Source organism: Salmo salar, chromosome ssa03 (assembly GCF_905237065.1).
Source record: "Salmo salar chromosome ssa03, Ssal_v3.1, whole genome shotgun sequence".
NCBI lineage: Eukaryota > Metazoa > Chordata > Actinopteri > Salmoniformes > Salmonidae > Salmo > Salmo salar.
This window is the reverse complement of record NC_059444.1, coordinates 42,491,847-42,609,301: the sequence shown is the minus strand read 5'-3', so window position 1 is coordinate 42,609,301 and position 117,455 is coordinate 42,491,847. Positions and strand designations below refer to the sequence as shown.

General features: G+C 43.4%; 4 protein-coding genes and 1 non-coding gene across 10 annotated transcripts; 3 read left to right on the top strand and 2 right to left on the bottom strand.

The window, feature by feature from the left end:
• Nucleotides 1-5,654: 5,654 nt before the first annotated feature.
• LOC106600484 (junctional protein associated with coronary artery disease homolog) lies at nucleotides 5,655-39,028 on the bottom strand. The gene is made up of 4 exons (XM_014191859.2): nucleotides 38,875-39,028; nucleotides 26,527-27,016; nucleotides 18,711-23,041; nucleotides 5,655-9,516 (listed from the first exon to the last, which is right to left on the bottom strand). The coding sequence occupies exons 2-4, from the start codon at nucleotides 26,907-26,909 to the stop codon at nucleotides 9,482-9,484; spliced, it is 4,749 nt and encodes a 1,582-aa protein (XP_014047334.2). The 5' UTR covers nucleotides 26,910-27,016; nucleotides 38,875-39,028; the 3' UTR covers nucleotides 5,655-9,481.
• A 1,031-nt stretch (nucleotides 39,029-40,059) lies between these two features.
• On the top strand, nucleotides 40,060-81,630 carry LOC106600485 (G protein-activated inward rectifier potassium channel 3). Of its 4 annotated transcripts, none has more exons than XM_014191863.1 (8): nucleotides 40,060-40,619; nucleotides 50,768-51,168; nucleotides 51,867-52,077; nucleotides 52,779-52,980; nucleotides 59,369-59,561; nucleotides 78,700-78,897; nucleotides 79,524-79,654; nucleotides 80,221-81,630. In XM_014191863.1, exons 2-8 carry the CDS (start codon nucleotides 50,880-50,882, stop codon nucleotides 80,491-80,493), a joined length of 1,497 nt encoding a protein of 498 aa, XP_014047338.1. In that variant the 5' UTR covers nucleotides 40,060-40,619; nucleotides 50,768-50,879; the 3' UTR covers nucleotides 80,494-81,630. The 4 variants fall into 4 exon arrangements, with proteins under 4 accessions (XP_014047338.1, XP_014047337.1, XP_014047336.1 ...); XM_014191862.2 differs by lacking the exon at nucleotides 40,060-40,619 and adding an exon at nucleotides 48,638-48,746; XM_014191861.2 differs by lacking the exon at nucleotides 40,060-40,619 and adding an exon at nucleotides 48,657-48,930.
• Nucleotides 44,869-48,289, bottom strand: LOC106600487 (eukaryotic translation initiation factor 3 subunit F). Of its 2 annotated transcripts, none has more exons than XM_014191865.2 (8): nucleotides 48,123-48,289; nucleotides 47,387-47,457; nucleotides 47,202-47,281; nucleotides 46,866-47,003; nucleotides 45,986-46,077; nucleotides 45,719-45,828; nucleotides 45,328-45,441; nucleotides 44,869-45,049 (listed from the first exon to the last, which is right to left on the bottom strand). In XM_014191865.2, the coding sequence occupies exons 1-8, from the start codon at nucleotides 48,232-48,234 to the stop codon at nucleotides 44,972-44,974; spliced, it is 795 nt and encodes a 264-aa protein (XP_014047340.1). In that variant the 5' UTR covers nucleotides 48,235-48,289; the 3' UTR covers nucleotides 44,869-44,971. The 2 variants fall into 2 exon arrangements, with proteins under 2 accessions (XP_014047340.1, XP_014047339.1); XM_014191864.2 differs by having other exon boundaries at nucleotides 45,692-45,828; nucleotides 48,123-48,288.
• Nucleotides 81,631-91,950: 10,320 nt separating the features above from the next.
• Nucleotides 91,951-92,037, top strand: trnastop-uca (transfer RNA opal suppressor (anticodon UCA)). Its single transcript has one exon. It is a non-coding gene; the product is annotated as a tRNA-Sec (tRNA).
• A 1,125-nt stretch (nucleotides 92,038-93,162) lies between these two features.
• LOC106600488 (type I phosphatidylinositol 4,5-bisphosphate 4-phosphatase-A) lies at nucleotides 93,163-102,715 on the top strand. Of its 2 annotated transcripts, XM_014191867.2 has the most exons (7): nucleotides 93,164-93,403; nucleotides 94,761-94,954; nucleotides 95,340-95,446; nucleotides 98,009-98,114; nucleotides 99,546-99,598; nucleotides 99,992-100,082; nucleotides 100,312-102,715. In XM_014191867.2, exons 1-7 carry the CDS (start codon nucleotides 93,286-93,288, stop codon nucleotides 100,453-100,455), a joined length of 813 nt encoding a protein of 270 aa, XP_014047342.1. In that variant the 5' UTR covers nucleotides 93,164-93,285; the 3' UTR covers nucleotides 100,456-102,715. The 2 variants fall into 2 exon arrangements, with proteins under 2 accessions (XP_014047343.1, XP_014047342.1); XM_014191868.2 differs by lacking the exon at nucleotides 99,546-99,598 and having other exon boundaries at nucleotides 93,163-93,403.
• Nucleotides 102,716-117,455: the final 14,740 nt, after the last annotated feature.

Genomic DNA, 117,455 nt, shown 5'->3' with positions numbered 1-117,455 from the left:
TAGAAAACACCCTAAAGTTTCTAAAACTGTTTGAATGGTGTCTGTGAGTATAACAGAACTCATATGGCAGTCAAAACCCCGAGACAGATCGTAACAGGATGTGGAATTCTGAATTGCGGACTCAACTTCACCACTTTGCCTGTAAATCACACAGTGAGCAATGGTTCATTGAGCACTTCCTATTGCTTCCACTAGATGTCCCCAGTCTTTACAAAGTGATTTGAGCCTTCTACTGTGAAAACTCACTGAATGAGACGCTGTGGAAAGTGGTCACATGAGGAGGGCCATCACCATTATGACGCCGGCGCCCCTGGCTACCCTCCCCTTTCGAAACGTTTTGAAAGACAATGCAATCGTCCCCCTTGAATCTTATTGGAGCTCTGGTTGAAAAAGGCCCTAAAGATTTATGTTATACAATGTTTGACATGTTTGAACGAACCTAAATAAAAAATAAATGCATTTTTTCGAAAGAGGTGTCCCGCGCACGACGGAACTTTTGGTGCAGCCTTCAGAACGCGCTAACAAGAACAAGCTATTAGAACATAAAGGATTAACTTTTTCGAACGAAAATACATTTGTTGTGGACCTGGGAATCCTGGAAGTGCTTTCTGATGAAGACAATCAAAGGTAAGGGATTATTGACAATAGTATACAAGACTAGATTTGATATACGATTGTTCCAAGATGGCGCTGACCTGTATTGCTAGCCTATTTTCTGAGTATCGCATCCCCTTTTATCGCAAAGTGTCAAAGTGTCAAAGTTTATCGCAAAGTGTCAAATCTGGCATTACAGGTGCTTTAAAGAGATATTCATCTATAAATCTTAGAATGACAATATTACATAAAAAAAAAAATTCTAATAGTAATTTAGTAAATTGTAGCGCTGTTTCACCGGATGCATTTGAGGGAAAATAGTTAGTCAACGTTACGCGCCGATGTAAAATGCTGTTTTTATATATAAATATGAACTTTATCGAACAAAAGAATGCATGTATTGTGTAACATGATGTCCTAGGAGTGTCATCTGATGAAGTTTGTAAAAGGTTAGTGCTGCATTTAGCTGTTTTTTGGTTATTTGTGATGCATGTGGTTGGTCGGAAAATGGCTATGTGGCTACTTTTACGATATACTCCTCTAACATAATCTAATGTTTTGCTTTTGCTGTAAAGCCTTTTTTAAATCGGACAACGTGGTTCGATTCAGGAGAGGTGTATCTATAAAACGATATACATAGTCCTATATTTGAAAAAAATATATATGAAATTTCGTTATGCTAATGGCGATAGGATTTTTTCGCTGGATGTCCGTCCCGCATAAAGGACGAGCCCGTCAAGAGGATTTATACCTACATGTTTCAAGCAGACCACCATAGTCCCTGTGCCCAAGGAAGTGAAGGTAACCTGCCTAAATGATTACCGCCCCATGGCACTCATGTCGGTAGCCATGAAGTGCTTTGAAAGGCTGGTCATGGTTCACATCATCAGCATCCTCCCGGATTACCCTAGACCCACTCCAATTCGCATACCGCCCCAACAGATCCACAGATGACGCAATCTCAATTGCACTCCACACTGTCCTTTCCCATCTGGACAAAAGGAACACCTATGTGAGAATGCTGTTCATTGACTACAGCTCAGCGTTCAACACCATAGTGCCCACGAAGCTCATCACTAAGCTAAGGACCCTGGGACTAAACACCTCCCTCTGCAACTGGATCCTGGACTTCCTGACGGGCCGCCCTCATGTGGTAAGGGTAGGCAACAACATGTCTGCCACACTGATCCTCAACTCTGGGGCCCCTCAGGGGTGTGTACTTAGTCCCCTACTGTACTCACTGTTCACCCACGACTGCGTCGTCAAACACGACTCCAACACCATCATTAAGTTTGCTGACGACACAACAGTGGTAGGCCTGATCACCAACAATGATGAGACAGCCTATAGGGAGGAGGTCAGAGACTTGGCTGTGTGGTGCCAGGACCACAACTTCTCCCTCACTGTGAGCAAGACAAAGGAGCTGATCATGGACTACATGGAAAAGGCGGGCCGAACAGGCCCCTATTAACATCGACGGGGCTGTAGTGGAGCGGGTCGAGAGTTTCAAGTTCCTTGGTGTCCACATCACCAACAAACTATCATGGTCCAAACACACCAAGACAGTCGTGAAGAGGGCAGGACAACACCCTTTCCCCCTCAGGAGACTGAAAAGATTTGGTATAGGTCCCCAGATCCTCAGAAAGTTCTACAGCTAAACCATTGAGAGCATTCTGACCGGTTGCATCACCGCCTGGTATGGCAACTGCTCGGCATCTGACCGTAAGGCACTACAGAGGGTAATGCGTACGGCCCAGTACATCACTGGGACCAAGCTTCCTGCCATCCAGAACCTATATAATAGGCGGTGTCAGAGGAAAGCCCCAAAAAATGTAAGAGACTCCAGTCACCTTAGGCATAGACTGTTTTATCTGCTACCGCACAGCAAGCAGTACCGGAGTGCCAAGTATAGGACCAAAAGGCTCCTTAACAGCTTCTACCCCCAAGCCATAAGACTGCTGAACAATTGATCAAATGGCCACCAGACTATTTACATTGACCCCCCCTCCATTTGTTTTCTACACTGCTGTTTATTATCTATGCATAGTCACTTCACCCCTACCTACATGTACATATTACCTTGGCTAACCTGTACCCCCGCATATTGACTCTGTATTTCATTGTGTTACTTTTAATCCTTTTTTACTTTAGTTTTAATTGGTAAATATTTTCTTAACTCTTCTTGAACTGCACTGTTGGTTAAGGGCTTGTAAGTAAGCATTTCACTGTAAGGTTGTATTCGGCACATGTGACAAATAAAGTTTGATTGATTTGAACATGTTATGGGTATGCTTGTAATTCTTAAGGACTGCAGAGTTTTTCAGGATAAAAAAAGAAACAGCACAGACAAAATCCCAGAGGAAAACCTGGTCAAGTCTGCTTTCTACCAGACACATGGAAATGAATTCATCTTTCAGCAGGATAATAACATTTACATTACATTTACATTTAAGTCATTTAGCAGACGCTCTTATCCAGAGCGACTTACAAATAACCTACAACACTAGGCCAAATCTATACTGGAGTTGCTTACCAAGAAGACAGTGAATTTTCCTGAGTGGCCGAGTTACAATTGTGACTTAAATCTATTTGAAAATATATGGCAAGATTCACTTTAACAAGCTGAAGAGCAATGGCCATAGCTTACCCATGATATTGCACACCAATTTAAGTCAATAAGTCATCGTTTTAGTTAAAGTATGATATATTTGGTCTTGAAGTGAAAAATCCAAACTGCCCACTTCGTGCAAATCCGTGTGAATGCAGTCTTTTCCTATGACAAGACATACTAATTGTTTTCAGCCTACGTTTTGTTTCAGGGCTGAGTTTTATTTGAACGTTACCACCCACCAGCATGGCATTGCTATTCAATCAGAAACAGATGCAAAGTTATTCCTCTTCGTGACTAAGGTGAGCCAAACAGCCTTGCTTTACTTGGCCACCTGAGCCATGGAACTAATAACAATAGGGGGTGCAAACTTCTGTTTTTGCACATCCACTTTTTGTACCAGAAAATGATCATAATCCATTGGATAATTTGGACCTTTTCACTTACTTTTTTAGGTAGTCTCTCTCAAAAATAAAAAATAAATTATAATAATATATATATATATATATATACATAGTGCATTCAGAAAGTATTCAGACCCCTTGAATTTTTCCACATTTGGATTCAATTGTTTTTTTTTCACTCATCAATCTACACACAATACCCCATAATGACAAACCAAAACAAGTTTTGGAAATTGTTTGAAAATGTATTACAAATAAAAAAACGTAATTATCACATTTACATAAGTATTCAGACAATTTACTCAGTACTTTGTTGAAACACCTTTGGCAGCGATTACAGCCTCGAGTCTTCTTGGATATGACGCTACAATCTTGGCAGCGTCGTTGCCAGCTATTTTCAGGTCTGCAGGTTTTCATCAAGGATCTCTCTGTACTTTGCTCTGTTCATCTTTCCCTCGATCCTGACTAGTCTCCCAGTGCCTGCTGCTGAAAAACATTTGCACAGCATAATGCCGCCACCACTATGCTTCACCATAGGGATGGTGCCGGGTTTCCTCCTGAAGTGACGCTTGGCATTCAGGCCAAAGAATTCAATCTTGGTTTCATCAACCAGAGAATATTGTTTCTCATGGTCTGAGAGTCTTTTAGGTGCCTTTTGGCAACCTCCAAGTGGGCTGTCATGTACTTGTTACTGAGTGGCTTCCGTCTGACCACTCTACCATAAAGGCCTGATGGTGGAGTGCTGCAGAGATGGTTGTCACCTCCCTGACCAAGTCCCTTCTCCCCCTATTGCTCAGTTTGGCCAGGCGGCCAGCTCTATGAAGGGTCTTGGCGGTTCCAAACTTTTTCCATTTAAGAATGATGAAGGCCACCGTGTTCTTGGGGACCTTCAATGCTGCAGAAATGTTTTGGTACCATTCCCCAGATCTGTGCCTCGACGCAATCCTGTCTCGGAGCTCTACAGATAATTCCTTCGACCTCATGGCTTGGTTTTTGCTCTGACATGCACTGTCAACTGTGGGACCTTATATAGACAGGTGTGTGCCTTTCCAAATCATGTCCAGTCAATTGAATGTACCCCAAGTGGATTCAAGTTGTAGAAATATCTCAAGAATGATCAATGGAAACAGGATGTACCTGAGCTCAATTTATCAAACAGCTCTAAAAATCTGTTTTTACTTTGTCATTATGGGGTATTGTATGTAGATTGATGAGGGGGGGAAAAGAATTCATCCATTTTAGAATAAGGCTGTAACGTAACAAAATATGGAAAAAGTCAAGAGGTCTGAATACATGTGTATTCAGGTTTCGATGTCGCTACTGTTTTGTAGGTGTACTGCCGATAGCAAGATTAATTCTTATTATAGGTTACTAGAAGTGAATATCTTTGATTGACTAAACTGCTGTATTTGCTACATTACTCTGGAAGTTATTAGTATTTCATATAGTATTATTATATTTTATAAACTATTGCGTTAGAAGGAAAAGCTATCTCCTCTCTTAGCCCAAAAAAACGAACTAACAAGAAGTCCTCTAGAGTATTGTAAAACATAACTGATGGTACAGTATAATCTGTTGGGAAGGAGCGTGATGTGTGGGATAACGAGCAGTAGTAGTTCCGGTGTTTGGGTTTATGAGCACTGGTTATTTGGACAAATCACAATTTCGCAGGTTAGCATCTTTCGAATATCAAAAGACAAGGAACATTCGGCCCGTAACTTGCAAAGAGAGAGGGTGGAGCTCCTCGTTCTAGCATCTCTTGATCCCTTCTCTTAACACGTATGGACCCAGAACTTAATCGAGCAGCTGATCATTCACGCAAGAATTTAGGTCTCTAGAGTTAACACTGGCTTGTGGGGCAGTAACGTCACTGATAAAGAGTGAGTGGGACAATTTGGGATGAAAATTCCATAGTTCCCGCTTCCGGGTGGGAATAGCACGCGACAGCGTACAGTACAACGTTTTTATGTTTGGCAAAAGGACATTACGATACTGTATCTGAACTAACACTCTACAACAAAAATGTTTGATTGATCACAAAGACAACCTTCATGCAAGGAGTTTATTTATGAATCAGACTGCAGTGTCATACAACAGTAGCACAATCATTTGACTATGTATTATGCTCATATTCATCGATACAAAGGTAAAGGTATGCCTTAAAATTAAAAATAAATGAATGATTTTCCATTGGATTTTACTCAAAAAATAGCATTTAAATACTTGGCATAGTTTCGTAAATAAAATTCTGAAAGATAATGGTTGCCCATTGGTTCATTTGACTACCGGAGAGTACCGAATGCAAATATACTGTATGCAAAAGAAAAGAATTCTCCTCTCTTGCATTTCATGTAAGAAAAAAACGTCAGTGAGTACAAAAAGCACTTAATTAAATCTCATATGAAAATAGAAAATATTACAACAAGTGTGCATAAATATTCATGTTGCACATAGCCTGCAGTACAAAACGTCAAATGACACTAAATTCCAGCTTCATCTGGCATGCCAATTCATCGGGCCTAGCTATGCTCTGTAATGGCCATTTTAGCGGCATGATCGAGGGGAAGTTTACTTCTTTAGACTGAGGTCTTCACTATCATCAAGCAAAAGTCTTGAAAATGGTACTTCGTTCAGACCAAATGCGGGCAGCAACAACTGTGGGTAATCTATCCACCTGGTTGCGTTTGATGTGTTATTGATCAATGATATTTATCAATGGACTCAATAGATCAACAAACTACTGAGTTCTCTTGCTCTGCCTATAGTTGTTTTGTGTGAGAGTTTGTGCATTTAAGAAGTCTGTATTATGTTGGACTAACTGCACGGTTCTCCTCATTTTTCAATGACTCAGGCAGAGAAAAGAAAGTGAAGGGCAGTCACTATATAAGTATGCAATCAACATTGCTACCTTTCAGGCTTAAGAAGTGGCAGAACCAGAATAAGTTGTTTGTAACACCTAAAATTATGAAACAGTGTGCAATTAGTCATTATTTGGCATTGCCTTCAGTATAATGTAATGCACACAATTGCCTTAGGTGCCATGATTATAAAAAAAATGTAAATAGGTTGGTCAGAAATATTAAGCGTAGCATAAAGTTCTAAGTCAATTAAATACTACAACTGCAATAATGCTACATTACACTATACGTTATAAAACTGTGATTGAACAGTAGATGTATTCACCTTTGACAAATAGGAAAACAACGTTAATGTGCACCTTTATCGATGCATTATACACCCTTCCCTAACCATTGTATCATTGACAGCTGTCTGAAACTCAAAAGATGCTCAGTGTATAAAGAAATGTTAAGTTGCATGAATAAAATAATGGATTTATTTTTCCTTTTTAAACATGTTGCTATGAATCAGCAACAAAACAACAGTATGTGACTTGGCTTGGACGACATAAAAATACCAAAATAAGACAGGTCAGCGGGGTTGGGGTCAATTCCGGAAGTGAACTGAAACTACAATTCTGATTCCACATTTTTTCCATACAGCATTGAGCATTATGTTCCGGGATTAAAATGGAATTGACCCCAACACTGCAGGTCACAGCTGACAAGAAACAAAAGAACACAGCTGAGATGGATCAAATGTAATAAAGAATGCTCAACATCAAATGTTCAACTGCTTTTTCATGAGAAAATGCACTAGAAATAGGAACTCATGGCATAACCAGATTTTCCCATCAAGTCAAGACTCAGAAAGAAGATAAACCCTCATCTTGTCACTACACAGAACAACCATGTGATCAAGGCACACTGCAGACAGCTTTGCTTGTAAGGTCATCCTTCTTTATGTCAATCTATTTTCTTTCATTCTTTTTTGCACTAGAAAATTATATACTCTCATTATGGTACTGTACAGACATTATGATACTTTCAACTTGTGATCAAAGTATGCAGAAATAAACTATAATGGTTAAATACAAAATATCTCTTAAAATATTTAAAATATACTTTATTTTGTACATTATGCAAACTAATTAACAATTCAATGATAACAAAAATAAATATTCAGTGAAATGTAGGCTGCATCTAAAATGGCACCATATTCCCAATATATTGCACTACTTTTTACCAGAGCCCTATAGGCCCTGGTCGAAGGCAGTGCACTATATAGTGAATAGAGTGCCATTTCAGATACGGCTGTAGTCTCTTCACATGATACACAAGTATGGCCACTGATATTTTCAATGAAATAAGCACCCACCCTCACCCAGTATACTCTGACACATTTCCATTTTGCTGTGGGAAGATTAAAACGATGACTTGTTAAAGTGTTACATCCCAAATGGCACCCCATTGACTATTTGGTGCACTACTTTTGACCATGACTCATGGGGCTCTGGTCAAAAGTATTGCACTATATAGGGAATAGGGTGCCATTTGGGTACGTATACAATGAGATTCCTGACAATGGTTCCCAGCTCCACTGACTAAGCCACAGCTGTTTGTATGACAATATTGCTCTATCTTGTCCATATAATTCTTGTTTACAACTCAAACTGCCACACTCCATGTCATAATTGCTTCCTGAAATGACCTAAGTTAACTACCCAGAATGGTTTTATATATCCTGACCCAGCTTATAAATGCACATCTGGATACAGACGGCAACTCCTAGCCTGGTCCTAGATTTGTTTGTGCTCTTGACAAGCTCATTGTCAATCCAACAGGGTTGGGGTCATTTCTTTTCAATTCCAGTCAGTTCAGGAAGTACACTGAAATTATTTTTAATTAGGACATTTTGTTTACTTTCTGAATAGACTGGAATTGAAATGGAATTGATCCCAAACCTGAAAGCCAATAAGTGACAAGGAGTTGACATGATAGCACAAACAGACTGACACTCAGGCTAGTCAACTCCCTTCCCCCCATAATGTAGAACCAATGCCTCAGAATACATATCACTGATTTACCATTATGCCACATAGGTAGGTATAGAGTGACTCTTCATTGAAGAGCTTTATGGGTTATGATTACAGTGTGCGGGAAAGCGACGAGACAGACAGGCCACAGTGTACCAAAATAATAATAGACTGATTGATTGATCGATTAATCTGAAAATGAAAACAGTCCTCGAGCCAAAGACATTGCCGTCCAATATAATATATTTCTTCTCAACTCTCCATAATAACAATAAAATGTAACTATTTTGGTGTAATCGACACTGAATGTAACGGATCAGTTTTTATGATGAATATAATCCCCATGTATCCTTGTTGTGTAAAACATAAGTACTTAGATTTATATCGAAACAAACAGAATCATACAGCATGTTAACGATGAGTCAACTAACTGTATTCAATTTCAACATATTTTAAGTTGTTATACGCTTGACAGAATTGCATAATATCTGCCAATGAAAAGCATCTGGGAGGGTAGAATAAGAAAGGAGAAAGGACAAGCCACTACAAGAAGACTAGGAATTCAGTCCGAAATGGCACTCTATTCCCTATGTAGTGCACTACTTTCTGGGCCCTGGTCAAAAAGGGCCCTGGTCAAAAGTAGTGCACTACATTGGAAGTAGGGTTACAAAAGTCGTGCACTACATAGGAAGTAGGGTGCCATTTGGGCCGCATCCTAGTAGAAACCCAATTAGAGGATGGGTTGAGGGGAGTTAAAGGGGATGAGGGGGGTTAGTTGGAAGCTACCCCTAGGTGGGGGAACACCTCCCTTTTGGCAGTGGAACACTTGGTACTCTTAGTACTCAACAACGCCGAGGGTGAGGGTGTACACAATGCTCTTGTCGGAGAAGAAGGCCATTTCTGTGTTGCGATAAGATGAAGGCATTCTAGTGGGCAGCCAGGTCACAGTGTTGGAGGGATCTAAACCTCCGATGGAAAAAGATGATGGGCGTCTCAGTCTCTCTACACTTTCTCCACTCCGCTTGGGTCGTAGGCCTCTGGTATAATACAAAGAAAGAAGGGATACATTTAATCATTTAGAGTAAATATGTGTGCGTTAAAAATGGCACCCTATTCTTTATATAGTGCACTACATTTGACCAAAGCCCTATGGCCCTGGTCATAAATAGTACACAACATAGGGAATTGGGTGCCATTTTGGATGCACCTTATATCATGTGCAGCGTGTCCAGAACATTTAGAATGAGGTGGCCAAGGTGGGCACAGACCAAGTTTAGGGGGGCCATAAAATGTTGAACCTTAATCGATGCAAGGTGGATTTGTTCTATTTAATTATGATTATCAATGCATTAAATGCTTCAGCTTAGGTTTGGTACATTTCCCTGTTCAAATAAATCAATTCCAAAACTCTTGTTACAGTATTTGCATTCAAGGTCAGAATTTTCTATAAGGGTATTAACATACAGCAGAAAATTCGCTCGAAAGGTCCATTCAAAATGTGCAAATTAAACCGTGACATTCGAGGGTCTCTGTTAATTTTTTTGTTACCCTTTTTTCTACCCAATTGGTAGTTACAGTCTTGTCCCATCGCTGCAATTCCCGTGCAGACTCGGGAGAGGCAAAGGGCGAGAGCCATGCATCCTCCAAAACCCGACCCCGCCAAGCCGCACTGCTTCTTGAAACACTGCTCGCTTAACCCGGAAGCCAGCCGCACCAATGTGTCGGAGGAAACACCGTACAGCTGGCACCCGAAGCCAGCGTGGATGTGCCCGGCCGCCACAAGGAGTCACTAGAGCGTGATGGAACAAGGACATCCCAGCCGGGAATATCCTCCCCTAACACGTACGACGCTGGGCTAATTATGTGCCGCCTCATGGGTCTCCCGGTTGCGGCCAGCTGCGACACAGCCCGGGATCGAACCTGGATCTGTAGTGATGCCTCTAGCACTGATCAGTGCCTTAGACCGCTGTGCCACTCGGGAGGCCCGGTCTATGTTTTTTTTTAATGGGATCTCCTACAGTATGTGTGCAAGGCTTTATAGTAAAGACATGTCGTGGTGTTTTAATCTGATTGCCAAACAAATCACTTCAATAGTAGGATAAGTAGGTGCCTGCGCACGTTTGTTTACTCCAAAATAAGTCCAGCATCCGAACAGTGCACTGTGCATCTGCCATTTGAATGGAATCTATTACAATCACTGTGTAATGACATTCAGCCTACAAAGTGATGTGCATTTATGGATGCCAAAGTTAGGCTTACCCAAAAATGTTAGCAATAAAAAAAGAAACAAACTTATCAACTGATTTCTCATTTGTGTCTATCAGTGTTTCAGAATTTTCTTTCAATTCGCAAGAGGCTGGATCTATTTCACCGGAGAAAGCATCCGAGTGAGGCAAACAGCACCCCTCTGTGTTAGTAGTGTTAGTGGCCACCCTGGGCCACCCTCTTGACACACCACTGATCATGTGACAGTCATCATAAAATATCCAAAATGTATTTCATACAAAAATGTTTTGAAAATGTTTTAAAATAATTGTATATCAGTTGTGTGTGGTGGTAGGTTTGAAGTAGAGTCCTGCATCGGGTCGGATACCCATGGTTACCCGCGGTCGGCCTGCCAAAAAAATCAGCTCGCGGGTGGAATGAAAACATTCTTTCAACCCGCGGGTCGGCTCACGGTTCAGAACAATTATATTGTGGGTCGGAAACATTTTAAATAAAGATCAGTGGGGAACCATCAGGGCCTTCTAGAACATCAGAGAATGCCTAAGGATTTATAAAAATGTATAAATCCTTTATTTTTTTTAATCAAATTACGTTTTAATTTCTATTTCATCTTTACAATAATTGTAATCATTTTCTGATTTCATATCCTCAGTTTGTGTTGGAAAGAGAAGGGTTAATACTGAATCGAAAAAATTATCCAATAAGGAATATATTTGGTGGTCTCTGGGTAGAAAAATCTAGCTAGCTCTGCCAGCCATTGGCTAGGCCTTCAGAAGCTGGACAGAAGGCCTCTGCCATTCAACTGTATTAGAGGATAATTTTGTAGTGACAGTGGAATGAACCAATCACATTTATACTTGCAATGAGTGGGACCGTTTTTTGTTGTTGTTGTGACATGTTTAGGACTTCTCCAAGGCCTACACACTTCACTAGTCTGAGCGCAAGAGGTAATGAATTCATAATACAGAATAGCAGGCTGATAAACAGCAAATACAGTAGCTGGCAGCAAAACACTAATAGGTTGTAGTCGGCCATAAAACTCACTACTGTAAGTCGCTCTGTATAAGAGCATCTGCTAAATGACAAAAATGTCAAATGTAAAAATGTAAGAGCATGCAGGAGAAAATAATCAGTGTCGCAAGCAGTAGTCTTCCCACGCTAACATGCTAACTACACCGGGCATGCGCATGCGCCCGCTTGCGCCATCTCGCATATTGATTTTGTCCATCAGGACACGCAGGTTGAAATATCAAAACTAATTCTGAACTAACTATATTCATTTGGGGACAGGTCGAAACACTTATGAAACATTCATGGACATTCAGCAAGCTAGCTTGCTGTTGCTAGATCATTTCCTGGGATATAAACATTTTGTTGTTATTTTACCTGAAATCTACAAGGTCCTTTTCTTTTGCTGGATCTTTGTAGAATATCGACCCATTTTGAGTCACACAAAATAGTGTATTCTCTACTCCGACAATTAATCTACAGATAAAAGGGGAAAACTAGTTTGTTTCTAGTAATCTCGCCTCCTTCAGTCTTCTTCTTCATCTGTCGACTTTATATGGCGGTTGGCAACCAACTTTAAGGTGCATTACCGCCAACAACTGGACTGGAGTGTGGACCTCAGTTCATCTTTCAATTACCCACATGGGTATATGCTCCTGTCACGTGTGCTCCCTCTCCGGCCTCTAGGTCACCATCGTTATGGCGCACACCTGTCACCATCGTTATGCTCACCTGGACTCCATCATCTCCCTGATTACCTTCCCTATATATGTCACTCCCTTTGGTTCCTTCCCCAGGCGTCATTGTTTCTGTTTCAGTTTCGTGTCTGTGTGTTGGTCGTGTTTCTTGTTTAATTTATTCATTAAATTATTCACTCCCTGAACTTGCTTCCCAACTCCCAGCGTACAACTTTACAGAATGACGCCTCACCTAAGGGAAGCATCAGGGAGTGTTTTTTGTTTCGGTGGGAATGACGTTGCGTCCAGGAGCCGCTACAGGCTCTCATGCCTGAGACAGATCTCTGGGTTCCCCTGCTACAGCCGGCTCGTCAGGCTTTCATGCCTTCACCGGATCTCCATGCTCCCCTGCTTTCTCCGGCTCGTCAGGCTCTCATGCAGGCTCTGATCCCCAAGATCATCCCTTTGAGTGGCGTCCTGCGGCTGGAGCCGAACGCACCGGGGAGGGGGTACCGTCACTTATGCGCTCTAGTTCGCCCTGCTCCCGCGTCTCAGCTGGACTGACAGGTTTCCCGCGCTTCAGCAGAGGTAACCGGTCCGTTCCTGATCCCCGGGATTGTCATTTTGGTCGGCGTCCTGCGGGTGGAGCTGCGCGTCGGGAAGGGGGTACTGTCACGTGTGCTCCCTCTCCGGCCTCTAGGTCACCAGGCTGCTCATTATGGCGCACACCTGTCACCCTCAACGTATTGGAAGATTTTTGGTCCCTCTGAACGCCTAGGTCCTATAGTCACGATTCACCACTGATGAAGATAATATATATATATTTTTTTGTGATGAATTGTGTTGTGGATTCCATTAGGCTATGTGAGGCAGACATAACCTAGGCTTAGGTTACCAGCCACGTAGTGAGGGAGGGAAGCAGGGAACTCTCCATTAGTAGACCGGCAAACATGACCCCATTGGCCCCATGTGGGTATTCGGTGGGTAAGGTGGGCACGGCTAGCCCACACCAAGCCCAACACAAGCTACCCATACCAGCCCAACATGGGCTAGCCTACACCAGCCCAACACAGGCTAGCCAACACCAAGCCCAACACAGGCCAGCCCACACCAGCCCATGATGGGCCAGCCACACCAAGCCCAACGTGGACTAGCCCACACCAAACCCACAACAGCCCAACACGGGATAGCCAACACCAGCCCAACACGGGCCAGCCCACACCAAGCCCAACAGGGGCTATCCCACACCAAGCCCAACAGGGGCTATCCCACACCAAGCCCAACAGGGGCTAGCCCACACCAAGCCCAACAGGGGCTAGCCCACACCAGCCCAACAGGGACTAGCCCACACCAGCCCAACACGGGCTAGCCCACACCAGCCCAACACGGGCTAGCCCACACCAGCCCATGATGGGCCAGCCACACCAAGCCCAACGTGGACTTACCCACACCAAACCCACAACAGCCCAACACGGGATAGCCAACACCAGCCCAACACGGGCCAGCCCACACCAAGCCCAACAGGGGCTATCCCACACCAAGCCCAACAGGGGCTATCCCACACCAAGCCCAACAGGGGCTAGCCCACACCAGCCCAACAGGGACTAGCCCACACCAGCCCAACACGGGCTAGCCCACACCAGCCCAACACAGGCTAGCCCACACCAGCCCATGATGGGCCAGCCACACCAAGCCCAACGTGGACTTACCCACACCAAACCCACATCAGCCCAACAGGGGCTAGCCAACACCAAGCCCAACAGGGGCTATCCCACACCCAGACCAACACGGGCTAGCCCACACCCAGCCCAACACGGGCTAGTCCACACCAAGCCCAACAGGGACTAGTCCACACCAAGCCCAACAGGGACTAGTCCACACCAAGCCCAACAGGGACTAGCCCACACCAAGCCCAGCACAGACTAGCCCACACCACACCCAGCTAGAGGCGGGGGCTCATTAGAATATTTTTGTGTGTGGTTTGCACACAGTTCTTTTTTGCAACCATTACTGAGTGTCATTCCAGTTAAAAGAAAATCACTCCGCCATTTCCTGGTTGCTAAAATTCAAATAGTTTGCCTAATTTCATTTTATGTAACAAAAAAAGCAAGTATAGTGTAGAGAATCCTTGTACCATCTAAACTGCTGTGAAACATATTTTCCATAAACAAAAATATTGTATTTTCAGCTGTTTGAAGCTGGTGTACAAAACCGAAAGTAAAGGACGCAAAAACAAAACTTAATAATAGAAAGCAAAGAAATGGTGCACACAGAACACATCTACCGCCTCTTAGACTTGTTTACAATGAGAATTACAGATCTATAACACACATTTCTATGTTATATTGGTCGGGTCGCCCAAAAAGTAACATATTGCAGCTAAGTGTTCTGTTGTGTGAAAGTCTGATGCCGTTTAAAAAAAATTATCTTGATGAAGTCTTTAAAAATACCTGTGACATATGAGAATCTTAAGTTTCTCATGTAAAAATATATGTATGCTAGTAACAACTTGGTCGTCTTTCTGATACAATGTATCACATTCCCCAAGTACCTTCAGGGCTTGAAAATTATTCAATTTATGCACTGTAATTAATAAATTATAAATAAATGAATTCCTATTAAATAGAAAAAGCGCATTGGCCCAATGTTGGCAGCCTCAATATTTCAGCCCGTATTGGGGCCACATCGTGCCAATGTGGACATGTTTGCTGGGAGCCTATTTGTGTGGTGCTGTCCACATGCAGAGCTTATGTTCCCTTTCGCCATATGACAATACATAGCCAAGTTTATTTTCCCTGATTCCTCGCTTACGCGAAAATGGCTAACATAACAGAATCAATAAAAAGAAATGTTATAATGCTGAAATACACCTTCGTGGAAACAGGTGGTGTCCGAGTGAAATCCCCGGTTTGGAAGGATTTTGGAGTCATTGTGGACAAGGAGGAGAATCAAAGATGTCTGCAGAAAGAATGGGGTATCAGCTATGACATGACACCTTGAGTTAGAAAAATATTTTGGTTATTGAACTACAGCAAGTGAAGTGGATTTACATCCGGTAACGGAATTACAGTAACGGAATTACATCATTGGTCGCTGATCCGTACTATACAGAAATGCATAATTATGGATATGAATATCATTCTATAAATATAGATGTATCCTGAATAGGCACACAAAGGTAGAAATTTTGCATTTGTGGGTATTATTCTACACACTGTGTAGAGAATTCCCCCCTGCTGAGGGCGCTGCAGCACACTTAAATTTACTGTTTTTTTGTGCGCAATTGTTTGTTTCGCTCTGCTGAGTCTGGCTCTCATGTGAGGAAATATTGTTCAGCATACAGCCCTGTGGTCTTAGCCAATCAGCTGGTGACCACTTGCCCCACACTCTGTACATGAGCTGATCATACAACCTCTGATTGGCAAAGGACATGGAATGTGTTCATGGAATGCGTGGGTAGAAGTGAGTAGTGTTTATTGTTGTTATGGTTGAGATTTGTGTGTGTTTACTATTACTGTTAGTAGCAGTTGCTATTATATATTCCCTGTAATGTTATTACTGAGTCATTTATGTTGCATGTTCAGGTAACATGTTTATGTTTACATTTATACAGTTCTCAATGACTTCTTTGTATTTATCATTATCACTACTTGAGCTATTGTGGTCATTACTCTATTCATTACTTTGCACTGTTTTTTATCCATGTTATTACATGTATAGTACTCATTATTTCTCTTTCTCTGTACTTTCAGACCATTTCCATGTCCATACCCCTGTTTGGCAACAAGGTTCCCTGTGTGTGTGTGTGTGTGTGTGTGTGTGTGTGTGTGTGTGTGTGTTAACTCTGTAAGGTTCCCTTATTCCTCTGACCGGGAAAGGTTTTACGTGGGCCACAGACCATTCAAATAGGAAGGGATTCCCTCACACACACTGGCTATTATTCTAATGAGCTCCGCCACCAAAAAATATCACATTTGGTTGGACCGTAGCAGGTGACCAACCTGTGGTTTGTGACTACTATGATTTCCCATTGTATCCAAATCAATTGCAGTAATTCCGTTACAGATTTTTCTGTCATTCTGCTACGGATTTGGTAACAGAATTACGAGTTTTAATCACTTAATAACTCATAAGCAAACTTGATTTCAGTAAAAAAAAGTTGACCCCTTTTCATCTGTTCGACCAGAATTCAAAGCCTTTACTTATTCCAAATTTATAGGATGGTAATGTATATATGCCTTAATTAAAAAAAAGAAATAGACTCTTAGCTTTCATTTGACATGCTCCTATGAACATCATATGTTGGTGCTCATGGGTCCTTTCAGATGCAAATGCCCCTACTAAATAAATCTGCAGCCTATAGATTCTGGGAATTGTTTAATTAGTTTCAATTAAACTATTTGATTATGTAAACAATATTGAATATAAAAGTATTGTTTTGTTCTGTCGCCAATAGGCTTTCATTAGGTAAGAAGAAGGCTAATTAGAAGGCTTATTTTCAAAGTGATTTGAGCATCCCATTGTGAAAATAAGAAGATTTTATCGTTCTTAATTCATGGCAAGGTTTCCTTTTATCCAAATGTTGAATAGACATGCAGACAAATTAATTCATGAAGGGAATGGGAATAGCCTTAAAGCCTACTACGCTGTTGTCGTAAAAACAATGAAATAAATGCATGTTATTTGGCGGGTCACGGATCGGCTCTCAGAACAATTCTATGTGGGTGGATCGGACATCTGTCCTGATGTCAGATGTGGTTCAGAATTGATGTGGCCACAGGGTGGGGGCGGCTCCAAAAAACTGCCCCGTACAGCACTCTAGTTTCAAGTCTTATATCTAAGTACAATAGCCCCCTCTTGTGGAAAGACTCCATAGAAACAGCCACAGTTTCACTGCTTGAAATGCTTGCCTCATAAAATAACACTAGGTAAAACTAAACACTAAAATAATAATAACAAAACATTAAGTCATTGCCAAACAATATTTGTGTTGCTATACACTATATACAAAAATGTATGTATAAAGCCACACCTGTTGCTGACAGGTGTATAAAATCAACTACACAGCCATTAAATCTCCATAGACAAACATTGGCAGTAGAATTATCTCACTGAAGAGCTCAGTGACTTTCAACATGGCACCGTCATAGGATGTCACCTTTCCAACAAGTCAGTTTGTCAAATTTCTGCCCTGTTAAAGCTGCCCCGATTAACTGAAGTGCTGTTATTGTGAAGTGGAAAGTGGCTCATCCGCGAAGTGGTAGGCCACACAAGCTCACAGAACGGGACCGGCGAGTGCTGAAGCGCATACCACATAAAAGAATGTCTGTTCTCGGTTGCAACACTCACTACAGAGTTCCAAACTGCCTCTGGCAGCAACGTCAGCACGGTAACTGTTCGTCAGGAGCTTAATGAAATGGGTTTCCATGGCCGAGCAGCCACACACAAGCATAAGATTACCATGCGCAATGCCAAGTGTCTGCTAGAGTGGTGTAAAGCTCGCCACCATGGGATTCTGGAGCAGTGGAAACGCGTTCTCTGGGGTGATGAATCAAGCTTCACCATCTGGCAGTCCGACGAACTAATCTGGGTTTGGCGGATGCCAGGAGAACGCTACCTGCCCGAATGCATAGTGCCAACTGTAAAGTTTGGTGGAGGAGGAATAATGGTCTGGGGCTGTTTTCATGGTTCGGGCTATGCCCCTTAGTTCCAGTGAAGGGAAATCTAAATGCTACAGCAAACAATGACATTCTAGACGGTTCTGTGCTTCCAACTTTGTGGCAACAGTTTGGGGAAGTCCCTTTCCTGTTTCAGCATGACAATGCCCCTGTGCACAAAGCGAGGTCCATACAGATATGGTTTGTCGAGATCGGTGTGGAAGAACTTGAATGGCCTGCACAGAGCCCTGACCTCAACCCCATCGAACACCTTTGGGATGAATTGGAACATCGGCTGCAAGCCAGGCCTGCAGGCCTAATCGCCGAACATCAGTGCTCTTGTGGCTGAATGGAAGCAAGTCCCCGCAGCAATGTTCCAGCATCTAGTGGAAAGCCTTCCCAGATGAGTGGAGGCTGTTATAGCAGCAAGGGGGGGGGGTCAACTCCATATTAATGCCCATGATTTTGAAATGAGATGTTCGACGAGCAGGTATCCACATACTTTTGGTCATGTAGTGTATTTAGCAGTGAAAATGATGCACAAATGTGTAACAAACATTACATTATTAACTCCTGATGAAACACTCTTATATTCAGAATAACATGTAACACAGTTCAACAGAAAAAATACTTGAACAAAACACAAATGTATGAAGTAGCTACCTGAGAGGGATGACACCTCCTTATCTTGCAACACTGTATCTTCAGAGGCCTCTCTATCTTCCACAGTATCACTCTGGGAGGAAGCAGGTAGGGAGAGCACTTCCACTTGCCCACCGCCACGCTTGGTCTCCCCCTCCGTCTCTGCCCCCTCCTCCCCAGAGTCTGTGCTCCTGATGCTGAGGCGTCTCATGCGCGACACTGAGTCCACTTCCTTCATCCGTGCTCTGCGCTCTACCGCCACCCGGTTGCTGGGCGATGCAGCCAGCTTATCCTGCAGGGCCTCTACGCGCTGCGAGGGTCCTCTGCCCCTCATCTCTCCCTCCAGACTGTGGGACAGCTTAAGGTCAGGGTTGATGGGGACCGAAAGCGGTAGTCTGTCTGGCGGAAACTCCTGCATTCCTGGAGTTTCTCGGCCCAGATGGGTCCATTTGGCACTCCTGATGTTCTCTGGGTTATCCTGTGGTGGCTCCTTTTCTTTTGCCTCCTGCCCGCCAGGAGGCACTGTGGATACCATTCCAGAGTCCAGTTCCTCAGAATCTGGATCTCTCACATGTGTTTGTACTGTCTGTTCGTTTGCACTGCTGCTTTCTGTATCTTCACTAGCAGCGGGTTTACTCTCTGTTGTCGTCTCGCTAACCCGCTGCTCCCCTGTGACTAAAGACTCTGCAGGTACATCAATCCCTAATATCCTGGCTGCCCTCTCCTCTATGGATTTGTTTCCTGAAATGCACTCAGCACATTTAAGTTTGTATAGATTGCGAATGTCCTCTGCCACTGCCAGAGCTTGGTTTTGTTTGGTCTTCTCAGCAGTGACACTCCCCGCCACCTTCTTATCTATGAGTGACAGCTGCTTCCTCCAATCGCAACATATAGTCTGAGCCTCTGAATGATTTGAGCCAGAGTCAGAGGATACCTTCGTGTCTCCTTCGCCTTCAGCTGGTTCTTCAGATGTTTCAGCTCCTTGTGGACTGTCACGGTCACCAACAATCATCGCGCTACTTTGATCAGATAAGTCTGGGCTTGACTCCTCGTGGAGCGGAGACATTGGACTTGGTCTGGACATCTGGCTCTCGCTCTCTCTTCTACAAATGGGGCATTCCTCTGCAGAGTCTAAACAGGCACCCCCTAGAGGCTCTGTATCGCAGCTACCACCACCAGGTTTAGATATGGCGTTGAACGTTTTGTTAACCTCTGAGTCCCGGGTCTTTTGTAAAGACTGACATATGTCCTCATAGTCAGGGGGACTCGTAAGTGTGGAGGCGTCCTGCATCGGCTGCCTATCTGCCCAGGGGACTTCGGCTGCAGTGTGCGTTGTTGGAGTCATTGGGCTGAAGTCTCTGGTCTCGCTGGGATCACTAGGAGAGTCAGTAAAGTCACTAGGGCCGGTGAAGTGACAAGGTGGTGGTGTCTCCGAAGGCGAAGGGAGGTCTAGCTTCACTGTCCTGCCACTGCAGCTACTTCTCCTCTGCGACAAGTTCGAAACAATCCTGTATTCTCTGAATCCTGTAGGCTTGCGTGGTGGGACAGGGAGCTCCTCTCTTAGCTGCTTGCTGAAAGTCACAGATTTTCTTTCAGCGGGTCTGGAGAAGGCGCTCTTAACCTCCCTGTACTCCGGGTCGACGGACACAGACCAGCTCTCGACACTGCGCCTAAGGCTGCTGGGTTTGCTGAGCCCCGCCTCCCCCGCCAGTCTCATCTTGATCCGCTCAGGGATCTGCACAGCACCACTGTTGTTGGAAATGTTATTGCTGGCAGTGCCTAGCTCTAGAATGTCTTTGTAGGCCTCGTTGAGGTCCTCAATGCACTGGTCAACACTGGGTCTCTTGCTGCTCTGCTGCTGCTTATGCTGCTGATCCTGGAACTCTTTGTTGATAGTCTCCAGCTCCTCGATGGTGTCCCATGGCCGCCTGCTGATGGGCTTCAGCAGGAACTGACCGAAGGCTTCCTGCCCACTGCAGGTCGCTGCTGGTTTGGCCTCCTCCGTCGTGTTTCCTGAGGGTGGTGGTGGGGCTACTGCTGGCGGCTGAGCTGTGCTCTTGTTCAGCTGGCTGGAAATGGAGAAAGTGGCCGTCCTGGAAAAGGCGCTGTTGCTGGATGGTTTCAGGCTCTTCACCCCTTTAATAGGACAGCTGACTGCAGTATTGCCCACACCGCTGGGATCTGGGGTGATGACGTCAGAAGAGCCTGGGGCAGGGACTTGAGGGTCTTGTGCTTCCTTGTTTTCAGTGCCTGGAGGAGGGGGATGCTGAGGCTTTCGGGCTTCTGGGGTAGTTTGAGTCTCCTGGTCCCGGTATTGGTTCCCAGGCCAGGCACCTGAGAGTTTCAGCTCCTTGTGATGGTTTATTTTGGGGGGTTTAATAGGGAGTTTTCTCACTATTTTGCTGCTTGATCTGCTGCTCGCTATGCTACCGGTTAGTGCTTGTAGCTCAGCCTCTGCTGAAGATGTGCTTTGGAAACTTTGGTTTGTTAAGTGGCCCGTTTTGTACTCACTCGGACTGTCCACTGGGCTTGGTGGCCGGACTGGGCTTGGTGGCTTCTCGTCGTTGTTGTTGTTTTGATCACGGGACGTACCAACCGGTGTTAGAGGGATGGGAACAGACACCAAACAGAATATTGTCTCACTAAGTTTTTTTTTTACACTCTTTTTCTCATTTTTTTCTGGTTTCTCTGAGTCAGTTTTTCTTGGTTTCTCTTTCTCTGTGGAGTCAGGCTCATTGACTGACGTTTTCACTTGAGTTACAGTTTCTGACACACCTTGGCCTTGGTCCACATGCCTGATCAGTTGCTGAGGAGGTCTAATGTGAAAAGCTGTTGGATAGTTACCACAGCTCTGATCAAGAGCTACACTGTCTACACTTCCTTTGTTTATTAAACCCCTGTTGCACCATCTAGTACTACTACCACCATCGTTGTCATTGAGAGATGTCTTGCGGCAGTCGTTATTGAGAGAGAGCCCCTGTGGGGGGGGGAAGGCACTATCATGTGTAGATTGTCCTAAAACCTTAGCGCAGGCAGTCTCTTTCTTCATGTTTCGGATAACCTTGTCAGTGTCAGTAAGAGAATTTCCGCCAGGCCCTCCTGAGATATGTCTCACTCGCAGATCATCAAAGGGTAAATTGTGAACATGACCCAGATGCTCCTCGGTGTATCCAGGGTTAAGGTTTGGGTTAGAGTTAACCTGTTTTCTGTAGGGTGTACCTCGATCCCCGTAGTGTTCCAGCCACGACCCTCCTGTCTGTCCGGAAAACCACTTTCCCGCCTCTGAGCCCCTAGGCATGTGCATCTGTATCTTCATCTCCCCCCTCCACTTATAGTTTGCCACTTCGTTGCGGTTGATTGGTCCTCCCCTGATTGGGGGCAGGGCTCTCTTATAAGACGGGGGTGGGATATAACCGGGGGGCTCCATGCCAAAGATAGCAGAGTGTTGTGCGAAATAGTCTTGTCTTTGCAATTCTCCACCCCGTGGGTAATAGACGGGCCTGTTGTCTTTCGGTTGTTTGGACCCTCCCTGCTGATCTACTACAGCTACAGCGAGCATCTCTTGGCTACCCCTAGTCTGCTGGTGTATTTCGTATGATGGAGGCTTGACAGGCCTGCTGAACCTGGGCTTTGGTAAAAGTGCAACATGTCCGACGCTTTGCCAACTGTTCCTGGCCCACCGGTCCCTGCTGACTGCGGCACTGTAGTAATACCGACTATAAGGCCCAGAAAATACGGTGCTGTTTACTCTCTGTCTATCAACCTGGCCTGGTCGAAGCTGGACACTGACCAAACTGGACTGTGTGTTTGTGTGTTCAGTAGCTCCATCAGGTGACAGCACTCTGGGGAGGGACTGGGACATCCCTCTGGTTCTGGGGAGGATAGAACCAGTGCTCTCTGGAGTCCTTAGGCGCTGCTGCTGCTCCTGAGCCCACCTCTCGCCCTCCCCATCCGACAGCTGCCTCCCCAGCCCCACCGCAGGCTTCCACTCCTCTGTGCCCAGGCTCTGGCACTTCCGCTCCCCAGTCACCCCAGTCACTACCCTCAACTGTCTAGGAGCCGCATCGGCCTCTCTCAGCCAGGAGATGGAGGTGTCTTCCCATAGCTGCTTCTGCTGCTGCAGCTTTTCCCTCTCTCCCCTATGGTCCTCTGCGATCAGGGCCTGTGGTCGCCATGCCGCCTCAGAGGCCTTCAGAAAGCCAGCGGATGCTCTCAGCTCCCGGCCGTCTGCGTAATCCAGGAGGACGCTGAAGTCCTGGCCTCTCCTCCTCCAGTAGGAGACATCTCTCTCGTCCAACTGCTCTCTTCTCTCGATCTGCTCAGAATAGGTCAAGCTGGGCGCGTCATAGAACCTAGAAAGAGAAGAATGCACAATTGAGTGGTAGGGTACTGAAGTTATTACTTCATTAATATAAAAAATGTAATATTTACAATAAAATCAAAACATATTATAAACCGTAAACATGTTGTAACACTAAACAACCTGGATGTATGATTATTTGGTTTTTGCACGTGAACATAAATGGCAAAACTGTGGCTAGGTTGCAGTGGTAACACCAAAAAGAATGAAACTCTTGAAGTATTTTAGGTTGCAGAAGCTTGTAATACCCAAACAATTCAGTTTACCTCCCTTATTTGTAATTTACAAGTCTGCTGACCTTTCCATGACCTGCCAGTCTGCGGTTATGTCCCAATTGGCACCGTATTCACTATATAGTGCACAATGCCCTGGTCAAAAGTAATGCACTATATAGGGTATAGAGTGCCATTTAGGACGTATCCTAAAACGTAATCTCAGATGCAACATCTCACTCCAACAAAACAAGATCAAAGCTAAACATAAATAAGCTTTATCTGGAACTCTCGCAAACCATACCAGTGCTCCACGCTCTGTTTAACTGTGATGATACAATGCTGACCAGCCTACCATGATTTGATGCAATATTGATAATTGTGACATTTAAAATGCTGGTATCTCTGGCTAGAGCTTCTAAGCTGATGTTTTGGCTTTGGGGGTGAAGAGGTACTGCATCCCACATGGCCCCTGATTTGTCTATATGATTCTGGTCCTAAGTCGTGCACTATATAGGGAATAGGGTGCCATTTTGGACAATGCCGTAGGAATCAGACTGTCCATCTCCAACCCAAGAGGGGAGAGCCAGACAGCACACATATCTGATGGAAGTGTTTGAGTCAGAGGCTCCCAACTCCCTTGAAGATACCATTAAAATGTACGGCTGCTGCAATATGATCTGCATATTAAAACACACGCTGACCTTAATTCAGAAAGCTGGGATTCGTCCCAAATGACATCCTATTCCCTATATAGTGCATTACTTTTCACCAAGGCCCATAAGGCTCTCTGGTTAAAAGTAGTGCACTATGTAGGGAAAAGGCACTGCCTGCCTGCCCCTGCTGCCACTGCTAAGCGCGCTTCAAGTCTGAGCAAGAAATTATTGACTGGTTTATAAATGCCAGTTCCCCATCACATGATGTGACCATATGCAGAGTGACAGACAACTCCATATTACTATTTATTATCCATTCAATCCAATTCAGGAGTTTTGGCTACTGGCAGGAGACTTGGCTACAGTGGGGCTTGTAAAATTTTAATTAATCTAAAAAATAAACTAATTTATTTCCAAACCAAGTTCTGGGATATATTCTGAACCGAGTACTTACAGAAAACCTTGACACAATATATGGGCTACTTCCTACTTTTTCACCGCCCCTTTCGGAGGACCAGAAATAGGATTTCATGTAATTGTGTAATAATGATCCTAAAAAAAACTAATGCAAAAAGAGTGGCCTTCAGGCTGTGTGATGCACCTGATTATCTACACATTAAGGCATGCACCCAGTCCAATGGACAGCAGTCAGAGTAATGTCCCTAATGGCACCCTATTCCCTATACAGCTCACTACCAGAGCCCTAGTGCACTATATAGGGAATAGTGTGCCACTTGGGATGCATCCTAATAGAGTGTGCCACATGGGACGCAGCCTAAATATCAGTAACCTAGAGTAGTAACGAAGTGAAATTCAGGGAGGCCTATAATATAATCTATTGTGAGCTTTATGCAGTTTCATGTAACTGTGAGGCTATATATAGATCTATAGTAGCCTATCTGAACAACCATACTGTAGGTACTAAAGACTGTGAAGAGTCTATTGATGACAACTAAATCAATTGGAGGATAACACTGTATACAGTACCATCCATCATGGTGTCATTACAAATGGCACCTTACACCCTATATCAGTGACCGGTCAAGCCATTTCTAGTCGATCACCAAACATTTCTATAGAAAAGCCAATGATAAATGCTTGCACTCCTTTTTGAAATGTTTATTTGTGTTTTGCCCTGTTAGCTGTAGGTGCACTTCATTCAGCAGCCCTGCACACCGGGTGGGCAAAGTGTTCCCATTTTAAACCATTTCAATTGTCTGAAAAGACAACCTCCGCCTACCCGGCAGACTGGAAGAGCTGTAGCTAAATCAAGTGCCCCTACTGCCTACTGCGCTCAAATCACCATGCCTACAGCATCCACGACACCGGCCACAGCAAAGTTTGATACTAGCCTATGTGAGATTTCATAACTTTTAAAACCATAACCAGAGAGAGACTGTGAAAGAATACTCCAAAGAACTGCTGTTTTTATGAGTGAGTTCATGTCTAAGTTTTTATACAGCACTATTACAAAACATAAAACGTGCTGCTCCCTACTTCCAATTGCGCTGCAGCTGCAATGAATGAGTAGCCAAGTGTATCGATAGCCCTGTGTTGTTATTTCTCTGGTCATAGGAACAACATGAATTTGTGCATGAGGTAGACTGCAGTTTTGCCATCAAGTGGAAGATGATTTCCCCTCTCTCTGGTCAGTCTCACCGGAGAAAAGGAAGGAGAGAGCAGGTACCGTGAGAGACGGACCCTCTGCTGCTCTCCCCCTCCCTCCGCTGAGACTAATGCTGTGTTCAAAACAAATGGAAATCTCCAACAGTGCATTCAAGACAACTGAGAACTCGGGGAAAAAACGAGATCCGACTGGGAAAACATTTTTGAACTCGGAAATTCAAGTCGGAACTCTGGCATCTTTCTAGATTACCAACTTTACAACCTGATGATCACTGACGTCATGATTTGACCTCTCTTTTTTTTTCAAGTTCCCAGTTGTCTTGAAAGCACCATGACCATCAGATGCAGGTACCATCAGTCCAGTGAAATAAACAAGCAAATTATTTCAATTTATGCTCAGCTGTGCCTCGCAAGTGCTACACCAACTGATCTATTTTGTTATCAAAGCTCGAGTTTTGAAATATGGCCTGAGAATAACAATATTGGCTGGACAGGCATTTGCCTATATGCTGTGATGATGTATTAGGCCTAGTGCACAAACCTCCTTCCTACAGAATAGTTTTTAGTAGGTTATTGTGACATTTTTGAAGTCATGTTTATTTTTATTTTTTATCTGAGTGGTAGATCTCAGCTTGCTTTTCGACTGGGAAAGTGATCTTGACTCAGAAAAGGTTGGTGACCACTGCCCTATATAGTGCACTTCTTTTGACCAAATGGAACCCTAATCCCTATAAGTAGTGTATTATATAGGGAACAGTGTGGCATTTGGAGCACAAACTTCATTGTATCGCAGCATCTGGCAAGACAAGGCAGTGTTCGTTCTGCAGCTCTGGAAGGAAGGAAACAGGAAGAGAAAAAACATCCTCCTGCGCTGTGTAGACTGAGTGGCTTGGCTTTGCATGCAATGTGCCCGGCAAAACAAAAAAAGGGAGGGAAGGTATGGTATGGTGGGGATCTCAAAAGAGAGAGAGAAAAAAACTGACCCGCTATCCGTGGCGAGAGAATCGCCCAGGGGCTGTGCTAGGCTGTCACCTAGGTTACCGCTGACAGCTTCTTTTCTCCTTTGGTTCCTTTCCCCACCGCTCTCATTGTCGCAGCTGCCGGGGTAGCCCTTCGCCAGTAGTGCCTGCCTGCTGCTGCTGAAGACGCAGGCCCCCCTGTCTCCCGCCTGTTCATTCCCGTTCAGTGATCCACCACGACCAGATCTCTGGTTCTCTGCTGCTGGGATTTCACGGTGGCAATCGGCGGCGGCGTGGCGCTGCTTCTCGTAAGGCGCGGTGGCGGATGAAGTTGAAGAGGGGCAGGGAATGCTTGTCTTGGGCAGTTTGTATCCGTGAGAAATGAGGAGGTCCTCCACGCTGTACATGGTGGTGTGTCTGTCTTGGCAGCAGGAGGGCGAAGGTGTTAATTTAGTTTCTTAGGCGCAGTGCTGGTGGTAGAAACTGGAGCACAACTGCTCAGCAGAGGCCATCCCTATGGGGAGAAGAGAGGTAACATTTAGCTAGCTTCAATAGCATAACTACCAATGATTTATATTTACACTAGATGTCTGACAGGGGGCGCTGTTTTGAAGCCGCCGCGCTTCAAAACACTCCCCCACCATTGTAAAGCTATAGAAATGTATTTATAAATGTCTACATTATATTTTGCCATGTCTATTCTATTACAGACACCTTAATGCATACTTTTAAAAAATATTATTGCGAGCTAAACATAAAAATGTAAATATATAAACATTTTTCTTTGAAAGTAATAATGTTACTGTCCCCACTACAACAAAAACATATTTAAATACCTGTCATTTTGTACTTGAAACATTTATTAATCCTATAGAGCAGGGTTTCCCAATCTCGGTCCTGGTGCCCCCCCTGGGTGCACGTTTAGATTTTTGCCCTAGCTCTACACAGCTGATTCAAACAACCAACTCATCATCAAGCTCTGAATATTTGAATCAGCTGGGTAGAGCTAGGGCAAAAATGTGCACCCAGGGAGGCCCCAAGACAAAGTTTGGGAAAACGCTGCTATGGAGGACTGCTCCTTCTGGGTAGTGCCAATATGGCCTTCTGGTAGCTTCAAAGCCTCTCATTGGCCAATACATAGCATCAGCAATATAGGGTTTGTATACATCATTGATAGCTACTTGCTGATAGAATGGAACACTAATGTATGTACACTACAGTGTATTCGGAATGTATTCAGACCTCTTGAATTTTTCCACACTTTGTTATGTTACAGCCTTATTCTGAAATGGATTCATTAGTTTTTCCCCCTCATCAATGTACACACAATACCCCATAATGACAAAGCAAAAACAGTTTTTTTGAAATTTTGCAAATATATTAAAAATAGAGAAGTGAAATATCAGATTTACATAAGTATTCAGACTCTTTACTCAGTACTTTGTTGAAACACCTTTGGCAGCGATTACAGCCTTGAGTCTTCTTGAGTATGACGCTACAAGCTTGGCACAGCTGTATTTGCGGAGTTTTTCCCATTCTTCACTGCAGATCCTCTCAAGCTCTGTCGGGTTGGATAAGGAGCGTTGCTGCACAGCTATTTTCAGGTTTCTCCAGTGATGTTTGATCGGGTTCAAATCCGGGCTCTGCCTGGGCCACTCAAGGACATTCAGAGACTTCTCCCGAACTGTTTTTTTATTTATTTAACTAGGCAAGTCAGTTAAGAACAAATTCTTATTTACAATGACGGCCTACCCCGGCCAAACCCGGACGCGCTTGGCCAATTGTGCGCCATGATACAGCCTGGATTCAAACCAGGGACTGTAGTGATGCCTCTTGCACTGAGATGCAGTGCCTTAGACCGCTGCGCCACTCCTGCGTTTTCTTGGCTGTGTGCTTAGGATCGTTGTCCTGTTGGAAGGTGAACCTTCGACCCAGTCTGAGGTCCTGAGCGCTCTGGAGCAGGTTTTCATCAAGGCTCTCGCTGTACTTTGCTCCATTCATCTTTCCCTTGATCCTGACAAGTCTCCCAGTCCCTGCAGCTGAAAAACATCCCCACAGCATGATGCTGCCACCACCAGGCTTCACCATAGGGATGGCATTGGCCAGGTGATGAGCAGTGCCTGGTTTCCTCCAGACATGATACTTGGCATTCAGGTCAAAGAATTCAATCTTGGTTTCATCAGACCAGAGAATCTTGTTTCTCATGGTCTGAGAGTCCTTTAGGTGCCTTTTGGCAAACTCCAAGTGGGCTGTCATGTGCCTTTTACTGAGGAGTGTCTTCCATCTGACCATTCTACCATAAAGGCTTGATTGGTGGAGTGCTACAGAGGTGGTTGTCCTTCTGGAAGGTTCTCCCATCTCCACAGAGGGACTCTGGTGCTCTGTCATAGTGACCATCGGGTTCTTGGTCACCTCCCTGACCAAGGCCCTTCTCGCCCGCATGCTAAGCTTCTTCCATTTAAGAATGATGGAGGCCACTGTGTTCTTGGGGACCTTCAACGCTGCAAAAATGTTTTAGTAGCCAGATCTGTGTCTTGACACAATCCTGTCTTGGAGCTCTACGGACAATTCCTTCGACTTCATGACTTGGTTATTGCTTTGACATGCACTGTGAACTGTGGAAGCTTATATAGGCAGGTGTGTCTCTTTCCAAATCATGTCCATTCAATTGAATTTACCCCAGGTGGACTCCAATCAAGTTGTAGAAACATCTCAAGAATGATCAATGGAAACAGGATGTACCTGAGCTCAATTACGAGTCTCATAGCAAAGGGTCTGAATACTGTAAGGTATTTCAGTTTTTAATATATTTGCAAACTTTTCTAAAAACCTGTTTTTTCTTTGTCATTATGGGGTATTGTGTGTAGATGGACGAAGAAAAACATTAATTTAATCAATTTTAGAATAAGGCTGTAACGTAACAAAATGTGGTAAAAGTGAAGGGGTCTGAATACTTTCCGAATGCACTGTATATGTAGGGGAGAACAAACAGGGGAGAGAGACAGGAAACAGGTAACATTCTGTCAACACTGTCCCAAACGGTCCAACCTTTCGGTTACTGGCCCAACACTCTAACCGCTAGGCTACCTGCCGTCCACTACTTAGAGAATAGGGTGCAATTTGGTTATGGTATAGGGTGCCATTTGGGACACACACAGTTTCAGAGCTTGTTATGTCTGATTAGGTCACTGGAGGGCGGACAGTAGACTATTTGTATTTTGTACATGTTCCTGTTACGGCCAAGTTACACCAGCCACTACCTCTAGCGATCAAACTACCGAAGGTCAGTAATTTTCTTGAACCTAGAAGTAATTTTCTTGAAGTCTCTTCTAAAAAATATAATTAGTATATTATGTGAAAATGTATTTCCTATAATAGATTGAGCACTGAATAGAATGAATAGTAGTTTAGTATGTTTCCAGTGTGTTGTTTCCCAAATGGCACCCTATTATCTACATACTGCACTACTTTAACCAGAGACTATGGGTTCTCATCAAAAGTAGTGCACTAAATATGGAATAGGGCGCCATTTGAGACACAAACCTGTAACACATTCCTTTCAGTATTTATTGAATGGCTGTGTATTTTTTCTCTGTCTCTGGCTGACTCAGCCAAAATCAATCTGTTTCCAGATTAGCACAGCAGGGGTTGTTATAAACAGATGCCATTCAAAAACAAAGTTTAAAAATATATTTTATGATTTGAATACTTGATGCTCTTCTTTCTGACAATAATTGTAGTGCCAGAAATTTTAATAATATTAAATTGTCTTGCCTGATAAAAGAAATGCCTCAATGTTTGACATGAAAGAAACGTATGAACTGAAAAGTAGTATTGTACAGTAAGAAAACTTTTGAATTACAACCCAAAACATTGTGTTTGTCCTGGTTGAGTGACTTGCAACATTGCTCGGGAGCAGTGTTGGGGAAGCTACTCTGAAAATATAGTTTACCAATTAGAAGTTAAGCTACACTAAAGCTCCCCTTAAGAAAAATATAGTTGAATTAACTAAAGTAACTTTGAAAAAGTAGTTCACTACATCCAAACAACTTCATGAAATATTATCATATCTAAATATGAAATGTCATAGCATACAAATTGCAAGAACAGATCACTTTGGAGTCTGATTTTAACAGAATGTGTAATATAGTCTAGTAAACACAAACTATTTATTTTCTTTTTTGGTATTTTACCCCCTTTTCTCAAACTTGTCTCATCGCTGCATCTCCCCAACAGGCTCGAGTCACCAGACGACTGAGGTCAGCCTGTTAGCGCCCGTCCTGCCACAAGGAGTCGCCAGAGCGCAATGAGCCAAGTAAAGCCCCCCCAGGCCAAACCCTCCTCTAACCCGGACGACGCTGGGCCAATTGTGCACCGCCCCTATGGGACTCCCGATCACGGCCAGTTGTGATACAGCCCGGGATCAAACCCGGGTCTGTAGTGACGCCTCTAGCACTGCGATGCAGTGCCTTAGACCGCTGCGTCACTCGGGCGTCCCCAAAAACGGTGTTTCAAGTGAGAATTAGGCAGGTCATGCCTACCCATATTTTCTTTTTACAAAGCAGTGTGTGTGTGTGTGTGTGTGTGTGTGTGTGTGTGTGTGTGTGTGTGTGTGTGTGTGTGTGTGTGTCTATAAACAGTAGGGAGGGCAAACCCGTTTTGGTGATTACTGGTATATCATCAAAATAAATCAATCACGAGACAATTCTGGACTGATTCAGCAGTTTTTACCTCATTAGGTACAATAAGGTTGGAAATGTATGTTGAAAGTTAAATTTATATTCCTGAAACATAAGTTTAAAATGATACTGTCGCTGCTTCCTGTTGACAAAACATATTAATAAATAGCCCAATGTCAAGACACAGTTTTAAAGTGTCCTAAATTAACCAATATGCAGAAACAGTTTGGAATATATTGAAAACATAAAATGTACCATCTACACATACATATGCAAACAATAGTAATCATATTATTTGTATTTTTTTAAACGAGCACCTTAGAAACTCTACATGCACCCAAAAGCCTGTTTTGTCAAGTGGCAATAAATCACTCTTCGAAAATGATAGCTGGTTTCTAGTCCTGTGACCCCCAGCACGATGACAAAATCAACAGTACAAAACCAATTGCTTAAAGCAGATATTGATCTGCTTTAAGCAATCGATCTTGTGTCATCGTGTTGACTATAAACTTTTATACTAACATCCCCAATCTGAGGTAAAAAGGATGTGCAATTCTCCCCAATTCGATGTGGCGCATAACAATATGAAATTAGCAAATCTTTTAACATCCTAGATCGTCTGTGTTGTTTGCGTCCCTTTAACCTCTTCAGCGTCTCATCCCGTCAGTGGGATCAAAATCCAGCGAAAAATCATATCGCCAATTAGCATTAAAAAAATTAATAATAAAAAAAAAAAACATTAATAATTTTTGTTTTTGTTTTATAGATACACCTCTCCTGAATCGACCCACGTCGTCCGATTTCAAAAAGGTTTTACAGGAAAAGCAAATCATTAGATTATGTTAGATGAGTCCATCGTAAAAAGCAGCAACATAGCCATTTTCCGACCAACCACTTGCATCACAAATAACCAAAAAACAGCTAAATGCAGCACTAACCTAGTTTGTCTGACTTAATTAGCGCATGTCGCAGACTCTGCCAGCCTGGAGATGTCAGTGGCATGGCTTATAAAGCAAAAATGCTGTGATCAGGTTTAGACGTAAATGGTGGCTTGCCATTCAGTTTTCATTAAAAAGTCAGTATTCAAATGACAAATTTCAAGTCAAAAGCAATATGAGTGCTTGGACAGACAAATAATTACAATCCACTTTGAATCTATCCCGTAGGGCTCTGGTTCGAAAGTTGTGCACTAAATAAAGAATAGGGTGCACTTCGGACGCACCATAGGTAAACTCCTTGCCACTGACTCTCCAGGCTGACAGAATAGTTTCTAGGTACCCAGAAGATTAAAAAAGTTGCACTGTGCGCTGTGATTACTACTGACAACATTGATGCTAAATGTTGTTACTGGTGTAATTACATTATTGCTACACATGTATAAGTGCAACTTAAAGGGGTAGTTCACCCAAATTACAAAATGGTTGCCTGGCGGGTAGGAACGTTGGGCCAGTAACCGAAGGTTTGAAACCGAAAGGTTGCTGTATCGAATCCCCGAGCTGACAAGGTAAAAATATGTTGTTCTGCCCCTGAGCAAGGCAGTTAACCCACTGTTCCCTGGCGCCGATGACGTGGATGTCGATTAAGGCAGCCCACTGCACCTCTCTGATTCAGAGGGGTTGGGTTAAATGCGGAAGACACATTTCAGTTGAATGCATTCAGTTGTACAACTGACTAGGTATCCCCCTTTCCCTTTAAGTTAGCCTTTGAAGACAGTCTCCAGGTAAACCAAACCAAATCATGGATTGCTGTCTTGCCTTGTCCATAGACTGCTTACAGGAAAATATACTGCTCAAAAAAATAAAGGGAACACTTAAACAACACATCCTAGATCTGAATGAAAGAAATAATCTTATTAAATACTTTTTTCTTTACATAGTTGAATGTGCTGACAACAAAAGCACACAAAAATAATCAACCCATGGAGGTCTGGAATTGGAGTCCCACTCAAAATTAAAGTGGAAAACCACACTACAGGCTGATCCAACTTTGATGTAATGTCCTTAAAACAAGTCAAAATGAGGCTCAGTAGTGTGTGTGGCCTCCACGTGCCTGTATGACCTCCCTACAACGCCTGGGCATGCTCCTGATGAGGTGGCGGATGGTCTCCTGAGGGATCTCCTCACAGACCTGGACTAAAGCATCCGCCAACTCCTGGACAGTCTGTGGTGCAACGTGGCGTTGGTGGATGGAGCGAGACATGATGTCCCAGATGTGCTCAATTGGATTCAGGTCTGGGGAACAAGCGGGCCAGTCCATAGCATCAATGCCTTCCTCTTGCAGGAACTGCTGACACACTCCAGCCACATGAGGTCTAGCATTGTCTTGCATTAGGAGGAACCCAGGGCCAACCGCACCAGCATATGGTCTCACAAGGGGTCTGAGGATCTCATCTCGGTACCTAATGGCAGTCAGGCTACCTCTGGCGAGCACATGGAGGGCTGTGCGGCCCCCCAAAGAAATGCCACCCCACACCATGACTGACCCAAACCGGTCATGCTGGAGGATGTTGCAGGCAGCAGAACGTTCTCCACGGCGTCTCCAGACTCTGTCACGTCTGTCACGTGCTCAGTGTGAACCTGCTTTCATCTGTGAAGAGCACAGGGCGCCAGTGGCGAATTTGCCAATCTTGGTGTTCTCTGGCAAATACCAAACGTCCTGCACGGTGTTGGGCTGTAAGCACAACCCCCACCTGTGGACGTCGGGCCCTCATACCACCCTCATGGAGTCTGTTTCTGACCATTTGAGCAGACACATGCACATTTGTGGCCTGCTGGAGGTCATTTTGCAGGGCTCTGGCAGTGCTTCTCCTGCTCCTCCTTGCACAAAGGCGGAGGTAGCGGTCCTGCTGCTGGGTTGTTGCCCTCCTACGGCCTCCTCCACATCTCCTGATGTACTGGCTTGTCTCCTGGTAGCGCCTCCATGCTCTGGACACTACGCTGACAGACACAGCAAACCTTCTTGCCACAGCCCATATTTGATGTGCCATCCTGGATGAGCTGCACTACCTGAGCCACTTGTGTGGGTTGTAGACTCTGTCTCATGCTACCACTAGAGTGAAAGCACCGCCAGCATTCAAAAGTGACCAAAACATCAGCCAGGAAGCATAGGAACTGAGAAGTGGTCTGTGGTCCCCACCTGCAGAACCACTCCATTATTGGGGGTGTCTTGCTAATTGCCTATAATTTCCACATGTTGTCTATTCCATTTGCACAACAGCATGTGAAATGTATTGTCAATCAGTGTTGCTTCCTAAGTGGACAGTTTGATTTCACAGAAGTGTGATTGACTTGGAGTTACATTGTGTTGTTTAAGTGTTCCCTTTATTTTTTTGAGCAGTGTATGTTATTTTTTTAGTTTGGGTGACCAAAATTTGGATAATTAAGTTGAACTATCCCTTTAACAGGACTACACACCATTTTTCAATGATGGCAACATGAAAGGATATTTTAACCAGTCCTACATGGCAACAGGTTACTGAACCTTATTCTGTGTTCCTCAATACATTCCCTCCCAGGGGTAGTACATTTACTATCTAAGACACCTGATTCAACTAATAACGGTTTGGTGATTACCCCAATCAGGTGTTTAGTGCAGGGCTGGAACAAAAATGTGCACACCCTGTGGGTCCCACAGGAATGGATTGAGAAACACTGTTCTAACAAGATCAACACTGCAAAGCAATCAGGGATTCAAACAAAAACACAGTGTACACCCTGCCACTTTTTTGGGTTAAAAGATGAGGGATGGCGCTGGAGAAACGTATCAATGTAGCAATTCCAGATTGCTCGTTTAAACTGCTTGTTCTAAACAGATGGAAGCTGCTTGTTCTAAACAGATGGCTTAGGCCATAAACAAATGCACACAATTTTAAATCCAAAGCAGTAGAGAAGTCAGCAACAGATGTCCATGGAGCACTTTTGGTAGGACATCAAAACAACTCAAAGCCTACGTCTCAAATGGCACCCTATTCCCTATATACTACACTATTTTGACCAGAGACCTATGGGTCCTTCCCCTGGTCAAAAGTAGTGCGCTATATAAGGAAAAGGGTGCCATTTGGGACACAAATAAAGTCTAGTTGCTCATTATAAACAAGACTCTAATTAGGTGGCATAGTTTGTGGGGGAAACGGTAGCCAAGTTGTGTGTTTAGTGTTTAATAATATAGTCATAGAATTGAGAAACATTTAACCTTCAAACTGTGGTTAGCAGGGCTGATTCATATCTGCATTTTCCTGATATAAGTTATTGCAATTATTATTATGCAGGAATAAATCTGTGGATACATCCCAAATGGCACCTTATTATCCCATATAGTATACTACTTTTGACAAGACCCCTATAGGCCCTGGTCAAAAGTAGTGCACTATAAAGGGAATAGGATGCCATTTGGGAAGCACTCTTTCACGTTAACTTCATCTTGAACCAGAGGGACCACTAATGGACAAGGGTCATATCACTGTACATTATGTACATCCACATAATTTCTCACTTGCCATGTACTATTTACATTGTTTTTTTTTTTTTTTTTTCCAGTTTCAGTCAACTTATACTCCAGCAAATTCTCATGACCTCGAATTGACCTTGGCACATTCATAATTTAAAACATTGTATATGTCCCAAATGGCACCTTATTCCCTACCTTTTACAGAAAAAAAACACATGCATTCATGCGATCACATGTGATCTTATGTGAAGTTAATGTAACGTGTAAAGCAACATGTGATAACGTGAAACTACATGTGAAAACGTGATGACGTGAAGTGTTCCAAAAACACCTGTTTTGCACATTTTCCACGTGTGAAATCATGTATTTTTTTCTGTAAGGCAGTGGTCACCAACCGGTCGTTTGCGATCGAATGTTCAATCATCTAGGCATTCCTAGTCAGTAACCAAACATTTATGCAGACAAGCCAACGATAAAGGCTTGCTCTTTTGCCGGAAGGTACACTTGATTCAGAAACCCTGCGCAACGGGTAGGCAAAGTGTTCTCATTTTGAACCATTTAATTTGTCTGAAGGGACAAACTCCGCCTACCTGGCGGACCAGGAGAGCTCTGGCTAGATCAAACTTTTAAAACCATGACCAGAGAGAAACTGTCAAAGAATACAGCAAAGAGCTGTATGTTCAAATTCATGCAGCACTGTCAACACTGTTTTTATAAAACGCACTTCTCCAGACTCCCGCGCTGAAGCTGCACTGGATTAGAAGCGTATCGATTGCCCTGCGTTTTTATTATGAGCACTTCGTCATGTTTATTTTAATATCAAGGAATATTTCATTTTCTCTGGTTATATGAACAACGTGAATTTGTGCATGAGGCAGAAATAATGAAGTGCGACTCGAGTTTAGCCATCAGTGGGAGGACGGTATCCCCTCTGGCCAGTCTCACCGGAGGAAAAGAAAGAGCAGGGACCATGAGAGGCGGGACCCTCTGCTGTTCTCTACCTCCCTCCTCTGAGACTGACCAACAGATGGCAGCTACTGTACCACTAGTCCAGTAAAATAAAAAAAGCAAATTATTTCAATTTATGTTCAGCTATGCCTCACAAGTGATACAACAAGTGATATATTTTGTTATCAAAGCTCGAGTTTTGAAATATAATATGGTCTGAGAATAACAATATTGGCAGGACTAGAATATAGCCAATATGCTGTGCTAATGTATTAGCCCTAATGTACAAATTTCATTCCTACAGACTGTTTTTATTAATGTTGAATAGGCTTACATTTTTCATGTTGTTGTTTTTTATCTGAGCGGTAGAGCTCGGCTTGCTTTTTGACTGCGAAAGTGAACTTGACTCAGAAAAGGTTGGTGACCACTGCTGTGACCACTGCATATAGTGCACATAGGGCTCTGGTCAAAAGTAGTGCACTATAGAGGAAATATGGTGCCATTTGGGACTCACTTTATGAGTCTCTAGTAAGCACCCAAAGGTGGCACTTGAGGTAGAACTTGGAGTAGATAACATCTTCAAATCATCTCTAACATCTACAATAGCCTGCATGCCCTTTGATGACTCCAGGCCCCTTGTGTGTGGTGTCAAAACAGCTGAAGCACCTGCTGCCTGCCTGCTTCTCTACAATAACACACAAAATATCTCAAGGGTTTCCATTGGAAACCAGCACACACACCAGGCACAATGTAGAAGAGTAAATATGGCAAGTCTAAATTGACACAATGGAAAGTCTGCAACTGCTCAATTACTCTCTCTCTCTCTCTGCTGCCATGGTCAAACAAACCAGCAGACCAAACAAAGTGTAGCCTACAGAGAGAAACTAGTTTTGAGGAGCTGAAGGGGAGATGTGGCTATATTGAAACCATTCAGTAACTGCATCCCAGATGGCACCCTATTCCTTATATAGTGCACTACTTTTAACCAGGCCCTAGGGCTCTGGTCAAAAATAGTGCACTAAAATAGTGCACTAAACAATGCCTCATTGAGCAAGGTCACTACTGGAAGAAGAACGCCATGCAAACTCCAGCAGAAAAGGCAATGACATACGGTAAAGACTGATACCCTGACTGATTCAATGCATGCAGGGTAAAATGGCAATGCTGAGGTTGCCAGAGTTACTGTCTGCTGTTGACCTGGCACACACCTTTTCCTCCCTTCCCCTTCCCTCAGCTCACCTCCGACCTCCTGGCTCTGTTGAGTGAGGCCCCACTGTCGCCAGGGTTGCTGCATCCCAAAATGGCATGGGCGCTGGTCAAAAGTAGTGCACAATCTAGGTAATAGGGTGCCATTGGGATGCAGCCTTGCAACACCATGCATCCTAACTCTTACCTTATGATGGATATCTACCATGCCATTTTATTGGAGACCTAAAAGTCAAACCGGCACACTGTTTTTTTATGTCCTGTATACCGGACCTATGGCTTAGGCAGGTTTATGAACTTTGCCATCTAAGTTGAAACCCAGTATTTATGTTTGGACCTTTTCCTAGATATTTGATTCCACATGCCTCTATGCAGGCATTATCATTTGAAACAGATAGGCCTACTATATGCCACCACTGCCAATCACTAACAGATCCTGCTACTATGTAGACTAGATAGATACAGTAGGCTATGGTATGACCTACTCTATAGAACCTTGCTATAATGAAGTGTTAACTGATACTGCCTATACATAAAATTGACCTGTTAAGAATGATTTCTCAAGTCAGCTTTGCACTCCATACAAAACACATTGCTTTACACTGTTGGCTATAGGTTACTGCAGGTAGGCTATATAGGCTACTAGCGCCTATGAAAATAAAATCGATACTTGCACACACTGTAAGTTGAAAATGTGAGCGGTCGTGCATTGACGAACAGTCGTTATCCAAATCATAACCCCATTGCAATTTTACATGTTCCCCCGAAATGCACCCATCATGTCATTAAATACACATTCAGATCTCGCCATCAACCGTTGTTAAATGTTGATATATCAAAGGGTGAACATTTTCCGAGTGCAAATTTAAAGCGCCGTTAATTTAAGCCTTTTGCAGATGCGTCTTAGCTGACTGTGTGTGTTTACCAAGACTCAAACAGACACCCTGCGCTACCTTGTACGTGAAGCAAAAATAGACAGCCCCTCCCTGAAAAAAACTATATCTGCATGGTAAAGATTACTCCTAGTATACAAAAACGCATACATATTTGCGAGATCGTTATAAACGCTTAATGGCATAGATACGCATCCTACCTGGAAAATGTTTGGCGCGGCGGTTGCAGTTTCCCTGCGCCCAGCTTCAGTCGCTGAGAGCACTGCACAGCCCTTCTGCTGAGAATGCCTATTACCATAGGGGAGGACGCGTTGCCAGGGTGGAGTGTGTCCTTCTCACGCGCTAACCAGCCGCTACACTGTGCGTTCGTTGTTCCTTGAAAAGGGATTTCAAAATGGTTTCTTCCAAACTGTGTAATAACTTTTTTTTTCTTGAGAGACAGCAATAAATGTTTTCCATATCATTGTATGTTTATATTGAAACATGTATCCATAAATACAAGGCATTTATTCCATAAATATATGGCTCTGAATACATTCAGGTACTGTGTATACATGAGTATACATGATGGGTATGCACATACATATACATGATGGGTATGCACATACATATACAGACAGGGAGCACACCACATACTAGCCACAGCTAGGGCACGTTGCCTATGTATTTTGCGTCCCAAATGACACCCATTCCCTATATAGTACACTACTTTTGAACAGGTCTGGTCAAAAGTACTGCACTATACAGTATAAAGAATAAAGTGCCATTTATGAACTATACTGCCACTGAAAAACAATGCAACTTCATCTTCCAATCAGCATTGGAAATGTGTCCTTTTGCTCTCTGATGTTATTTCCAATCGCACACCAAAAAAGTGGGGGAAAAAGTGGGGAAAATAAAGCTTTTATTTTCTGATGACTGGATTGGAAGTCCTCCATCCCCTCCCTCTGCTATTTACGGTAGGCCTACGTTGTCTTAGCTTGCATCACAAATACCACCATATTCTCTACTTTTGACCTACAATTTTGACCTAGAGCCCAGGACAAAAGTAGTGGACTTTATAATGAATAGGGTCCCATTTGGGATTCACACTTTGTTTCTATCTGCCTTCAGAGCTTGGGCTTTACAGTAACACTTGGTTGGTCTGTAATAAAACAAATCTTTCAGAGAGCGGTGAGGCTGTCATGGCACACACGGGTTCCCTCTAATTGCAGTATGTCACAGTTGGCACAGGAACGAAGGTCTGAACAGAGTGCATTTAATTAACCAAGCTGTCTTGGCATTGGATGGGAGGGGGGACACTCACTGGCGAGTCATCACCATCCGCCATGCACCACCAAGGGCATGTTTCAGCTCTCTGACTGCCATACAGTTAGAAATTAGCACTGAGGGAACATGCTGCTGTGCTGTCTGTGGAAAACTGGGCTCTGATAGTACATGATTTTTTATGAATGTTGTCAGTGGTAGTACAGTGCCAGTCAGTAGTACAGTACCAGTACTGTTCTCAGAGAAGAGGAATATAATGTACTGTAGAGAGGATATGTTAGTCTCTTCTCTTACTGTAGAGGGTCCAGTAGTCTCTGTTTTTACTGTAGAGAGGGTATATTAGTCTCTTCTCTTACTGTAGAAAGGGTCTAGTAACATCTTTTGTTACTGTAGAGAGTGCATATTAGTCTTTCATTTTTATATTTGGACTCATTTACTCCATGATGATGGATGTGTCTGAAATGGCACCCTCTTCCCTATATCATGCACTACTTTAAATCCTATGGTTCCTGGTCAAAAGTAGTGCACTACAAAGAGAATAGAGTGCCATTTGGGTTGACAGGCAGCCGTATCTCCCGCCACAGGAATCACCAGGCTCCAAGTGAGTGCTGCATCATCTCTTCCAGCACTTTCAAATACTTTGAGTTTTTGCTTTGCCCTGCCTGGAGTGCCAGATAAGGTAGGGTTTACAGATTTGAAACTATTCTATTGGTTCTATTGTGCCAGTCAAGCTCAATCCAGCTCAAAGTATTTGAAATGATTTCAAATAGTATTTGAACTCAGGTCAATACTACTAGCTAGCAGTGTTTGACTCTGTAATAGGAGCATATCATTAAATGACAGAGGGGAAATCGTTCAGCTTTACCTGTTTCCTGCCACAATGTCTGGCGGTCAATGGGTGGTTTAACCCTAACTGAAGCCATGTTGGGCCTATTTTAGAACAGAGGGTTGACTTATGGGGTAATAAAATTACCACTTCTGTTTAATGGGAAGTTCATATGTTGAAATGCAAAGCCAAAAGAGCACTTGGGTCTTATGGAAGATGTATCAGACTGGAGACACAATATGTGACCCAAAAGGCAAAACCCAAAACACCAGTCTCAACGTAAACAGTGAAGAGGCGACTCCGGGGTGCTGGCCTTCTAGGCAGAGTTCCTCTGGGTTCTTTTTCCCATCTTAATCTTTTCTTTTTATTGGCCAGTCTGAGATATGGCTTTTTCTTTGCAACTCTGCCTAGAAGGCCAGCATCCCGGAGTCGCCTCTTCACTGTTGACGTTGAGACTGGTGTTTTGTGGGTACTATTTAATGAAGCTGCCAGTTGAGGACTTGTGGGGCATCTGTTTCTCAAACTAGACAGTTTCAGTCAGTTTGAACAGTAGTGTAGATTTATGATTGGACTGTTTCTCAAACTAGACACTAATGTACCTGTCCTCTTGCGCAGTTGTGCACCGGGGCCTCCCACTCCTCTTTCTATTCTGGTTAGAGACAGTTTGCGCTGTTCTGTGAAGTAGTACACAGCGTTGTTCGAGATCTTCAGTTTCTTGGCAATTTCTCGCATGGAATAGCCTTCATTTCTCAGAACAAGAATAAACTGATGAGTTTCAGAAGAAAGTTCTTTGTTTCTGGCCATTTTGAACCTGTAATCGAACCCACAAATGTTGATGCTCCAGATACTCAACTAGTCTAAAGGCGGCCAGTTTTATTGCTTCTTTGATCAGAACAACAGTTTTCAGCTGTGCTAACATAATTGCAAAAGGGTTTTCTAATGATCAATTAGACTTTTAAAATTATAAACTTGGATTAGCTAACACAACGTGCCATTGGAACACAGGAGTGATGGTTGCTGATAATGGGCCTCTGTACACCTATGTAGATATTCCATTAAAATAAAATCTGCCGTTTCCAGCTACAATAGTAATTTACAACACATACAATGTCTACACAGTATTTCTGATAAATGTTACGTTATTTTAAATGGGCAAAAAAATTTGCCTTTCTTTGAAATACAAGGACATTTCTAAGTGACCCCAAACTTTTGAATGGTAGTGTATCTAGAAGTAAAGGAAACTATAGAAATGGAGCTGCCATTTTGGTTTTTGCTACAAATAGTTGTGGTAGAGCCGTGTGGTTCATCTAGTTGATAGACAGTTTAGGACCCCGGAAAGGCTAACATTAGAAGCTATCATCACATAAGTACCATATAATATGGAGATCATCGTTGTGTCCCAAATGGCCCCCTATATCAGTGTTTCCCAATCCTGGTCCTCCAGTACCCCCAACAGTACACATTTTTTTGTAACCCTGGACAAGCACACCTGATTCAACTAGTCAACTAATCATCAAGCCCTCAAAGAGCTGAACGAGGTGTGTTTATCCAGGGCTACAACAAAAATGTGTACTGTCAGGTGTACTTAAGGACCAGGGTTGGGAAACAATGCTCAATATAGTGCACTGCTTTTGACCAGAGCCCTACGGACCATGGGGTCAAATCCTTCTCAAATGAGTGCTCGCTGTTACAAATGGGGAGAAATGTACCATGCAAAATAAAGTACACTCCAGTTCCCCAATTCATGGGGAAACTACCAAAGAACTAACTTGTACTATGAAGACATTACAAAAAGACAAGAGGTTTTATTCCTTGACGTGCTAAATACTTTTGAGGACACACTCTGTCTGGTACTGTATACATGGAAGTATAACACAGTAATATATGTAATGTATTCAAGACCTTTTAAATTGTCATGACATAGTTAATCAAAGAATGAGCACTCGGGTGAGAAATGTCCCACGCATACAAAAGTATTCCATCTAGAGTACTGTACAGATCGCCACCTCATGGGGCACCAACCAACAGCAACAAAGTTCTGTTACAAATTGGAATGCTGTGATTCACTGGTGGGAGGGAGAGATAGCAGTTGCATCCCAAATGGCAACCTATTCCCTACATAACGCACTACTTTTGACCACAGCCCGATGGGCCCTGGTCAAAAGTAGTGCAGTGCATAGGTGCCATTTGGGTCGGGACACAGCCAGTGAGAGGTTGAAGTGTCAGTGAAAACAAACATGAATTCATCCGTTTCCCCAGAAGAGATGCATTTGCACTCATAACTGGCACAACTAAAACAAAGCAAAGGGAGCAACAGCAGCAATCACCCAAAATCTCAGATTCAAACAGACTTTCCTTACTTCATTCCACGAACAGAAGCATACATTTCCATTGCTCTTATAACTTTGGCCTGGCAGGGTTTACACACAATGGCCTCTCATTATGAAATGTAAGTAGTGCCTGTGAATGGCAAATATGGGGTTGTGGAGCACACAGGGGGAAAAAAAATAATACTAGAAACCAGACTACTGGCACTTGGGCTTTATGTTTTTAATGGAATTGGGCTGACAGCTCTTTTTGTGGCATTATCTAAAGAGCAGAAGGACTAAATATCATTCATGGGTACATGAGTCCTCACTTGTGTGATACTTCCACTACCCTAAAAGAGGGAGAATTGCAGACCCAGAGTTAGGCCTACTGTAGGTGAGATTGACTTTAGAACTGCAATATGGTTTACCAAATAAGCTTTTTTTGTGGGTTTCATGAGTCTGTGTTCAAGGCTTAATGAGACAGTGACTGAGGATCCAAAATGGCAGCCTTTTCCCTTTATAGTGCACTGCTTTTTACAAAAGGCCCATAGAGTGCCATTTTGGATGCATACAGTATGTATAAGGAGTTTAAAGCTGTATGAAGACACATGGCCCTGGTATTCTTGTGTTAGTCCAGTTTCCTTTCAAAGCTCCACAAAAGGACAATCTCCACAGATAAATGCAGAGCTCTTAGTTGTTCTGTATGTTACTTACTGACCATAACTACACAACTCTACTGCTGCCGACTACCCTGACCCTCTATCCCCTTCAAGCTCCAACTAAGGATACATTCTAAATGGCACCCTATTTCCTAGAGCCATAGGGTTCTGTTCAACAGTAGTGCACAATACAGGGAATACGCTTGCCATTTTGGACACACTCAAACTTAGTGAAACCCACTTCCTCAGATCATAATACTGTAATAGTTTATTAGATAATGACAGCAGGGTTTGCATGCCAGCTATAATACATTTTATTTGGCGGATGGCTTTCAGGGTACTCAAGGACATTTAAGAGGCTCAAAGTAATTTGTTACACAGTATATGATAATTATATTAGTCTTTACAACAGAGCTGCATTGATCCCACTAGGATGAGAATGTAAACACTTGTTAAATGTATCCCTGCTGCCCCTCGATACTAACTCTATTCATGGTAATGATAGGGAAAGGACTGAACTGTTTGTGTACTTCACTAAACTGTTTTAAAAATCAAGATTCAAAGAAATGAATGCATGCATGAACTAGGTTTCATTGATGTTGATCTCAGTTAAACCGAGAAATCTTACATAAAAGGAGGGTCTGAGGCATAAATATGATGTACATAAAATCAGATAGATACTAAAGATGACTATTATATCAAAATGTGCATCCCAAATGGTTACTGGGAATTCTGCAGACCCCTCAGAATTCATTGATCCTCTCCTCTGCCATATTCTGTCCTCTCCCTGGCCATGACCCCTGTTGCCTAGGAAACAGCAGGGACCTCACCATGCAAGGCAACAGGCCTGAGCTCTTTAGTGCCATCTTGTGGACAAGATGGATTTCATCCTAGGGACTGGTAAAGTGGCAACTAATCAGAATATAGTATGAGCCCTATTTGTATCTCTTGTGACAACACCCATAGGGGGAAATAGAATTCACTCAAGCAAATGTATCTGACCTCACTTTTTCCAGAAATTAAAATGCTACAATACGCATGCATTGTCCTATTCAGGACATTGTGGAATTGGTAAATAAATTGTCTTAGTTAGAAGACATTACTTTAGTTATAAAAGCAACCATAGCAATTAGGTACTGTTATAACACCTTTATTAATTTGAGCTTAAGAATATACACAAAAAATTAAATACAACTCCAAAAAATAAAAGAAATAAACAACCCCAATCCCTCAATGCTCAGAGTACCACGATTTTTTCGTTCAAGGCGATCTGTGCTTGAGTCAGATTCGATAGATAGGTCACCATCAACAGGTCCTGCAAACAGTATAAGGTATACACTTACACAAACGTCATGAGGACAAGGGACAAATACAGTATGTACAAGAGCTGTTCAACTGAATCAATTCTACAGCTCAGGGGCTGTACGTACCGAGTGTCTCAGAGTCGGGGTGCTGATTTAAGAACAGCTCCACGCAGTCCATGTAATCGTATTCATTCATTGTGATCTAAAAGCCTAAACTGATGCTAAATCAGCACTCCTACTCGGAGACACTTGATAAATACAGGCCCAAATCCAAAGGAGGCATACTCACGTTGATGTTAGAGTTGAGCATGGTCTCAAAGTCCTCTGCTGTGATCTTAGGAACCTTGTTGACCAGATCCATCAGGTAACGTCCAACACTGTTATCTGCAGTCTGTTTACCAGACTGAAACAGCCACAGAGAGAAAAGTATTTAAGAAAACTAAGCTATGTAATCGTCACTGTAAACACTACCCAGAGATGTCTATAAAATATCACGCAGCTGGCATCTACATACAGATCACTCCAACAGCAATGCAAACAGAGACTACTGACTGAGAACCCAAGCACTACGGCCCTAGTCAAAAGTAATGCACTACATAGGGAATAGGGTGCCATGTGGCATCCCCATTTATAGGCTCTGTGTATGTTCTCACCAACACATCCTCTATGTAGGTCAGTACCGTGGCCAGCATCTCCTGAACCCGGCCAGCAGCTCCGCCAACCTGGCAAAGGTCAGAGGTCAGCCCATTGGTGGTGTTCGGAGCATCTCTCGTCCTCTCGAGAAGGTCAACTGGAATATAAAGAAGACCATTATTTACCATTTATCAAGGAGTGTTACATTTTCCCCCAATGTAACATAACAAATAAACAATGTCCAAGAAAGGCACAAATTGGGACATAGAACAGTTAAATGGATAGAAAACATGGCAAAGAGAGAATATTCTTACTGCCTATCCTCTCGGTGTCGTAATACTTGTATTTCACACTCAGAGGGGTGAACATCACACCGACTGTCTTTCCCAGCACACCCATCTGGGCACTGTCAGAGGAAACAAAGCAACGGAATAATAATGATTAATTTAATGTATAAAGCAGGAACTCTCAAACTTTTTGGGGCCAGGGACCCCCTTTGTGAAAGCAAATTCATCAGGAACCCGCTCAATCAGAACAACTCAAGTGATATAAAAAATATCATAAAGGAGTTTTACTATGACTTTGTGCACTGCATTTTCTTCAAACTCATTTCCTGCAATTCTACACATTTTGTCATGGGCAGAGATGTTTTGTTGCAGCTTTAAAACTAATATCCAGCAATTTTACACATTTTGCCATGAGGACAAGAGAAAACATTGCAGTTTTAAAGCTTAAATGGGGGAATATATTTTTCACCTCAATAATTAATATATAATTGGTGGAGTACTGTGGATACCAATATCCTTGTGAGCCTCCCAGGCCCATGTTGCCCAGGGTTAAGAGCATAAAGTATTACATACAGTATGTTAAGAACTTATTGTATTTTATTACACCCTCTAAATTTATTCCAGAGATCCTTGGCCAAAATGTGTTATATCTGTCGTGGACCTCCTGCGGACCTATGAGAACTCCTGTTATAGAATACTTTTAATCGCGTAAGGAATCTTAAAGCGATAAAAAAGCAAACTAATGAAACAGCAAATGCAAACGTAGCAAACAAAAAAACAAAGATGAGGGCAGGACGTCAGAGTTTAAGAAATTCTTTGCGTCAGCAATAGCTTTTCATTGGACAAACAAGTAATAAGACTGAAGTGCGACTGGTTGAAGTGAAAGGTTGTGAGGGAAGTCACTGACCTGAGGTAGGCGCGGATGTTCATCTTGCCACTCTGCAGGGCGGTGTCCATGGTCAGGTGAATGGGGTTTGTGGCCTCTCGGCTGTAATACTCATGGATCAGCACAGAGTGTTCTGTAATCTCAAAGCCAGTGGCATACCTGATGAAGGAGAATGGTTTCACTTTAGAGCAGAGTTTTAAGTCCAGCATAGGCTTTTGGACACAACACCACATTTTCTTTTAGGGAATGTACCTATTCCATTTGATTGAATTACATTACATTGGGTCATTAATTGTTAGTACTGGCATGAGACAAAAGCTTTACTGGATGGGAGTAGGAAAACATCGGCCTACTCACCATCCGATGATGACCTCGCTGGGTGACACCCTCTTATGGAGCTCATACATGTTCTTGGCAAACTCCATGTCAACAGCAACCTGTCACCATCACAAAGACTACAGTGGCACTTCTAGTTTCACATATACCAACTTTACTCATTTCTCTGTTACAGAGATCGATAGATAGCATCAGTTTCTACTCACCTCATCTTCAGACTCATTGTGGGGGACAGAGAAACAGTTGGTGACCTCAACAGAGTGCTTGTCAATGGTACCTTAGGAACACAAGAATGCAACACGTTATCATACTATTGTGTTTATGGGGACAAATAAGTTCAACTACCTCATGTAACCTATATTACTAACAAGCTAGCAACGTTTCAACTAAAAACCATTCGTAGCCTAGAGAAGCTAAAACGTTAGAATACTTAGTAAAATCGTAAATTAAATCAGAGCTTTGGTAACTAGTTAAGTATCTATGATTGTCAAGATGTGAGATTGACAGGCACCCAACGAAGTGATGCTAGCTACATACCGCTGTAGCTACCGCTGTAGCTAGCAATTAGCTAGCGAGACATACCGCTGTAGCTAGCAATTAGCTAGCGAGACATACCGCTGTAGCTAGCAATTAGCTAGCGAGACATACCGCTGTAGCTAGCAATTAGCTAGCGAGACATACCGCTGTAGCTAGCAATTAGCTAGCGAGACATACCGCTGTAGCTAGCAATTAGCTAGCGAGACATACCGCTGTAGCTAGCAATTAGTTAGCGAGACATACCGCTGTAGCTAGCAACTAGCTAGCGAGACATACCGCTGTAGCTAGCAATTAGTTAGCGAGACATACCGCTGTAGCTAGCAACTAGCTAGCGAGACATGCCGGATTCACTGCGCTTCGAATACATTTTCTGTACAGCTACGTTTCGGAGTAAATTTAAAGTACCAAGCAAGGTTCCGATCACACGACTCGCTCCCTCATTTCTCCGTTCGTATGAGTCACCGATGGAGGCGAGAACAACAGGGTGAATTTTCACCACTGGTCCATACACCGACATCTTGAGAAATAAAATAAAATATTATGCTTACGGTAGTTTTATATGCAAGTATTGAAAGGCGCGTCACCTGCTGCATTGGAGTTCGCATTGCACACAGAGCCGACGCTATATTAAAAAACACTTATAATAAAAGTAGTAGACTATAATACATGTGATTAAGAATTAAATGCATCGGAAGACCAATTCATTTAGAAAAATATTATCGATTCGTTTATTTTAAATGATGTTAGGCAGTGTGGCTCTCCAGGAGAAAAACAGTTTGTTTCACGTTAAATTGATATCAATTCATTAATTTCCAAAACGTCATCCTCCACTACTGCAAGCCTATTGAAGAATAGTGGCGGTGATGACGACAGCATCCCCTCGACCGTCACGTCCATGATCTAACACCTGTACAGCTTAAGTGATTCATACAACTCTATCGGACGCGGATCGGTGGTGCTGCTTGCACTGTCTGTACCCAATGATCTGTACAGACGAACTGCCACCATCTTAAACTCTTTGAAAACAAAGTAGGAAAATACAATAATATGCTATTTGTCAATACTAAAAGGCTTTTTCTATAATTAGCCCGCTTCCCATTGAGGATAACATAAAAAAAATGTCGTTTGGTTGGGGTTGCCTTTGTTTCCTGGTGAGAGAGGAGAGACTGAACTGATGCTTCGTCGAACACCCACCCGATCATCAGAGCTGATGGTAAACATAAAAAATGGGTAGGATTGAACCTAAACGGACGATCTCCGAGGCTCACTATTGGACCATCGACTCATCTATCTGTAAGGTCCTTATAAATAAAGCGATGGGATAAAATATATTAGGATAACCTTGAAAGTAGCGCTTTAGGCATCCATTTTAACATGAAACACGATGATTATTCATATTAGAATGAAATTTGCTTGATTGCTGTTTTGTGTTCTTATAGCTATGTATTACATAATACATTAAAAGTGGCATTGTACATTTTCTGAGTAAGAATAGCCTTCTTACTCCGTGAAAATATTTCTGTAATTCATTGTGTCCCATAACAGACAGACAGACAGACAGACAGACAGACATCTATGACACACACACACACACACACAAACACACACACACACACACACACACACACACACTCCCCTCCCCCATTATATTATTACCTATTCCATAAATATAGATGATTAGACTAAAAGTAATGGGATGGGTTGAGTAGATAACGTTCAGTCAAGGACAGACATCCCAGTATGCAAAATGACGTTGAAAATACATATTTTCCAGACATTGAAGTTAGCTCATTTTAGGTTCTAAACGGAAGGTGAAAATACGCATTTTCCGGATGTTGAAAATACGTATTTTCTGGATGTTGAAATCAGGTTCATTTTTGGTTCAGAAGGAAAGTTGAAAAGACGTAATTTACAGACATTGAAAATACTTATTTTTAGGTTATTGGTTCTATGGCCAAATTTCAACTGCACACACATTCTCAATGAAGTGAACATTATAGCCCAATAAGAAGGTTTAAATCCATGATGAAAGAGGAGCCAATTGAAGATTGTAACATAAAATATGAGTTATTGCTCCCATTTGTCACATGCACTCACATGCACTTATGTTAGCTTATTCAAAAACTTTAAAACTTGCCACGATTGTGTTCAAAGGAGTCTGACCTAATGAATAAACCAACAGACCACGGACTAACAACATTCTGAGTAACGGTTAACAAAAAAATATTGCTATGACTGTGATATGTTGTTAGTTCAATGCACTGACTGTAAGTCGCTCTGGAGTGTCTGCTGAATGACCAAAATGTCAATGTGAAAACAGAAAAAGTCTGTCCTAATCATAAACATCTAGTGTTTCACAAGTTTGAACAGCACAGTACAGTACGGCACAGTTCAGTACAGTAGAGCACAGTGTGGTACAGGAAAGTAGAGTTTTATCCAGTGTAGTTGAGTACAGTACAGCAGTACAGTAGAGTTTAATTCCCATACAGTATAGTACAGTACAGTACAGTTTAGTTCAGTCGAATACATTCGACTAAAGTAGTGTACAATACAGCACATTATACCGTACTATACTCTACTATGCTCTACTGTATTGAGCACAGTAGAGTAGATGTCTATGATTGGTTTATATTTTGTCCGGTCCGGATCAAAAAATCCACGTCCATGGACTTTGAACCGCACAAAAAATATATCATTTTTAACGGTCTAACAGGATCAGGATCAAAAAAAGATGCCCAAAAGACATCGGCATTGGTCAGTACTTATGGGTTGGATATTGAGGACAATTTAGTGAGGGACATATTCTGCTCCCCAAATGGCACCCTAGTTACTATAGTGTGCACTACTTTTTACCCTGGCTCATAGGGAATAGGGTGCCATTTGGGATACAGTTAATCAGTACAGTGAAGGACAACCGTTCTGCTCAACACTAGCCCTACAGTCCCTTTAGAAAATATTTGCTGAAGGCAGAGCACTTTAAATAACCCACTCTTCTATGATCTCACAATAATCATTTGAATCAATTTCCCCATCCTTGTTTTGTTTCCCAGGACCTTGATGGACAGAACCCGATTAAACAGTCAATAACCATCGGACAGAGTCTGCCATAGGAATAAATCGAGGGCCCAGGAACACGAACACACACACACACCATCATTCCTGATGGCGCTTGAGAACTCTGTTTTCACATTGAGGCCAGAGTCCCTCTCTTTTCCCGTGGTGGAGAAAGGGAAGGTGCTGGTGGAAGAGGCTACCGAGGTGATGGTGTCCACCGGAGTGTTTCATGTGTCCGAGGAACTGGGCCATGAGGTTACGACAGATACCGCCCAGCCCTCCGCTAACAGATCGTGGAAGTCCAAGCTGGCAGAGAGGCAGGCAAATGCAGCATCTGATGAGTATGTTAAGAAGCTGCCCCGGGTGATGGAGAAGGAGAGGGGCAGATTTGGCTGGGGTGAGTAGTAGTGCTGTTAACTTTAATTGTGTACCAAATGGCACCCTATTGGCATCCCATAGGGCTCTGGTCAAAAGTAGTACACTGTATAGGGAGTAAGGTGCCATTTGGTACACACACTTTCTCTACCAGGACTGTTCTTATTTTCTGGCCTGAGAGATTGTTGGTGCCACGAGAGTGAATCTAAAAAGAGAGGTTACTAAGCAACCGTCTGACAGTGTTCTGTGACCAATGTAAGAGATAAAAGGTTTTGAATGATTTACACGGACAGACAGGCTGTGTCCCAAATGGCACCCTATTCCCTACATAGTGCCCTGGTCAAAAGTAGTGCACTATATAGGGAATACGGTGCCACAGTAGTCTGCAGATAGGGGGTTATTGACTATGCACTCTACTATTTTCTCTCCCTCCCCCCTCCACACTCACGCATTGCGTATTGGCCAAACATGTGTACTTTCTCCCTCCCTCTTCTCCTTCCACAGTTTCACCTCCTCCTCCAGCATCTCTTCCTCCTACTCCTGTGCAAAATGGCTGTTCCTTTGGTTTCTCCCTCAGTGATTTGGATATTCTCACAACAACCCCTCTGTCTTCCTATTACTAAGTCCCTTTAGTTCTACTGTCGATATGTCAATGTAGTCTTTCTCCTCGCTCTCTCTCTCTCTCTCTCTCTCTCTCTCTCTCTCTCTTTCTCTCTCTAGCTAAGAGACGTAAGAGGCAGCGCTATGTGGAGAAGAATGGCAGATGTAATGTGTCGCATGGCAACATGAGGGAGACGTACCGTTATTTGACAGATATCTTCACCACCCTGGTGGACCTCAACTGGCGCTGCTCTCTCTTTGTCTTCGTTATGGCCTACGCCATCACTTGGCTCTTCTTTGGAGCCATCTGGTACCTGATAGCTTACCTCAGGTGAGAGAGACAGAAAGCAGGCCAGGACAGCACTCATACAGAGCATGCCAGGGGACACTTGGGATGTGTCCCAAATGACACCCTATTCCCTATTATCCGCTCAGTCCCATGCACTTTTTAGGATGGGTCCCAAATGGCACCCTATTCTCTATACACCCTATTCCCCTATGGGTCCTGGTCAAAAGTAGTGCACTAGGGAGGAGGGTGCCATTTCAGACACATCCATGATATCACTGTCTGAGAGAATCACTCTACATCAGGGGTCCCCAATTACATTCAGCTGTGGGCTGATTTGTTTTTGAGCGGATGGTCTGGAGCCCGGAACATAGTTATAAATAATTTGTACACTGCAAATTGACCGCAAGAATCCCAAACAGATATAGTATTTGACAAAAACAGTATAATTTCAAAACTTGATTACATTGGGATATTAGCACATACTGTATGCATTTAGGCGTACAGTTTTTATGTCCAACAATGAAAATTATGAAAAATAATAAATACATTTTGCTCTGAAAACTTGGGGGCCAAATAAAATCACTGCCTATTGGGGAACCCTGCTCTAGATGATGCAATTTATTATCTGTAAAGCAAGTGGAAGTATATTAGTCAATGGATAGTTTTTTCACATCCTACATTTTTATTGCCTCTTTGCTTCTCTCCCTCTCTCCCCTTCACTCTCCCTCCTGCCTCCCACCCAGAGGGGATCTAGATCATCTGGAGGATGAGACATGGACACCGTGCGTCAACAATGTGAACGGATTCATCTCGGCCTTCCTCTTCTCCATCGAGACAGAGACCACCATCGGTTACGGCTACCGTGTCATCACTGACCAGTGTCCAGTGGGAACCATGCTGCTCCTGCTCCAGGCCATACTGGGATCTATGGTCAACGCCTTCATGGTGAGACTCATGGACTGCATCTCAGATGGCACCCTATTCCCTATATAGTGCTCTACTTTTGACCAGAGCCCTATATAGTACAATAATTTTGACCAGAGCCCAATGTAGTGCACTACTTTTGACCAGATCCCTGTATAGCAGTGGTTATTCATGGATGTCAAGGGAAGCCAGGCTTCCCCTCAAAACATTTGAAGAAAAAAAGAAACGATTATTTATGTATCATTTCGCTTTGTTTCATGATTTTCCTTCAATTCACAAGAGGCTGAATGTATCTCATCGGATAAAGCATTTGAGCGAGCGAAACAGCGCCCCTCTGTCTCTGTATTTGTAGCCCATCTATTTGAAGCTGTCTGGTCAAAAAGAGTAGAACATTGTTGCTGCCCATTTTTTTAATTCACCTTTATTTAACCAGGAAGGCCAGTTGAGAACAAGTTCTCATTTACAACTGCCACCTGGCCAAGATAAAGCAAAGCAGTGTGACAAAAACAACAACACAGAGTTACACATAAACAAACGTACAGTCAATAACACAATAGAAATATCTATGCACAGTGTGTGCAAATGTAGAAGAATAGGGAGGTAAAGCAATAAATAGGCCATAGAGGCAAAATAATTACAATTTAGCATTAACACTGGAGTGATAGATGTGCAGATGAGGATGTGCAAGTAGGCTTTACCTAGCATAGACTTATAGATGACCTGGAGCCAGTGGGTTTGGCGACGAATATGTAGTGAGGGCCAGCCAACGAGAGCATACAGGTCGCAGTGGTGGGTAGTATATGGGGCTTTGATGACAAAACGGATGGCACTGTGATAGACCACATCCAGTTTGCTGAGTAGAGTGTTGGAGGCTATTTTGTAAATTACATCGCCGACGTAAAGGATTGGTAGGATAGTCAGTTTTACGAGGGTATGTTTGGCAGCATGAGTGAAGGAGGCTTTGTTGCAAAATAGGAAGCCGATGCTAGATTTAATTTTGGATTGGAGATGCTTAATGTGAGTCTGGAAGGAGAGTTTACAATCTAACCAGACACCTAGGTATTTGTAGTTGTCCACATATTTTAAGTCAGAACCGTCCAGAGTAGTGATGCTAGTCGAGCGGGAGGGTGCGGGCAGCAATCGGTTGAAGAGCATGCACTTAGTTCTGCTTGCATTTAAAAGCTGTTGGAGGCCTCGGAAGGAGTGTTGTATGGCATTGAAGCTCGTTTGGAGGTTTGTTAGCACAGTGTCCAAAGAGGGGCCAGATGTATACAGAATGGTGTCGTCTGCGTAGAGGTGGATCAGAGAATCACCAGCAGCAAGAGCAATATCATTGATATATACAGAGAAAAGAGTCGGCCCGAGAATTTAACCCTGTGGCACCCCCATAGAGACTGCTAGAGGTCCGTACAACAGGCCCTCCGATTTGACACACCGAACTCTATCTGAGAAGTAGTTGGTGAACCAGGCGAGGCAGTCATTTGAGAAGCCAAGGCTATTGAGTCAGCCGATTAGAATGCGGTGATTGACAGAGTCGAAAGCCATAGCCAGGTAGATAAAGACGGCTGCACAGTACTGTCTTTTATCGATAGCGGTTATGATATCATTTAGGACCTTGAGCGTGGCTGAGGTGCACCCATGACCAGCTCGGAAACCAGATTGCATAGTGTAGAAGGTATGGTGTGATTCGAAATGCTCGGTGATCTGTTTGTTAACTTGACTTCCGAAGATTTTAGAAAAGCAGGGCAGGATGGATATAGGTCTATAACAGTTTCTGTCTAGAGTGTTTCCCCCTTTGAAGAGGGGGATGACTGCGGCAGCTTTCAAATCTTTGGGGATCTCAGACGATATGAAAGAGAGGTTGAATAGGCTAGTAATAGGGGTTGCAACAATTTCGGCGGATAATTTTAGAAAGAGAGGGTCCACATTGTCTAGCCCAGCTGATTTGTAGGGATCCAGATTTTGCAGCTCTTTCAGAACATCAGCTGTCTGGATTTGGGAGAAGAAGAAGCGGTGGGGGGGGGCTTGGGAAAGTTGCTGCAGGGGGTGCTGAGATGTTGGCCGGGGTAGGGGTAGCCAGGTGGAAAGCATGAAAGCATAACACTGAATGCAAGGGAAGCCAGTGAGCATTTGGCCTCCCTTGATATTTTTTTTTATTAAATAGCCAATCAGAGTTGAGCTAAACTGAGTGAGCTCAACTGTGAATTGTCCTGGCACAAAAAAAGTGTCAAGGGAAGCCAGTTTGGATTTGGCTTCACACCAGTCACATCAAAAGCAAAATGTGGTTGACAGAAACACTTGAATTGTTGCATCTCGTTGTGTTGCTGTCCTCTGGTGGCTAGCTAGCTAGCTAACATTGTCCCTTTCCTAAATTAGCCATGTATGGAGATAGGGATTTGGACTTGTGGAGTTTTACTTAATTCTCCGTACTGGCCAATGATTATAACGTTGATTCTGATCCAACCATAAATTCATACATTCTACCCCTGGCCTGAGAGGATGGAAATTCAGTATGTAGCTAGACGTAGAAGGCTAATGTTAGCTAGCTGGCTCATCGTTGCCCATGAAAGGAAGCTAGGCTAGCGAGCAAGCATGTAGCCTAGGACAACTAAAACTAAAACCGTGTACTGTATGACAGAGTCATAGACCGTTTCATCAACATGAAAGAGAGGAGGATGGCATTGACGTTTCTCTACAAGTAGAGTGAGTCAATGTGTTTTTCTACTTGCACGAACACACACACACACACACAGAAATCAGAAACATGGACAGCCACATCATATTTAGCTTACGTTAATTAGACTAAATTGTTTTTGGTATCTTTTAGTTGTCAATGTATTAGACTAAGTAAAGGTGATTTGATGATGTTGAAATGTTGAAGTTGAAATGGTGCTGGAATAGTGGAGGCAGCTCCTGTTTTCTTTGCGACTTGTGGGAATTCTCTGTGGTTCTAAATCAATAGTTGTTTAGCAGTCCAAAAATGTCAGAAACATTAACTTGCTTGACCATGATGTAGGTCATGTAACTGTCTGTTACTGTACATGCAATATGCTTTGTGGACTTCACCTGACAGAGGTTGCTATCTGGTTTTGTGATGAAACAAAGGTGTGGTTGAATTTATTCTGCCACTGTGTCTTCTTATTGTCTTAGCCTTAGGCCTATATATCACAGTTGCAAGGCATATGAACTAACAGGTTATAGAGCAAACAATGCAATTATCACAACACGTAGGTTGTGTGTTGAGGGGCATGTACTAAACTAACAAATGGAATTGTTTTAAGATGGTTATACCATGGATCATTTAGCTATTTGATGTTATATTTTATCAAAATTATTTCATAAAATATTGAACTTTGCCTTTACTACTATAGCCCATAGATACGCATTGAATAACACATTCATAAATGGCCAAAAAGACAGTCAAAGTATAATAAGGAATAAGGTTTTGAAATGTCTGTCTGATATCTAGAAGATATTAGCAAGCTCAGGAAATATTTAAGCTTTTTTGGACACATATTTAATATTTAACCACATTTTCAGGATGTCTCATTGTCTGACAAACACCGCTGTAGCTGGGCCACCTTCCACTGCAGATGCGGAAGACCGACATAGGCAGATGCTGTGGATTGAGACGCAGCCCATGCAAAAAACCTGATACACTATCTCTAGCTTAAATTGACGGATTTTGAAGCATTTTTTTTGTTATGTTACTTAGATTGACTCACATGTGCGTTAATAGACTCTTAAGGTTGAATTTCAAATCATTTCTGGATAACAATTAAGTACCTTACTGTGATTGTTTTAAATCAAAATGCTCAAAAAGAAACCAAAATAGCTTCTTAGCAAAGATACATTTCTCAAGCAAGAATGTTGCTAGCACTGTCTGGGAGTGGTCTTATTGGGGAGGGAAAAAATGAAAACTAGCTGTTACTGGCAGAGAGTTTTGGAACTTTCTTTTTATTGGTCTATTAACTAATTTACCGCCTGGTGATGTCACCAGGCAGACTAAAACTCCATCCCACCAAAACAGGCTGAAATTTCAGTCTGTCTTTTCAAACAGCTGTTTCACAGAAAGAGCATTATCATAATGTTTACAATTTCATAGTATTATTCCAAACTCATAGTCAGAGGTGTAGTGGAGGGAATACGCAGGTATATGCTGTAGATCCACTTTTTTGTGGGCATTACGTATACTAATTTCTTAATCCCCACGATGCGTATCCAAGTAGTGTAGTGGAGGTATATGCAGCATCAACGAATAAGGCTGATGGAACAGATCACAATGTTTTGTTTAAAATGTTGATAAATTATTATTTCTTCACATTTTAAGCACAGCAATGTGCACACGGAGGTAGGCCTTTGCGCAAATGTTCCAAAATACAATCTGCAGGAAAATGGCCACTTTCATGGACAGAGATGGGAATATCATTAAAAATGTAGAAAGAGCAGAGATCTAAAGATGCAACAACTATCACGGGCTGCTAATCTGACAAGGATAATGCCTTTGGATGCTAGACAAGGAAAGAAAATTGATTTCAAAACCAATAGAACAAGAGCACATATGAGGAAATATTTATAAAATAATTGCTTCCACGTTTCTATGGTTGAATTTTGGCTATACGCTACTTTGTAACAAGAAGTAAGACATGCCTCATAATATGAGGTAAAACGCCCAGGTTTCAAACAATTAAGGAACAGGAGAAATATAGCAATGCTAATGATAAGCCTAACCATCTTCTGGTAAATGGAAAGGCTTTTCCAAAAACCTCAATTGAATGTTAAAGGGAAACTTGAAATGTTAACTTCTTATGTGAAAATGGCGCATTTCTATATTTTGTAGTAAAAAAAGATAGAGGACAATAAGTGTTTTCAATGAGATCATAAACCAATTAGTAGATAATTAGGAGGCAATTAGTAGGCAATGCCTACTTATAATTGGTTAAAATCACACGACTCACACCGATGATGTCATTGGAAACACATCTTTATCTTTTTTACTACAAAACATAGAAACGCGCAATTTTCACATACAGTACATTATGTTGATGTTGGGGTGGTGCTGGCAGAATCATATTGTGATTATTTGCGCAAACTCCATCTCATGTGCGCTACAGAAACACAGCAAACCAAACAACAGTGCTACGTGCCTGCACAGTTGAATTAAATGGTAGGCCTAACTACAATAAAAAATGTACATTTCTTAGATTTTTCCCAGACCTCAAAAGTGTGATGATGTGGTTTAAGCATTGTTGTGGACAAAGTACATCCAATTTAGCTGTTTTTCTATTTTAAGAAGTGTGACTTTGAGAGCGAAAACCTTAAAAAATTTGAAAACCTGTGAATATCTGACTCAGTTGACAGCCTCTATTTCAATAGTAGGCCGCTATTGGCCTACAAAACTGGTGGAGGCTGTTGAGGGGAGGATGGCTCATAATAGTGGCTGGAACGGAGCAAATGGAATGGCATCAAACACATGGAAACCATGTTTTTGACGTATTTGATACCATTCCACTTATTCTGCTCCAGCCATTCCTCCCCAATTAAGGTGCCACCAACCTCCTGTTGCCTACTTGCACAGTATTGCTTGGGTTGGCCTGACTGTGAAAGACCAATATGGGATTTATCATTTTAGGTAATTCAGAGTGAATGTCACTATTTGTCATTTTTGGAATTTTTCACACAGGGCACCTTTCCTTCACTGGGCTGGCCGTTTGGGGTTTTTGGGGCACAATTTGAGAAGAATACCCACTTCTCCAGGCACCACTGCACCACTGCTCATAGTGTGGAAATATACACTGAGTTAACAGAACAGTAGAAACACCTTCCTAATATTGAGTTGCACACCCTTTTGCCCTCAGAACAGCCTCAATTCGTTGAGGCATGGACTACAAGCGGTCGAAGGCGTTCCACAGGGATGCTGGCCCATTTTGACTCCAATGCTTCCCACAGTTGTGTTAAGTTGGCTGGATGTCTTTTGGGTGGTGGACCATTCTTGATACACACGGGAAACTGTTGAGCATGAAAAACACAGCAGCATTGCAGTTCTTTACAAACTCAAACCGGTGCGCCTGGCACCTACAGCCATACCCCGTTCAAAGGCACTTAAATATTTTGTCTTGCCCATTCACCTTCTGAATGGCACACTATACAATCCGTGTCTCAGTTGTCTCGAAGCTTAAAAATCCTTCTTTAACCTGTCTCCTCCTCTTCATCTACACTGATTGAAGAGGATTTAACAAGTGACATCAATAAGGGATCATAGCTTTCACCTGGATTCACCTGGTCCGTCTATATCATGGAAAGAGCAGGTGCTCCTAATGTTTTGTACACTCAGTGTATATAAAACACAGGAAATCACATTTGACTGCACTGGGCCTTTAAGTAATCTTTTTCTTCATCTTTTGATCAGGTGGGCTGTATGTTTGTGAAGATCTCTCAGCCCAATAAGCGTGCGGAGACCCTGGTTTTTTCTAAGAATGCTGTGATCTCTCTGAGAGATGACAAACTGTGTCTGATGTTCCGGGTCGGGGACCTGCGCAGCTCCCACATTGTAGGGGCCAACATGAGGGCCAAACTCATCAAGTCTAAACAGACTCAGGAAGGTGAGGCTAACATACCATCCATCGCCATACAAGGTCTGCATCCCAAATGGCACCCTACTCCTTATATAGTGCACTACTTTTGGTCAAAAGTAGTGCACTATATGGGGAATAGGGTACCATTTGGGATGTAATTATAACTTTTCACATAATCTATTTCTGTATATTATGGAAGCATTCGGAATGTATTCAGACCCCTTTACTTTTTCCATTTTGTTATGTTACAGCCTTATTCTAAAATTGATTAAATGATATCTTTTTCTCATCATTCTACACACAATACCCCATAATGACAAAGCAAAAACAGTTTTTTAGAAATATATGAACATTTATTGAAATGAAAAAAACTTCAATACCTTATTTAAGTAAGTATTCAAACCCTTTGCTATAAGACTCAAAATTGAGCTCAGGTGCATCCTGTTTCCTTTGATCATCCTTGAGATGTTTCTACGATTTGATTGGAGTCCACCTGTGGTCAATTCAATTTATTGGACATGATTTGGAAAGGCACACACCTGTCTATATAAGGTCCCACAGTTGACAATGCATGTCAGTGCAAAAACCAAGCCATGAGGTCAAAGGAATTGTCCGTAGAGCTCCGAGACAGGATTGTGTCGAGGCACAGATCTGGGGAAGGGTACGAAAACATTTCTGCAGCATTGAAGGTCCCCAAGAACAGAGTGGCCTCCATCATTCTTAAATGGAAGAAGTTTGGAACCACAAAGACTCTTCCTAGAGCTGGCCGCTCGACCAAACTGAGCAATCTGGGGTGAAGGGCCTTTGTCAAGGATGTGACCAAGAACCAGATGGTCACTCTGACAGAGCTCCAGAGTTCCTCTATGGAGATGGGAGAACCTTCCAGAAGGACAACCATCACTGCAGCACTCCACCAATCAGGCCTTTATGGTAGACTGGCCAGGCGGAAGCCACTCCTCATTACAAGTCACATGACAGCCCGCCTGGAGTTTTCCAAAAGGCACCTAAAGGACTCACAGACCATGAGAAACAAGATGCTCTGGTCTGATGAAACCAAGACTTAACTCTTTGCCAAGCGTCACATCTGCCAAGCGTCACATCTGGAGGAAACCTGGCACCATGAAGCATGGTGGTGGCAGCATCATTCTGTGGGGATGTTTTTCAGCGGCAGGGACTTGGAAACTAGTCAGGATCGAGAGAAAGATGATCGGAGAAAAGTAAAGAGAGATCCTTGATGAAAATCTGCTCCAGAGCGCTCAGGACCTCAGACTGGGGCGAAGGTTAACCTTCCAACAGGACATCGACCCTAAGCACACAGCCAAGACAACGCAGGAGTGGCTTCGGGACAAGACAGAGGAAATCTGCAGAGAAGAATGGGAGAAACTCCCCAAATACAGGTGTGCCAAGCTTGTAGCGTCATACTCAAGAAGACTCGAGGCTGTAATCGCTGCCAAAGGTTCTTCAACAAATGATTGAGTAAAGGGTTTGAATACTTATGTGAATGTGATATTTACATGAGTATTAGCAAAATTAGCAAAATATTATAACGTTTTTACAATCCTGTCTTGGAGCTCCACTGGGAATTCCTTCGACCTCATGACTTGGTTTTTGCTTTGACATGCACTGTCAACTTTGGGACCTTATGTAGTGTTTTCTTTGTTTTCAACCTCGTGTTGCATTTCAGGGTCACGACTAGTCGTAAACCTTGGCTGCAGCATGTTTTATACCCCAGGGTAGGAAGGGCATTCCCATCTTTATGACACACTCTCTGGGTTCCCTGGGGCGTAGCTAGTTACGAGGCAAGGTATTATAAATTGCTATGATCTCGTTTAGACAACTAAAATCACAGTCTTATCGTCACCAAAACATTCTCTTTCATCTGGATATTTTCTACATATCATAAAGTATGTAAACATCACATACACATTATGAAAACCTTCAAGTTATCATGTTTTCATTTAACTTTTAATAACATAACAACATCGACTTTCATTTTCATATTCCATCTATCATTGTTACCACCATTTTGGCTGATGAAATATAATGTCCCAAAGTCCATTTATTGCATGTTACAGTTCTGAGGTAGATTCTCCATAAGGCCCAAACAGACATTCCAGTCCTAAACACTAAAGGACAAAGGATTCGTCTGCTGCTTTAAGATTTACAATGGGCGTGAGGTATCATAACCCCCCCCCCCCCCATCAATCCCTCTATACCTCTCAGAGATATCTCTGTAGAACCGTGATCCACTGTAACCTGATCCTCACAGGCCAGTCATGACAGTCCCCCTCTGGTGGGTTGAACTTGGAAGGATCCTGCATTTTGCAACCCACCATAAGAATGACCATTGGATGTCCTGGTTTGTGGATCATTGTAGCAGTCCCCCCCTGGTGGTTTAACCTGGTAGGATTTCTGCAAGCTGCAGACCACCACCAGAATGGACAGGGGAGGTCCGGCTGTGGCTCTGCATTCCGCCCTGTCGCCCGGTTGTCCCGGCTAGTGGATCTAGGCAGTAACTTAGGCAGACGTTAATAACACACAACACTCAGGCAATACATCATTACATCTCTGACCCAAATGTGTGGCGTTGTGGCACTAACTGGTGGTTGTATGGGGAACTTGTTTATGGCTCTATCACTTCCTAAGTCTCAAAGGAAATGAAACAAAAATGAATAAAAACATAAACAAAAGACATACAAAATATAGCTACCACACCTTAACCATCTAATTTGGACTAAAGGTCTAAAGGACTAAAGGTCTTGGCTAAATGACTATCATGGCATTGTCTCTAATGTCATATCTAGGGGGATCCTACTTGAAGGTAGGTAGTTAAGGCACTTGGAAAAAATGGCACCCTGAATGACAAATCTTACATTGGGGACATTACGGTGCTGTCCTAGCAAATTCGGGAGAGGAGGCTGTGGATGGACCCCCTGATGGGGTTTCAGGATCTATTGCCAACTTTTGAAAATCGGGATCGCTTCCGTCCCACGGGTGATCCTAGTTTAAGACCTCATTAGGTCTTCCATTGCACATGTGCACCTGTTGACGTAGTAGGTGCACACGCCAAGGGAAATAAGACCAAGGATCATGGTAACAGTCAGGATACTGTCCGGCACCGTCCAAGAGCGGGTGACAGACCAATCTTTTGGCTTGTAGTCAGTCGCGTCAACTAATAGTGCCTCATGCTAAGACCAACAGTCATTGGTCCCTCATACTGGATTTGGTTTTGAATGGCTCGTGATAACTCAAGGGAACACTTAGCAAAAGTGTCAGCCATTTCAATATCTGTGTCTATCCTGTCGTCGGGAAGTTGGTATGGAGCGAGGTCGGCTATGTGGATAATCGCCCCCTCTGGTACCTTAACAAAAACAGTCTGGGTGGGGAGGTTCAGTTGGGTGGTTGAGTCATGGCATTTGTAAGTCATAGTGGCGGACGCGAACAGGGTGTTAACCAACCATCGATTCCCTACAACCTCTACTTGTGTGGTAGTGACCCCATCCCTTGCTGTTAGTTTGGCTCTTCAGCATTCTTCGCTCTGTGTTATCCCTGACGAACGGTTTGCTAGGACAGAGGTAGTGGACGTCTTTGGTTAGAGTACACATTAACAGGTTAGGGGTGAGATAGAGATGGCAATTTTCACATGGGTACTGTCGCGCCAGAATCCTACATTTAGAACCGTTTTCAATCTATAAATATTCTCCAGTTCAACAACCGGCAGCGTCAGTAAAAATCCCACATCATTACGATCAACATCAACGTGTATTGGGATCGCCGACCCCAGATTATAGGCCAAATGTGACTGTAATGGCCTAATCGTGGTTGTGGTAGCTGAGGTCAATATGTCGTGCACCATTGAGAGGGGCAGTAGATATGAGGGGATTCTATTCATGGCCAAATGGTCCATAGAAGAGCTAACTTCATGGAGAAAATCCTCCAATAAGAATCAAACCAATTTAACATGGGCATAGTCATGGTTCATGACCTCTACTAGCTTCCCTACCGACAGGAGGGTTTTGTTCAGGAGAGTGGCGTGTGTGTTTACCACCAGAATAGTGTCCTGGAGAGACTTCCCCACATGTTGCAATGCTTTCATCTGTTGCTGGATAAGTAGCATCTCCCTAACATTTCTCTTGACTGTTGCTAGACTGACTGTGTTGACGGCAGTGGTACCTAGAGCAAATAGTGACCCTACTGCTGCACCTATCATGAGTAGTGCCCAGACAAATTGTTTTTCTTGCCTGGGCTCTGCTAGTTCTGACTGGGTGACTGTGAACTTTTGGAGTTGGGCCAACATATGGGCAGTGTCTAGCTGGGCATGCTTATCTGCCTGGGTGGTCCAGCCAGCCCAGGGCCAACTCAAATACGCTGCAGGTGGAATGTGTTGGCGGTACACGTTCTTCGCATCTAGGTGGACGTGTGTGTACTCTGCAGTTGGTTATAAAAAGTCCTGGATCATCACGGAGAACGATTCTCGTAGGGCGTCCGCTCCTGATTACATCTGCTGGGTTGGTTTTGACCAGGGCGCAGAGTGTCAGGATCAGTCAAAGGAACTCCATCCTACAGAGACTCAACATCAGAGATATTGTTTGATTATTTCAGTTATTTGCTTTTGTAAACAAATGTTGACACAACAAATTTAGCTGATTTTCCTATTTTGAACAGCACAGCGCAGGACAATATCAACAGTGACAACGAACGTATATCTTGTAGCTGGGAAGAGAAGAAAATATGTTAGGTGCAACATACTGATCTCCAGGACGGGATCAGCTTAGGATACTTAAGAATTTTCTTAGTATCTCTGACTTGCTAGGTATCTGTCTATTCAGTGCGGTCTATTCGGTGTTTTGATGTTGCTGACTGCTTGGATTCTGTTAGACTGTGGCAGGATGCCCTCAGCACCCACCAGAAGCCCAACGTAGTTTACCTTGGTCCTGCACCATTGTCCTTTCATGATGGCCAACTTAGCCCCTGCTGCCCCGAGTTGGGTAAGAACATGGTCCATCTCGTTGAGGTGACCAAGTCCCACTTCTCATGAGAACGTCGTCCACATAGATTATCATCCCCCTGGAGGCTGCGTCTGGCATAGCCTTGTGCAGGAAGATGTTGAACTCTGAGGGGGAGTTCGCATATGGGCAACGATTGAACGTGAAGAGCTTGTTCGAGAAAGACAAAGCCAACTTGTGTTGGTCACGAGGGTCAACTGTCATGGTCCAGAAACCATTCGCCACATAGACGGTGGAGTACTTGGCGTTTGCCACCTTTGGCAACTCTTGGTCGAGCTGTATCATTGGCCAACAAGACAATGGAACCAGCTTGTTGAGTTGTCTGTCGTCAATGGTAAGACGCCATTTACTTGTTGGTTTCAAAACAGGCCACACGGGAGCGCTGTTGCATTCCTTAATTATCCATTTAGCTAATAGGGAGTCGATAATCTCTTGTACCGCTGCGTACGCTGCAAGCAGAATTTTGTATTGTTTAACCTGTTGGGGGTAGGGGGCAGTATTGACACGGCCGGATAAAAAACGTACCCGATTTAATCTGGTTACTACTCCTGCCCAGTAACTAGAATATGCATATAATTATTGGCTTTGGATAGAAAACACCCTAAAGTTTCTAAAACTGTTTGAATGGTGTCTGTGAGTATAACAGAACTCATATGGCAGGCAAAAACCTGAGAGGATTCTATATGGGAAGTGGCCTGTCTGACAAGTTGTTCTTCATCTTGGCTCTTTTTATTGAAGACTGGGGATCTTTGCTCTAACGTGAGACTTCCTACGGCTCCCATGGGCTCTCAGAGCCCGGGAAAAAGCTGAACGATATCGAGGCAGCCTCTGGCTGAAACACATTATCGCTTTTGGCAAGTGGCCGATCAGAGTACTATGGGCTTAGGCGCGTGCCCGAGTCGACCCCATGCTTTATTTTCTTTCGTCTGTTTACCTAAATGCAGATTCCCGGTCGGAATATTATCGCTTTTTTACGAGAAAAATGGCATAAAAATGGATTTTAAACAGCGGTTGACATGCTTCGAAGTACGGTAATGGAATATTTAAATATATAAATGTTTTGTCACGAAATGCGCCATGCTCGTAACCCTTATTTACCCTTTCGGATAGTGTCTTGAACGCACGAACAAAACGCCGCTATTTGGATATAACTATGGATTATTTGGGACCAAACCAACATTTGTTATTGAAGTAGAAGTCCTGGGAGTGCATTCTGACGAAGAACACCAAAGGTAATAACATTTTTCTTATAGTAAATCTGACTTTGGTGAGTGCTGAACTTGCTGGGTGTCTAAATAGCTAGCCCTGTGATGCCGGGCTATCTACTTAGAATATTGCAAAATGTGCTTTCACCGAAATGCTATTTTAAAATCGGACATATCGAGTGCATAGAGGAGTTCTGTATCTATAATTCTTAAAATAATTGTTATGCTTTTTGTGAACGTTTATCGTGAGAAATTTAGTCAATTCGCCGGAAGTTTGCTAGTTCTGAACGTCACATGCTAATGTAAAAAGCTGGTTTTTGATATAAATATGAACTTGATTGAACAAAACATGCTTGTATTGTATAACATAATGTCCTAGGTGTGTCATCTGATGAAGATCATCAAAGGTTAGTGCTGCATTTAGCTGTCTTCTGGGTTTTTGTGACATTATATGCTAGCTTGAAAAATGGGTGTCTGATTATTTCTGGCTGGGTACTCTGCTGACATAATCTAATGTTTTGTTTTCGTTGTAAAGCCTTTTTGAAATCGGACAGTGTGGTTAGATTAACGAGAGTCTTGTCTTTAAAATGGTGTAAAATAGTCATATTTTTGAGAAATTTAAGTAATAGCATTTCTAAGGTATTTGAATAACGCGCCACAGCATTCCACTGGCTGTTACGTAGGTGGGACGATTTCGTCCCGCCGGCCCTAGAGAAGTTAACAAATGTAGGAGCTGCTCCGGGCGGCGTAGGAATAGGCACCACATGAATAGCCGTAACACCACAGTCCAGTGAGTCGGTCGACCAGATCTCATTGTGTTTGTTAATTTCTATGGGCTAGGTGGGACGTTAGCGTCCCACTCTATTCAACAGCTAGTGGAATCGCGTGGCGCGAAATACAAATACCTCAAAAATGCAATAATTTCAATATTTCAAACATACGACTATTTTACACCATTTGAAAGATAAGACTCTCGTTAATCTAACCACATTGTCCGATTTCCAAAAGGCTTTACAGCGAAAGCAAAACATTAGATTATGTTAGGAGAGTACATAGACACAAAAAACCACACAGCCATTTTTCAAGCAAGCATATATGTCACAAAAACCCAAAACACAGCTAAATGCAGCACTAACCTTTGATGATCTTCATCAGATGACACTCCTAGGACATTATGTTATACAATACATGCATGTTTTGCTCAATCAAGTTCATATTTATATCAAAAACCAGCTTTTTACATTGGCATGTGACGTTCAGAACTAGCATACCCCCCGCAAACTTCCGGTGAATTTACTAAATTACTCACGATAAACGTTCACAAAAAGCATAACAATTATTTTAAGAATTATAGATACAGAACTCCTCTATGCACTCGATATGTCCGATTTTAAAATAGCATTTCGGTGAAAGCACATTTTGCAATATTCTAAGTAGATAGCCCGGCATCACAGGGCTAGCTATTTAGACACCCAGCAAGTTCAGCACTCACCAAAGTCAGATTTACTATAAGAAAAATGTTATTACCTTTGGTGTTCTTCGTCAGAATGCACTCCCAGGACTTCTACTTCAATAACAAATGTTGGTTTGGTCCCAAATAATTCAGTTCAATAGTTCAGAAATTGTATTCCCACCGAAAACTTCCGGTGAATTTACTAAATTACTCATGATAAACGTTGACAAAATACATAACAATTATTTAAAGAATTATATATACAGAACTCCTTTATGTAATCGCAATGTCAGATATTAAAATAGCTTTTCGACGAAAGCACATTTTGCAATATTCTGAGTACATAGCTCAGCCATCACAGCTAGCTAATTTGACACCCGCCAAGTTCGGGGCAACCTAAACTCAGAATTACTATTAGAAAAATTGGATTACCTTTGCTGTTCTTCGTCAGAATGCACTCCCAGGACTGCTACTTCCACAACAAATGTTGTTTTTGTTCCAAATAATCCATAGTTATGTGCAAAAACCCCCATTTTGTTTGTGCGTTCAGGTCACTATCCAAAGGGTAACGCGTGAGCAAGAGTCGCAGCACAGAATGAAGAAATAAAACAGCACTAAAATGTGTATTGGTTAGTTACATCACTGTTGTTAGGGAAAACAATAACATTTATCTTAACCTGTTGTGGTATAGTATTTGCACGCCCGGACAAAAAAACATACCCGATTTAAACTGGTTACTACTCTTGCCCAGAAACGAGAATATGCATATAATTAGTAGATTTGGATAGAAAACACTCTAAAGTTTCTAAAACTGTTTGAATGGTGTCTGTGGGTATAACAGAACTCATATGGCAGGCAAAAACCTGAGAAAATTCCATGCAGGAAGTGGCCTGTTTGCGAATTTGTAGTTCTCCCTTTGCTTCTCTATCGAAACTACAGTGCCCGTGGGGTTATGTAGCACTTTCTAAGGCTTCCATTGGCTCTCTAAAGCGTTCAGAAAGCGGATTGACGTGTCTCCTGTCTCCGGGCAGAGTACAGGAGCACAGTTTGTCAGTGGACTGCCTGGTGGCTAAGAGATAGGAAATGCGCATTCACGAGACCTCGCCATTCTTTCTCTTCCTTTTTGAATGAATACAGCATTGTCCGGTTGGAATATTATCGCTAGAGAAAAATACCATAAAAATTGATTTTAAACAGCGTTTGACATGCTTCTAAGTACGGTAAAGGAACATTTTGACATTTTTTGTCTCGAAACCAAAGTATTCCACCCCTCTGTGTAGTTACTGGCTATATCTGACCTATTATAGCAATCTCAGGAAGAAATCTTAGACATGTATTGATTGGTGGGGAGTTAACCTCTCTAGGGGAGGTTGGACGAAATCGCCCACACTATTCAACAGCCAGTGACAAATCAGAGCGCCAATTTAAAACCAAAACATGTCATAATTCAAAGTTCTCAAACATAGGACTATTTTATAGATACACTTCTCCTGAATCGAACCACGTTGTCCGATTTCCAAAAGGCTTTACTGTGAAAGCAAAACATTAGATTATGTTAGGAGAGTACATAGACACAAAAAACCACACAGCCATTTCCAAGCAACTAGCATGCATCACAAATACCCACAACACAGCTAAATGCAGCACTAACCTTTGATGATCTTCATCAGATGACACTCGACAGAAACATTTGTTTGAATGGCAATAGCTCTTCCATTCCTGTTTCAGTGAACATGCCAAAGTAAGCTGAACGAAGCCTATGATATTAGGCTTGTGGGTGTTCATTCTAAGCTTGTTTGGCATTGTTAGCCAATGAGCTGTCGTGTTTGCGAGTCGCAGAACCAGTGAATTATAATTTCAAAGCCGTGGCAAGTTTAACGTAGTCTTTTTGAACGTGTTGTTGTTGTAGACGGATGAACCTTGTTACATGTCTGTTGGACGTTCACTTCAACAGGTAAAGCCTGTCGGTATTTGTAGCATTAGGGTAGCCATCCAAGGCGTCCTCTATGTCTGCTAAGAACGTCAGTGTCGGCTTTCCTGGAAAGATGCAGAACTTTCTGATGATTTTGTCAAGGTGATCCCCGCCAAGTGCGCAGGGAGCATCGGCACCCTCCGGTGGGGAATTGTGGGCCGAAAGGCCAAGAGGTAAAGCCAAGCTTTGGTTTTGTAGGCAAGGACGCGCCATGTTACTCTGGGCCGAATGGCAAAGAGGAAAAGACTGAGGGACCCCTAAGAGACGTGAAGTCTGAAATCTCCTGTCGTCTACATTCCTTTGTTCCCTGAGATCTGGATGTGAGCTAGGTTGCTCGGTTGGGTAGACCTGCGATAGTGCGTGACTGTTCTAGAGTTCCTCCAGATGGTACCTAAGTGTGTTATTCTGCTGCATCGCAGAGTCCACCTGGGAGCCTAGGGTATTTATTTTAGACACGTGAGTGTCGCACTTGCTCTAGGATGGCCTCATACTTACAGTTGAAGTCGAAAGTTTACATACACCTGTCGTGTCTTTGGGGTAACATTAAACTGAAGACACGTTTATCAATTAACTCCCTGTAATTATTATCACGCGATCAAACTGATTCATCGTTTAATTGTAATTAACTAGGAGATCGGGGCACCAAGGAAAATATTCAGATTAAAGTTATAATTTTCCTAATATAACTTTCCTATATTATAACATTATATATTATATACTATTACAGTATAGGCCGATTATCTTCTGGTTTAAATGGTGTATTTTACCTCGCGTCCAGTCTCATTCCAAACATCGTAAATTGTTGTATCTGCACGAACCCAGTCTTTACTAAGAGTCTTCCATACATCAATTGTCTTAAAATCATTTATTTACTAAACTAATTAATTCACAGAAAGTATACAAACAGTAATTATCATCACAAAGAATTGGTAGAGTAATGTGCCCTAGTGGGCAAAAACAGGCATGGCTGGTCTGTTAGACAATGGGTCATAAAGGGCAGCTGAGAAGACCCTACAGAGTTCATTAATATTAACAATTGACAATTGAACGCTCACTCATTCGGGAACAATTGCAATCAATATATATTTACGCTCAGTGTGTCGTCGGGATCCTTGTTGGAGCGTCGTTCTGTGGAGAGTTTTGTCTCTCTCTCTCTCTGTCTCGGTTAGAATGGATCTTTCAAAGCGACATTCATTAATGTCGTCATAGAATGGATGTTTCGTTGGTCTTCGCGTTCAATGATATAATTTACTTAGCTGCAGACTAATAATTAATATCAAAGACTTGTTCTTATTCTGTCGGTATCAATAGTCTAAAAGTTAACCACGTGGTATGGTTCACTTTCAGTAGATGGGTTGGATGGTCAAACCTATTGGCCAACTCATCAATTGAGTGGAGGCCTGGTCTGGAGAAATGTAAATCAGGGTATAGTTTTATAGTGAACATGTCACATGACGCCTGGTCCTGTCTGTGTCCCTGGGGGCGTGCCGATGACTGAGTTAAGCTTGGTACAGAAATATAATTCTATCACATTAACATCAGTACATAGCATCTCAATGTATTACAAATAGCTTTATCCTTATTAATACATTCTATACAACCATGTGAATGCAAGTCTCAAGGCTGAGGCTATTATATAAACCGTTTTATGGTAATATGGCTATATTGTCTCTTCTGAGTATCACAAAATTGTACCAAGCGGACCAGTTCGTAGCTGGATTCTTCACCAATCTTTCATACCTTCTCCAGAACACAAATGTCGCTTGGCTCCCCAATTCTGTGAGTTGGAAGAATTTCCTGTGTCTCTCTATGGGCCATGTGGCCAGAGACTCTTCTCTGGAATTTTACCACTCCTTCACACAGGGACTGGGTGGGGGAAGGTAGGTTGGGGGATGGTGCAAGGGGGGAGGGGGTCAACTGTCCTCCCTGTACTCAAAGAGGCCAACGTCATGACACACCTTAGCCAAATACATTTAAACTCAGTTTCTCACAATTCCTGACATTTAATCCTAGTACAAATTCCCTGTCTTAGGTCAGTTAGGATCCCCACTTTATTTTACATTTACATTTACATTTAAGTCATTTAGCAGACGCTCTTATCCAGAGCGACTTACAAATTGGTGCATTCACCTTATGATATCCAGTGGAACAACCACTTTACAATAGTGCATCTAAATCTTTTAAGGGGAGGGGGGGTTAGAAGGATTACTTTATCCTATCCAAGGTATTCCTTAAAGAGGTGGGGTTTCAGGTGTCTCCGGAAGGTGGTGATTGACTCCGCTGTCCTGGCGTCGTGAGGGAGCTTGTTCCACCATTGGGGTGCCAGAGCAGCGAACAGTTTTGACTGGGCTGAGCGGAAACTGTGCTTCCTCAGAGGTAGGGGGGCCAGCAGGCCAGAGGTGGATGAACGCAGTGCCCTTGTTTGGGTGTAGGGCCTGATCAGAGCCTGAAGGTATGGAGGCGCCGTTCCCTTCACAGCTCCGTAGGCAATCACCATGGTCTTGTAGCGGATGCGAGCTTCAACTGGAAGCCAGTGGAGAGAGCGGAGGAGCGGGGTGACGTGAGAGAACTTGGGAAGGTTGAACACCAGACGGGCTGCGGCGTTCTGGATGAGTTGTAGGGGTTTAAAGGCACAGGCAGGGAGCCCAGCCAACAGCGAGTTGCAGTAATCTAGACGGGAGATGACAAGTTCCTGGATTAGGACCTGCGCCGCTTCCTGTGTGAGGCAGGGTCGTACTCTGCGAATGTTGTAGAGCATGAACCTACAGGATCGGGTCACCGCCTTGATGTTAGTTGAGAACGACAGGGTGTTGTCCAGGATCACGCCAAGGTTCTTAGCACTCTGGGAGGAGGACACAAGGGAGTTGTCAACCGTGATGGCGAGATCATGGAACGGGCAGTCCTTCCCCGGGAGGAAGAGCAGCAGATTTTAAGAATGTGAAGTGTCAGAATAATAGTAGAGAGAATTATTTATTTCAGCTTTTATTTCTTTCATCACCTTCCCAGTGGGTCAGAAGTTTACATACACTCAATTATTATTTGGTAGAATTTCTTTTAAATTGTTTAAATTTGGTCAAACGTTTTGGGTAGCTTCCACAAGCTTCCCACAATAAGTTGGGTGAATTTTGGCCCGTTCCTCCTGACAGAGCTGGTGTATCTGAGTCAGGTTTGTAGGCCTCCTTCTCGCACACGCTTTTTCAGTTCTGCCCACAAATTCTCTATAGGATTGAGGTGAGGGCTTTGTGATGCCCACTCCAATACCTTGACTTTGTTGTCCTTAACCCATTTTGCCACAACTTTGGAAGTATGCTTGGGATCATTGTCCATTTGGAAGACCCATTTATGACCAAGCTTTAACTTCCTGACTGATGTCTTGAGATGTTGATTCAATATATCCACATAATTTTCCTACTTCATGATGCCATCTATTTTGTGAAGTGCACCAGTCCCTCCTGCAGCAAAGCACCCCCACAACATGATGCTGCCACTCCCGTGCTTCACGGTTGGGATGGTGTTTTCGGCTTGCAAGTCTCCCCCTTTTTCCTCCAAACATAACGATGGTCATTATGGCCAAACAGTTGTATTTTTGTTTCATCAGACCAGAGGACATTTCTCAAAAAAGTACGATCTTTGTCCCCATGTGCAGTTGCAAACCATAGTCTGGCTTTTTTAATGGCGGTTTTGGAGCAGTGGCTTCTTTCTTGCTGAGTGGCCTTTCAGGTTATGTCAATATAGGACTCGTTTTACTGTGGATATAGATACTTTTGTACCTGTTTCCTCCAGCATCTTCACAAGGTCCTTTGCTGTTGTTCTGGGATTGATTTGCACTTTCGCACCAAAATACATTAATCTCAAGGAGACAGAACGTGTCTCCTTCCTGAGCGGTATGACGGTATGACGGCTGTGTGGTCCCATTGTGTTTATACTTGCGTACTATTGTTTGTACAGATGAACGTGGTACCTTCAGGCATTTGGAAATTGCTCACAAGGATGAACGAGACTTGTGGAGGTCTTGGCTGATTTCTTTTGATTTTCCCTTGATGTCAAGCAAAGAGGCACTGAGTTTGAAGGTAGACCTTGAAATACATCCACAGGTACACCTCCAATTGACTCAAATGATGTCAATTAGCCTATCAGAAGCTTCTAAAGCCATGACATCATTTTCTGCAATTTTCCAAGCTGTTTAACCTCTCTGGGACGCTAGGGACATGTATGTTTTGTTCGATAAAGTTCATATTTATATCCAAAAACCCCATTTTACATTGGCGCGTGATGTTCAGAAAATGTATTGCCTCCAAAACCTCCGGTGAATGAGCACATCAATTTACAAAAATACTCATCATGAACGTTGATAAAATTTACAACAGTTATTGAAAGAATTATAGATACACTTCTCCTTAACATAAGTCTTCGATAATATTCCAACCGGACAATAGCGTATTCATTACAGAGGAAAAAAGAAGGAACGGTGCGCCTGCGTGCCTGCACAGTAAACAACTCATTGGTCCCAGGCTTGAGACAGCTCTTATTCTCTCCCCAGTAACAGTAGAAGCATGAAACAAGGTTCTAAAGACTGTTGACATCTAGTGGAAGCCTTAGGAAGTGCAAAATGACCCCAGACACTGTAGTTTGGATAGGGAATCACTTGAAAAACTACAAACCACTTCCTGGTTGGATTTTTTTCTCAGGTTTTTGCCTGCCATATGAGTTCTGTTATACTCACAGACATCATTCAAACAGTTTTAGAAACTTCAGAGTGTTTTCTATCCAAATCTACTAATAATATGCATATCCTACCTTCTGGGCCCGAGTAGCAGGCAGTTTAATTTGAGCACGTTATTCATCTGAATTTCCGAATACTGCCCCCTGTCACCAAGAAGTTAAAGGGACAGTCAACTTGGTGTATGTAAACTTCTGACCCACTTGAATTCTGATACTGTGAATTATTTAACTTAATCTGTCTGTAAACAATTGTTGGAAAAATTACTTGTGTCATGCACAAAGTAGATGTCCTAACCGACTTGCCAAAACTATAGTTCGTTAACAAGAAATTTGTGGAGTGGTTGAAAAAACGAGTTTTAATGACTCCAACCTAAGTGTATGAAAACTTCCGACTTCAACTGTATCTCTCATGGTATGCAGGGAGAGGTCTCGAGTGCGGAGCGAGAGATTTAGTGATGCGATGTCCTCATTTTGCTTAGAGGTCACTTTTTCCAACTTTCTCACCTGGGCTTTCTCATCGTTCATTAAATCAGCGACTTCAAGGAGTTCCGCTGTTTTGTCATCCAACTTGTTCATTAACTGATCGTCTTTTATCTGCAGCTTTTGGAATTGAACATTATTGCTTTGAGTGGTTCCATTCAAACTGTTTGCAGGGCATCAAGTTGCTCGCCCCCATTTTTAGCTAGCTCGTCAGATTAATCTAGTTTTGCGTGGACTTCATCGTATTTATTTTTTGCTAAAACAAGTTGTTCCTGTAGAATACGGACTTGGTCAAGAGTTTGTTCATGTTCTTTGTCATAAGTGTTAGCCAGATCTTTCAACTGATCTGTTCTCAGACGCAGTTTCTCGGTGAGCAGCAGCTTGTCTTTGTCGGCTTTTATCGTCAACTTCCTGGTTCTCTCCACCTGTCCCTTCAACTCCACTGCTTCCTGCTCGTACCTCTGCTGGGCACTGAGGTATTGGACCACTGTTCATCTCTGCTGGTGGGCATAGTTTAGGGCTAAACTGGAGAGAACCTTCACAAAGCATGTGCCTGATGGTCTATTTTGGAGAGTGTCTGTCGCAATTTCTCTAGTTTTTCCGCTTATGGCATCGAAATCTAACATTTTCAGCCCCTCGGCATAGTTAAGATTTGTATCGCTGCTGAGGTCAGCGATCAATCTTTCCATGGCTGAGGGTTCGCTTATTAGCGGGAGAATGGGGGGCAACCCATCTGATAGCTTGCTCATTGTTATGATTATCAGTTATTTCAATTTATGTAAAGTTTGGGTTTTGAGTTGGAAGCTGCAAACACGATTTAAATCAGTTTATAAACGTTCATCAATACTGGATCAGTAATGTGAGAGTTGTGCTAATAATGAACTTGCAAAAGCAAATTTGATTGATTAATCAATTTTAATGATAAATCAGACTTGTCTAGGCTATTTGGGAATTCAACTTTAATTAACCTGAAAGCGTTGCTTTATCTAAGTTAATGTAGAAAGTGTAAAATGATATCATTCAGTGTAACCTGAATTATTTAAACAATTACTGGCGATTCTTCACCACCAGAGGTCACTGATAGCACAAGCTGAATTGTAATGCATGTATTTATGTGTTGAAGGTCTCCGTTGGGTATATCTGATGGTCTGGTCTTTCGTCTTCAGGTGTAAGTCTCTGATTGTCCACAAGATGTCACAATGTCCTTTCTCTTATTCATCTGTTTCCTTGCACTCGTTCTGTGAGAGTGGGCTTCTTAGGATGCTAATCAGCTGTGCCGACACTCCCAGCTTGGGTAGGAGGGCCTTGTAGACAACCGATGATGTGAAGAGAATAACTGGTTGATCCTTCTTGAATTCACCTTCTTAGATACAGTAGCTACTCCACCATAAACTTGATTGTTCAGATATTTTTTTTGGTCTTGAACCTTGTGTTGCGTTTCGGGGTCACGATTAGTTGTAAACCTCAGCAGCATCGCGTGGTAAACTTAGCCTGATATGTAAATTCTTAACTCACATGTTTTATACCCCAGGGTAGGAAGGGCGTTCCCGTCTTTATGACATGCTCTCTGGGTTCCCTGGGGCGTAGCTAGTTACGAGTCAAGATATTATAAATTGCTATGATCTCATTTAGACAACTAAAATCACAGTCTTATCGTAACCGAAACATTATCTTTCATCTGGATATTTTCTACACAACAAAGTATGTAAACATCACATACACATTATGAAAACTCTTCAAGTTAGTTAGAATGTTTTCGTTATAACGTCTTGATTTAACTTTTAATAACATAACAAAATCGACATTCATTTTCATATTCCATCTATCATTGTTACCACCATTTTGGCTGATGAAATATAACGTCCCAAAGTCCATTTATTGCATGTTACAGTTCTGAGGTAGATTCTCCAATAGGCCCAAACAGACATTCCAATCCTAAACACTAAAGGACAAAGGATTCGTCTGCTGCTTTAAGATTTACAATGGGCGTGGGGTATCATAACCCCCCCATCAATCCCTCTATACCTCTCCCCTCTGCAGGAGGGAGAGATATCTCTGTAGAACCGTGATCCACTTTGTCATTATGGGGTATTTTATGTAGATTGCTGAGGATTTTTTTTAAATGTAATCCATTTTAGAATAAGGCTGTAACGTAACAAAATGTGAAAAAAGTCAAGGGGTATGATTACTTTCTGAAGGCACTGATATATACTACCCCATTTATGAACTTTAAATACTTATTAATCATTAGTCGTAATAGAGAAATGAGGGGTGCTAAAACCATTAACCTCTGGTGTAGCCCCTCGGCTATCTGTAGGAGGAAAGTACATGGTGGGAGCAATTAAGCTTGGAATGTACTGAGCGTAGGGAAAGCGATCACATGTGGCAGGCATTGATAAGGGGAGTGAGCCATAGATTAGTGAGATTAGGTCAATTCACGTTAAGGGAGAAATAAAAGTTTATGGACCGTATCACTTAGTGTCCTGCCCTGCAGTAAAGATAAAATGTTTGTTCAGATGTGTAGGAGGAGACAGCCTAGGAGAAAGGGTTAAATATCACTGCTTGTGTGAAAAGGTTTTTGTCTATTGCAGCTGTATTGATCCTCTGGGAAGAATAAACTTGGTTTAAGCTTTCATAGTGTCCGTCGAGTTTTTACTCTGAGAATTAGAATCTAACAGTGAAGACATCATAACTATGAAATAGCACATATGGAATCATATAGTATCCAAAAAAGTGTGAAATCAAAAAAACATTTTGAGATTCTTCAAATAGTCACCCTTTGCCTTGATGACTACTTCGCAAACTCTTGGCATTCTCTCAACCAGCTTCATGAGGAATGCGTTTCCAACAGTCTTGAAGGAGTTCCCACATACGCTGAGCACTTGTTGGCTGCTTTTCCTTCACTCTGTGGTCAAACTCATCCCAAACTATCTCAATTTGGTGATTGTGGAGGCCAGATCATCTGATGCAGCACTCCATCACTTTCCTTCTTGGTAAAAGCCTGGAGGTGTGTTTTGGGTCATTGTCCTGTTGAAAAACAAATTACATTCCCACTAAGCGCAAACCAGATGGGATGGTGTATCGCTGCATAATTCTGTGGTAGCTATGCTGTTTAAGTGTGCCTTGAAATTCTAAATAAATCAATGACAGTGTCACCAGCAAAGCACACCCACACCATCACATCTCTTCCTCTTTGCATCACGATGGGAATCATGCATGCGAAGATCATTCGTTCACCTACTCTGCGTCTCACAAAAACATGGTGGTTGGAACCAAAAATCTCAAATTTGGACTCATCAGACCAAAGGACAGATTTCCACCGGTCTAATGTCCTTTGCTCGTGTTTCCTGGTCCAAGCAAGTCTCTTCTTCTTATTGGTGTCCTTTAGTAGTGGTTACTTTGCAGAAAATCGACCATGAAGGCCTGATTCACGCAGTCTCCTCTGAACAGTTGATGTTGAGATGTGTCTGTTACTTGGGCTACAATCTGAGATGCAGTTAACTCTAATGAACTTATCCTCTGCAGCAGAAGTAACTCTTGGTCTTCCTTTCCTGTGGCGGTCCTCATGAGAGCCAGTTTCATCATAGCGGTTGATGGTTTTTGCGACTGCACTTGAAGAAACTTTAAATGTTCTTGACATTTTCCGCATTGACTGACCTCCATGTCTTAAGGTAATGATGGACTGTAATTTCTCTTTGCTTATTTGAGCTGTTCTTGCCATAATATGGACTTGGTATTTTCTTCTTCTTCTGTATACCACCCCTTCCTTGTCACAACACAACTGATTGGCTCAAATGCATCAAGAAGGAAAGAAATTCCACAAATTAACTTTTAACAAGGCACACCTGTTAATTGAAATGCATTCCAGGTGACTACCTCATGATTGAGCTGGTTGAGAGAATGCCAAGAGTGTACAAAGCTATCATCAAGGCAAAGGGTGGCTACTTTGAAGAATCTAAAATATATTTTGATTTGTTTAACACTTTTTTGGTTTGTACATGATTCCATTTGTGTTATTTCATAGTTTTGATGTCTTCACTATTTTTCTACAATGTAGAAAATAGTCAAATTTAATAAAAATCCTTGAATGAGTAGTTGTGTCCAAACTTTTTACTGGTACACTATATGCTCACTAAGGGCATATTTCCTGTCCACAGATTAATCCTAGTCCTGGACTGAAAACCTAGCCCTGAAGGTCTTATAAATCACTTCTCACCTGCTCTCTCGTGCTCTCCCTCCTCCTCATCTCGCCCTGCCTCTCCATCGCTCTCCCTCCCCTTCACCCCCTCTCCATCTCACCCCCTTTCGCCCTCTTCCTCCTCTCCAGGTGAGTTTATCCCTCTGGACCAGACAGACATCAGTGTCGGTTTTGAGACAGGGGACGACCGCCTGTTCCTGGTGTCTCCACTGGTCATCTCCCACGAGATTGACCACCGCTCGCCCTTCTGGGACATGTCTCAAGGCCAGCTGGAGAAAGACGACTTCGAAATGGTCGTCATCCTGGAGGGAATGGTGGAGGCCACAGGTTAGTCCATGGCTGCGTTTCAAATGTCACCCTATTCAATATATAGTGCACAACTTTTGACCAGGGCCCAAAGGCAATAGGGCCGTCATCCTGGAAAGAATGGTGGGGGACATTGGTTAGTCAATATCCTGAATCCCAAATGGCAAACTATTAAAAAACAAGTGTAAAAACCGCACACTAGAAAAGACAGGCAACCTACTTTACTTCATTTATTTTTCATTTGCAGTGAAGCAACGGACAACACATTTCGTGTACAGCTTCTTCAAGTTCACATACGCACACCATATTTATTAACAGTTTGTATACTATTTGAACTATGCCTCTGCCTGTTCTCATGATCTGTTATGAGACTGTTGTATAGTGTGGTGCACACACAGAGATCCTGCTCACACACACACATACACACACAGTGAATTATATGAGACCTATGGGTGCACCATGCTTTGAAAGTGGAAGTGACTTTACCGCTCACTAAGAAAATATTTGCTTAGTCATCATAGTAGCTGAAGGTGAGCTGCCAGGGAAGGTTAATACAGTATGTGTTCTCACTATGTGTGTGTGTGTGTGTGTGTGTGTGTGTGTGTGTGTGTGTGTGTGTGTGCGTGCGTGTGTGTTGGCACCCCCAGGTATGACATGCCAGGCGCGGAGCTCTTACCTGGCAGATGAGGTCCAATGGGGTCACAGGTTCAGCCCTATGATGTCACTGGCCGAAGGGTTCTTTGACATCGACTATGGTGCCTTCCATCAAACCTTTGAGGTAAGAACACACAAACACGCAACACTCCAGAAAGAGGAAAGGCTGAAAGCAGCAAGGGCCGCGGTGTGTTGGTGCTCCCGCGTGGCGCAGCGGTCTAAAGCACTGCATCTCAGTGCACGAGGCATCACTACAGTCCCTGATTCGTATCCAGGCTGAATCACATCTGGACGTGATTGGGAGTCCCATAGGACGGTGCACAATTGGCCCAGCGTCATCCGAGTTTGGCCGGGATAGGCCATCATTGTTAATAAGAATTTGTTCTTAACTGACTTGCCTAGTTAAATAAAGGTTAAATAAATAAATAAAAAGAAGTGTTAGCAATCACATGCTGGATGTCGCCGAGCGGTGGCGATTCAACATGTGGAAATAAACAGCTGCTTTTAATCATGTACCTGGCTATGTGCATCACTACCACTAGAACAAAACAACACAGTTTAACCGTTTGCCCATCTGGTGTGTTTCCTCTTTTTTACTCTTGTCATGTCACAAATGATTTTACCCTGATTTTGAAAGTCTTCTTTCAAGTTGTGTCTGATAACTGCAGCTAATACCTATTTTCCCCTTAGGTGGACACTCCCTCCTGCTCAGCGCACGAACTCTCATTGGCTGCGGCCCGATTGGAGGCTCATCTGTATTGGTCGATCTCCAGTAAACTGGATGAAGAGAAATGGGAGGGATCGTCTCTGACCAACCAATCAGGAAAGCAGCTAGACAATGGGAAAGGAGGGGTCGTTGGTCCCACATTTATTGTCGGAGAGATCACTAGAATACAAGAGCAGTCAGGACCAGGAGAGTTGAATGGTTGTGTCACCACCGACCAGTCAGAATCAGAGGCGTAAAGTAGATCTGGTAGAGTTCCAAAATGGCACCCTATCCCCTATACAGTGCACTACTTTTGACCAAAGCCCTGTACTATATAGGGAATAGGCTGCCATTTGGGACATACTTTCAATCAATGTCATGACAGGAGGACCCACAACTACAGTACTGTAAATTACTTTTAGCTAATGTATAGTATACAGCCATAGAACATTTGTTCCCAAGGGAGAGATGGGTGGTTTAAAAAGGCTCATTGCTACTTCATTGCTTTGTTTAATAACACTGACTAGAAATGACAAATTATATCAATTACATTTTGTCTTTATGATATTTAATTCTTACCATGAGCGTCTGTGCTATACTAGAATTATATTCTATATTCTATCTTCTATTGTTATTGCTCTAATCACCTCTGCCAACATACATGATATTAATTAATACACTGTTATTTCAAAGAATGAAATATTGACAATTCTTAGTCAGGAAAGAGGATGTTCAGCCAGGTAAGATACTGAAATGTTCAGAGACATAGAAAGAGCAGCTTGTTTTGGAACATTCTGGAACGTTCAGAGACAGAAAGAGAAGCATGTCATGTGTTGGCTGAATGGGAGAGTCAATGTTTAAAAAGTAAAGATGTATTACAGATAATGGGATAGAGTGTGATAGAAGAGGATATAAAGGAGGATATAAAGGAATAGATTGAAATGGTATCTCTAAATCTGTATCTAAAAAACAAAACAAGGATTGTTTTAAAATATATATAGAACTGTACATTAAGAATGGATGACATTAAAACAACCTCCATTTTGTGACTCATTTAGATATAAATTCATTTCTGTGTTCACTTAAATGTTCACATCACAAGTACTGTAGCTCATCACTGACCCCATCCCAATAGGGTGAGTAGTGGAAGTATTATCCGACAAGCTTTGAGATAAAACCAAGCATTTGCTCTCTTGGGAATGTTTCAGTGCGCTTTCACATAGAATGTAAGTAGCACAATGAAATATCTTCTTTTGATAGCCTCATAGGATTTAAGCACAATGTCCTGCTCAGCTTAGCCCAACCTCCTGCTTCTGCTGCTGTGTACATATGTGAGCGTTTTTAATATTGACAAATTAATTCTATAAGAATTAATAAACTATATTCCACACCAACTTTTGTCATCTTTTCCCCAAACTTTCTTCATCTTTGCCCCTCACTTTTATCAATGTGGTCTTTATTGTACTTTTTCACTGTTAATCCTTTGGGGTATACTGGTTCACTGAACAATTTGACATCTGTCAATCCATTTGTCCAACAATTTGTTTTGTGTGAGACAATCTGGGTTAGAGTCTATTGGCAATACTTGACAAATCATCTGTGAGAAGAGACTAGTGTACCAGTTCACCAATCCCTAGGATGAAATCCCTATCTTGTCCTCACGATGGAACTGAAGAGCACAGGCCTGTTGGCTGGTACAGTGAGGGGTCCTGCTGTTTCCTAGGCAACAGGGTCATGCTCAGGGAGATGGTCATCACTAGTTACCACAGCCACAAATTCAGAATTATGGCAAAACACCACCTATTTGTACAATTTCCATTCTTAAAATATGATTTGAAAACTAACTTTAACCACACTGCTAACCTTATGACTAACCTTAAATGAAGTCCAAAAAGTTCATTTTTGTTTTTATTCATTTTTATGATATAGCCAATTTTGACATTGTGGCTGTAGTAGCAAGTGACAACCCAGTGAGAGAGAAGAACATGGGAGAGGAGAGGATGAATTCTGAGGACCAGAGAGTCAAATGAATTCTGAGGACCAGAGGGTCAAAGAGAGGAGAGAGGTGTGCTGAATTCCCAAGAAATCCTAAGCATCTGAAAATAATGAATAAGTTTAACAAATATGGTATTTGCTTCACCTCGCGGATTTCACCTATCCTGTCATTTCAGATCTGAGTATGAGTGCCAGTCTGACATGTTCTGTTGTTGTTTTACTCAAATAATTAGAACGTAATAGTATCGTTCTATGGTTCTCGCCACTCACACTCGTCTAAAAGGAGATGACGTCGTCACGGTCTCCATGGCATCGAAAAAAGCTGAGCAACCGTCTCCCAGGAAACAGCAGTACGACCAACACATTCCCCGTTTTTGGGACTGGCACATCATTTTTATTTAATACACCTTTATTTAACCAGGTAGGCAAGTTGAGAACAAGTTCTCATTTACAACTGCGACCTGGCCAAGATAAAGCAAAGCAGTTCAACACATATAACAACACAGAGTTACACATGGAGTAAAACAAACATACAGTCAATAATACAGTAGAAAAACATGTCTATATACAATGTGAGCAAATGAGGTGAGATAAGGGAGGTAAAGGCAATAAATAGGCCATGGTGGCGAAGTAAATACAATATAGCAATTAAAACACTGGAATGGAAGATTTGACAGTAGATGAGTGTGCAAAGTAGAAATACTGGGGTGAAAAGGAGCAAAATAAATAAATACAGTAGGGGAAGGGGTAGTTGTTTGGGCTATTTATAGATGGGCTATGTACAGGTGCAGTGATCTGTAAGCTGCTCTGACAGCTGGTGCTTAAAGCTAGTGAGGGAGATAAGTGTTTCCAGTTTCAGAGATTTTTGTAGTTCGTTCCAGTCATTGGCAGCAGAGAACTGGATGGAGAGGCGACCAAAGGAGGAATTGGCTTTGGGGGTGACAAGTTAGATATACCTGCTGGAATGCGTGCTACGGGTGGGTGCTTCTATGGTGACCAGCGAGCAGAGATAAGGCGGGACTTTACCTAGCAGGGTCTTGTAGATGACCTGGAGCCAGTGGGTTTGGCGACGAGTATGAAGCGAGGGCCAGCCAACGAGAGCGTACAGGTCGCAGTGGTAGGTAGTATATGGGGCTTTGGTGACAAAACAAATGGCACTGTGATAGACTGCATCCAATTTGTTGAGTAGTGTGTTGAAGGCTATTTTGTAAATGACATCGCCAAAGTCGAGGATCGGTAAGATGGTCAGTTTTACGAGGGTATGTTTGGCAGCATGAGTGAAGGATGATTTGTTGCGAAATAGGAAACCAATTCTAGATTTAACTTTGGATTGGAGATGTTTTATGTGAGTCTGGAAGGAGAGTTTACAGTCTAACCAAACACCTAGGTATTTATAGTTGTTCACATATTCTAGGTCAGAACCGTCCAGAGTAGTGATGCTGGACGGGCGGGCAGGTGCAGGCAGCGATCAATTGAAGAGCATGCATTTAGTTTTACTTGTATTTAAGAGCAGTTGGAGGCCACGGAAGGAGAGTTGTATGGCATTGAAGCTCATCTGGAGGGTTGTTAACACGGTGTCCAAAGAGGGGCCAGAAGTATACAGAATGGTGTCGTCTGCATAGAGGTGGATCAGAGACTCACCAGCAGCAAGAGCGACATCATTGATATATACAGAGAAGAGAGTCGGCCCAAGAATTGAACCCTGTGGCACCGCCATAGAGACTGCCAGAGGCCTGGACAACAGGCCCTCAGATTTGACACACTGAACTCTGTCGGAGAAGTAGTTGGTGAACCAGTCGAGGCAATCATTTGAGAAACCAAGGCTGCTGAGTCTGCCGATGAGGATGTGGTGATTGACAGAGTCGAAAGCCTTGGCCAGGTCAATGAATACGGCTGTACAGTACTGTTTCTTATCGATGGCGGTTAAGATATCGTTTAGGACCTTGAGCGTGGCTGAGGTGCACCCATGACCAGCTCTGAAACCAGATTGCATAGCGGAGAAGGTACGATGGGATTCGAAATGGTCGGTGATCTGTTTGTTAACTTGGCTTTCGAAGACCTTAGAAAGGCAGGGTAGGATGAATATAGGTCTGTAGCAGTTTGGGTCAAGAGTGTCCACCCCTTTGAAGAGGGGGATGACAGCAGCTTTCCAATCTTTGGGAATCTCAGACGACACGAAAGAGAGGTTGAACAGGCTAGTAATAGGGGTTGCAACAATTTCGGGAGATAATTTTAGAAAGGGTCCAGATTGTCTAGCCAGGCTGATTTGTGGGGGTCCAGATTTTGCAGCTCTTTCAGAACATCAGCTGACTGGATTTGGGAGAAGGAGAAATGGGGAAGGTTTGGGCGAGTTGCTGTGGGGGGTGCAGTGCTGTTGACCGGGGTAGGGGTGGCCAGGTGGAAAGCATGGCCAGCCGTAGTAAAATGCTTATTGAAATTCTCAATTATAGTGGATTTATTGGTGGTGACAGAGTTTCCTATCCTCAGTGCAGTGGGCAGCTGGGAGGAGGTGCTCTTATTCTCCATGGATTTTACAATGTCCCAGAACTTTTTTGAGTTTGTGTTGCAGGAAGCAAATTTCTGCTTGAAAAAGCTAGCCTTGGCTTTTCTAACTGCCTGTGTATATTGGTTTCTAACTTCCCTAAAAAGTTGCATTTCACGGGGGCTGTTCAATGCTAATGCAGAACGCCACAGGATGTTTTTGTGTTGGTTAAGGGCAGTCAGGTCTGGAGAGAACCAAGGGCTATATCTGTTCCTGGTTCTTAAATTTCTTGAATGGGGCATGCTTATTTAAGATGGTGAGGAAGGCATTTAAAAAAAATAACCAGGCATCCTCTACTGACGGGATGAGGTCAATATCCTTCCAGGATACCCGGGCCAGGTCGATTAGAAAGGCCTGCTCGCTGAAGTGTTTCAGGGAGCATTTGATAGTGATGGGTGGAGGTCGTTTGACCGCAGACCCATTACGGATGCAGGCAATGAGGCAGTGATTGCTGAGATCTTGGTTGAAAACAGCAGAGGTGTATTTTGAGGGCAAGTTGGTTAGGATGATATCTATGACGGTGCCCCTGTTTACGGCATTGGGGTTGTACCTGGTAGGTTCATTGATAATTTGTGTGAGATTGAGGGCATCAAGCTTAGATTGTAGGATGGCCGGGGTGTTAAGTATGTCACAGTTTAGGTCACCTAGCAGCACGAGCTCTGAAGATAGATGGGGGGCAATCAGTTCACATATGGTATCCAGAGCACAGCTGGGGGCAGAGGGTGGTCTATAGCAGGCGGCAACTGTGAGAGACTTGTTTTTAGAGAGGTGGATTTTTAAAAGTAGAAGTTCAAATTGTTTGTGTGCAGACCTGGATATTGGGACAGAACTCTGCAGGCTATCTCTGCAGTAGATTGCAACACCGCCCCCTTTGGCTGTTCTATCTTGTCTGAAAATGTTGTAGTTCAGGATGGAGATTTCAGAGTTATTGGTTGTCTTCCTAAGCCAGGATTCAGACACGGCTAAGACATCCGGGTTGGCAGAGTGTGCTAAAGCAGTGAATAAAACAAACTTAAGGAGGAGGCTTCTAATGTTAACATGCATGAAACCAAGGCTTTTACGATTACAGAAGTCATCAAAAGAGAGCGCCTGGGGAATAGGAGTGGAGCTAGGCACTGTAGGGCCTGGATTCACCTCTACATCGCCAGAGGAACAGAGGAGGAGTAGGATAAGGGTACGGCTAAGAGCCATGAGAATTGGATGTAAAAGGAGCAGGTTTCTGGGGGCGATAACATAGATTCAAGGTAAAGTGTACAGAAAAAGGTATGGTAGGATGTGAATACAATGGAGGTAAACCTAGGCATTGAGTGATGATGAAAGAGATATTGTCTCTAGAAACATCATTGAAACCAGGTGATGTCATCGCATGTGTGGGTGGTGGAACTGAAGGGTTGGATAAGGTATAATTAGCAGGGCTAGAGGCTCTACACTGAAATAAGCCAATAAACACTAACCTGAACAGCAATGGACAAGGCATATTGACATTAAGGAGAGGCGTGCTTAGCCGAGTGATCATAAGGGTCCAGTGAGTAGTGAGGTTGGTTGGGGTCACGGCGATTCAGACAGCTAGCCGAGCCATGGGTAGCAAGCTAGCAGAAGATGGAGGTCTGTTTTTAGCCACCCGGCGTTTCCGTCGGTAGATTAGTGGGTTCCGTGTGGTAGAGGGGACCAATCCAATTGTCAAAATAGTTATAGTTATAGTGGCCCAAGAAGATTGTTCGATAGACCTGTTCAGATAGCAGCCGATATGCTCAAGACAGCTAACGATTAGCGGGCCGCAGTTAGCAGATGGGCGTTCAGGTTACGTCGTGATGGAGGGGCCAGTTGAATAACTCCCTCGGGCAGATAACGTCGGAATTCCAGTCGTGAAGGCCCGGTGGGGCTCCGCATCGGCAGTAAAACGGGTCCGGATAGGTGATTGTAACCCAGGAGTGGCTGATGGAACTCTTCAGCTAGCTAGCTCCGGGATAATTGGTGTTTGCTCCGGAATCGACATTAGCCAATAGTCACTCGGATAGCAGCTAGCTAGCTGCAAGTTCCAGGTGTAAATGTCCAGAGCTTGCGGTAGAAATTCGGGGATATGGAGAGAAAATAGGTCCGGTATGCTCTGGTCTGAGTCGCGTTGTACAAAACTGGCGATAGCTTTACGAGGTGAATAATACTTTTGAAACCCCCCCCCCAAAAAAACAGATCAGCACCACATTTGGTGAGGCGGGTTGCAGGAGAGTGTTTTGAAGTTGAGTATCTAGAAAAATATACAAAAAGATATGCGAAGAAAAAGACAAAAAGACATAAAATACATACATACGGGACAAGACGAGGACAAAGGACGTCTGACTGCGACGCCATCTTGGAAACCTTGAAGAAGCTATAGAAATAGAATATAAATGCAATAGAAGCGTTGTTTCAAATCAATTTAGAACATTTTTGACATGCGTTTTTCTGGATTTTTTGTTGTTGTTATTCTGTCTCTCATTGTTCAAATAAACCTACCATTAAAAGTATAGACTGATCATTTCTTTGTCAGTGGGCAAACATACAAAATCAGCAGGGGATCAAATACTTTTTTCCCTCAATGTACATGTGATATTAGTAATGTAAGATATGTAAACATTATTAAAGTGGAATTATTTAGAGTGCATTGTATAAGCGACTAGTGATCCATTTATTAAAGTGGCCAGTGATTGGGTCTCAATGTAGGCAGCAGCCTCTCTGAGTTAGTGGTTGCTGTTTAGCAGTCTGATGGCCTATCACTGATTTCAGCCAGTGTATGACTGGATTGAGGGCATTGTTTGAATGAAATGTTGGCATATTGGCAGTTAATTTCAAACATTTATGGAATGGCTGGCTAGCCCTATGGGCCCTGGTCAAAAGTAGTGCACTGTATAGAGAATAAGGTGCCATTTGAGACAGAGACAAGTTTGCAGTCGTCAAGAAAAATAAAACAACATTCAAGACAAGACAGTTATTCCCACGTCTCAATGGTCATTGTGTTTGTTGTTGGCTTGCTTGTGTACACTTTCTGTGTGTGTGTGGCAAAGGGTGGCTACTTTGAAAAATCTGAAATATATTTTGATTTGTTTAACACTTTTTTGGTTACTACATGATTCCATATGTGTTATTTCATAGTTTTGATGTCTTTAGTGCAGGGAAACTTACATCCGTTTTACCTCATTTCTACCAGCATGTTAAATGTGCAACCAGTGGGGAAAAAACTCTAGACCACCTTTATTCCACACACAGAGACATGTACAAAGCTCTCCCTCGCCCTCCATTTGGCAAATCTGACCATAATTCTATCCTCATGATTCCTGCTTACAAGCAAAAACTAAAGCAGGAAGCACCAGTGACTCGGTCAATAAAAAAAAGTGTTCAGATGAAGCAGATGCTAAGCTACAGGACTGTTTTGTTAGCACAGACTGGAATGTGTTCCGGGATTCTTTGGATGGCATTCAGGAGTACACCACATCAGTCACTGGCTTCATCAATAAGAGCATCGTTGACGTCGTCCCCACAGTGACCGTACGTACAGTTGAAGTCGGAAGTTTACATACACTTAAGTTGGAGTCATTAAATCTAGTTTTTCAACCACTCCATAAATTTCTTGTTAACAAACTATAGTTTTGGCAAGTCGGTTAGGACATCTACTTTGTGCATGATACAAGTAATTTTTCCAACAATTGTTAACAGATAGATTATTTCACTTAATTCACAGTATCACAATTCAAGTGGGTCAGAAGTTTACATACACTAAGTTGACTGTGCCTTTAAACAGCTTGGAAAATTCCAGAAAATGATGTCATGGCTTTAGAAGCTTCTGATAGGCTAATTGACATAATTTGAGTCAATTGGAGGTGTACCTGTGGGTGTATTTCAAGGCCTACCTTCAAACTCAGTGCCTCTTTGCTTGACATCATGGGAAAATCAGCCCCAAAAATTGTAGACCTCCAAAAGTCTGGTTCATCCTTGGGAGCAACTTCCAAATGCCTGAAGGTACCACGTTCATCTGTATAAACAATAGTACGCAAGTATAAACACCATGGGACCACGCAGCCGTCATATCGCGCAGGAAGGAGACGCTGTCTCCTAGAGATGAATGCACTTTGTTGCGAAAAGTGCAAATCAATACCAGAACAACAGCAAAGACATCAGTCAGGAACTTAAAGCTTGGTCGCAAATGGGTCTTCCAAATGGACAATGACCCCAAGCATACTTCCAAAGTTGTGGCAAAATGGCTTAAGGACAACAAAGTCAAACTATTGGAGTGGCCATCACAAAGCCCTGACATCAATCCTATAAAAAATTTGTGGGCAGAACTGAAAAAGCGTGTGTGAGCAAGGAGGCCTACAAACCTGACTAGAGTTACACCAGCTCTGCCAGGAGGAATGGGCCAAAATTCACCCAACTTATTGTGGGAAGCTTGTGGAAGGCTACCTGAAATGTTTGACCCAAGTTAAACAATTTAAAGGCAATGCTACCAAATACTAATTGAGTGTATGTAAACTTCTGAACCACTGGGAATGTGGTGAAAAAATTACATTTGAAATAAATCATTCTCTCTACTATTATTCTGACATTTCACATTCTTAAAATAAAGTGGGGATCCTAACTGACCCAAGACAGGGAATTTTTACTTGGATTAAATGTCAGGAATTGTGAAAAACTGAGTTTAAATGTATTTGGCTAAGGTGTATGTACATACCCAAACCAGAAGCCATGGATTACAGGCAACATCTGCACTAAGCTAAAGGGTAGAGCTGTCGCTTTCAAGGAGCGGGACTCTAACCCGGAAGCTTATAAGAAATACCGCTATGCCCTCCGACAAAACATCAAACAGGCAAAGCTTCAATACAGGACTAAGATTGAATCGTACTACACCGGCTCCGATGCTCGTTGGATGTGGCAGGGCTTGCAAACTATTACAGACTATAAAGGGAAGCACAGCGAGCTGCCCAGTGACACGAGCCTACCAGATGAGCTAAATTACTTCTATGCTCACTTCGAGGAAAGTAACACTGAAACATGCATGAGAGCATCAGCTGTTACGGACGACTGTGTGATCACGCTCTCTGTAGCCGATATGAGTAAGACCTTTAAACAGGTCAACATTCTCAAGGCTGCAGGGCCAGATGGATTACCAGGACATGTACTCCGAGCATGCGCTGACCAACTGGCAAGTGTCTTCACTGGCATTTCAACCTATCCCTGACTGAGTCTGTAATACCAACATGTTTCAAGCAGACCACCATAGTCCCTGTGCCCAGGAACACTAAGTTAACCTGCCTAAATGACTACCGACCCGTAGCACTCACGTCTGTAGCCATGAAGTGCTTTGAAAGGCTGGTCATGGCTCACATCAACACCATTATCCCAGAAACCCACTCCAATTTGCATTCCGCCCGAAAAGATCCACAGATGATGCAATCGCTATTGCACTCAACACTGCCCTTTCCCACCTGAACAAAAGGAACACCTATGTGAGAATGCTAGTCATTGACTACAGCTCAGCGTTCAACACCATAGTGCCCTCAAAGCTCATAATTTAGCTAAGGACCCTGGGACTAAACACCTCCCTCTGCAACTAGATCTTGGACTTCCTGACGGGCCGCCCCCAGGTGGTAAGTGTAGGTAACAACACATCCGCCACACTGATCCTCAACACAGGGGCCCCTCAGGGGTGCATGCTCAGTCCCCTCCTGTACTCCCTGTTCACTCATGACTGCATGGCCAGGCATGACTCCAACACCATAATCAAGTTTTCCGATGACACAACAGTGCTAGGCCTGATCACCGACAACGATGAGACAGCCTATATGGAGGAGGTCAGAGACCTGGCCGTGTGGTGCCAGGACAACAACCTCTCCCTCAACGTGATCAAGACAAAGGAGATGATTGTAGACTCCAGGAAAAGGAGGACCGAGCACACCCCCATTCTCATCGATGGGGCTGAAGTGGAGCAGGTTGAGAGCTTCAAACTCCTTGGTGTCCACATCACCAACAAACTATCATGGTCGAAACACACAAAGACAGTCATGAAGAGGGCAGGACAAAACTGTTGAACTCAGCTATTCCCGCTCAGGAGACTGAAAATATTTGGCATGGGTCCTCAGATCCTCAAGAGGTTGTACAGCTGCACCATCGAGAGCATCCTGACTCGTTGCATCACTGCCTGGTATGGCTACTGCTCGGCCTCCGACCGCAAGTTACTACAGAGGGTAATGCGTGCAGCCCAGTACATCACTGGGGCCAAGCATCCTGCCATCCAGGACCTCTATACCAGGCGATGTCAGAGGAAGGCCCTAAAAATTGTCAAAGATTCCAGCCACCCTAGTCATAGACTCTTCTCTCTGCTACCGAACGGCAAGCGGTACCGGAGTGCCATGTCTAGGTCCAAGAGGCTTCTAAACAGCTTCTACGATGAGAACATAAGACTCCTGAACAGCTAATCAAAGGGCTACTCAGACCCCTCTTTTATGCTTCTGTTACTCTCTGTTTATTATCAATGCATAGTCACTTTGACTCTACCTAAATGTAACTATTTCCCCAATTACTTCGATTAACCGGTGCCCCGCACATTGATTCTGTACCGGTACCCCCTGTATATAGCCTCACTATTGTTATTTTACTGCTGCTGTTTAATTATTTGTTACTTTTATTTTCTATTTAACACTTGTTTTTCTTAAAACTGCATTGTTGGTTAAGGGCTTGTAAGTAAGCATTTCACTGTAAGGTCCACACCTGTTGTATTCAGTGCATGTGACAAATAACATTTGATTTGATTCACTATTATTCTACAATGTAGAAAATAGTAAAAATAAAGAAAAACCCTCGAATGAGTAGATGTGTCCAAACTTTTGACTGGTACTGTATATTAACTTTTCCCCCATCCTCAGGTGAAAATCCAACTGCCAGACACCAGAGCAACAGATATAGTCCTGGATGGATGTGTAGGAGAAAGTCCTTGGTCTGCGAACACCATACTTCTAAGTTGCTTGCCTGTCATCCTTCTGCAAAGAGTTCCAGGATATCAATCCACAGCCAGAAACCTCTTTAACCACGATTTGCTGACCTCTTCTCATGCTCCATTTTTCTTCATAAGGAGAGAAGTGTTTTATCTCTATCTAAAACATCTGTCATCTCAGCCATGACTGAAAATACCCTATTTTCCTCTCCCTTTGTCCAGATGAGCATCGGTGGTCCGAGGTGCAGGCTTCAAACCTGTAGCTGCTTAGCGGCAGAGTGGTTCAATTCCACCTTTCGGGCGTAAATTCTAAGCGCTCAAATGTATAGACTTTGATCCCCTTATAATATTCATAGGAATTCACTAATAAATGTTCTACGCTAAAACAACAAAAACATTTGTATCAGTGCTCTTGGAAATAAATAGCTACTCTTGTTGAAACTACGCGTCTGCTCTTGTTTCGTTTGAAAGTTTTGGTATCCCGAGTGGCGCAGCGGTCTAAGGCACTGTATCTCAGACCCTGGTTCCAGGCGGTATCACAACTGGCCGTTATTGGGAGTCCCATTGGACGGCGCACAATTTGCCCAGCGTGGTCCGGGTTAGGGTTTGGCGGGGTTAGCCGTCATTGTAAATAACAATTTGTTCTTTACCGACTTGCCTGGTTAAATAAAAATACAAAATGTTCTGTCTGTCTGACTGTCTGTTTGACACAAACACACAATTTCTCTGTCTCACTCTCTTTTCCCCTCCCAACTCATTAAATCCTTTCTCTCTCGACAGTAAACTGGGCCTACACCTTCCGCACCCAGTACAGTCAGGAGGGAAAAGCCCAGTTCTACAGTGAATGACGGGCTGGAGGTCACACTACCCATGAACCGCTTCATGGATCAAAGCAACCTGCAATGAATGACAGCGCAAGTTAGGGTGAAATAACCAATATTATACAAAGTTCTCTACCACACTTTTTCTGCATTTCCAACAAAGGACTTTGCGCCTGTGCTTGGCCTAAATATGCAGGCTTTTGTTACCAATGCATGTAACAGGCTTGAGTTGAGAGGAGTAGGTAGGAATGTACACAGGTGAGTGCAGAGCTTCCATCTTCTGTTATGAAGCAGAAAAGATGGGTATTGTCATTACTGACACTATGGATTAGAGTTCCATGGTTTTCATTATAAAGTCTTGACTCTGTTCATGGAATATATTTGGTCTGTTACATGGAATATTGTTTGCATTTCAAGAAATACAATTATTCAACCTGTGTTACACTCGTGTATTTGTGGTTTGTTCTCATTGTGCTACATTTACCAAAACACTCTTTGCTATAGCTTACCATTCTTGTTTGTTATTATTCAATATTGTTTTATTATAAGGTAGTTGTGGCCGTGGGTTGTGTTGATCAATTATTATGAGGGAGTACATGGTCCGACAGAGTCGCAGTAGCGAACTCATGATCATGTGACGCATACGTTACTTTCCCGGCACAATCCCAGACGCAACGACTCCATATCATCGCTTTACACAGTCCTACCACCTCCACGCCTTGCTTTCGGTATGGCGGACGGCGAGAGGTCCCCGCTACTGGCAGATCTCGGAGATGGTGGTCTTGGGGGTGGTAACGGCGGAGTGTCACCTGGCTCGGCTCCGTATGGTTTACCAAATAAGCCACAAAGTGAGTATACATGCCATGGATGTTCTCCAACCTAGCCAAGGCAGTCGACTGGTTAGCTAGCTGACAACTCATCGGTTCCTATGATTTCCAGATAGCCAAGAGCACAAGTTGCTGTCTAGCTAGGAACATGAACAGCGCTTATTTGGTAAAACATAGTAACGACGATGTTGTGTCTGCACTGATTATCTGGGGAATATATTGTGGTTGCTAGCCAGCTAGCGGTTGATGCAAGCATGCCGGTTAGTTAACTTAGTTGGCTGGCAATATTTCTCTATAACCTTAAGGCATTTTATGCATTTATCGTTTAGGCATCATAGTTAAACGGATGTAACTAACAAAACGGAAACACTATGTTGAGTTGTGTGCATGGAGCTAGCTAGCTAGTTGTCTGCTGCAAGATTTCTAACTAGCAAGCCTCGCTATAATCAATTTCTCAATACAGAAGATGTAAGTTGCCATATCCTGATGATCCACGTGTTATGATATTGCAAGTTATGTTATAGTGGCCTACAGAAATAAAAAATGTCAGTGTAATATTTGTATCACCATTTGAAGATATACCGCCAGTATGTTCACGCTAACTAGCTAGTGTGCTAATCTCGTTTGAGGCGTGTACCAAAGCACCTGATTTGATTGGCACCGCTTTAGGCCATTCAATAAGCTTATAATTACTGCAAGATAATACGTCGGCCAATTACTGTTTTCTGGGGAGGGGCTGCTGTATCTACGGAAATATCAGAACAGTGGCATGAGTTGCTGTAACACAGGTGTTTGTTCAAATCATAATACCATAGATTCTTGTGTTTTTGAAATATTACAGTGGTAATTGCATATTTCCGCGATAATAGTATTACACACACACAGATAAGCCCCTGCAGTCCTTTTATAAAGCTCCTTTTTTGTTGGAACTCAATACTCAAATCTCATTCTTGTTAATCCTCATTTAAAAGGTAAAAAAACGGAATAGTACTTTCCGTGTAACCCTTTCATGGTTCAGTGCACTACTTACTCTATCTGTATTATTCTGTCAGTCAATCTGCAAATCCGTGGCGCTAAAACGCCAGATATATGCAATAAAAAGTCAATGTTATCAAAAACAAAAGGGCTGATAAATTAAAAAAAATCAATACTAAATATGTATAGGAGCTCTGTGCTTAGGCTGCTACAAGGGTGCCATGGCAACTATCAGCGAAATCGGGCTTTATTGAAGAATGTTTTACTTGCGATGACTAATATGTGGTTGTCTTTCCTACCTTAGTTGAATGCACTGATTGTAAATCACTCTGAATAAGAGTGTCTGCTAAATGACCAAAACATTCATGTTCACACCACCCCAAACCCTCTGTCTGCATTTCAGGCTTTCCTCCCTTCCCCAGCCCCACCCAGCCCTCGGTGCTTATGGGGGAGGACCCTCCTCCGTACTCCCCCCTCACCTCCCCAGAGAGTGGCAGCGCGCCAGGCATCAGCTGTAGAGTGTGTCAGAGCCTCATCAGCGTGGAGGGGAAGATCCACCAGCATGTGGTCAAGTGTGGGGTCTGCAACGAGGCTACGGTGGGTGACGCATATCTATCTGTAGTGTCATCACATCTATAGACATAGTCATACAAGTTGTATACAGTGGGCAGGCTGGGTGGGTGACCTACCACATAAACCTGCATGTCAGGGTTAATTCCATTTCAATTCAGGAAGTAATCTGACATTGGACCTTCCCTCAATGCTTCTCCATGAGAACTTGGATGTGGAATTTCAGCTTACTTCCTGAATTGACCCTAGGTTTAAGATAAAAGGTTAGGCTAGTTATAATTCCATGTGGAAGCTTTTTGAAAATCAACAGATTTATGGGACCTGCTCTGTTGCTAACGGATTTATTTGAAATGGAATTGAACTTGTTCACCATTCTGTGTCCTTCTCCTTTTGTCTCTGTCTCCCTCTGTAGCCCATCAAGAATGCGCCAGCAGGGAAGAAGTATGTCCGCTGCCCCTGTAACTGTCTGCTCATCTGCAAAGTCACCTCCCAGAGGATCGCCTGTCCCCGGCCCTACTGGTAAGAGGGAGGGAAGAGGGTTGAGTGAGAAGGAGTGTGTGAAAGAGAGACTGGATGCATCCCAATTGGTACCATATTTACTATTTAGTGCACTACTTTTGACCAGATGGGCCCTGGTTATAGTGCACTATATAGGGAATGAAGTAATACACTATAGGGAAATAGGCTGCCATTTGGGATGTAGCCACATTATCAAAGAGGGAGGGAGACAGACAACAACGGTTATATGAGAAATGATTCCCTCCCTTCATAAAACATTACATGGCGGCAAAAGTATCTCAGGGCATATCTATCTATATACACACACATACAGTTGAAGTCGGAAGTTTACATGAACCTTAACCAAATACATTTACACTCAGTTTTTCACAATTCCTGACGTTTAATCATAGTAAATATTCCCAGTCTTAGGTCAGTTAGGCTCACCACTTTATTTTAAAAATGTGAAATGTCAGAATAATAGTAGAGAATGATTTATTTCAGCTTTTATTTCTTTCATCACAATCCCAGTGGGTCAGAAGTTTACATAGTCAATTAGTATTTGGTAGCATTGCCTTTAAATTGTTTAACTTGGGTCAAACGTTACGGGTAGCCTTCCACAATAAGTTGGGTGAATTTTGGCCCATTCCTCCAGACAGAGCTGGTGTAACTGAGTCAGGTTTGTAGGCCTCCTTTCTCGCACACACTTTTTCACTTCTGCCCACAAATGTTCTATGGGATTGAGGTCAGGGCTTGCGATGGCCACTCCAATACCTTGACTTTGTTGTCCTTAAGCCATTTTGCCACAACTTTGGAAGTATGCTTGGGGTCATTGTCCATTTTGAAGACCCATTTGTGACCAAGCTTTAACTTCCTGACTGATGTCTTGAGATGTTGCTTCAATATATCCACATCATTTTCCGTCCTCATGATGCCATCTATTTTGTGAAGTGCACCAGTCCCTCCTGCAAGCAAAGCACCCCCACAACATGATGCTGCCACCCCCATGCTTCACGGTTGGGATGGTCGTTCTTCGGCTTGCAAGCCTCCCCCTTTTTCCTCCAAACATAATGAGGATTATTATGGCCAAACAGTTGTATTTTTGTTTCATCAGACCAGAGGACATTTCTCCAAGAAGTAGAATCTTTGTCCCCATGTGCAGTTGCAAACCATAGTCTGGCTTTTTTATGGCGGTTTTGGAGCAGTGGCTTCTTCGTTACTGAGCGGCCTTTCAGGTTTTGTCGATATAGGACTTGTGTTACAGTGGATATAGATACTTTTGTACCTGTTTCCTCCAGCATCTTCTCAAGGTCCTTTGCTGTTTTTCTGGGATTGATTTGCACTTTTAACACCATAGTACGTTCATCTCTAGGAGACAGAACGCCTCTCCTTCCTGATCGGTATGATGGCAGCGTGGTCCCATGGTGTTTATACTTGCGTACTATTGTTTGTACAGATGAATGTGGTACCTTCAGTCGTTTGGAAATTGCTCTCACGGATGAGCCAGACTTGTGGAGGTCTACCATTTTTTCCCCCCTGACATCTTGGCTGATTTCTTTTGATTTTCCCATGATGTCAAGCAAATAGGCACTGAGTTTGAAGGTAGGCCTTGAAATACATCCACAGGTACACCTCCAATTGACTCAAATGTTGTCAATTAGCCTATCAGAAGCTTCTAAAGCCATAACATAATTTCTGGAATTTTCCAAGCTGTTTAAAAGGTACAGTCAACTTAATGTATGTAAACTTCTGACCCACTGGAATTGTGATACAGTGAATAAGTGAAATAATCTGTCTGTAAACAATTGTTGAAAGAATGACTTGTGTCATGCACAAAGTAGATGTCCTAACCGACTTGCCAAAACAACGAGTTTTAATGACTCCAACCTAAGTGTATGTAAACTTCGACTTCAACTGTACAAGTAATGATTACTGTGAACTAGGACTATGTAGGACATTAATTACAACAGGTCCCCCAATGTGTATTTCTGTGTAACTACGTTGTCAAGATATATAACTTTCAAACTACAGAAATACTGCCTGTATGATGCATTTTTTTAATGCTATGTTTTGCATCATATGAGGCTCGTACCGGCTGTATTTCTGTATTTTGAAAGTTTTGTGAACTTGATTGCTGACATGCAAAACATTTTGGGACTATATCAATAATGGACTTTTTATGAAACAAATACCAAAAGATAGTTTCTGGGTGGAGTTTTCCTTTAAGGGCTGCATTAGGCTTACCCAGTGCATAGAAAAGTTAGGTGACTTGTATGGAATTTACGCTCGGTAGCATTTAAACCTAGCTAAGAATACTGACTTGTAGACTGAACAGTGAGTTATGTGGTTGCTGTTTTGCCATCCTGGCACTGATTCTGCTGATAGCAGCTATTTTGAATAAGGGTCTACTTGTGATGTGAGGTTTTCCCTTCTAAACATGAATGCACTGACTGACTCAGGAAAAGAGCATCTGCTAAAATGTAAACATTTTAGTTGACAGGTATGGTTACGCTCTGTTGCATTTAAATCTAGGAATACTGACTTGTAGACTGATCAGTGAGCTATGTGGTCGTGTTCCCCCAGTAAGAGGATAATAAACCTGGGTCCGGTCCACCCTGGTCCAGCCAGCCCTGACCCCCAGCCGGCCGGAGCTCGGGTCTCCTGTGGACACTGCAGCAACACTTTCTTGGTACGACTCTTCCCTCGCCTCTCTCACAGCCATCATATACAGTAGGCTGCATCCCAAATATCACCTTATTCCCGCCAAAAGGGCACCAGGGCCCAAATGTTTGATATTGTCTATAGGTAAATGAGGTGTGTGTGGTTAAGATCTGGAAACATTGTCCAGTGTCCAAAGGCTTATTGGGTTATTAGGTAATCAAATAAGTGTAAAATTTTTCCAGATTCCAGTTAAAATAAGAAAGGGTTGCAAATATAACCCTATTAATCAACAAAACAAAAATACAAGTTCTCCAAGAATCAATCATTTTGTGTTATGCACACGAGTGCAACGTAATCTGATTAGTATTATTTACTCTTACATGAACAACAAATACACCGGCCAGTTTATTTGCCTCCAGGACAGCCTGAATTCTTCAGGCATGGATTCTACAAGTCTGAAACATTCCACAGGGATGTTGGTCCAAGCTGCCGAGATGGCATTGCGCAGTTTCTCCTGTACCTTTGACACCAGACAGGATGGTACCATGGACTGCTGCTCTTACACCAAATCCTGACTCTGCCATCAGCATGACTCAACAGGAACCGGGATTTGCCGGACCATTCAATGTTTTTCCACTCCTTGATTGTCCAGTGCTGGTGATGGCGTGCCCACTGGAGCCGTTTCTTGGTTTTAGCTGATAGGAGTGGAACCCAGAGTGGTCGTCTGCTGCAGTAGCCCATACGTGACAAGGATCAACGAGTTGTGCGTTCCGAGATGCCGTTCTGCACACCACTGTTGTACTCCATTATTTGTCTGTTTGTGGCCCGCCTGTTGGCTTACGCGATTCTTGCCGTTCTCCTTCGACCTCATCAACGAGCTGCTTTTGCCACAGAACTGCCGCTGACTGGATGTTTGTTTGTCGCACAATTCTCGGGAACCCATAGACACTGTCGAGAGTGAAAAGCCCAGGAGGGCGGCAGTCTCTGAGATAGTGGATTCGGCGTGCCTGGCACCCCGACGATCATATCACGCTCAAAGTTTTGCCCATTCTAACATTCAATTGGATGTCTGTCTGCCTGCTTTATATGGCAAGCCACGGCCATGTGACTCACTGTCTGTGGGAGCGATCCATTTTTGTGAACAGGGTGGTGTACCTAATAAACTGGCGAGTGAGTGTCTGTACAATTAATTAAAACAAACTATTACCACATTTAAAACCACAGACAAGTTAATGTTATGGTTAGATTGAATGTGTTTGAATATGCAGGTAGTGTGTGTATGTGTATTCTCTTCACTGACAGCATCCAAAATGGTACCCTACTCCCTATTTAGTGCATTACTTTTGAGTAGAACCCATATGGCTCTGATCAAAAGTAGTGCACTATTTAGGCAATAAGGTGCCATTTGGGACATGTACTCTATCATATTGACATAAGTGTCTTGTAATGTGTGTTTCAGTGGACAGAGTTTACTGACAGGACACTCGCCAGGTGCCCACACTGCAAGAAAGTGTGAGTTTCTATCTGTCCACACAGTACCCAGTCAATACAGAGGAGTCCATTTAAAAAGGGATTATACAATATGCTAAAAATTATGGTTCTCCAGTGGTGGCTGGTGGCACGTTATATCGGAGGACATGCTCATAGTTCTGGCTGGATGACTGTAGCATTAGGCATCAGGATAAGCTCCTTACTGACTTGTGTGCAACCTCTCAAGTCTGAGCTGTTACTCTTACACAACCTTTTATTAGTATGACTTGCTTCAGCAACTAACAATTTAAACCTATGAAGTTATTTTGGACAGCCGAAGCAAGTCGGACAATTTTTCTCCAGGAAAATTACCCTTTCTATTTAATGTTTACAGTCCATTTTTCCCTTTCTTTTGTCACACCCTTTGACATGCAGCTCCTCTATTGGTCAGAGGTACCCTCGAAGGCGGAGCTTGTGGTGTTTTCTACTATGCTTGCTTTTCAGCATCTCCACTGCTGGACTGGTGGTGAGTACACCCTCCATCCTGTCCACTCTACATTACTTGACAAACCCATATCGTAGATGTATCAAACACAGCCATGTCCACCGCCTAAGCCCCTTCATGAGGCAGGAAAAACCTTGTTAAGTGTTCTCTCTCCCTCTGTTCTGTCTGTAGGACCCATTTCACCACTAAACACATTGCAAAAAATAAAAATGTTACATGCTCTCTCCTTTTTCTTTCTCTCTCTCTGTAGGCTGGTACGTGGGTGAAGGCCCAGGACTATGGGGGTATCTATGCCTCCTGGGCCGTGCTGATCCTGCTGGTACTCCTTACCCTGGGCCGGGCTCTGTACTGGGCCTGCATGCGTGTTAGTGAGCCCCTACAGAACTTCACATAGCCACACACACACACACACACACACACACACGTGTAGGTTGAAGTTGCCCCTAGATGCTGATCTTGGGTCAGTTTTGCATTTCCCCCTCTAAATGGCTATGGTTAAGATTGGGGGACGAGAAGCTGATCTCGTAGATGTGCACCTAGGGGAAACTTCACCCCAAAGCCACACAAACAGAGGAGAGGAGATCCGCAGGAGCGGGGGGGAGCTTTTAAAATAATATTTATTTAAACTGGAAATTAAAACAAAGTTTTCCTCCTCCTTCCCTTTAGTCTGTTCAATGTGTTTCCAAACTTGATGATGAAGAACATTTACTTACTCCCGAAGGAGCAGTAGCGTGACTGCTACATTACTAGTTCAATTAGTTTTAACATGTTCAACTACGGTCCCTTCCCTGTTTTTAATCGTCACTCAGGCCGCATCATGGCATGGCTCAGTGGAAGAAAGTCTTAAATTATGACACGACCCTCGGAAAAGACGGTTACTTCGCAACACTGATTTCATGTTCTGTTTTTGGGCATTTTACATGATTTATTTGTTTTTGTAAACCTTTGAAGCATTTTAGAAAGGCAAATTAAGCTAAAATGAGGCCAGTGCAAGGTGAACGCCACGCAAGTTACCCTCTCTTGCCTGTCATGGTGCATAATCTGTGGGGCTGTCAGTCTTTGATTCAAAGTAGCTTGGAAGCCTTAAAAGCAGTTTTATTTAACTAGGCAAGTCAGTTAAGAACAAATTCTTATTTACAGTGACGGCCTACCCCGGCCAAACCCGGATGACGTTGGGCCAATTGTGCGCCGCCCTATGGGACTACCAATCGCGGCCGGATGTGATACAGCCTGGATTCAAACCAAGGACTGTAGTGGCGCCTCTTGCACTGAGATGCAGTGCCTTAGACGCTGCGCCACTTGGGAGCCCAGTTAGAGAGAGAGCTTGAGATGAGGCTGTTCAATCTGACTGGACACACATGGCCCTTCTCTCTCTTACACATTCAGCTAATAGCTTAGATGTAAGCTGTCAGTGTAACCCATAGATGTACACTGTACTATAGAGCCTCAAAATGATGAAAGCCCTCCGTGGTGCTGCCCATGTTAAACAGGCTTTGGGCCAAGTGTGCCCACTACCCAGCTATGGTCAATTTACAGTACATCTTTGCCTGGCTACCCATCTAACGTTTCTTCTCCACAATGAGTCGAGATTAGCTTTCCTCCCTGACCCTTTGAAAATGTGTCAACATTTTAACTGTTCTGATTGGTCCCAGAAACTGATGAGTTGGGCCTGATATGAATCACGTCATTTTGACATCCGCACAAATGACCCGGATGGCAGGTTCAGACTGATGTATGGAGCAATCCATAGAGCAGCGGAATTAAATTGGGGTTGAGTCGTCAGGCAAAATCTACCCTCCATGATCAAAATGAGTCCTTGATGACAGAGGCAGGCTGTGGTTGTTGTAGACCCTGTGCCTCAGAGAGGCTGTCCTTCAGGTTGGGAGTGCGTCCCAAATTGCACCCTATTCCCAATATAGAGCACTCCTTTTTCTTCAGAGCCCGTATATGGCTCTGGGCAAAAGTAGTGCACTAAATAGGGAGTAGGGTACCAGTTGGGATGCTGTCAGGGTGAGAGGAAACAGTCAGTGAAGAGAATACACTACCTGCATATTCAAACAGTCAAACTAACCCTATAACACTAACTTGTCTGCTTCTGATTAAGGTAGTTTATATATTTTTTTATTACATATGTTTGTTTCTGTTTTAATTAATTGTACATATGTTGTTCATGTGAGTAATTATTACTAAGCAGATATTCTGTTGAACTCGTGCATAACACTACATGACTGATTCTTGGAGAACTGTTTTGTTGATTTAATAGGGTTATTTTTGCAACCCTTTTTAATGGAATCTGGAAAGTTGTTACACTGATTTGATGACCTATTAAGCCTCTGGACTAAGTGTCAATCTTAAATCACACACACAAACCTCATTTACATAGACAAACATTTAACCACAAACCACATCTTCCACATTAATTGCACCATTTTACACACACACACACACAGCTCTTTGAGATGGTTACCCTGCTTGACAGAACTGTTACAGTAGCAGTGAGTTATTTTAAAATATCATGTTATTTATTATAATGATCATGTTTTAATCATGATATTTATGTACAATATTGATCATGTTAATGATTCCAATGATCAAGAACCTGACTGATGCACTCTTCAGAGTTTGTTTACACACAATAAAGACGTATGAAAATATCAGAATGCTTTTTAGGCTGTTTTGTATTTTTGTTAGTGCTTTTAAGACCGTTTACAATAATCCAAACCAAACATAAGACAAAACAACTACTTAGTGGTGAGTAGTCCAGATACTCGGACACTTTCACAGGTTGTTATAGTTAGTGTCATTTCACAAAATGAGTCCCGTTGATATTTTGAATAGAAATTGTGCACCAATATATATATTTTTTAAATACTTATTTTAGACATGCTCTGGAACTTTGGCATCTAAGTATTTTTTTTAAACTTCCAGCTTTGGGCTGGATGTGTCAGAGTAGTTCATTTAAGCAATAGGGCCTGGAGGGTGTGGTATATGGTGAATATACCACGGCTAAGGGCTGTTCTTAGTCACGACACAATGCGATTACAAACTGGTTACCAACGTAATTAGAGTAAAAAAATAAATGTTCTGATATACCATGACTGTCAGCCAATCAGAATTCTGGGCTTGAACCACCCAGTTTATAAACATGCAAAATCAATGAGCAGAATTATTGTTTTACCTCAATTAGCCACAAAATCCCTAGTTTGAAAGCAACTTTTTCTGGAAGCAGTGCTGCACCAATTCCCCTACATTTTCCCCCATGTGGGCCAGCCCCCGAGCGATTCGAGTTCAACCAATGAGCTTCAGCCCCTCGCCATATGAGTGACAGCTAGCATGATGCACACACAGCAGAGAGGGAGAGAGCAATGACGTGGTGCGCAATTTTCAGGGACCACTTTTGGCTCGTGAGTGCTGCTTTCAAAACTACTGGCTAAAAAGTATAAACAAGAATCAGAGAATCGCTTTAAATTAAGTGCCCTTTACAATAGACAATATTGAGAATTCAATAAATCTGATTTTTTTTTTTTTGTATGAAAAGGCTTGCTTGTTAAAGTGCAAAAATTCAGCATTTTGACATGTCCCTCCGTCAACCCTGTGTCACTTCTAGGAAGATTTTAACACACTTAATCTCAAAATATCCAAGTTTCACCATCATTGTAAAGCCCTGGTTATTTTGTTGCTTTGACAAAGTGATTTCTGAAGATTGATTTATTTAATGTGATTAGTGATTTATGTCTAACTCATTTTAACGTCAACCCTGTTACGTGAACTGAACAATTTTTTTTAATATTGTGAAACTATTCCTTTTTAAATATTATTTTCATAACAAACATTGAAAATCTAATAGTAAAATCAGGTGAGCTGGTTCTACTCTTTTGGGCATTTTGTGGTGGAAAACTGAGCAGGTGGAGCATAATGTCAACCACAGGAGGTTGGTGGCACCTTAAATTGGGGAGAACGGGCTTGTGGTAATGACTGGAGTGGAATCAGTAGAATGGTATCAAATACACTGCTCAAAAAAATAAAGTGAACACTAAAATAACTCTGAATGAATGAAATAATCTTATTAAATACTTTTTTCTTTACATAGTTGAATGTGCTGACAACAAAATCACACAAAAATAATCAATGGAAATCCAATTTGTCAACCCATGGAGGTCTGGATTTGGAGTCACACTCAAAATTAAAGTGGAAAACCACACTACAGGCTGATCCAACTTTGATGTAATGTCCTTAAAACAAGTCAAAATGAGGCTCAGTAGTGTGTGTGGCCTCCACGTGCCTGTATGACCTCCCTACAACGCCTGGGCATGCTCCTGGTGAGGTGGCAGATGGTCTCCTGAGGGATCTCCTCCCAGACCTGGACTAAAGCATCCGCCAACTCCTGGACAGTCTGTGGTGCAACGTGGCGTTGGTGGATGGAGCGAGACATGATGTCCCAGATGTGCTCAATTGGATTCAGGTCTGGGGAACGGGCGGGCCAGTCCATAGCATCAATGCCTTCCTCTTGCAGGAACTGCTGACACACTCCAGCCACATGAGGTCTAGCATTGTCTTGCATTAGGAGGAACCCAGGGCCAACCGCACCAGCATATGGTCTCACAAGGGGTCTGAGGATCTCATCTCGGTACCTAATGGCAGTCAGGCTACCTCTGGCGAGCACATGGAGGGCTGTGCGGCCCCCCAAAGAAATGCCACCCCACACCATGACTGACCCACCGCCAAACCGCTCATGCTGGAGGATGTTGCAGGCAGCAGAACGTTCTCCATGGCGTCTCCAGACTCTGTCACGTCTGTCACATGTGCTCAGTGTGAACCTGCTTTCATCTGTGAAGAGCACAGGGCGCCAGTGGCGAATTTGCCAATCTTGGTGTTCTCTGGCAAATGCCAAACGTCCTGCACGGTGTTGGGCTGTAAGCACAACCCCCACCTGTGGACGTCGGGCCCTCATACCACCCTCATGGAGTCCGTTTCTGACCGTTTGAGCAGACACATGCACATTTGTGGCCTGCTGGAGGTCATTTTGCAGGGCTCTGGCAGTGCTCCTCCTGCTCCTCCTTGCACAAAGGCGGAGGTAGCGGTCCTGCTGCTGGGTTGTTGCCCTCCTACGGCCTCCTCCACGTCTCCTGATGTACTGGCCTGTCTCCTGGTAGCGCCTCCATGCTCTGGACACTATGCTGACAGACACAGCAAACCTTCTTGCCACAGCTCGCATTGATGTGCCATCCTGGATGAGCTGCACTTCCTGAGCCACTTGTGTGGGTTGTAGACTCCGTCTCATGCTACCACTAGAGTGAAAGCACCGCCAGCATTCAAAAGTGACCAAAACATCAGCCAGGAAGCATAGGAACTGAGAAGTGGTCTGTGGTCACCACCTGCAGAACCACTCCTTTATTGGGGGTGTCTTGCTAATTGCCGATAATTTCCACCTGTTGTCTATTCCATTTGCACAACAGCATGTGAAATGTATTGTCAATCAGTGTTGCTTCCTAAGTGGACAGTTTGATTGACTTGGAGTTACATTGTGTTGTTTAAGTGTTCCCTTTATTTTTTGAGCAGTGTATATCAAACAAATGGTTTCCAGGTGTTTCATGCCATTGCATTTGCTCCGTTCCAACCATTATTATGAGCTGTTCTCCCTTCAGCAGCCTCCACTGTCGTCAACCCCGTAACCAACAGATAGGCTAGAAATGTTAAATTAAAATGTTTTGTGAAGCTTACATTTCCACTCTGTTGCACACAACCTTGGTTCCAATCACACTGTCACAACGGGATATATGGCTGATTTAAGAAGAAATGGTCAACCCTGCTACTTTATTTGGCACTTACTATAGTTATTTTTTTATTCAACCTCTTGAGATGGGGAAAATGTGGTTTATGAACATGAGCTCCTGAGTGGCACAGCGATCTAAGGCACTGCATTTCACTACACTACAGACCCTGGTTTAATTCCAGGCTGTACCACAACCGGCCGTGATTGGGAGTCCCATAGGGCGACGCACAATTGGCCCAGCTTTGTCTGGGTTTGGCCGGGGTAGGCTGTCATTGTAAATAAGAATTTGTTTTTAACTGACTTGCCTGGTTAAATAAAAAATAAAAACATGCGTTTTATGACAATGTTAAAATTAGGTGAAATTCAAATTTATTAATTTTTTTTAACAAAGTTACACTTCTCAAAAGCACCAAATTGGAGGAACGACCCAGTTACATTCTATCCAAATTAAAAGTTTTGAGCAGTTCCATTATGCCTTGTGATGTACACCAGTGAACCAAAGGTGAACACATTTTTTATGACCTCACACACAGTCACACACCTAACCTAGCTCCTTTTGGGCTCTTCTTGAGTTTCATGCGGATATATTTTTTCCCCGACAAAGAGATGGAAGGATTAGGAACATTGAGAAACCTTTCAAAAACCACAAGCTCCCTGGAGAGAGAGGGGGAGAGGGAGGGGTGAGAGAAGAGTCAGCAGGAAAAAAGACAGACAAGTGTTTTTTGGGGAAAAAAGGTGTGCATCCCAAATGGCAACCTATACCCTATGTAGTGCACTACTTTTGACCAGGGCCTTATGGGGCCTGCACTATACAGGGAATAAGGTGCCATTTGGGACACATTCAAAGAAAGAGGGAGGAAAATAATATTGGTCCTGTAACCTTCTGGGTTTAAGTGGCTTTAGCTCAGAGGGCATTAGCAAAAAAAAAGACTGGGGCGGTAATCTGGGTCCTGTTCAACACACACGTGTTTGTCACAAATGGCAACCTATTCCCTATATAGCACACTAGTTTTGACCAGGGCTCTGGTCAAAGTAGCGCACTGCATAGGGAACAGAGTACCATTTGGGATAAAGCCACAAACTTACACTTTCCGTTCTCACATACACACATGATGAGAACTGATGTTCCCACTAAACTCATTGCCATGACTGAATACTAGGCCCTGAAAAAACACTAAAACCTTCATCCCTCTTACTCCTAACAGGATTTGACCCTAAGACCTGCAGCATGACCCTCATCCCACACAATACCATCATCCTGTCTCCCATACAGGCTGCAGCATCCCAAATGGCATCCTATACCCTTTGTAGTGGGCCACTTTTGACCAGGTCCCATAGAAAATAGGTTGCCATTTGGGACGCGGACACACTTTCCTCTCTCATACATACTATGGGATCATCAACCTGTATCATAAACAGTTCTCTCACCATATCCCTTCACTCTTACTCACAAAGCTATCTCTGTCAGTGAAAGGAAAAAAAGAGGAGGGGGGGGGGGAAAGGAAGAGAAATTGGGTGAGGAAAGGATTTAAATGGACGGCTTGAAGGGAGAGAGAGGAGGAGAGGACGGAGCCATGAAAAGTCGCGGAAAGAGATTGAACAGAGGCTAAGCTAAGTAGCAGATTAAGCTTCTGGGTCGTCAGCTGTAAAACAAACAGTAGTCCTTTTAGAAGAAGGTAATCCTTATTTAGCCCCCCCCATCCCATTCATGCACATACATACAAAACACTATGATAAGTTTAGTCACAGTGGACATATTCAGCGTCTGAACTGGCCCCCTATTCCTTTATAGTGCACTACTTTTGACCAGGCCCCATAAGGCTCTGGTCAAAAAAGTGCACTATGTAGGGAATAGGGGGCCATTTGGAATGCATACAGTATATACTATTGAAAGAGGAGAAGAAGCTCAGAGCAAGTTGTTGTAAAACCAAATTCCTGTGTGCCAGTTGGGTTTTCAATGAGCATTGCAATGTTGATGACTGACTGGTCCAATAGCATGCGGAGTCAGAGGGGAAAAAACAAGGAATTTTACACCAAACTGAAACATATTTTTGACACCCCCAATAACGACTTCAATGCCTCTTGCATCTGTAACTGTGTGTGATCTATGTCCACCGTAGGCTGTGTCACCAGTGTATCCCTTTGGGCTGCCACGGGCTCTGTATGTGTGTGTGGGTGCATGCATGCGTGTGTGTCTGGTTTCAGGCGATCCACCCGCATGTGACCCGGAGTCCCAAGACTGCTAAAAGCACAACATTCAACTCAATTAGCAGCATGCATAATTGATGTCTGTCTGGAAGAGTATTTGTATTTACACTGGAATTAAAAGCCTCCGGTGTCAGCTATCGTATCTGAGGGGACAGAGGGCGGGAAGGATGCACTGATTCTACACCTTTTTCAAACCATTGCTATATTGAGAATAAAGTGCTCTTCAGCAACCATTGCTGCATTAGAAGTGTTATTGTAAATCTTATTTTTTATTTTTAACACTTGAAAAGAGCAGAGGCCCGGACACAATATGCGCCTAATCACCTTTGACGACGTTTCGATCCATAGTCAAGTACAATGAAACACTCATGTATACTGTGATTGAGATAGCCAGTATCAGAGCCCATCTCCCCCTAACTTTACTTATATACTTATACTGGCTGCTTTGTTGATCCTTGATCAAAGACACTATTCATAGGTGAAAACAATATGCGTCCTAAATGGAATCCTATTCCCTATACAGTGTACTACCTTTGACCAGAGCCCATATGGATTGCTTTGACGTTCCAACTCTTATGTTGTTAGATACTGTAGGACCAACGGGACATTTAAACTCTGATGTAATATTATCATTATATTGTCTATGATTTGTTATATATATTAATAGTGTGTTATATTGTGTTATATTGTAGCATTGTAATGATGTATTGATGATGATTGTTTTCTGCCCAGGGACTACAGATGAAAATGAGCCATCTAGCTAGATCTGGTGCAATGGCATGTTGTACATGGTCCCTGACAAATAAACAAATAAATACATACGTACATTTTGACATCATTTTGAATGTCACCACACTGGCAATCATAGTGATCGCTTTAGTTTAACTCTAGATCATGGGATGGTAGGAAAGAAGAACAGTGGAAGGCGTGGAGAGAGAGGAAGGAGGAGGGTAGGAGAGAAAGGTAGATGGGATGGGGGTATAAGCTTGATTCTGACAGACTGCTGTCCCTCAATCTGTCCAGACTTCGTCAAGGGGACTAACAGACAAACTGCTCTTCTCTGCTCATCTGGAGAAGCATCAGCCTACATTTCTGCAACACTGGCCACAGAGGTAACTATAGCACCTTCACTCTTATATCACATTTCCTCCTCTGCTTGTGTTTTTGTTTCTTTTTTAACCACTCCAAACAATAAGAAGTTCACTCAAGGGAAAAATAAAGTAATTCTATCCTGTTGGAGGAATCGTATAGTTTTTTTTTAATACTAAAAACATCCTCAGTTCAGCTGTGTGCTGTGATGGGCGATTCTGCTTTCATGCTGCAATTGTTTGTTGGTTCTTATAACTGTACTGTATATCTATTTGCTAAGAAGTTGTAATGAAACTCCAAATTACATGAAATTGTCTGCTTTCCTTTCTAAATGTGAGCATTTTACAAACAAACTAATTACATTTTAAGAGACAGTATGTTTTATTTGTCCCATGATTAAATGTACGTTTTAGTCTAGTTTGGTGGAATGGCATTTTTGGAGGCCATCAACAATGATGATACAATCATATTACTTCAGTGTGAAGATGAATCAGCTGCTTAGGATGACATTGGATTTCTATAATAACATCTTAACATACATATTTGACATTTATAGAAAAAAAATCTTTACACATTTGAAGTCGCTAATATTATTATTGACTGCATTTCTGCTGTGACTGTTACTGTCATTTGTTATCCACTTCATAAAGAAAGATGAAAGACAGTGATTTATACCAATTATCAATACCTTATTGTGGTAATGAAGATAATCAAACAACTTTACAGATATTCTTGAATATATGACTTCATTGTGGTAGTGATGATGATGATTATGGCGATGAAGATGATGATGATGATATTTTACAGATGCAGTGTAACTGTCACGCCTCTATAGGATCCCTTCCCTCACCATATTGGAGCAGAAGTAAGGGTCCCACTTTATATTGTGTCCCTAAAACATTTGAGTATTTGCATAGTAAGTAATTACATAATTTAGGCACTGGGCAGGTACAGTGTGTGTGCACATTTTACAATGCATTTACTGTCATTGCAAATTGAGGTTTGCGTGGTCTACGTAGGTGTCTGCGTCTATGCATTTCTCTCTGTAAGCGAATCTCAATCGTATTTCCTTGATTTGCTCGCATCCTTTCTCCTCTCGTCCTTCTCAAAACTAATTGGAGACGAAGGTCCGAAGGAAAGGACCTCTGACCTTCTACTACAGTACGGTTGAGAAGTAGGTGAGGAGAGAGGATGCAAGGAATGGAAGAAAAACAAACTGATAAACAGCCTGTGTGTTTAATCTAAGGATTCCTCCTGTCTCTTCCTGTTAGCAGTGTTATTCCCTGATTGGGCATACAAGCCTGCGTGGTCGCCTGGCTCCAGACAGGTGCAGCTGTGGCACTTCCTGTTGGAACTCCTTGGGCGGGGTGAGGGCGGGGCGATCGGATGGGGGGGAGAGTGGGGGGAGTTTGTCATCAGAGACCCTGAGAGGCTGGCGAGGCTGTGGGGAGAAAGGAAAGGCAAACCCCACATGAACTATGACAAGCTGAGCAGAGCACTGAGGTGAGGTGACATAACACACTTCATGGTGATGATGAGGATGTTTTACAGATGTAACTGTAATTCCACACACAAGTCACGCACACACCCACAGACTCTTACGCTAAGCTCACATACAGTAGCCTCGTTCAACCATCCTGATCTCGCGACCTTGGTGAAGTGACACTAAATGAGAGCGCACCAGTCAGGATGGTGGATCAGGCTACACGTCACAGGAGGTTGGTGGCACCTTAATTGGGGAGGAAGGGCTCGTGGTAATGGCTGGAGCGGAATGGTATCAAATACATGGTTTGATGCCGTTCCATTCGCTCCGTTCCAGACATTATTATGAGCCATCCTCCCTTCAGCAGCCTCCACTGTTACACATACAGTGTCAATACTACTGTTGCTCCTTCTTTGTTACCAACAGGTACTACTACAATAAGAGGATTCTTCATAAGACCAAAGGGAAGAGATTCACCTACAAGTTTAACTTCAGTAAACTGATCCTGGTTAACTACCCAGGGTACCCACCTTGCCACCAGGTCATTATATCCCCTGTTTATCAAGGTGTATGTCCCAAATAGCACCCGGTTCCCTATAAAGAGCTATGGGCAAAAGTAGTGCACTATACAGGGAATAGGGTTCCATTTGGGACGTAGACAAATTACACATATCCTACTATCTCACAATCGTACTAACCACATATAAGGATGTAATGTTATGAAAACACCTTCTCACTATCTCCATACCATCCTTGTCCCTCCCAGCTGGTACAGAGTGCTCCTCTTCCGTTCCCCCTCCCTCCCCCTGAGGGTGGGGTGACTGGAGCCCCACTGTGTGGAGGAGGGAGAGGTGTCATGATGGACAGAGGTAAGAACCCAACCCTGCCTCCCATAAAACCTCATGACAACACACTCCACCATATTGATGATTGATCATATCATTCCGCTTCAATTTATTTGACGTTACTCAGTGCTCATTTCGGGCTCCAAGATTTCAGGGGCTGTATGTATCAACCTCCTCAGATTAGGAGTGCTGTTTTGCCTTTCAGATTACAATGAATAAGATTATATGGACAAGAGGGAACTGATCCTAGATCAGCACTCCTACTCTGAGATGCTTAATACATACAGCCCAAACATACAGCCCCTTATCCTCAAGATATTTGTGACATCTTTTGATGTAAATCAATGTGTATGTGACTGACTGTCTGTGTGTAAATCTTTCTGTTTCTTTTGATTGACAGCCCTCCAGTGTGTCACACACCCTCTCCTGCTTCCGTACTGCCTCCAGAAGCCCATCCCATTCCCACAGTCCCACTATCTTCAAGGACACTTACCCTTCCTCTCTGTGCCCCCTCCTCCTGGGAGCTCTAACCCGAGTGAACTCTCAGCAGTCCTTCCACCTTCCACCACTGCTGCTTTACACCTCCACCCCAATGGCTGGCCAACCAAGAATGGCTCAGAGTGGGGTTTGAACATTATGAACAGAACCACCACCCTCCCTGTGGGACTGGGAGCGAAAGAGAGTGGGAGCAAAACAGGAGAGAGAAATGTGGGAAATGTTGATGGAGAGTAGTGTCAGAGGAGGAGAAATGCAGGGGAGATCATTTCCTCTTGACATTAGAATAGGTCTTTGTAGTTTTTTGTTGGAAAGGCTGTTATTGAAATTACAATTTTATAATAGTATTGTTCCTATTGAGGTTGTTTTATAATATGTTTGTGTAACAAAGCACTTCATGTATAGAGCAGATAAATTGCAACTGTATGATATGTATGATGAATTGTATGAACAGTGCACTTACTTTCTCAACAATTTTCAGAGATGTAGTTATGTATTATCAAATTGTTGTCCTGTACTTTATGAATATAAAATTAAACTATTTGGTCTACCTAAAGACTAATAAAACATCCTCATAATCACCAGTATCGTAGTGTAGCGATACGACTCCACTCCAGCTGTAGCGATACGACCCCACTCCAGCTGGAGACGGTATCGTAGTGTAGCGATACGACCCCACTCCAGCTGGAGACGGTATCGTAGTGTAGCGATACGACCCCACTCCAGCTGGAGACGGTATCGTAGTGTAGCGATACGACTCGAATCCACTCCAGCTGGAGACGGTATCGTACTGTAGCGATACGACTCCACTCCAGCTGGAGACGGTATCGTAGTGTAGCGATACGACTCCACTCCACTCCAGCTGGAGACAGTATCGTACTGTAGCGATACGACTCGACTCCACTCCAGCTGGAGACGGGATAGTAGTGTAGCGATACGACCCCACTCCAGCTGGAGACGGTATCATAGTGTAGCGATACGACCCCACTCCAGCTGGAGACGGTATCGTAGTGTAGCGATACGACTCCACTCCACTCCAGCTGGAGACAATATCGTAGTGTAGCGATACGACTCGACTCCACTCCAGCTGGAGACAGTATCGTAGTGTAGCGATACGACTCCACTCCACTCCAGCTGGAGACGGCATCGTAGTGTAGCGATACGACCCCACTCCAGCTGGAGACAGTATCGTAGTGTAGCGATACGACTCCACTCCACTCCAGCTGGAGACGGTATCGTACTGTAGCGATACAACTCGACTCCACTCCAGCTGGAGACAGTATCGCAGTGTAGCGATACGACCCCACTCCAGCTGGAGACGGTATCGTAGTGTAGCGATACGACCCCACTCCAGCTGGAGACGGTATCGTAGTGTAGCGATACGACCCCACTCCAGCTGGAGACGGTATCGTACTGTAGCGATACGACCCCACTCCAGCTGGAGACGGTATCGTAGTGTAGCGATACGACTCGACTCCACTCCAGCTGGAGACGGTATCGTACTGTAGCGATACGACTCCACTCCAGCTGGGGACGGTATCGTAGTGTAGCGATACGACTCGACTCCACTTCAGCTGGAGACGGTATCGTACTGTAGCGATACGACTCCACTCCACTCCAGCTGGAGACGGTATCGTAGTGTAGCGATACGACTCGACTCCACTTCAGCTGGAGACGGTATCGTACTGTAGCGATACGACTCGACTCGACTCCAGCTGGAGACGGTATCGTAGTGTAGCGATACGACTCGACTCCACTTCAGCTGGAGACGGTATCGTACTGTAGCGATACGACTCGACTCCACTCCAGCTGGAGACGGTATCGTAGTGTAGCGATACGACCCCACTCCAGCTGGAGACGGTATCGTAGTGTAGCGATACGACCCCACTCCAGCTGGAGACGGTATCGTACTGTAGCGATACGACCCCACTCCAGCTGGAGACAGTATCGTACTGTAGCGATACGACCCCACTCCAGCTGGAGACGGTATCGTAGTGTAGCGATACGACCCCACTCCAGCTGGAGACGGTATCATAGTGTAGCGATTCGACCCCACTCCAGCTGGAGACGGTATCGTAGTGTAGCGATACGACTCCACTCCACTCCAGCTGGAGACAGTATCGTAGTGTAGCGATACGACTCGACTCCACTCCACTCCAGCTGGAGACAGTATCGTACTGTAGCAATACGACTCCACTCCAGCTGGAGACGGTATCGTAGTGTAGCGATACGACTCGACTCCACTCCACTCCAGCTGGAGACAGTATCGTACTGTAGCGATACGACTCGACTCCACTCCAGCTGGAGACGGGATCGTAGTGTAGCGATACGACCCCACTCCAGCTGGAGACGGTATCATCGTGTAGCGATACGACCCCACTCCAGCTGGAGACAGTATCGTAGTGTAGCGATATGACTCCACTCCACTCCAGCTGGAGACAATATCGTAGTGTAGCGATACGACTCGACTCCACTCCAGCTGGAGACAGTATCGTAGTGTAGCGATACGACTCCACTCCACTCCAGCTGGAGACGGTATCGTAGTGTAGCGATACGACCCCACACCAGCTGGAGACAGTATCGTAGTGTAGCGATACGACTCCACTCCACTCCAGCTGGAGACGGTATCGTACTGTAGCGATACAACTCGACTCCACTCCAGCTGGAGACAGTATCGCAGTGTAGCGATACGACCCCACTCCAGCTGGAGACGGTATCGTAGTGTAGCGATACGACCCCACTCCAGCTGGAGACGGTATCATAGTGTAGCGATAAGACCCCACTCCAGCTGGAGACGGTATCGTACTGTAGCGATACGACCCCACTCCAGCTGGAGACAGTATCGTACTGTAGCAATACGACCCCACTCCAGCTGGAGACGGTATCGTAGTGTAGCGATACGACCCCACTCCAGCTGGAGACGGTATCGTAGTGTAGCGATTCGACCCCACTCCAGCTGGAGATGGTATCGTAGTGTAGCGATACCACTCCACTCCAGCTGGAGACAGTATCGTAGTGTAGCGATACGACCCCACTCCAGCTGGAGACGGTATCGTAGTGTAGCGATACGACTCGACTCCACTCCAGCTGGAGACGGTATCGTACTGTAGCGATACGACTCCACTCCAGCTGGAGACTGTATCGTAGTGTAGCGATACGACTCGATTCCACTCCAGCTGGAGACGGTATCGTAGTGTAGCGATACGACTCGACTCCACTCCAGCTGGAGACAGTATCGTACTGTAGCGATACGACTCGACTCCACTCTAGCTGGAGACGGGATCGTAGTGTAGCGATACGACCCCACTCCAGCTGGAGACGGTATCATCGTGTAGCGATACGACCCCACTCCAGCTGGAGACGGTATCGTAGTGTAGCGATACGACTCCACTCCAGTCCAGCTGGAGACAATATCGTAGTGTAGCGATACGACTCGACTCCACTCCAGCTGGAGACAGTATCGTAGTGTAGCGATACGACTCCACTCCACTCCAGCTGGAGATGGTATCGTAGTGTAGCGATACGACCCCACTCCAGCTGGAGACAGTATCGTAGTGTAGCGATACGACTCCACTCCACTCCAGCTGGAGACGGTATCGTACTGTAGCGATACAACTCGACTCCACTCCAGCTGGAGACAGTATCGCAGTGTAGCGATACGACCCCACTCCAGCTGGAGACGGTATCGTAGTGTAGCGATACGACCCCACTCCAGCTGGAGACGGTATCGTAGTGTAGCGATACGACCCCACTCCAGCTGGAGACGGTATCGTACTGTAGCGATACGACCCCACTCCAGCTGGAGACAGTATCGTACTGTAGCGATACGACCCCACTCCAGCTGGAGACGGTATCGTAGTGTAGCGATACGACCCCACTCCAGCTGGAGACGGTATCGTAGTGTAGCGATTCGACCCCACTCCAGCTGGAGATGGTATCGTAGTGTAGCGATACCACTCCACTCCAGCTGGAGACAGTATCGTAGTGTAGCGATACGACCCCACTCCAGCTGGAGACGGTATCGTAGTGTAGCGATACGACTCGACTCCACTCCAGCTGGAGACGGTATCGTATTGTAGCGATACGACTCCACTCCAGGTGGAGACGGTATCGTAGTGTAGCGATACGACTCGACTCCACTTCAGCTGGAGACGGTATCGTACTGTAGCGATATGACTCGACTCCACTCCAGCTGGAGACGGTATCGTAGTGTAGCGATACGACTCCACTCCACTTCAGCTGGAGACGGTATCGTACTGTAGCGATACGACTCGACTCCACTCCAGCTGGAGACGGTATCGTAGTGTAGCTATACGACTCGACTCCACTTCAGCTGGAGACGGTATCGTACTGTAGCGATACGACTCGACTCCACTCCAGCTGGAGACGGTATCATAGTGTAGCGATACGACCCCACTCCAGCTGGAGACGGTATCGTAGTGTAGCGATACGACTCCACTCCACTCCAGCTGGAGACAATATCGTAGTGTAGCGATACGACTCGACTCCACTCCAGCTGGAGACAGTATTGTAGTGTAGCGATACGACTCGACTCCACTCCAGCTGGAGACGGTATCGTAGTGTAGCGATACGACCCCACTCCAGCTGGAGACAGTATCGTAGTGTAGCGATACGACTCCACTCCACTCCAGCTGGAGACGGTATCGTAGTGTAGCGATACGACCCCACTCCAGCTGGAGACGGTATCGTAGTGTAGCGATACGACCCCACTCCAGCTGGAGACGGTATCGTAGTGTAGCGATTCGACCCCACTCCAGCTGGAGATGGTATCGTAGTGTAGCGATACCACTCCACTCCAGCTGGAGACAGTATCGTAGTGTAGCGATACGGCCCCACTCCAGCTGGAGACGGTATCGTAGTGTAGCGATACGACTCGACTCCACTCCAGCTGGAGACGGTATCGTACTGTAGCGATACGGCCCCACTCCAGCTGGAGACGGTATCGTAGTGTAGCGATACGACTCCACTCCACTCCAGCTGGAAACGGTATCGTACTGTAGCTATACAACTCGACTCCACTCCAGCTGGAGACAGTATCGCAGTGTAGCGATACGACCCCACTCCAGCTGGAGACAGTATCGTAGTGTAGCGATACGACCCCACTCCAGCTGGAGACGGTATCGTAGTGTAGCGATACGACCCCACTCCAGCTGGAGACGGTATCGTAGTGTAGCGATACGACTCCACTCCAGCTGGAGACGGTATCGTAGTGTAGCGATACAACTCGACTCCACTCCAGCTGGAGACAGTATCGTAGTGTAGCGATACGACTCCACTCCACTCCAGCTGGAGACAGTATCGTAGTATAGCGATACGACTCGACTCCACTCCAGCTGGAGACAATATCGTAGTGTAGCGATACGACTCGACTCCACTCCAGCTGGAGACAGTATCGTAGTGTAGCGATACGACTCGACTCCACTCCAGCTGGAGACAGTATCGTAGTGTAGTGACTCGACTCCACTCCAGCTGGAGACAGT

Bases quoted from the DNA above. Each gene is read 5' to 3' on its own strand.
- LOC106600484 (XM_014191859.2), bottom strand. From the start codon at position 26,909: ATGTACAGCGTGGAGGACCTCCTCATTTCTCACGGATACAAACTGCCC. The intron at 23,042-26,526 runs GTCAGTTTTTTT...TTCTCTTTCTAG, and splicing joins TCTCTCGCCACGGATAGCGG to GTTCTATGACGCGCCCAGCT. The intron at 9,517-18,710 runs GTAGCTACTTCA...GTATTATACCAG, and splicing joins GGAGGTGTCATCCCTCTCAG to AGGCCTACGACCCAAGCGGA.
- LOC106600487 (XM_014191864.2), bottom strand. From the start codon at position 48,234: ATGTCGGTGTATGGACCAGTGGTGAAAATTCACCCTGTTGTTCTCGCC. The intron at 47,458-48,122 runs GTACTTTAAATT...TGTGTTCCTAAG, and splicing joins TGTGATCGGAACCTTGCTTG to GTACCATTGACAAGCACTCT. The intron at 45,829-45,985 runs GTAAGAATATTC...TTTATATTCCAG, and splicing joins CGACACCGAGAGGATAGGCA to TTGACCTTCTCGAGAGGACG.
- LOC106600485 (XM_014191863.1), top strand. From the start codon at position 50,880: ATGGCGCTTGAGAACTCTGTTTTCACATTGAGGCCAGAGTCCCTCTCT. The intron at 52,078-52,778 runs GTGAGAGAGACA...CCTCCCACCCAG, and splicing joins TACCTGATAGCTTACCTCAG to AGGGGATCTAGATCATCTGG. The intron at 59,562-78,699 runs GTGAGGCTAACA...CCTCCTCTCCAG, and splicing joins GTCTAAACAGACTCAGGAAG to GTGAGTTTATCCCTCTGGAC.
- LOC106600488 (XM_014191867.2), top strand. From the start codon at position 93,286: ATGGCGGACGGCGAGAGGTCCCCGCTACTGGCAGATCTCGGAGATGGT. The intron at 94,955-95,339 runs GTGGGTGACGCA...CTCCCTCTGTAG, and splicing joins GGGTCTGCAACGAGGCTACG to CCCATCAAGAATGCGCCAGC. The intron at 100,083-100,311 runs GTGAGTACACCC...CTCTCTCTGTAG, and splicing joins TCTCCACTGCTGGACTGGTG to GCTGGTACGTGGGTGAAGGC.